General features: G+C 35.2%; 12 protein-coding genes and 2 long non-coding RNA genes across 17 annotated transcripts; 6 read left to right on the top strand and 8 right to left on the bottom strand.

Moving 5' to 3' along the window:
- Positions 1-1747: 1747 nt before the first annotated feature.
- LOC120336167 (uncharacterized) lies at positions 1748-3565 on the bottom strand. Its single transcript, XR_005568756.2, has 2 exons — positions 3111-3565; positions 1748-2801 (listed from the first exon to the last, which is right to left on the bottom strand). It is a non-coding gene; the product is annotated as an uncharacterized LOC120336167 (long non-coding RNA).
- A 6122-nt stretch (positions 3566-9687) lies between these two features.
- Positions 9688-12781, top strand: LOC120336259 (uncharacterized). The gene is made up of 6 exons (XM_039403891.2): positions 9688-9837; positions 10488-10624; positions 11221-11303; positions 11377-11433; positions 11954-12037; positions 12404-12781. Exons 1-6 carry the CDS (start codon positions 9706-9708, stop codon positions 12565-12567), a joined length of 657 nt encoding a protein of 218 aa, XP_039259825.2. The 5' UTR covers positions 9688-9705; the 3' UTR covers positions 12568-12781.
- A 5303-nt stretch (positions 12782-18084) lies between these two features.
- On the top strand, positions 18085-21133 carry LOC120336452 (uncharacterized). The gene is made up of 6 exons (XM_039404136.2): positions 18085-18234; positions 18867-19003; positions 19601-19683; positions 19757-19813; positions 20334-20417; positions 20756-21133. The coding sequence occupies exons 1-6, from the start codon at positions 18103-18105 to the stop codon at positions 20917-20919; spliced, it is 657 nt and encodes a 218-aa protein (XP_039260070.2). The 5' UTR covers positions 18085-18102; the 3' UTR covers positions 20920-21133.
- Positions 21134-26847: 5714 nt separating this feature from the next.
- On the bottom strand, positions 26848-30344 carry LOC120336248 (dynein axonemal light chain 1-like). Its single transcript, XM_078109766.1, has 8 exons — positions 30196-30344; positions 29557-29598; positions 29035-29144; positions 28745-28800; positions 28275-28330; positions 27832-27921; positions 27454-27544; positions 26848-27044 (listed from the first exon to the last, which is right to left on the bottom strand). The coding sequence occupies exons 1-8, from the start codon at positions 30196-30198 to the stop codon at positions 26926-26928; spliced, it is 567 nt and encodes a 188-aa protein (XP_077965892.1). The 5' UTR covers positions 30199-30344; the 3' UTR covers positions 26848-26925.
- Positions 30345-30578: 234 nt separating this feature from the next.
- Positions 30579-35522, top strand: LOC120335972 (tubulin-folding cofactor B-like). The gene is made up of 5 exons (XM_078109765.1): positions 30579-30851; positions 32634-32777; positions 33399-33498; positions 33821-34012; positions 34574-35522. Exons 1-5 carry the CDS (start codon positions 30726-30728, stop codon positions 34771-34773), a joined length of 762 nt encoding a protein of 253 aa, XP_077965891.1. The 5' UTR covers positions 30579-30725; the 3' UTR covers positions 34774-35522.
- Positions 35523-39731: 4209 nt separating this feature from the next.
- On the bottom strand, positions 39732-49695 carry LOC120336331 (VWFA and cache domain-containing protein 1-like). The gene is made up of 13 exons (XM_078110068.1): positions 49284-49695; positions 48606-48814; positions 47413-47988; positions 46814-46941; positions 46326-46527; positions 45530-45641; positions 44793-44956; positions 44449-44556; positions 43627-43743; positions 42863-42998; positions 42271-42474; positions 41561-41943; positions 39732-40471 (listed from the first exon to the last, which is right to left on the bottom strand). The coding sequence occupies exons 1-13, from the start codon at positions 49683-49685 to the stop codon at positions 39811-39813; spliced, it is 3402 nt and encodes a 1133-aa protein (XP_077966194.1). The 5' UTR covers positions 49686-49695; the 3' UTR covers positions 39732-39810.
- Positions 49696-50163: 468 nt separating this feature from the next.
- Positions 50164-59462, bottom strand: LOC120336920 (VWFA and cache domain-containing protein 1-like). Its single transcript, XM_039404712.2, has 13 exons — positions 58987-59462; positions 58282-58517; positions 57509-58129; positions 57303-57439; positions 56708-56909; positions 55453-55564; positions 54978-55141; positions 54566-54670; positions 54031-54159; positions 53838-53955; positions 52668-52856; positions 51454-51842; positions 50164-50913 (listed from the first exon to the last, which is right to left on the bottom strand). Exons 1-13 carry the CDS (start codon positions 59407-59409, stop codon positions 50208-50210), a joined length of 3531 nt encoding a protein of 1176 aa, XP_039260646.2. The 5' UTR covers positions 59410-59462; the 3' UTR covers positions 50164-50207.
- Positions 59463-62775: 3313 nt separating this feature from the next.
- On the bottom strand, positions 62776-93137 carry LOC120335542 (uncharacterized). Its single transcript, XM_039403069.2, has 21 exons — positions 92774-93137; positions 80871-81351; positions 80609-80742; positions 80381-80524; positions 80123-80284; positions 78907-79075; positions 74590-74702; positions 73780-73902; positions 72581-72781; positions 71797-71968; positions 70673-70812; positions 70426-70590; positions 69722-69928; positions 68442-68543; positions 67748-67902; positions 67512-67643; positions 67245-67374; positions 66715-66917; positions 66155-66413; positions 64366-65628; positions 62776-63899 (listed from the first exon to the last, which is right to left on the bottom strand). Exons 1-21 carry the CDS (start codon positions 92889-92891, stop codon positions 63514-63516), a joined length of 4959 nt encoding a protein of 1652 aa, XP_039259003.2. The 5' UTR covers positions 92892-93137; the 3' UTR covers positions 62776-63513.
- A 6815-nt stretch (positions 93138-99952) lies between these two features.
- LOC120335973 (uncharacterized) lies at positions 99953-106142 on the top strand. The gene is made up of 6 exons (XM_078119244.1): positions 99953-100085; positions 100591-100974; positions 102155-102364; positions 102574-103164; positions 103727-104311; positions 105053-106142. Exons 1-6 carry the CDS (start codon positions 100019-100021, stop codon positions 105700-105702), a joined length of 2487 nt encoding a protein of 828 aa, XP_077975370.1. The 5' UTR covers positions 99953-100018; the 3' UTR covers positions 105703-106142.
- A 5-nt stretch (positions 106143-106147) lies between these two features.
- LOC120336185 (uncharacterized) lies at positions 106148-109245 on the top strand. Its single transcript, XM_039403797.2, has 3 exons — positions 106148-106284; positions 106875-107456; positions 108462-109245. The coding sequence occupies exons 1-3, from the start codon at positions 106203-106205 to the stop codon at positions 109064-109066; spliced, it is 1269 nt and encodes a 422-aa protein (XP_039259731.2). The 5' UTR covers positions 106148-106202; the 3' UTR covers positions 109067-109245.
- Positions 109246-109700: 455 nt separating this feature from the next.
- On the bottom strand, positions 109701-118364 carry LOC120335699 (exostosin-2-like). Its single transcript, XM_039403279.2, has 9 exons — positions 117538-118364; positions 117320-117455; positions 116559-116801; positions 115510-115693; positions 114650-114851; positions 114019-114115; positions 113431-113597; positions 112625-112810; positions 109701-112140 (listed from the first exon to the last, which is right to left on the bottom strand). The coding sequence occupies exons 1-9, from the start codon at positions 118326-118328 to the stop codon at positions 112002-112004; spliced, it is 2145 nt and encodes a 714-aa protein (XP_039259213.2). The 5' UTR covers positions 118329-118364; the 3' UTR covers positions 109701-112001.
- Positions 118365-119355: 991 nt separating this feature from the next.
- LOC144419830 (uncharacterized) lies at positions 119356-120489 on the top strand. Its single transcript, XR_013474291.1, has 2 exons — positions 119356-119622; positions 120351-120489. It is a non-coding gene; the product is annotated as an uncharacterized LOC144419830 (long non-coding RNA).
- A 6246-nt stretch (positions 120490-126735) lies between these two features.
- On the bottom strand, positions 126736-130973 carry LOC120336302 (uncharacterized). Its single transcript, XM_078119239.1, has 10 exons — positions 130029-130973; positions 129813-129958; positions 129389-129578; positions 129207-129320; positions 128806-128932; positions 128280-128388; positions 128099-128217; positions 127834-128003; positions 127372-127479; positions 126736-126883 (listed from the first exon to the last, which is right to left on the bottom strand). The coding sequence occupies exons 1-10, from the start codon at positions 130151-130153 to the stop codon at positions 126736-126738; spliced, it is 1356 nt and encodes a 451-aa protein (XP_077975365.1). The 5' UTR covers positions 130154-130973.
- Positions 130974-131626: 653 nt separating this feature from the next.
- LOC120336139 (uncharacterized) lies at positions 131627-135203 on the bottom strand. 4 transcript variants are annotated; one of them, XR_013474305.1, is made up of 6 exons: positions 135076-135199; positions 134152-134232; positions 133682-133825; positions 133097-133234; positions 132301-132543; positions 131658-132088 (listed from the first exon to the last, which is right to left on the bottom strand). XR_013474305.1 is itself a non-coding variant. In XM_039403747.2 (5 exons), exons 1-5 carry the CDS (start codon positions 135116-135118, stop codon positions 132380-132382), a joined length of 570 nt encoding a protein of 189 aa, XP_039259681.2. In that variant the 5' UTR covers positions 135119-135199; the 3' UTR covers positions 132268-132379. The 4 variants fall into 4 exon arrangements, 1 of the variants encoding a protein (XP_039259681.2); XR_013474306.1 differs by having other exon boundaries at positions 131659-132088; positions 134152-134243; positions 135076-135149; XR_013474307.1 differs by lacking the exon at positions 133682-133825 and having other exon boundaries at positions 131627-132088; positions 135076-135203.
- Between the last annotated feature and the right edge of the window lie 8976 nt (positions 135204-144179).

Below are 144179 nucleotides of genomic sequence, written 5' to 3'. Positions count from 1 at the left end.
ACAAAACCTTGCCAAGGTGTCAATTAAGAATCTTTCTGAATATTTGCTGAAATCTGAAAACTATTCAATGTGGAATGGTATTTTACACAGGTCAAATAAGCATTTAAATTATCATGGACCCTCATCTCGATATTTTACATTTTTGATAGAAAATAATACCATAAACATGGGCACTGGTGGAAACGAGACGGAAATGCATGTCCGACAAAGTTGTGTAATTTCTCAGCGGGACTTTTTATCCATTTAGTGATCGAGGTTCAATGCATGTCGTGGTCTAATGAATTTGACTTTGCTGCATCTGCGTCCCTTTTCAGACGTCTCATTGATGTTTATTTGTTTGTAACCAATGACATTGCATGTAAGAAAAATTCACGACAAGTATGTCCTGCTATAACAAGAATATGGGATGTTGAAAAATCCTAAGCCAAGCTATTCCCAGGTCGGAAATTAATATTTTTGCCTTCCGTTTGTTTATTGAAATACTATGTTTCGTTGAATGTTTTATGTTTGCGTTTCGATTGAACATCATAATCATGAAGCACGGATCTAATATGTAATATGCTTCTAACGACTATCAGACTCGAATCAAGAGCGGTTTATCAGCAGACTCGAATCATTATAATTCATCAAACCAATCATTAGAGCCTGAGCAAGGTTCGGATTAATTGAACATTATAATTACCAGCTGGCACATATTTCATTGATTTGATTAAATATTTACACGTTGTTTTTTTGTATTCATCACTATTTGTAAAATAAATAAAAAATACTATAAGGCCCTACATTAAACGGAACGTTAAATGGAAGTCTGGCGATCTGTGTCTCATTGATCAAGCTTTACATGATATATTAAAGATTGTGTATGCAGAAGTTTAATCGTTCAATTGTTGAATTCAAATATTAATATATTTTGTGTTCGTTCGTTTTCATTCTATTATGAATACAAATATATCGTTCCATGGCAGGGTTCGAATTGAGTTTTTACAAGTTGCCCTATGATGACACCTAACGACTAGATTTATATTAAGTTTCAACATATTTTATCCAACGCGCTTATACATAACAAGTATTCTGTTTTGAATCAATGTTGTTGCTCATCACGATGCGTGTAGCTCCAATTTATTTTGAAGTTTGGTTGCAGTTTCAAATATAATATTTAGAAAGACAAATCAATAACACCATATTACAGTTGTCAAAATGTTCGTAATTCCTGTAGTTGCCTTTTCTCCACCTTAATCCGTAATAATAATAATATTCACGATTGGTTTTAATCTAATCGTTGTTAAATATTTTAATACGTTGGGCATATTGGCCATTGCGTCTTGTGCAACGTATCATCATACGCTGATTTCACAATGCATTAACTTCGCCAGACAATGAAAAGTTGAATTTCAGACGGACTACAGTCACGATCTTGTCATGTTTTTCTTGAATATCTTTATTTTTATACAAATGCACTCTAGCGTAGTGAACATGTAGGCTAAATATAGATTTTCAATCCGTGTTCTTGCAAGATATACAGGTGCATGAGATATTATTCCCCTATTAATTCAAGGGTGACGATCAATCTATCTCTCCGAATTGACGCCGTGAAGAAGAATAATCTTTATTTTGTTCAATTAACTCAGATACATATAATGTATTAATGTTAATACATGTATGGATTCAACTGCACTCGAATATCAACTCATTCTCTTATTTTGCAATTTAGGTATGTATTTCACGGTTAGAGGAAATGAAAGGAAAATATGCAACAAGTTTTATTGCCAATATCAAACGCATACAATAATATGATTCTACCATAAGATAATGATAAATGAACCATAAAGTAATCTCTATATCATACTGCTCATGACGTGTTGCGCATCCAGGCCGCGAGAGAAAAATTTTAAATTCATGTTGTGAAGATGAAAAAAATAATTTGCTAATTCAAAACATCAAATAATGTGAATAGTAGAGGAATATCTTAGATGTTAATTATTCGTAATTCAACGTTTGAAATATCGTATGGAATAGGGGCGAACCTTGATGTATTAATGAATGTAGTAATTAACAGACGTAAATATGGGATCAATGTTGAATACATCAAATTAATTGAATTGAACAATTAATTAGGCGGGGATTTCTAGCGCCTCGTTGTTTTGTGAATAATATATCGGAATCAAACAAAGACAAACGAAAATGAACGTTCGAGGAAATGTTCAAGAAAATAAGCGCATCGACAAAACGTCGCCAAGATGTATTTTGGAATATTTTTTGATATTTGGTGAAATACCTAAACTGTTCGATTTAGCATGACAATTCCCAGGACAAATTCCATTTCAGTTCGCATGTACTCTCATCTCGATAGTTTACATTTTTGATAGAGACATTGAGTATAAAGGCCATAAACATGGGCACTGGTGGAAACGAAACAGAAATGCATCCCCGACAACACTTGTTTAATTTCTCAGCATGACTTTATCATCCATTTAGTGATCGAGGTGAAATATGTCAGGTCAAAAAAGCATTCAGTTTTCATCTTGATATTGGACATTTTTTTCAGGTCAAATAAATATTTCAGTTCTCATGGATCGTCATCGCGATAGTTTACACATTTTTCATTGTGTTTAATACGATAAACATGGGTACTGGTGGAAACGAGACGGAAATGCATGTCCGACAAAACTTGTTCAATTTCCCAGCGGGACTTTTCATCCATTTAGTGATCGAGGTTCCATCCATGTCGTGGTTTGATTAATCTGACGTTACTGCATCTGCGTCACCTTGCACCTTGCAGACGTCTCTGTGATTTTATTGGTCTGTAACCAATGATAATGCATGTAAGAAAACACAAGAATACACGACAATTATGTCTTGCATAGCAAGATTATGGAATTTAAAAATATCTTTGGTCAAATTATATCTAGGTCCAAAATAATCCATTTCGTTAAATGTTTTGAAATTAAACATCATACTCATAAATATAGTTTTGTAGCGTACAAATCTAAAATATGTTGAGATTGAATTACGTGGTATGGTATCATCACTTCTGACTCAAATCATTATAATTCATCCAACCAATCATAAGAGCCTGAGCAAGGTTCTAATTAATTGAACATTATAATTACCAGTTTGTACATATTTCATCGATTTGATTGTTTTTAATCATCACTATATACACATAAATACTAAAGGCATTGAAGTAAATCGAACGTTCAAGACTGTCGCTTTGTGAGCTATTAATTAGGAATTCCTTAATATAATATAAAAAAAAGATTGTGTGGCTGAAGTTTTAAATTTTAATAGTTCGAATTTTTCAATTCAATCGCTTCCAATAAATCTTTTGTGTTTGTCAAGAATTATCATCCGATTATCAGATTTCCTATGTTGCTCTACGGTGACATCTACCGACCAATTTTTTGCCGATGTAGTTTTGTTAATTTTTGATCTCACTGTGAGTGATGTAAACTTACGACATACCAAAAAGAACCTTTCAACAAATTGCTATCAAAAAATATAAACGAAAATATGCTGTTTTGAATCAATGTTGTTGCGTATCCAAATGCTGAGTTTCAATTTAAGTCTTTAATCAGGCCTGCCGCATGCGGCCCGCTAGATACTTCTGTGCGGCCCGCGGGTGATTTGGAAACAAATCTTTGTTATTATTTTTTTTGTTACATTGTTATTCATGCAAGCGCGCCGCTACTCTGATCATATTAGAAATCGTGAGATTTATGTTTTGCACCAGTTTCAATAAATATCGAACTTGGTGTAAAATTGGTGTGCCCTTCGCGACCTTCGCGACCGAAATTCGTCGCTCGACCTCTCGCCCCCGAGTTTCGAAAACCCTGATTTAGATATCTCGGTATTCAAACTGAATCACGCTCAAAACAATATCGGTATACAATCTCACACCCATTAGTGCATATTAGCAACCTATTAATAACCCCACTATTTTTTAGTTTATGAAACTGAAGTTTCTTTTTCAAATTTAGAACTTGAAAAACAATTTTTTCATTTATGAATGCTGCAGAAATTCTCGCACAAAAGATATTGCTATTTACTGTAAAACTTCAAAAATTTGGAGCAGATTTTGTAGAAAAATGTAATTTAACAGTCGAAAAAGTACAACAGAGGAAGATCTATCGCTACTAAACGGATTGTTTGTCCAGCCTGCAATGGAAATATCTAGATAGATAGATATGACTGAATACTTATATGTGGGACGATTTTACAAAACTGAACCTGAGTAAAATATTTTCCTGCAGTCAGTTTATACTGCTACACGCAATACCTAATTCTAATAAAAAAAAAAATATTGAGAAAGAAGGGTGGGTTTTCAAGGTAGATGAACCACTAAATACTCAAGAAAATAAGATTCTTCATATTTTTAAGCTTTTCAGTAATGAAAGTGTTTCATCAAATTTAACTGTTTCACAATATTATTTTGATTTGAAGTTCATCTTGTGAAATATGTATGTGGCAAAGTTTGCGGCCCGCCGGGCCTTCAGATTTATCCTTGAGGCCCTCGTGGTAATTTGAGTTGTGCAGGCCTGCTTTAAATGATTAAATAAACTTCTTTGCTGACGATACAATTTATTTAAATATTTGGTTGTAGTTTTCAATATAATATTTAGAAAGACAAATCAATAACATTATATTACCATTGTCAAACTGTTGGTATATTAACGCATATTTTATCATTCCTATTATTAATCCTTAATAATAATAATATTCGCGTTTGGTTTTACTTTCTCTAATTGTTGTTAAATATTTTATTGCCCTGAACATATTGGTCTTTGAGTCTTGTGCAACGTTTTATCGAACGCTGATGTCACAATGGATCGAATTCGCCAGACCATAAAAAGTTGAATTCAATACGAAATACAGTCACGATCTTCTTGTCATGTTATTTATTGTTTTTCCATATTTCAATAAAGTGCACTATAGCACAGTAAATATGTAAATCTATATTTCCAATGCGTGTTATTGTAATAGATACAGAAGCATGAAATATTATTCTCTTAATTCAATAGCGACGATCGATATTTGACTTTCTCTTTTAAGGACGCCGTAAATGATCATAACTTTTATTATGTTCAATCAATTTGAATGTATAAGATTAAAACCATCATAGATTGTATTCAAATATCAACTTATTCGCTTATTTAACAGTGTATGACGTATTCGTATGATGTTAATTTTATATTTCACGGTATGATGAGATGGAAGTGAAACTAAAAATATGCAACAAGTTTTATGACCAATATCGAACGCAAAAATGATATGGTCCCACCATAGAATATTTTCATACTTGAACCATGAAATAAATAATAAATAATGTCATATTGTTCAAGCCGTATTGCGCACCCAGGCCACGAGAGAAAGATAAAACACCACAATTAGCCAATACATAACATCAAAGAATATTTATGTTGAACGAATAGTTTGGTAATTGTTCATGAATCCAAATTCAACGTGGATATATGTCTTATATGTAATATAAAATAGTGGCGGGCATTGGCTGATCGCTAATTACATCTCCAAAGAACCATATGCACGATTATATTTTCATTTATTAATGTTAGTATATATCATTGCACATATGTTTTGGATTTGCAGCTTTTATTTTTTTACGTTAATCCATAAAAATAATAACATTCACGTTTGGTTTTACTTTTCCTAATATATATATATGACAAATGTTTTAATACCTTGACCATCTTGCCGTTTAATACTTTGTATATTTACTTTGGGGGAAAATAATTACTCGATAAGTGCCAGAATACCTTACACATGTTATTTACACCTCCACAAATAACATATTATTCTATAGGGAATATTCAAATACTCAAAACTTTATCAGAAAGAAGCTTTGGAGTATAAGCAAGACATAGCTGCCGCGTATTTTAGTGTCTCCTTACAAGCAATATCATTGGTTACAGACGAATAAACATCACTAAGGCGTCTGCAAGGTGACGCAGATGCAGCAACGTTGAATTCATCAGATCACGACATGAACTTCACCTCGAGTGAAATAATTAAAAAACGTCATGCTGGGAAAATAACTATAACTCCGTCTCATTTCCACCAGTACACGTGTTTATGGTATTATACTCTATACAAAGTGTAATATGAGGTGCTGTGAAAACCAACATGCTCACTTGACCTGAAAAACGCCATGCCAAATCGAAATATTAACGTATTTCACAAAATACTCAGAAAATATTCAAAATTGACACCTTGGCAAGGTTTTGTCGATGTGCTTATTTTATTGTGCATTTTCCTCGAACGTTCATTTTCGTTCGTCTTTGTTCGATTCCGACCTATTATTCACATAACAACAATGCACTAGAAATTTCCGCTTAAATGTTCCATTCAATTAATTTGATGTATTCAACATTGATCCGATATTTAATTGAGTTAATTACTACATTCATTGATACATCCCTCACTACGTAATTGATGCACACGTTAGTTTGTGAGAAAGCGTAATCGCGATGCCTTGTACTTCGAAGACTTTCCATCTCATTCCTCAGTAAGTCTGAATAGTTAGTTGTTGATAACCTCGAAAGTGATTTCTTGTTAATAAAAAAGAATTTTCCCAATTTTAGATAACATTACGTAAAACAAAGCAATCGCCTTACAAAATTATATACACGTTCTTATCACTTCTTACGATATATATATATATATATAATCACATTGATAAAGTATAATCACGTTATCAACTTATCATATCACAAATATATCATTGATTTGATTAGTTTTTATCTAAACTAAATTTCAGTGAAACAGTAAGCTCAGTACACGATTATAAATTATTTTTGAAGTTTAGGACTTCTAATTTAGTTGAAGTTGCTCACGCTATCCATCTCAGATAACACAAATTTACTATCACAAAATTTGTGACTATGAATTTCTATTCAACCATTAATTCAAATTTCGATTCGAAAATATCAGTGTTCATTATTTTGGATTTATTTTTTATTTTTGATAAATGATATTTATTTATTTATTCCTTTATATATTACAAAGATTTTGAAAATTATTCGACATTATACAAATACCTAGTTGTTTATATATATACTATTTTTCGATCCAATGAACGTAAATTATATTATGATTCTATGGAGAGGATTCTATTGCCTTTAGAGCCTGAGATAACCAACTGTAAAACGAGTTTCCCATGTTGCACATGTATGTGTACACAACGGACGATGCTTATTTCGGACAAAATTGCGACTTCCGTACAGATTCTTGCACCCGCTGTTACAGAAAGGAATGGCAAATTCAGCAATATCTATCCGCTTCACAAATTTTCACAATACTGCGCTGGGATAGATTGAAAAATCCACGGGAGTCATGCTAAAAAGACTAGACCTTGACCAGCGTTTCCCAACCTTTTTTGGTCGCGGACTATTTTCTCACCTGGACCTGGGAAAATACTTTACTAGTATACTTTTGTTCAAGTGCTCATAGTTGTTAATTTGCGACTTTGTCGTATAAAAATTAATATATAAATCCTATAAAATGAATGCTGTGTCCTTGTAAACAAACGTATGGTTATTGATTTTCGGAGAATCTCCTTGTAAGCATTTTTGCATCAGGATTTTTGAAGCATGTGTAATAGTTTGTGGAAGTTAGTTTAATAGTTATTGGAAACGAGCTGCAATGCGTTCAGTATGTTCATTTTCATGCAAAACTAATGAATTTATATAGTTCCCAGATGTGCGCTACGAAACTCATTTTCTAGGCGTTTTTCAGTGCCTCGTCTCACGGCCTAAGTGTTCGCGCGGTTGCAATTCGTACCTGCTTTCCTGTAGAACAAATGAAAGTTTAGTCGGGACACGGTAACAGAAAGTTATTTAAATTTCAAGTATTTTACAGGCCTAAACCGAGGCAATTTTGAGTTCTTGTTTAGATCCGTACCTTTGACCTACACTTGGTTAAATGGCGATCATGTCTTTGCAGAGACAGCTAAAAGCTCAAAATTGGTAAAAAGAATGAGCTGTTTGCGAATCTGTTATCTGCATTACATCTGGACGTTGCTGGTTGGATGCCCAAGGTTTCAGCCTAAATTCCTAAACAATGAGCAGAATTTTTGTAGCCTGAACAGAGTTCGGAGATGCTGTTTATGGTATAGTAGACTCACAGCCTTCACACATCAAAGAAACGTGATGCCTCAAGTTTAGTTGGAATCAAGAGTTGGATTCAGCCATTTAACACTTGGTCATGGATGAAACAGAATTCAAAACTAAGAAGTTTTCTAATCTATACTTGAACGCATTATTTTTTCTAATTACAAGCGAAGTCACACTACGGAAGCGCTTGTTTGCTTAGCCCCTCGCGGTGCCATGACAATTGTTCCAGATTTGTATCCATGATCACGTCATGACAATAACTCAAATAACACACTTACTCGGAATTGCGTACTTCGTGATGGGCTATTAACTGACAAAGATTCAATATTGAGTGATTGAGAACATTTATTTAGTTGCATTAACATGATGAAAAATCCAGATTTCGTGATCGGAGCACTTGCGGCGGCGACAAGATGAATAGATTTAGCATTATAAAGTATGACATATTTCAAGCAGCTGATTCTTAATTTTCCATTGGTTGTATATTTACCTTTTGACTTCTAAATCTTGAATATCCTTTTTTGTAAAATATTTCTGCATCTCTAGAATTTTGGATGGTCTGAAATGGCCCAGTTGGCATTTACATAAATGTTGTCAAAATGTATACCGAAGCTGCCTATGTCCTAGTACTTCACCATAGTCCAATCTTTGACTGTAAATAAATTATAGGTATGATAATATAAATTGAAATATTAGAAACCATGCAATGAACAACATATATGCAGACATGCTACATAAATATTTAAAAAGATTGATGACCTTTCACCCTGATGCCAATGCACATATTGAAATTGAAATATATATGTATTTTGTTTTGTTAACTCAGTAGCAGCAAAACAGAACATATTAGTTCTTGGTAAGTGGGTCTTGTTCTTTTAAATTACTCATAGCGAGCAGACAAAGACATATTAACATACATTGGAGAACTTTTTGACCTGCCGATTGCATCTAAAAGTTAACAAATTGAGGTGAGACGATGAGACCGCGCGCCGCATTTGTGTAAATTTATGGCATTTAAACAGACAAATACTATAAAATGAATGAAGTTTTAGGAAACATTAATATAGAATAAGCAATATTACCTCATATTGTCGCCAATGAGAATTATTTTGGATGCTTCTTAACCTAAATGTGATTTATTTTCATTTTTATAGATAGAATATAAATTTCACATGATAAATAAATGTATTATTGGTTAAATTTGACACCGAATTGAAGATGGTGAGGTTACCTTGAAATTGGGGCCTTCATACGAAGTTAGGCACTTTGAAGGTAGTGATTTGCGTGCATGTATTTTAGGTTTATTTGATTTCATATCTTTGAGCATCGCTCCTTGTTCCATCGTGAATTCGAATTGACAAGATTGATCTTATTCAAAAACAGAAAATCTCGTAACGTCTGCACTTTGTTATTGCATACGCATACCATAGACTAAACATGCGATAGAAACGTGTGCAATGCACTGCATGTAAGTAGCACGTGAAGAAAACGTAGGAAAGTAAACTCCCTTTTCCTGATTTGATATTGCTTTATCAGGGCAGATTTTGTCATTTTGTTTAAGGCTGTCGAACGAGTAACAATGATCTTCTCAAGGTGTGTCTTTATTTTGATCGTTTGCTTGTTGTTCAACCCGGCTGTTGGAAAACCAGGATACCGTCGTGAAAACGAAAATTGTGCATTGCCTGTGTCTGAGAAAGTCAATTATAATATGGTGAGCAATCATAAAAATTATTGCATTGAGTTGAAAAAACAAATACTTGACGATAAAAAGGGTTTAAATAACGCCACGTACGTATACGCAGGCTTGTCCATAGGAAACGTCCCATGGGATGGGAGAGCACTCAGAGCACACATTTGTATTTCCCATGGGACACGTAAATCGTATGATTTTCGTCGAAATGATGGTAAAACATTTCGTTATGGATGTCGTGTTCATATAATTGAGCATAGCTCTCTTGTTAGTTATAAAGAGCAAAATATATTCAACATTAAAAATATACTTCGTGAAGGGGCTGATTGACACATTTATAATAGTTATGCATGTTATAGTTTTGCATGTCTTTTCGTACTTGTAGTCCTATTTAGTAGACGCTAAACCTAAATTTAACAACTTTCATTGAGTTTTATTCTAATGGGAATCCCATAGATGGGATGTGATGGGACAGGCATATATAATTGCTATAAGATGGGATGGGATGGGGACAGAAAAATATGTCCCATGGACAAGCCTGCGTATACGTATATATCTATTTAAGGAATGTATATATTCTATACTGAGAAAATTGATTAAGGATTTAACCACGTAGCCTCCAGAGAATTTTCCAGCTTCTTCTGTAAATATTTGTATCACTACATTTGCAGCTTCCTGATTCTTGGTATCAAATTCTAAACACCAATGATCCAGTCGAACGCAATGTGCCATGTTATGTGATCAAATATTTCAAAGAAACTGCCGACGGAATTTTCGCTGAATTCCAGGGTATTTCATCAGTGGAAAAGTAAATGATTTTGATATACATAAATAATTTATTATAAAATAGTTACCTACTAATCGGTTTCAGTATGCACTGCCCTATTCGGGATTATAGAAGTTGAATAAGTTTGTCAACCGTGAATGTGCGGCGTTAACAACTGACAATAGCAAATAGATTATGACGATGGAGATAGGTAAACTTTTGAAATGAGGACTTTAAGATCCAAAATGGAACATACCGACGTAGTTTTTTTTTTCCGGTTAGTAACGTGTTGGTTACGGATTGAGTTATGTTTGCACCCTAATATTGAGTTAAAGTTATTCCTATCGGGACTATAAATCTATCGCTTTTTTCAGTGAAAATATGTCCGATATTTTCTGAGTTTAAGATTTATAAAAGTTTTAACAGCCGACAAACTGGTGTAACAAATAATAGTAGAATGAATTCTGCAGACGCAGAGAATTGCTAAACCGGATATTATATTCGATAAGAAATAATTGGAGTGGCATACGATATAACTTTTGTAAATAAATGTTTCACGACTGAAATAAAGAAGTTACTAATGAAATTTTCAGTTTCTTAGTATGTGCTTACGTTTAACATGTTTTTTTCCTATGCAGGGGTACAATGTCACTTAACGAAATCATACCATTCCGTTGGTATGACAATGGAACTTCAATCACCAGACGCGACCCAAATTTTGGTTTGTAAAAAAAAATTACTTGTTAAATTTGAAGTAATTTGAACTTTTCTAACAAATGATCCTTTTTTTGCAGAATTTTTGTGGTTTATTGGGGGAAAACCTAACGGAGCAGGTGAACATGCTTTGGAAGGTAAATTCTCGTGATTTTTATTATAAACTTTTATTTTCACTATGATTCACATTGCTATAAATTATTCCATATAAAAAATTGATCAAAGCAGATGCACTCAAAAAACAACCACGTAGCAAATATATATAATAAGGCAATCCTAGCAAAAACATGTAACTCAAAATGAATATACCAAAGATAGTTCTTTAACTTTCTCTACTTCTTCAAGTGACATGAATTTATCTTCCACAATACGATGTATACCCTTTAGTTGTCTTTTTCGGATTGACTCGGAAATTTACAGACATTCTTCAGTTCGCCTAATTTGCACTGTTTTTGATGATAAGTAATACTTTAAAAAACAAGATAGCGCGAAAGGTAAAAAAAAACTCAATGAACTCTTAATGAACAAACGTATTATTGAGCTACAATCCTACTACTAGATATCTGTGCATTGAGGAAGTGAATGTGCTGTGAATGCATAGAGGAAGATGGTGACAGAACTGATCAATAAATATACTTTCTTCAATTTGTTTTGCAGAGATTCATTACATTAACGAGCATCCGATGAGTTGCTTCACAGATTATGAGCATTATTACATGTGCTTGCAGTGTGGTGGAGAAGGTCAGTATTGATTTCAACTAAACATTTCAGCTGCAATACAATCAAATATTAGTATCATATTATTAAAAAGATTCGTTGGGCGTTTCCTAGACATTGACACAGAAATAGACATGGATACTCGAACCTCCTGGAAACACTCATCAAATTGTACAAAATAGTAAGGTAAAAATCCCGTTTACCGTTGATGAAATCAAAACTGATAATTTCATGATCGCTTTGATTGAAGAAGGAAGCAGGTTTGCTCTCAAGGTTAATTTGGGAAGGGCAGCAGTTGTTGCCATTTTAAATCGAGCGATTTTATTAATGTCGATTATTCTTCCTTGACAATGTAGCTTCATAAATGCTTCTCCAATTCTCTCTTTTCAGGTCCACAGTATATATGGGTACATAGTCGTAATCCACATCCCACTGCAGAAGACATTCTACGAGTTCACAAGAAGCTTGTTACAATCGGTGGTGGCTGGAGCGCAGTTCCCTTGTACTTATCCGGCTGTCATAAATCCAGCATGCCAGAAACAATTGCTTACTAAAATGCTAATGCCTACTAAATATTATATCTAATATATGTAATTGATGTTATACAATGCTAAACATATCAAAAATGTAACCCAGTAATCGCATAACCTATTCAAAAATGTAAGTTAGGAAATAAGTTTGTTATAACTAATGGCATCGTCTATAACTTTAGGACAGCAGAATAAAATTGCTGGAACATTTACCAATTATAAATATTAATCATAGTCAGCTTTTGCGTTTTCATTTCCAAAAAAGGGTTGTAGGGACTATGTCCGAAGTGTGTTTCATCTACGCGTCTCATCCGGCTAATCGTAGGCTAGACTTTTCCAACAACGTATCCGAGTAGAACACCGGATTCTGCATCAGTGTCTTTTACATGCGAATGAGACCCCCAACGGATGTACTGTACTGGGCTATTCACAAAAAAGATTGACTTAGCCAGTCAAGCGTATCACCCGTATTTGGGGCGTTCGTTTGTCGGTTGACGCGGTATATTGCGTATGATGATGCTATTTTATAAACTTTGCTGATGTCTTCTATTTTGCTTCGTGAAAAAAGCTTTATGGTTATAAACAATCCCTATCATTTGGTGTTATTATATTGACATTTCATTTCACCATTCATTGCTGTTGTAACTTGAAGTTGCTCATGTCCCCGGAAATCCGAATTTGTGGCGATTAAATTTTCTTTCTTTGTTCAAAATAAAAGATAAAATAGATATTTCATTTTACGCGTTGCAACATAGCAATGCAACCGTATTCGATCATACCCTGCGGGCGCGCACCGGTACATAGACCGATGTCCGGTCTTTCCAGAACTTGTCTGCTGATGTTCAAGTCCGGCTGTAGTATGAAACAGAACATTCCTAAAGTGTAAAAACAATGAAAACAAGAGAGCAACGCTCAAATATATGGACACGTGGACTAGAGCGAAACAGGGTTTACCTTTGACGTTACCGGTACCGTACCCTCAAAAAGTTCCGGGTTTCCAGTCGCAAGAATTTTCACAGTCAGTCGTCACGCTTGGCGGATTAAAAACCATGTTCCCATAATTAAAAATTAATTCATAGAAAATTAAGGAATAAATGAAAGTAATAGACTTCTGGCAAAAAAATCAATCTTCAACCACTGAAAATTCCAAAGCAATTGGTCCAGTATTCGAAGAGAAAAGCTATTTTTTAATGGTAATGACGAAAGAAAATAACAATAACAACAAAATTTTGAAACGATCGTTATGGCCACTAAACGTGTCCAAAAATCCATGGGAAGGTATTGCGGTCTGCGGATAATGGTTTTTTAAAGCGATCAACATACAAACGTTCAATGACCGTAGAGGACATTCAGCTTATGCTAATTTCAAGCAGACACGTGCTGGAACTCTAAAATTAAAACTGTAGACCAGTGGTCCGTGGTCGGCAAACTTTATGTATTTGCAGGCCAAATATAGACTTTTTTGGTAGCGCGCGGTCGCAATATTTCCGTCTTCGAATAATCGCCACAATAAACTTCAAATTATGGCGCTTTCGCACCTTCTATTGCTGCGTTAAAAGTCTGCCATATTTAGATGTGTATGTGACATTTTTTTATATATATTCCAACAATATATTGTTTTTATTCACTTATCATCATATATATGTTGCTTTTATGGCAAAAGTTTGAGATGCTGACTGGGCATGGGCATATTTATTCTAAGTGCAATGCATCTTAGATAAAGCTTCTCCCAGCAATATGGGCTTCCGAACGTGCAGATCACACGTTTTGTCCTGTCTCACAGATGAGCTGTGACGCAGTCCCAGCGTCTCGGGGTCCAATTTTCGTCGACACGTTTCGTCGAGTTGAACATTGAATCCCTTATTTGCTATGTTGACCGTGCATATCGAGTAAACTGGTTTTGAAATGCGCAAGAAAGAAAAATATTTTTCTGTTCAAGCATTTTGGAATGTTCGACCCTCGACCTTCAGCTGGAATCTTGCGCTCAACTAAAATAAGAGATAAATTGCATAAAACGCACTTTATTAACGGATCCATTGAACAAAAACAGCACTATAAGAGATACGCGAACAAATTATGCCACTTGAAAAATAAAGGCAAAGAGATATATTTTGCGAAACGCTTTGAAAAATATATAAATGACCCAAAAAAAACTTGGTATACAATTAATTCATTAATAAATTTAAAAACTAGTAATAATGTTGCGCAAAGATTAACTATGCCATCAATGCGAAACAGGACTTGGTAGAAACCTCCTATTTTTATAATATTTTTATACGAAATTAAGCATTGCCAGGATTGCCGTCTTTGAATATGCTATAGTGCCATATTGCGGTCGGTATCTTCCATTAATATAGCTAACATTAATCATCAAACAAAATCATCTCAACGATTGATAATTGGATAGGATATTATGCCATTTTATACGAAAAAATCGTTTTCCTGTTCGCGTGCTTATCCCCTAATTATTTTACCCTTGCTTCAACTTTCTATAAAAGAGTATCTCTTGGTATCTCGCCACTTATTGTTGAATAATAATTTATTTATTATTATCGACATCACGTCACACAGACGTCAAAAACAATCATATTCATATGCATTTTAAAATAAATATAAATTTTGCAGGTCAATTAAGAGATCATTATTAACAATTATATTTTCGAACTAAGTGTACATGCTTAGCGATGCAAATTTAATATTTGCTACAGAGTCCAAAGAAAATTGAGTGGCCCAAATCTCATAAAATTACTAAATGACATTTGGTTTCAACTTGAAGGTTTTTTTGATTCTCTGGTGATATTCAATGCATACCCTAGGTTTAGGAATATGATTGGGAGAACGAATCATTTATTTTTATGAACAACAAGATTTCTATGTATGCTTTTTTAAGTCAAATTCAAATACAAAAAAAGTAAATAGACATAACCTGCTGATTCAAGTTGCAAAAAATGCAGGAAAAGCTAGGAACTAATTCTTAATGTGACTTATTTTTTTAAATAAGTGCTTTCACAATCTAGCGAGTCATAACGCAATTTGAATTAATATCTGATGTTTAATATCACGATTTAAAAAATATAAAATTAGGCATCACTATAACCCAACGAATTTTGGAAAATTATGGAAGCAAATGACGTTGTTGATAGCATAAACGAGTCATATTATAAGGAGGTAAAAATATTGTACAACATATAATGTTCGATGGAAAAAATGGAACGATCACGAAATATCTCTAGTGTCTATGAGAGTACCTTGTACTAAAGATACATACTTGAAACATGGAAATAACCTATGTGCACTGTTATCGTACAGATTTATTACGCAACAAATAAATATTATATTGTTGAAGTCGAGAAAAAGTGTCTCCACAATATCGAGCAATGACTCATAAGTGACAACCAAAATCAAAGAAAAAAGGCCAAAGACAAAAATGCAAATTGAAACAAGCTGCAATGCGTTCAGTATGTTTATTTTCATACAAAACTAATGAATTTATATAGTTCCCAGATGTGCGCTACGAAACTCATTTTCTAGGCGTTTTTCAGGGCCTCGTCTCACGAGTCACGACCTGAGAGTTTGCGCGGTTGCAATTCGTACCTGCTTTCCTGGAGAACAAATGAAAGTTTAGTCGGGACAGGGTAACAGAAAGTTATTTCAAATTTCAAGTATTTTACAGGCCTGAACCGAGGCAATTTTGAGTTCTTGTTTAGATCCGTACCTATGACCTACACTTGGTTAAATGGCGATCATGTCTTTGCAGAGACAGCTAAAAGCTCAAAATTGGTAAAAAGAATGAACTGTTTGCGAATCTGTTATCTGCATTACATCTGAACGTTGCTAGTTGGATGCCCAGGGTTTCAGTCTAAATCCCTAAACAATGAGCAGAATTTTTGTAGCCTTGACAGAGTTTGGAGATTCTGTTTATAGTATAGTAGACTCACAGCCTTCACACTTTAAAAAAACGTGATGCCTCAAGTTTACGAAGAGTTGGATTCAGCCATTTAACACTGATCATAGATGAAACATAATTCAAAACTAAGAAGTTTTCTAATCTATACTTGAACGCATTATTTTTTCTAATTACAAGCGAAGTCACACTACGGAAGCGCTTGTTTGCTTAGCCCCTCGCGGTGCCATGACAATTGTTCCATATTTGTAACCATGATCACGTCATGACAATAACTCAAATAACACACTTACTCGGAATTACTTACTTCGTGATGGGCTATTAACTGACAAAGATTCAATATTGAGTGATTGAGAACATTTATGTAGTTGCATTAACATGATAAAAAATCCAGATTTCTCAACGAAGCATGTGCTCGAGTTGAATAATTACAGCTCTTCTTGTGATCATATTACTGTTGGACTCATGAACAGTTTGTTGGTTAACTGATAATTAATATTTGTGGTTGTTCAACATGAATCTGAGGAGTAATGTCTGACGACTTCTAAGTTGTTTAAAACTGTGCTATTTTTGAGGATGGAAGTGATCGGAGAACTTGCGGCGGCGACAAGATGAATCGATTTAGCATTATAAAATATGACATATATATTTCAAGCAGCTGATTCTTAATTTTCCATTGGTTGTATATTTACTATTCGACTTCTGAATCTTGAATATCCTTTTTTGTAAAATATTTCTGCATCTCTAGAATTTTGGATGGTCTGAAATGGCCCAGTTGGCATTTACATAAATGTTGTCAAAATGTATACCGAAGCTGCCTATGTCCTAGTACTTCACCATAGTCCAATCTTTGACTGTAAATAAATTACAGGTATGATATTATAAATTGAAATATTAGAAACCATGCAATGAACAACATATATGCAGACATGCTAATAAATATTTAAAAAGATTGATGACCTTTCACCCTGATACCAATGCACATATTGAAATTGAAATATATATGTATTTTGTTTTGTTAACTCAGTAACAGCAAAAAAGAACACATTAGTTCTTGGTAAGTGGGTCTTGTTCTTTTAACTTACTCATTGCGAGCAGACAAAGACATATTAACATACATTGGAGAACTTTTTGACCTGCCGATTGCATCTAAAAGTTAACAAATTAAGGTGAGACGATGAGACCGCGCGCCTCATTTGTGTAAATTTCTGGCGTTTAAACAGACAAATACTATAAAATAAATGTATTATTAGTTGAATTTGACACCGAATTGAAGATGGTGAGGTTACCTTGAAATTGGGGCCTTCATACGAAGTTAGGCACTCTGAAGGTAGTGATTTGCGTGCATGTATTTTAGGTTTATTTGATTTCATATCTTTGAGCATCGCTCCTTGTTCTATCGTGACTTGTCTTTGCACGAATGGACAAGATTGATCTTATTCAAAAACAGAAAATCTCGTAACGTCTGCACTTTGTTATTGCATACGCATACCATAGACTAAACATGCGATAGAAACGTGTGCAATGCACTGCATGTAAGTAGCACGTGAGGAAAACGTAGGAAAGTAAACTCCCTTTTCCCGACATCCCCGATTCAATATTGCTTTATCAGGGCAGATTTTCTCATTCCGTTTAAGGCTGTCGAACGAGTAACAATGATCTTCTCAAGGTGTGTCTTTATTTTGATCGTTTGCTTGTTGTTCAACCCGGCTGTTGGAAAACCAGGATACCGTCGTGAAAACGAAAATTGTGCATTGCCTGTGTCTGAGAAAGTCAATTATAATATGGTGAGCAATCATAAAAATTATTGAATTGAGTTGAAAAAACAAATACTTGACGATAAAGGGGGTTTAAATTACGCCACGTACGTATACGCAGGCTTGTCCATGGGAAACGTCCCATGGGATGGGAGAGCACACATTTGTATTTCCCATGGACACGTGGGACACGAAATCGTATGATTTTCGTCGAAATGATGGTAAAACATTTCATTATGGATTTCGTGTCCATATAATTGAGCATAGCTCTCTTGTTAGTTATAAAGAGCAAAATATATTCAGCATTAAAAATATACTTCGTGAAGGGGCTGATGACACATGTATAATAGTTATGCATGTTATAGTTTTGCATGTCTTATCGTACTTGTAGTCATATTTAGTAGACGCTAAACCTAAATTTAACAACTTTTATTGAATTTTATTCTAATGGGAATCTCATGGGATGTGATGGGACAGGCATAATTGCTATGGGATGGGATGGGGACAGAAAAATATGTCCCAGGGACAAGCCTGCGTATACATATATATCTATTTAAGGAATGTATATATTCTATACTGAGAAAATTGAAAGGATTCAACCACGTAGCCTTCAGAGAAATTTCCAGCTTCTTCTATAAATATTTGTATCACTACATTTGCAGCTTCCTGATTCTTGGTATCAAATTCTAAACACCAATGATCCAGTTGAACGCAATGTGCCATGTTATGTGATCAAATATTTCAAAGAAACTGCCGACGGAATTTTTGCTGAATTCCAGGGTATTTCATCAGTGGAAAAGTAAATGATTTTGATATACATAAATAATTTATTATAAAATAGTTACCTACTAATCGGTTTCAGTATTCACTGCCCTATTCGGGATTATAGAAGTTGAATAAGTTTGTCAACCGTGAATTTGCGGCGTTAACAACTGACAATAGCAAATAGATTATGACAATGGAGAGAGGTAAACTTTTGAAATGGGGACTATAAGATCCAAAATGGAACATACCGACGTATTTTTGCTTTTTTTTTCTCGGTTAGTAACATGTTGGTTACGGATTGAGTTATGTTTGCACCCTAATATTGAGTCAAAGATATCCCTATCGGGACTATAAATCTATCGCTTTTTTCAGTGGAAATATGTCCGATATTTTCTGAGTTTAAGATTTATAAAAGTTTCAACAGCCGACAAACTGGTGTAACAAATAATAGTAGAATGAATTCTGCAGACGCAGAGAATTGCTAAACCGGATATTCGATAAGAAATAATGGGAGTGGCATACGATATAACCTTTGTAAATAAATGTTTCACGACTGAAATAAAGAAGGTACAAATGAAATTTTCAGTTTCTTAGTAAGTGCTTACGTTTAACATGTTTTTTTCCTATGCAGAGGTACAATGTCACTTAACGAAATCATACCATTCCGTTGGTATGACAATGGAACTTCAATCACCAGACGCGACCCAAATTTTGGTTTGTAAAAAAAAATTACTTGTTAAATTTAAAGTAATTTGAACTTTTCTAACAAATGATCATTTTTTTGCAGAATTTTTGTGGTTTATTGGGGGAAAACCTAACGGAGCAGGTGAACATGCTTTGGAAGGTAAATTCTCGTGATTTTTATTATAAACTTTTATTTTCACTATGATTCACATTGCTATAAATTATTCCATATAAAAAATTGATCAAAGCAGATGCACTCAAAAAACAACCACGTAGCAAATTTATATAATAAGGCAATCCTAGCAAAAACATGTAACTCAAAATGAATATACCAAAGATAGTTCTTTAACTTTCTCTACTTCTTCAAGTGACATGAATTTATCTTCCACAATACGATGTATACCCTTTAGTTGTCTTTTTCGGATTGACTCGGAAATTTACAGACATTCTTCAGTTCGCCTAATTTGCACTGTTTTTGATGATAAGCATTACTTTAAAAAACAAGATAGCGCGAAAGGTAAAAAAAAACTCAATGAACTCTTAATGAACAAACGTATTATTGAGCTACAATCTTACTACTAGATATCTGTGCATAGAGGAAGTGAATGTGCTGTGAATGCATAGAGGAAGATGGTGACAGAACTGATCAATAAATATACTTTCTTCAATTTGTTTTGCAGAGATTCATTACATTAACGAGCATCCGATGAGTTGCTTCACAGATTATGAGCATTATTACATGTGCTTGCAGTGTGGTGGAGAAGGTCAGTATTGATTTCAACTAAACATTTCAGCTGCAATACAATCAAATATTAGTATCATATTATTAAAAAGATTCGTTGGGCGTTTCCTAGACATTGACACAGAAATAGACATGGATACTCGAACCTCCTGGAAACACTCATCAAATTGTACAAAATAGTAAGGTAAAAATCCCGTTTACCGTTGATGAAATCAAAACTGATAATTTCATGATCGCTTTGATTGAAGAAGGAAGCAGGTTTGCTCTCAAGGTTAATTTGGGAAGGGCAGCAGTTGTTGCCATTTTAAATCGAGCGATTTTATTACCATCATAAATGCTTCTCCAATTCTCTCTTTTCAGGTCCACAGTATATATGGGTACATAGTCGTAATCCACATCCCACTGCAGAAGACATTCTACGAGTTCACAAGAAGCTTGTTACAATCGGTGGTGGCTGGAGCGCAGTTCCCTTGTACTTATCCGGCTGTCATAAATCCAGCATGCCAGAAACAATTGCTTACTAAAATGCTAATGCTTACTAAATATTATATCTAATATATGTAATTGATGTTACACAATGCTAAACATATCAAAAATGTAACCCAGTAATCGCATAACCTATTCAAAAATGTAAGTTAGGAAATAAGTTTGTTATAACTAATGGCATCGTCTATAACTTTAGGACAGCAGAATAAAATTGCTGGAACATTTACCAATTATAAATATTAATCATAGTCAGCTTTTGCGTTTTCATTTCCAAAAAAGGGTTGTAGGGACTATGTCCGAAGTGTGTTTCATCTACGCGTCTCATCCGGCTAATCGTAGGCTAGACTTTTCCAACAACGTATCCGAGCAGAACACCGGATTCTGCATCAGTGTCTTTTACATGCAAATGAGACCCCCAACGGATGTACTGTACTGGGCTATTCACAAAAAAGATTGACTTAGCCAGTCAAGCGTATCACCCGTATCACCTGATGTTCAAGTCCGGCTGTAGTATGAAACAGAACATTCCTAAAGTGTAAAAACAATGAAAACAAGAGAGCAACGCTCAAATATATGGACACGTGGACTAGAGCGAAACAGGGTTTACCTTTGACGTTACCGGTACCGTACCCTCAAAAAGTTCCGGGTTTCCAGTCGCAAGAATTTTCACAGTCAGTCGTCACGCTTGGCGGATTAAAAACCGTGTTCCCATAATTAAAAATTAATACAGCGCAATTTTGGATGAAATATTAGATCTCATAAGATTCATAGAAAATTAAGGAATAAATGAAAGTAATAGCCTTCTGGCAAAAAAAATCAATCTTGAACCACTGAAAATTCCAAAGCAATTGGTCCAGTATTCGAAGAGAAAAGCGATTTTTTAATGGTAATGACGAAAGAAAATAACAATAACAACAAAATTTTGAAACGATCGTTATGGCCACTAAACGTGTCCAAAAATCCATGGGAAGGTATTGCGGTCTGCGGATAATGGTTTTTTAAAGCGATCAACATACAAACGTTCAATGACCGTAGAGGACATTCAGCGTATGCTAATTTCAAGCAGACACGTGCTGGAACTCTAAAATTAAAACTGTAGACCAGTGGTCCGTGGTCGGCAAACTTTATGTATTTGCAGGCCAAATATAGACTTTTTTGGTAGCGCGCGGTCGCAATATTTCCGCCTTCGAATAATCGCCACAATAAAACTTCAAATTATGGCGCTTTCGCACCTTCTATTGCTGCGTTAAAAGTCTGCCATATTTAGATGTGTATGTGACATTTTTTTATATATATTCCAACAATATATTGTTTTTATTCACTTATCATCATATATATGTTGCTTTTATGGCAAAAGTCTGAGATGCTGACTGGGCATGGGCATATTTATTCTAAGTGCAATGCATTTTAGATAAAGCTTCTCCCAGCAATATGAGCTTCCGAACGTGCAGATCACATGTTTTGTACTGTCGCACAGATGAGCTGTGACGCAGTCCCAGCGTCTCGGGGTCGAATTTTCGTCGACACGTTTCGTCGAGTTGAACATTGAATCCCTTATCTGCGATGCTGACCGTGCATATCGAGCAAACTGGTTTTGAAATGCGCAAGAAAAAATTTTTTTTTTCTGTTCAAGCATTTTGGAATGTTCGACCCTCGACCTTCAGCTGGCATCTTGCGCTCAACCAAAATAGGAGATAAATTGCATAAAACGCACTTTAATATCGGATCCATTGAACAAAAACAGCACTATAAGAGATACGCGAACAAATTATGCCACTTGAAAAATAAAGGCAAAGAGATATATTTTGCGAAATGCTTTGAAGAAAATATAAATGACCCCAAAAAAGACTTAGTATACAACTAATTCATTAATAAATTCAAAAACTAGTAATAATGTTGCGCAAAGATTAACTATGCCATCAATGCAAAACAGGACTTGGTAGAAACCTCCTATTTCTATAATATTTTTATACGAAATTAAGCATTGCCAGAATTGCCGTCTTTCAATATACTATAGTGCCATATTGCGGTCGGCATCTTCCATTAATATAGCTAACATTAATCATCAAACAAAATCATCTCAAAATCATAACAAAATCATCTCAACGATTGATGATTGGATAGGATATTACGTCATTTTATACGAAAAAATCGTTCTCCTGTTCGCGTGCTTATCCCCTAATTATTTTACCCTTGCTTCAACTTTCTAGAAAAGAGTATCTCTTGGTATCTCGCCACTTAAAGTTGAATAATAATTTATTTATTATTATCGACATCACGTCACACAGACGTCAAAAACAATCATATTCATATGCATTTTATTATAAATATAAATTTTGCAGGTCAATTATGAGATCATTATTAACAATTATATTTTTGAAGTAAGTGTAAAATTACTAAATGACATTTGGTTTCAACTTGAAGGTTTTTTTTATTCTCCGGTGATATTCAATGTATACCCTGAGTTTAGGAATATGATTGGGAGAACGAATCATTTATTTTTATGAACAACAAGATTTCTATGTATGCTTTTTTAAGTCAAATTCCAATACAAAAAAGTAAATGGACATAACCTGCTGATTCAAGTTACAAAAAAAAGCAGGAAAAGCTAGGAACTAATTCTTAATGTGACTTTTTTTTAAATAAGGGCTTTCACAATCAAGCGAGTCATAACGCAATTTGAATGAATATCTGATGTTAAATATCACGATTTAAAAAATATAAAATTAGTCACCACTATAACCCAATGAATTTTGGAAAATTATGGTGGTAAATGACGTTGTTGTTAGCATAAACGAGTTATATTATAAGGAAGTAAAAATAATGTACAATATATAATGTTCGATAAAAAAATGGAACGATCACGAAATATCTCTGGTGTCTATGAGAGTACCTTGTACTAAAGATACATACTTGAAACATGGAAATAACCTATGTTTACTGTCATCGTACAGATTTATTACGCAAAATATAAATATTATAATGTTGAAGTCGAGCAAAAGTGTCTCCACAATATCGAGCAATGACTCATAAGTGACAACTAAAATCAAAGCAATAAGGCCAAAGACAAGAATGCAAATTACAGCAACGATTACAGTTCGCTTGAGAGTTCTTCTCAATATTCTTAAATTTGCCATAACATGATCCTTTTTATTCTTGAATTTGATTAACGGATACACAAATAGACCTAGCCAGATAAATAAGAATGTAACTGAGGTTGCGAATAGAAATCCTCCCGATTCTATTTGGGATACCTGGAAATCTATCAGAACGCATCCAATAGAAGAAGTTTGATATACTCTTGTCACGAACAAAACCAGAAATATTATGTTACCTAATATCAATATAACTAAAATGAAACGACTCAACGCAGTTACAACTTTGTTGCATACAGGTTTGTATTCTTCTTGTTTATAAAGTTCAAACTGTCGCATCCAAAGAATAAAAAATAGGATCCCAGTACACGATGCAGACAGAGTGTACCTAACAATTCGCAGTGGGTTACAAATTTCAATTTCACCACAAGAAAAATGCAGCTCCACCGCATTCAAACATTGCAGTATGATTACAATAATTTCTGACACAATTATCAAATATCTTGATGTGTCTCCGACTACATCCTTTTTTATGAAGTGATAACGTCTTTTTTCGCGGGCTCTCCTTGCGATTTCCCAATTCTCTTTCATCACTTTCCATTCGTAATTCAATGTTACTGTTAATAAGTAAACATCAAAGGCAAACAGGAAAATAGTCAATATAACTGCTGCCTGCCACTGTCCATGCTCTTTACTACTGTAGTGCGTATAGCATTCAGATTCGTTGGCGAATGTGTTATTCATATCTACTATCATCCACGTATCGAATCCGCCACGTAGAGTGCGAATATCTACCTATAGATCACAAGTCCACTGTATGAGAGTTAAAACGTAATAAAGGATAGTAATCGTATCGTGCATGTTTATAAATTTTCATGTTTATTGTCTAGCCCTATTTGAATGAAGCGTTAACCGTGCGCGCCATTATGCAAACGTATGGAATATCTTCTGTTAATATTCGAATGATCCATTCAAATGTTTTCCGAATAGTCTCCACTTTCATCAACGATTGTGTATCGCATTTCCACTTTTTTTTAATTCAACAAGTATGGGCGAACTTATTGAGTGAATAAGTTACGCTAGTGTTACAAGTTCTTCAGTGTAACTGTTGACTTCGGGTAATTTCCCTTGCACAATTGTATAGAAACGACACAACGATGCGTTTTCACATGTATTATCAGGAGATGAATGGATGATGGCCCGATTGTTGTAGCGAAAGAAATTCCCCTCGGGCCACCATTGTTCAGAACTTCATTTCAAAGATTTTGTGACTGACGATTGGATTTATGCAGATTATGCAAAAACTTTTTGTGGAACAAAACCGTATTGATTGGTTTCTCGTATTGAAATGTATCTTAATGGCAGAATACCTGTTCACACAAAATCATTCATTTCATGCAAAATAATAAAGTATTAAATGAAAACATGTCGGTTCATACAATTTCTAAGCGGATATAACGTGGTATCACGTGGTATTAGAGTTGGGCCATGATTTTATTTCACTTTTTTTTATTTTAGTTCTGTTACGAGTTTGGTGACTAACCAAGTGACTCCTGTATAGTATTTGTACCTAAAATTATGACCTAACCCTAACCTGGTACACATACGACGTTTCGGTGTCCGCCATCTTGGTGCACATACTTCTGGAGTACCAAGAAAATTGCTCGTTGTTGGGACGTTCGATATATTTTGAACCCGTGCACTTCATAGTTGTCTAACGCAGTGGTTCCTAACCTGGCGGACCGGCAAAAAAATTAAAATAAAATCATGCAGAACAGAAAAAACACGCTTGCCGATTTTGGGTTTCCGAATCTAGCGAGATTTGACGGATCGCTTTCGCGATGAATCGAAACAGAAAAAGCGAAAAGTGTGGTTGCTCGGCGTCTAGATGGCGCGGGGCAATTAATACCGCACTTATCAGACAGCAATATGACGGCGGAAGAGAAATTGCGTAATAAACCAACGCAACTTCGCCTGTGGTGAAGCGATTGGGACGGCAGGAAAACAACACAACGAGATTTCTCGCGGACCAGCGGTTGGGAACCACTAGCTACTGCATTCTTAAATGTGTGTGGTTAGTATTATTAAAGGAAATTCAATTCCCTGATACAAATGAAAAAGAAGATACTGCTAATAAATAACCGCCAAGGGTGAAGAGATTTCCAAGCAATCACAAATAACTAACGCGGCGGTGTGGCTCATCGTGCTGAGCGCTTGGAATACGCTTGCCACCGCACCTCTGATTACTCTGCGCGGGTTCGCAGGTTCGATAATCGAATCCCATGCGGGGATAGATATGTGCGAGAGGATTGCTGGACTCCTCGCCGCCGTAAGGCGGTTCACGTAACCGCTGGTCGGTTACGGCTTTCTCCACCATCAAGTTCATGCTTGAGGGAACAAATAACTAACCCCACATCCGGCATGGAATGGTGACAGGGCGAGAGGCCGTGGTTCGCCATAAGGTTAAGCCGTCTTATCGACTCCCCCCCCCCCCCCGCGATAAATACGTAAATCCTAACCTAAACCGTACGGTGTTGTCATGTCAAGTACTTGCGGTAGATCAACAGTGCGTCTATGTGTGTCCAACTAGTTGAAATGGGAGGCGGACAACTCTACTACACCGACAACTTACAAGAGACAACTCTACTACAGAGAGGCCTGATGAGTTGTCCGTCTTTTCGCATTTTTGATTTGGCAGGCATTGAATATTATTAAAGCAATAAGGATATTCAGCAATTCAATATTTTGTTGGACCAAATATGGCGATTCAGGTCCAAATTACTGAACCACAAAGCGGGTTCGGTTCGCCTATGAATGGGAAAACCCTTGATGAACTTGGTTCAATTTGAATCTGGATTCATTTCACGAAAACTCTCGATTGTGCAAAAAATAATGTATTGAAATATACAATTACAAATGAAATATTTACAGATTAAAAAAAACACAAAGCTAGTCCTCATCATCATCATTTCTTACAATTGGCTGATTATCTAATTTTTTCAATTTTGGTAATGCTCCCATGACAAAGTCCATGTAGTCATCACCTTTAGTTTCTTTTAATGGGTTGCCTGGATAAGGAAGACAATTCAAATCAAATATTGAGATTTCAAATTTCTCTACAAGTTTTCAAGTAAAAATTTCATTAATACTGAATTACGATAAATGTCTTTCAATGGAAATAGTGAATTCATAAAAATGAGAAATGTTTAACGCTGAATTGATATTTAAATGATAAAATAATAGTACTTTTAATCATGGCTGATGACTTTAATTAAGAAAATTGTTGAACAAGGAATTTGGCCATGTAGCTTAGTTGACCTGGTAATCTCTATGTACATGTTTTAGCAAGACAATTATTATTATTCATATACTGTATTAAATTTTCCATTTAGTATTAACCAAACTGTCTTGAGTTTAATGTTCTGATACAAATAATTTAACTTTGAAGTCTTGATGCACATTTACATAAAAACTAACCTTCAAACAAAAGTTCCACAAGGCAGGGAAGGTCAGCCAACTTCTTGAATTCGTTTGCATCTTTTACTGAATTGTTACTCATGTACAAGATCTATGAATTGAAAGATTGCTGACTTTAGTTAAGATTCCTAATACTTTAATATTAATCAATTATAATATAACTCAAGAAATGAATGAGTCTTTGTGGAGCAGCCTCTCTTTGTTATAGTAAATACCACATAGCAAGAAAATTAGTTAGAAAACAGAAAACAAATGTCAAATCTCATGAAACACATTAATCAAGTGAAAAGTCAATACTGAAAAAATAATTTTTATTGAAATGTTAACATTTCAACGAAGTATATTTTACACACAACAATATCAATTATCAATATTTACCTGAAGTTTTTTGAGTACATGGATGCCTTTTAATTTTTCAATAAAATTATACGAAATCCATAACTCGGTTAATGTGTCGCCAACGGCTTCCTATAAAAAATATAGAAATGCATTGAAAAACGTTATTTCATAAACTATATTCAAGTTACCATAACTAGTTTAATTACCATGTTAAAAGTCAAAAGATTGTGCTAAAAAAATAACATAATAATACACTGAAAAAACTGGATCTGAAAAACACAGCACAAACCAAAAAAATTTTTTGCTAAAATTCCTAGAAATAAATCTCACAAACTTTTCGCCATTTATTTTCCGACTTTCAGTTGCGAGTCTGCGGCATTCATTTGAGTCAACTTGCAGTGGAAGTATTTAACTTTATTATTAGGTATTTATTCATTTGCATCAAAAGTAACAAGCAAATATTTAAAAATATTTAAAAGTACCAGTCCATTGAGGTTCTTTATGTTGTTTCTTGCTAATGATAAAATTTTCAAGTTTTCTGAAAATAGGGAGACGAATAAATAAATGAGTGGGTAATATTCAAATCTAGATAGCGGTCGGAGACCGCCGACTCATCGATCTGCGGTTTCGATTCCTTCGCTCTGACCCAATAGCTACACCGCGTGTCCCATCACTAATTAAATAATAACTGGGTAATTATACGACATAATTCATCCAAAATCAATAAGCATCTGGTCCGGGATATGATCAATGCACATGCAATTTGGAGCAGATTCAACCTCGCTTTCGTGAGATATTGCGTAACATACGAAAGAAACAAACAAACAGACAAATACCTATCAACATATTTCCCAATCGAGATCAATAAGTAATAATACTAGTTACTACAGTGCCATAATATTCACCATAGTTCTAAGTTTAATTTAGGAATCTGAATTATGAAAAAACTTACTCAAGCCATTCAGGTTTGCAATCTTTTCAATGCAGTTGCTTGATAAAGATAATTGTCTGAAATATATGAAAATTGATGTCAATCAATAAAATAGACAATCATCATATCATATGTAAGAAAAAGTTTGCTTCAAATATGTTATAGAGAAATATTATGTGAATTTACTAAATAAATTTAGAAATTTTGTTTTATTTTCCGACCATTGGAGACCACTATGGAAAATGTGATTAGTCCAAATTTCCGTATTAAATTCCTCTACTTATATGTAACAATTTCTAGATGAAGCTCACTCGCATGAAGATAATGTTGAAAGTGATGCATCCATTTTTTCAATTGGAGGTAGTTGGCCACAAAGTTTGACCATTTTTGATTCTGGGGCTTTCTCTTCGTTTTCTGCCTCCTGGAAAATTTTTTTTTTATGCTGACTTGTTTTCAAATCTCGGATCAATAGATACTTATATGCTGGGGTATCGGCAGAAACAATAAATCTACATGTAGCCTACAAAAGCATCCACAAGCAATTATTCGGTTAGTAATATTTTGAGAGTGCTAACTAAGTAAACTCAATTCTATATAAGAGACATCTGTCAAAAACTTCTCCGATAAGATTCAAATATACATTAATATTTTCAATTGTTCGGGTGCTTGCAAAAAATAATACCGAAAAATATTAAGATAAAGTTGATAATGATGAGCATATTATCGAGACGTGAGCCTTTATTGGATACCTTTTATTAGTTAAAATTAGTAATTTAAACCTTCCAACTCCTCCATCACCATAGTTCGAATAAAAAAAAAATCAAATTTCTCACCCATTTGCTAAGAGCATCTTTTATGCTTGTTCCTTTTGCTGCCTAGAAAAAGATTTGATGTGTAAATTATTTATAGAGAGGAAAAGTAACTACCTAGCAAATGAACAAATTTCAAAATTGCACGTTTTCTTTGCAGTAAACAAGTTACTTCATTACTGAAATAATGTAATTATTTATTCATTATAATAAAAAATTGATTGATTGAATATCGAAACATATTCTGTTACAGCATTACCAGGGTTTAAGTCACTACTATTTCAATATTTACCAATTTATTTTCATGGGAACTGCAGGTAGTTAAGGCAAGATGGTGTTAGAAAATATACTCAAACAAACCAAAAATATACAGTATGTTTTATACATAAAGCCAATAATTTAATATGCAATATGCATATAAAGAAATATATTTACAACAGCTATTATAATGTAATGTTGATGAAAAATCGAATATTCAAAAAAAACATCATATTACATCATTTTATATAAGGTTATAACATTGTAATAAAATACGAATAGTTAAACGAAACATAATATGAATTAATGAAAAATGTATAAGCCATAGTTTACAAAGATTAACTGGATTCAAGAATTTTCCTAAAGATTACCAATTTATATAATTTACTGTAGCTAGTAACTTACCATTTTAACCACTACAAAAACGATTCCGAATACTTAAATTTTGAAAATATCTACCGAGTAACAGCGTTTATGATAGTGAATAAGCAAAAATACAAAATGCTTTCCAACCGAAAATCCACCTTAGCAAACTGGCGTACTACAAATTCAGTGAAGCTTGTCGATCACCATGGCACCCATTTTTCGCATGGATAAAGCTGGTTGTATAATGTGACAGGATGCGTAATATAGGGAGGTTTTTATTTAATATTAAGTTAATAATCTACTTTTATATATTTTTATAGAGCTACTCAAGATACCATTCAATTTAAATGTTGCAATTGGGGATTCAGTGGTATAACCTTTGATCTCAAAGTTCGAATAATTAGTGTAGCGTGACCCAACAGTAATAAACGTGATTTTCTGAGTGTCTCGGGCGTTTCTGTGTCTCTCGATCCTTCTACGACTTTTCGACAACTTCTTGCCTTGAAAAGTTCTTGCAAACTGGAAGATTTTCTATCTTCAACTAGGCTACACAGCATTCGAAGTTTATCATGATGGAGACTATTTCTATACATTCGGCAGAAGTTGTTCAGCTTAGTTTGAGTTCTTCCATCAGCCTGAACACATGTTATAGTGAACGGAAATTCGGTAGAGGTCTTACAATTGATGCCTTGAAGGTATGGGAAATATTATTTTCTAACTAATCATAAATTTTTTTTTGCGTTCATCATTTTCTTTTTTCCGATACAATACTGCAATAAAATATGACCAAAAATAAATAGCAGAAAGCATGCATAAGTAGAAAGGTTGCATTTTTCATATGTCTATTAGGATTTACATATTTATCCCGAGGGAGAGGAAAGCCGATAAGACGGCTTATCCATATGGCGAACCACGGCCTCTCGTCCGGTTACCATTCCAAGTCGGGTATGGGATTAGTTTTACTGTATCGTTTGTTTTCGGAAGCAGGGACTTGGTGGTGGAGGAAGCCCTAACCGACCAGCAGTTACGTGAACCACCCAACGACGGCGAGGAGTCCAGCAATCCTCTCGCACATAACCATCCCTGCATGGGATTCGAACCTGTGAACCCACGCAGAGTAATTAGAGATGCGGTGGCGAGCGCTTAGCCCGTTGAGCCACTCCGCCGCCACAATTCAAATACAATACTTTACAAAACTATACTTTGTTTCTGTTTTACGGTACCGGTACCTATTCTTGACAAAGTGACAGAATATTTATTGGTATAGACTATACAGACTTTTGCCCCAGGGCATTCTATCAATGTTTGAACATGTTCTCGGCTTTTATTTACATATCTTAGGCTACCAAATTCATATCAGTGCGGCACAGTTCTCTGATTCCAAGAATAGCCCCTACATTCTGACATTGACACATCAGTCATAACAATGAGTGCGAACCTCTTTACATGATTTGGCCTCCATATTGATAATCCAACACGGCGCAATAAACTAAAAGGAACGCAATCTAAAAACATTGCCATTAAATTCCTTGGAAAAATTTACTTAGATTTACTAATGGAAACTGTAGCATTTGAGAGTTTTTAACAGAATACTGCAATTTTTGTCTTGTGGCGACCATGATTAATTTTGATTATTATCAAGACAAGCATGACACAATCTGACGTTGTGTCAGATGCCCTCATTTCTGAGACAAATAGAGTGTTTGTTTGTTTTATTGGACCAAATGTCGGGACATCTTGGAATCAGAGAACTGTGCCCATTATACTAAATTCACAATTCAAATACAATACTTTACTTTACAAAACTATACTTTATTCTTTGTTTCTGTTTTACGGTACCGATACCTATTCTTGACAAAGTGACAGAATATTTATTGGTATAGACTATACAGACTTTTGCCCCAGGGCTTCGAATTTTCCAATCACAAATTAACAGTAGGCTATATGGTATATGTCGCTACTGTAGTGAATGAATCTATACTGTATATATATATTTGTGTATTTAGATATTATTATTTTTAAACAAAGCTCAAGATGGCCGATAGTCAAAGTCATAACTCAAATTATCATTTGCGGGTTATACATTGGAATGGTTCAAGGGACAAAATATCTTGGGCGTATTGTCCATGGGCCGTAAAGCTATTCATGGATTTCTATATCTAGATATATGAATACTTTGATATTCTTGACTTTTGAAAAAAAATAAATATTAATTCACAGCATAATTCTGATGCATTTACCTCAAAATTACTTTCTATATGTTATTGTTGTGTAATTTTTTTATGCTTCTGTGATATATAAAGACTGCTCGACCCCTGAAGTTCATTTTTAATTTTCATTGTCTCTAAGGTTTTGTGTTCAACAATTTAATGTCTCACTTATTCTTAGTCAAACATTCTTCACAAGTTCACATAACATAAACCTGCATAATACAATCCATGTGTTTACCATATTGTTTTGTCATATCGTTTGTACAGGATAAACTGGAGCTCATAACAGGTATTCCTGCACTTAACATGGACTTGGAAGTTTATACAGAAGATAATAAACTCGCTTGTAAATTGAGCGACTCATCTGCACTTCTTGGTTCATATCATATTGATGATAATATGAGACTGCATGTAAGTTATTAAAGATATATAAGCCAGGTGGTAGCAAGTTAGCAACTATTTTTTTAATTACCGCATGGAAAGCTTCATTTTGAAGTTTCTTTTGGAGGAAATGTTTAAGCTGGTAACAGACTCTGATGACTTCAAATGGTTAGGGATGGGCAATTCGAATCGAATAGTGAATTATTCGAATCGGTTTAGATGGGAATTTCAAATCGCCGCCGTCTTGCTTTTTTTGTCTGCCCACAGGTCGAGATGAATCCCTCATTTTTTTAATTCATGTCAAATTTTCAAAATGCAATTCTAACATATGACTCTTATCTTCCAAGTGAGTTATTGATGAAACATGTTTCTCACTATTTGTGAACACTCTGCGAACTGTGTGAGTAATAGATTACGTGTATTCACTAATTTATGTATCTAAAGGACCCATTACAATGAAACAGTCAGTAGAATTACATATCTTCCAAGTAATATAGATTCTATTTGGAAAAAATATTTGATTTGATTCTGAAATCATCAGATATTCGAAAATGCCCAGCCCTATTGGATGGCTTCATCCAATATGAAATAAAATAAATAATAATTATATTACAAGTGTTATTATATATAAGTATTTATTTAACATTTCAGGTTATTGACAGAGAAAAGTCTAGAAAAGTTGGGGAATACGAAGATGTATCGAAAGTAGAAAAATATTCGATATCAGACGAAGCCTATAGTAAAAAATCAGGTTTGTACCTTGAGACTTCACTACTGCAAACTATGCTATCGTATCAAACGTTTCCTCTTTGAAAATTTCATCTGAATATTTCAGGGAGTATTTAAAAATTAGTCATATGTCTATCAAAATAAAATTCTATCAATAGTATTGGATTATTGAACCTCCAGAAGTATGTGCACTAAGATTGCGCACAACCTGAACATAGTAGTTGTACCAGGTTAGGGTTCAGGTTGTGCGCTATCTTGGTGCACATACTCCGGGAGCGCGGAATTATTAAATGGGTAAGGTCTTGTTTGTGTGTTTAAGACCTAATTACTCATTATTTTCATAGATTCTGTTAGAGCATTTTTAAAAAAGAAAAAAATGGGAAAATACGATCCTGAAGAACAGGTAAGAATGAAACAAAAAGAGGAAGAAAGGAAACAGATGGAGAAGGAAGCGTTGGAAAATATAAAAGTTGGCAGCAGATGTGAAGTTAAGCTGCCAAATAATATGCCACGAAGGGGCACAGTGAAATTTGTTGGTAAGATTAACCCTAGTTAAATGAAGGTATTATGTGAATTTGATATATTATTCAATGAATATATTTAGTTAGTTTAATTTTCTAGCTTGTATTTTTGCATTTTTTTTTTGAGTGGCAGTAATTAATTATTCTTTATTTTATACCTTATTCAAAAAAAAAACATTTGAGTTGATCACAAACTTTATACACATATATGGACATCACCATGCATATAGGATAGGATTTACATCTTTGATTATTATCGAGACAAGCATGACACAATCTGACGTTGTGTCAGACGCCCTCATTTCTTAAGGAAAGGAGAAAAGACGGCTAAATCATATGACAATCCACAGCCCCTTGTCAGGTTACCAGTCCAAGGTGGGTATGGGATTAATTAGCCAGTTATTTGTTTTCTGAAGCGTGGAATTGATATACCATACCCAATCTGGACTGGTAACTGGATGAGTGATCCACTTACCCCCTTTACCCAAGAGTAAATGTCCAGATTCAATCCGAGTGCTCTTTCTCTACATGTAATGCAACACAGGTTTATTTGTTATCATAACCAAATTTTTCTAGGTATGACAGAGTTTCAACCTAACTTATGGATTGGTGTTGAATATGATGAACCATATGGAAAAAATAATGGAACTGTAGATGGAATAAAATATTTTGAATGTGCTAATAAATATGGCAGTTTTCTGAGACCTTTCAGTGTTAAATGTGGAGATTTTCCTCCGCTTGATGATGGTTTGGACGATGATGATGAAGAAATGTAATTTGATGATTACCTTGGTCCTTAATGTTTGGATAAAAACTGAAATAAAGGGTTTTCTTCTGGCGATATCGGTAATCAGAAAGTTCATATTCTCCTCAAATTTCTGTATTTAAGGGTTAATTGCATTTATTTTTGTACTAATTTTGTTCTTTATTGTAAGTAACACTATGTAATATTTTGTTCAATTAATTTACAATTTTATATGATAGGTTTCATTGCATGTTCGTAAGGTGCTTATTCTAATTTTAAGGCAGAAAATTTTCTATTTCTAATGATACAGTTTAAGTCATTGTAAATTACCACGAGGGAGAGAGAAATTTTTTTTTGTCAAACCAGAAAACACATGATATACGATTATTAATAAAACATCAGATTTGAAAGTTTCTGGTAGATGATTGTGTAGTGACGATACAGCCATTTACAATCATCTGAGTCAGTTATTGTTAAGTCCACACCAGCCTGAATTCATGGCTTAATATCGATTCCATTTCACATTTATAGAAAATAAAAATTTTATCATCTTAATAGTTGTATTGGTCTTTCTGTGATTGAAAGAATTGTTTATATTGGGAATATGTCTGTAATTTATAAATCAAGAAAATAGCACGGGAGTCGGATATACCCCTGCCCTGATGCATTAATATGGTACTAATGTGTTGTTTCTAACCTGAACTGTTGTGTATTTGCTCACTGTTTGCTGTTATTGTATTGCTGCTGTTATGTTGTAATTTTAGATCAGTGTTTACAAAATATTTGTATTTTGTCACATCAGTGAGGTCTAAGTTTGGGGCGGCACACTTGCTAATTGCTATAAAAGTTAGCATATTTCAACAAAATTGATAGAGAAAAGTTCTTGAAACAGCTTGCAATCTGGTGTGCTGATATTCATACTTGACAACAGTTTCCGGTGTCATTATTGAGGGTACACTTGAATGCTCGTTCGTATTGTTTTAATATGAAGTTGTTGTATTATCTTAGTTTCTCCTACGCATTTTTATGTCCAGAAATTTGTGTTTGATTCGAATCAAAAAAAAATATGGCGCGGTGTCGCGATGGCTGTTTTACAAATCGCGTTATGTTGTACGTCTTCGAACGGGGCGAGGATTGAGTGCGATAATCAAGGAATCTGACCATAATCCATATTTTTGTGACCTCAAGGCAAGACGTTGAAAAGTGGGACTGTGCGCCTAAAACGGGATATACTACTACCGTTTGATTCTTTCATGGCAACCGCGACACAGAAGTCTAGAGCAGTGGTTCGCAGCCTAAGCTTACTTTGTCAAAGTCAATGAAATTATCGCCTCATTGCCGTTCCTTGGAAATATTAGAAATGTAAGATTTGTTCTGCGTCTACAATAGAAGTCGGGTGGATTGTTAAACAACTACAAAGGTTAGAATTCGCAGCGGTATTCAGTATTTACAGGTCATTTTGATTGACAGATAACCCATTATGATCAAGCAATTCATGTACAGAAGAATAAAAACACTCTGTGAAGTAACCTTGGCAGGTGATGACTATCTGAAAGGCGGGAAATTTTACTATAGAGGAAAAGTATGCCGACGAAATTGCATTTTTTGCTCCTACTGCTGTGGGGCCTCGCAAAGACTCTGTGACCATGTAATTGTAGGGAACCAATGCTCTACTAAACAGTGATTTTCAACCTTTTTTGTACCGCGGAACACTTTTCATAGTCTAAAATTATGGCGAAGCACCAAATGAGATTTTTTTAAACTATATTATGTAATTTAACTGACATCGATCATTTCGACATGAAAATAACGAAATTGATTATATAACTTGTCCTCTTTAGCTGGAAAAGACGTGGCACGTTCCGATTCAGAGCTACAAGAGCTAAAGTATGGTACACATATATACGGTAAATGTTTTTGCGAGTTTGCTTATGCATACTATAATAAGCTAGAAACAGGGATGGTATTTTAGTGTGATATTTGGGGCTGTTACGATGAGTTTTAAATATTTGATTCTGACTGGACTTGAAGTGACAGGAACACGCAGCTTTTTTCAACGGCCCTTTATTTCCCACGTTTTTCGACTTGCATAGTGGCCAATAAAGTGGTGGGTAAAATCAAATATTTTTTCAACTGAAATAATTCGAATACCGAATAGTCCTATGACAATATTTTTTACACTGTAGCAAGTACATAAGGATAGTTACTGTGTATTTTAATATTTTCACAACTTATTGTTAGTAGTGCATGTTATTTGCCTGAAACAAGGTCGTTGTCCCAATTCATTTCCTTTATGGTGTATTTCTCTCACTCAGTGTAGCTTGTCTTTGCCGTTCTTTGTTAGTTAGAAATTTGGTTTCATATAATATACTTGCTAAGGTTTCAAGTGTAATTCGTTATTTGGATCAATTCGATTGTGCAACTTTACAATATAACAATTGGCATTCAATACATTGTGTGCTTTTTGACCTCTGAAGGAGTCAAGATCGGAGTTACACTCTGTTAACGTGTGTTCAATAACACGGGAGTGTGGACACGCAGATAGGGTCGAATCTTTGTTGCCCTATAACACACAACATGATTCCAGAACGCCGGAGGTCGGTTTGGAAATCAATAGAAAAATTGAAAATCGGCAACAAAGCGATTTTTACTGGTTAATTTTGTCATAATCGATCATTTTGTCCCCTGTACGTTTTTATATTTCCGCTTTTCGTTCCTGTGCGCAATTATTAATTCTTGAGGGTCGGCGGAGATCAAAGTTTCATATTATTGGTATAACTATGCTATCACATCGGCGACAGAGATGTTAATGAAATTAAGGAGTGATTTCAAAGCCCAAATTAATTCTATTCTGATTTTTCTTATTTGCATCGGCTTTAAAATCTGGAATAAGGCCATTTCTAAGTGACCGTTAAGCAAGTTGACGATAGCACACTTTGAACGAAAACGTCTAGGAACGTAGGCTATTGAAAACGTCTTCGTAACTCTTAATTTCCGATAATGAATTTTATATCCCGGTCACGCGTGGAATGATTAATAACATCTTAAGCACACTTTGAACGAAAACGTCTAGGAACGTAGGCTATTGAAAACGTCTTCGTAACTCTTAATTTCCGATAATGAATTTTATATCCCGGTCACGCGTGGAATGATTAATAACATCTTAAGTCCGAGAACGTTATTCTAAATATCCTATTTGAATTGACGTTTCTACATTTACGAAATATTGTCGGCGCACTTTTTGCAAAATCCAAGAGATGATTTACCAGCGCGCGCGAGTTTCGTGCCAATCCAAGCAGAGCGGTACATGTCACGTGGTATCGGATATACGAATGGTAAAATATCATTCGAATATTTTAATTTTCCATTCTCTATTCGATCATGTTCAAAAAGCTCATTTCGCAAGGATAGGTAGTGAAAAATGGTAGCAAGATTGAAAGTGCTTTTTAGCACGAATTGGAAATTTCCTGGAGGCCCCAATCCAGAAAGTTTCTAGAAGTACATCAACCCGCAGCCTTGTGTAATTTGTATAAGTTCATCGGCTCGTTGAATTTCAGTTATGACGTAATATTCCTTCAAAAAAGCAATTTTTCGCGGAACACCTGAAGGTCTCTCGCGGGACACCAGTGTTCCGCGGAACACCGGTTGAAAATCACTGTACTAGTACTAGATCATGGCTGCCTCACCAGCGAGCCACATGCGGCCCGACATATAATGGGTATATAAGCAGACTTTTCATTAAATTTTCTAGTACTTTTATAGACTAAAGTATGTTTCGGAATTTTGGTGCGATTGTTCTGGCCATCCACATCTAAATGTCAGGTTCCCTATTTACGCATGCATCGAGTCTTGTGCCTTGGTGGACATTGCTGCTTATTTTTTTATTCCTTCCGGAATTGCGAGTTCGATTCGACAAACAACGCTATTGCGCCGTCATTGGCGACGAGACGCCGAAGAAAATTATAAAATGAATTTGTAACCTAAATTTACAAACTTATTTTATTCTTTTTTATTAGCTTTCGTGTCGTCCTTATCGGCACAAAAGTAATATATTTTCTGTTGACTCCAGATAGTAAACCACTGTCCAATCTTTCGGCTATATCCCCACTTAGTCACTAGAGACTGTTGACTTCATTGATGTTATGTTATTAAAGTTGCTTTTTGCTCATGTTTATCAGAACTCTGCTGGTATTTGAGTTTGGCAAACGCGTTTGCGACCCGCAATGAATTTCTTCGAGTGAAAGCGCTTGCTGCACTTAAAAAGTTGGGCAGACCTGCTCTGGAGTAATATTTACTGATTGAAGATTTGACCTGGCCGAAATCGGAAGTATTTGGATCATATCTTTAATCTTTACATATATTTTGTTGTAATACGGACTAGGTGTTCAGCATTTGTTAATGTTTGGTGCCTTCGCAATGGGCTTTAAGAGATATACAAGTCATCGCTTATTACCTTTAGTGCGTTCACGGGACAATGTTATACCTGGTATGCGCGGTTAGTATGTGTCCGCATTTATTACATTATTTCTTTTATTTCCACTGCTCCTGCGAATACGTCATCCACATATATTATCACACTACTCACAAGATTAGTCCGATTAAGGAGCATCTCATCGATTTCTTTATTTATGCATTATCAGACTTTTTCATTTTTATTGAAATTTCCAAAAGGAGATTGTCATGCAGTACTTTTTTGTCCCATATTTTGAACATCATTTTGCAACTTTTCTGAATTTTCTTCCTGTGTGTTTGTATTGTGTATGGCAAAGTTCTAAATCACTTATCTTTTTGCGAACGAATTGCTGGACTCCAAGCCCATGCATTTGTTCATAACAGAACGCGATTGGTAATCGACGAAGAAGCCGTGCTCATATGATCAAGCCATTTTGTCGACTTTCCTCTCCCTTGGGAAATATAGAAACCCGACCGTTTCCCGGAAAGCTTAGTGTTTAAATTCAAAATGCGAAACATTCATAAATCAAAATCGTAACGACATTACAATATTTATTAGCATCTTACATAGGTTGTGCGACATAAAATGAAAAAATATTAATAACAAAAATGTAATTTAATTGAACTGGGTTGTGTTATACTGTCCAGTCATTGCACTGTTGTACGATGGTGGCTGGGATCCAGGGGGAATAAACCCCGGCATAGTTTGCGGTATAGGTGTCGTACCTGGGGGAGGTGGTGGAATTGGATGCTGTGGATTGTATCCATAGGCCGGAGGGGCGTTGAACTGATTTTGTTGCTGAACTATAGGAGCAAACCCATACGCCTGTGGGATCTGGGGATTACCGACCACACCAGAGAAGGGACCGTTTGTTTGCGGGAATTGACCCCCAATACCAGGTTGCATCGGACCGTTCACAAAGTCTTGGGCAGGTTGACCTCCAAATTCAGATGCTAAAATAGCAGTTTGAGGGATTCCTCCAGGTACATGTTGTTGTTGAGATCTATTTCCAAGCCACCATTTTTTACCAAGTGCGCATCCGATTGAGAATGCGATAATGAAGAACCCACTGACAGCATTTCCCAGCCACCCTAATTCTAGTTTCATTCGATTTTCATGAAAATCATCCAAGTGTTCAAAACAGGGGTCCGACTCGCGTGGTTCGTCATGCACGGGATGAACGTGGGGATGGTCGGGAATACATGCAGTCACATATTCATTTCTACACTCTGACTCTGATTTATTAAAGCATGGCGTTTGGCAGGCATCTGTAATTCTGCAAACCAAACACAAATTTCATTAAAATCCGGCGCATAATGAAAAATTCAACAAGGAATGCGAAGTAGTCAAGTAGCCTAATAGAACAGATCAGGGTCGTCCAACCCGTGGTCTGCGGAAGCATTTCGAGTGACCCGCGCTGTATTTCTCGGGATTGACTAAAGAAAAATTGAAGTAAAACTATTTTTTGAGTGATGTAGTATACAAATATGTGATACAATCGATTTGTTTCTTTTCCTTAAATGCGCTCCGCCAGCCCTTTCGAACGAGCCATTAGTGCCAATTTGAATCGAAACCAACTGGGAGGAGATATCGATAAATAAAGGTGCCATAGACGATTACACACTTGGTCTTTTGCCTATCTATATGACGTTATCGCAAACCAATCGAAGCCATTTTCAGATTGAGAATTCGTTAAGGAATGTATATCATGTATTGTTCGAGTTGCCAACGTTTTACGTCCGGAAATAAAAGAGGTGTTTGCAGAAATAGTCTGTCAAGATAGGCCATTCCTCGTCATGCTGAAGAGCTGGAGAACTCTACAGCGGAAACTTTAATTTCAAAGGCGGGAAAATTTTCATCGTATTCCTTGCCGCTTGACGAGAGCAATGATATCCAGGTTACTGCTTAGTTGTCGATCTTCTTGCGGGGAGTTATTAATGATTTTAAAAATACTGCAGAACTCGCAGCCATTGTCCATATTAAGGGTACGACTAGGGGCATCGGTCTGTTGGGAGCTGTGATGAAAAAGATCAAGCGTCTTGGCTTGGCTTTGGCGAAACTTTCGAAAATAACTACTGATGGCGCCCAATCAATGATTGGATAACAACAGTTTTATTGGTATAATAATTGTGAAAGTCTGATGTGCGGGTAGTGTTTGTTTTTTCATTAACCTGTAGTCAGTGTAGCAAAACTATAACAAAATGCCATGTTAAGTGTCCCGCGTAATTATTAGTAAAGTACATATGGCCCTTTGGCCAAGAAAGTTGGACGACCCTGGAATAGATAATTGTCAATGTGCTAAATATATGGTGGATAAAAGAGGTGGAAAAATAACGCCATTGACCAGTTCTTTACATATTCGTACCTGCAGGATGATCTGATCTCTTCCTTTGAGCATTGCTCCCAACTTTCCCACCTGCCAGATTCATGACTTGAAAATAGGATAATATGAGTGCCGGCAAGAAGTTCTAATCTGAATAGATCACTGTCGCCACTTGCAGGCAACTTCTGTACATCCACGCTGTGATATTCTCGATAAGCTTTTTGAGATCCCTGATCAAAGCATCGTTGTTTTATAAAAATCTTTTTGTCGATGAGAAACTTGGAAACGGCCGGTTCAAATTCGACCACATGACTCTTGTAGTCATAATTATCTATAATCATGTTGGGATGATAGACAACGTACCCTGACGGATCTAATATCATACACATGTCGTTGCAGCGTTTGTCGATAGCTTGTAGCATTTCCTGATAAGAAAAGTTTTGTCAAGATGAATGCTGTGACTTTTTAATACATTTTTATTGAATCATTTAGGTTTAGTTTCAAGCAAGGTATCGTCCAATAGCCCAGATAATTCTTCTCCCTACTTAATTAAAAGCCAATTATACATGTATCTATTTTAATTTTTTTTGTGTATCGATTCTATGAATTATAACTTGGAATTCTGCAATAAACTATTAGTATACGCATTCTGAACGAATTTTCATGGCAAAAGTTATTTATTCTTTAGCTCAATCGTACTTTTTAACAATTTTTTTCGAAGGGAATTTTGTTATGAAATATTAATAACTCACATAGAATTTCCAGATTGTAATATCATATCCAATGACTGCGTAAACTTTATCGCTATCAGATGAAGTTTTCATGGTGATTGCTTTTGAAAACGATATGATCCACTCTTTAGTGGCCGCATCCAAATACGGCGAAGTAATGGTGAATTTGTCATCCTTGTTTGTCAGAGCTGCCTGATACCAAGGCCTTGCAGTGTGATCAAAATCCTGTGAATAAAAATGCTTAGACACACAAATGAATTCGACAAACAAGAAGAACGAGAAATACAATGTACAATAGGATTTTTTATAACACGAAACTTCAATATATACCTAATTCCTCATGATGCATCCATGAAGAGAAAAGCTTTTATGATCACCTAACGATATTAAATTCTCCAACGGGCGCTCCAGAAGTGTAGGTAACTAATTTTGTTCGCCCACTTCACATCAAGTTGTGTGAAGGGACTGAAACCTATGGGAATGGGGGTATATTCACTTGGCTAACACAGACAGTCCCTGAACTCGTAATATAACTAAAATAAGGGAAATCGGAATAAAATTAGGGCCTGACCCTAACCTGGTACACACACTACGGAAGTACCTAAAATCTCACCTTAGAAAGTTGAACTCCAGGCCATATACGGAGCACTCCATTTTTGGTTCCAATATATTTCCATATTACATGTGGGGCAATCTGAGATTTGAATAGATTTTCGTTCTCATCAGATTCGAACCAGTGCTCCTCTAAACTGAAGATACAGACAATATTTTAGCTAGTCTTTACTTTTTCACGCCCCCCAATCAAAGTTATCAAAGAAAAAATACTGTTAAAGATAGAAGTGTCTTCCTGGAAGACATTTATTTACACAATTTGTTTTTTATATGGGGTCACCGGGCCACTGTTTTATTCCAAATTTTATGATTCCACAAATTGAACCATAAAGTAGATTTTCCGTTAACAGACATGTACCTGTATTATAATTGTAAATAGGTATTTTTCTTAATTTTTTTTTTTCTGAAGTTTTGCATTATAAAAGCGTTACCGTATACCGTATATTTATTGTCATCCACGTTCTACTGTAGTATATTGGTAGGAAAATAAAAAGCTATTATAAAAATAAATAATATATATAGCAATATTCAGTTTTATAGATGTAATCGTAAGCAAAATAAAATATTCTATAGTGAAGTATATTCTAAAAAATAATGATAATTTTCTTATTATATATTCTGTGGAATGTGAAGTTTCCCCATTGATACTTTAATGATCATATCCTAAGTAAATTACAGTGATTAAAACATTTTTACACCCTGTTGGTATTTTACCCATGTTAGTATTTTATTCAATTTGAAAAATAACATGAAAACAATTTTTACCCAAACGTCAAAAAGATATCCTGGATTGCAGAATCAGTGATTATATTTCCACTCTGTGTTTGGATGTCTTTTGCATATTTTTCAATGCGGCTTGGATCTTCGTCCTGGGTCAAATATCTGTTAAAGATAGTGAAGATCTATCAGTGCTAATAAAATATGAATGCAATTATCACAGTTTCAAATAGATTTATCGCAAAGAACTGTATTTTAATTTTCTCGGATCTATATGATTTTTCAGAATTTATGCATTGACCCAATTCTTTTCTCTCGTTAACACCTTTTACAAGAACTGTCGTCAATTTGTAAGTTATTTGGCTAGGTATACTACTATCTTACTAAAACGAAATTAGTTCAGAAGAAAGATTGATGGCCTGCTTGAAACTTTTCTTGCCATAGAATAATCATAAATCACGCACACAAAACAAAAATATTATTTGTTCATTTGCAACTGAAGGTTCAATTGGATGCGTTGTTTCGTTGGTATAACGGCTGGCTTGTGAAGTTTTCAGCTCTATGTTTGGATCGCGCACTTATAACTAACATGTGACAATCGTAATTTGTGAAATTATGATTTTTGTTTAATTCTCAAAAACATTTCTCTACAGCAGTTCATGCCAACGACAGTCGATATCGTGACGTTCCTGTCATAGAGTAGATACATGAGACGAACACGACAAAAAATATTATTTATTCGTTCGCAAATCTAGATGCACTTGTATGCGCTGTTCCATTAGTATACTGCGTGTGCCCGCTGTCAGTAATCAATGATGTACGGCAATATTATGACTTTTCTGCTAAACGTTTTATTCAAAGTATGATCACCTGTCTGGATTGACAAATGCTTTTGGAGCAAGATAAACTGTTGTTGCAAGGAATGATGCTCTTTTTAAATGACTGCAGTCACCTTCGGGATTGTCACTGAAATCTATCCTGAAGATGAATATTGAAATAAATATCCGGTATAATCATTCGAAAAAGCTAACAACAAAGGGTAATACACCTGTCAATTCATAAATTTGAGTTACGCGAAAAAGAAATATTTTCCAAACCAATTCTATGAAACAAACCACAGCTACAAGGCTGAGTAAACACTATATATATATACCCGATACACGATTTGCACTTTCAATTTCTCAGCATACTATTTTACGCAATGTAACGCTAACCTGTGATAATGAAATTGAAATTCTTCCGGAACGGTTACACCTTTTACATGAACCGTCTTCTCGGCGCCATCTTTTACGTTTAGACAAACCGTGAAAAGTTTGAAATCTGTTAATGCGCACGTTACTTTGGAATTATGGAGAGAGTAATCGGCATTTATTTTATCCTGCAAAACCAAATAGAAGAAAACACAATTACATTAAATAATCTATTCAATTAAAGTGTCCAGTTGTACAGCATTGTTGTAAACTGCTTGTCAGAGGAAGTCTGACTTTGGTCGGACGAAACGTTACAGAAATACATTTGTGTTAGTGTGCAGCAAGACTCTTTAATTGTATAGAATAGTCATGTCTATTCCCGCTATACAGGATCCTTGCAGTATATGCATACGGATCCACTAGCATAAAGGCATAGAGGAAAGATAGGGAGTTAGTTAGTCGCGCGCAACCCAATTCAAAGTTACATTAATAATATTGTAATTGTATATTTTAATTTTCTAACAAATCTTTAATTTACATCAAAACTCTTTTGATTGTTTTATATATATTGTTTAGACATTGTTTCTGGACTATATTACCTAAAGAGAGTAATCAAAATGCTTCTCTTAGTTTAAAATGCTCTCAATATATTCCATTGAAAATTCAAAAAGACCAGGAATTCGGATCCAACAATAGTCCTGCCTTAGTTCTTAAGGTCAAACGAGTTTGAGACGGCATAAAATGCAAGAAAGCAATTTAACCTTTAGCGTCCTCCATGTTGTTTTCATTGATACAGTGATAACTCGATCCGAGGAAACACTCTCAGAATCTTGGTTTTCTTGTATTTTAGACAGGAGTGTTTGTAAATCATCGCTACAAAAAATTAAAAAAAGAACATGAATATTCAACAAATACAGCAATGCGACAAATTGATATTTATTTGCTACCGGCACTTCATAGCACTCATGTCATCGTATATATATAACTCGCGTCGTCTATATCGGATTTAAATCTTGCCTATCCTCGTCAATCCATTGAAATCGACAAGTCGGTTGGTACTCGATTAGGTTTTTGAAAACCTCGCGATCAAATTAATCTACTTGGTGTTGTTACCAAAGAATTTATCTGGAAAGCAACGCAAGAATTTTAGCTATTTTCTTCAGATTTAGATTTTCGCTTTCACGTGGTTAATTACAGTTGTCTGAGTCTCTCAACTCTTCAATATTAACGATTCTTTACGTGTAATTTTGGGATATCAAATATTTTATTGAAAAAATAATGATGAATATAATTAATGAATGATAATAAACGAAGCTGAACGATAACTGACCTAAGAGTTGTAAGCATTTGTAATTATACACAACAACTACTAAAATATTCATTTCTAAATTTTCAATCTTATTCCATCAGATCTTAGTGAGTAAACACGGGCATGCTCTCCGATGGTTAAAGGAGAGAGAAATGTATGAATGGTGTTTTGATTTATCTCGTCTTCTGTATCTTAGGCTAATTCTCATTTGTAAGAATACTTTTTTAAATACTTTACGATGTACAAACCTTTTCTCTAGTTCACGAATATTGAGAATTCGGTCCGACCATTCACGTTTTGAAGAATAAGAAATGAACGGATGGTAAATAACGTTAAAATTTTTGTCCATGACAAAAACATATGCATCGTCTTCTTGTACTTCGAAGTTTAAGACTTCACTTATCAGAACTTGCAATAAGATGTCAACGCTAATAACGCCTTTCAACTTATCTGTGAAAACAGAAGCAAGCTCGTTTGTAAACAACAAAGCGTAGGTCAATTAGAACGAAGTTTTTACCAGTGGACTTTCGTCAGTGAGAAATTCAACCAATCATTTCAAAATAGGCAAAAAAATTCTCAAACAACCGAAAATCGAAAAGCAATAGATCCAAGAGTTCAACTCGCGTCCAACAATGCGCTCGACGGTCACCATCCAAACGTACATACTCTTAGTCGGTAATCAAGAGAATCGGTTACAGATGTATATAATTATATATGCATGTAATAATGTATTTACCATCAACAAAGACTGATTGCAAAGCAGTCACCACGATTTCACCATCGGAAAGCTTATTTAATTCTGGCCATTTCCATTGAATCTCATTTTCGCTTGATGAAGGAAAATGTTCAAATGACAAGTGTTTTCTGTAATTTATATAACACGTTTTTTGCTCCATTAAACTATATCAAGTAGTTTTGTTCAATCGGATAAAAGTTTTATTTGACACAGAGTTACGAGGTTTGCTTTCTATTAGTTTCAACAGAAAATTTCAACTACAACTACCTACTTGACTAAAGACTGAAATTCTGACTCCGTGTGATTAATAAATGACTCTGACTACGAAAAATTGAACATTTGATTCTGACTAATTATCACTAATACAGAGAAGAAATAAATGTACAATCCGTAATTCCACTACAGGCTTGTTTGGTATCATTAATCAGATCCTCCATTGTCGTTTAAGTTCATGGTGCACAATATATCTTATATTCCATTTACATTTAGTAATTGTATGTTTATATGTTTTCGTATTTCTACCACACACTGTCGTACTTTTTTAGGGATTTTTTTTATATTATTCCGGTTTATATTTAATACCATATACATAGTCTCACATTAAATGATCTGTCTCTTCCACATAAGAGAAATGCTTTCCGGTGTCAGGTTCATTCAATTCAGCAATTTCCTGTAGAACGTCATTACTTGCTGGATTTTTAACGCCATAAGTTAGAATATTCACCGAATTCTGAAAATTTGATTTTCTATCGGAAACTGTCTGTAGAATATCGTCTTTGGAATCCTCGTGTTGGGAGCCACTGACAAATAATATCATTTTTCTATTCGTGCTTCTTGTGTTTTCAAGATAGTCAAATGCTGCATTCAGAGCTTTGCTAAAATTAGCATTTCCACTTTTACGTTCTGTAGTTTTTAACCAGGCTAAAATCGCTTCTACGTTTTTGTGCGTAGCTGAAACCATTTCTTTGTTTTTGCATTTTATTGCACCGTTTGGTCCATTAGAGAGAGTCACCACATCAGACGAATAAACCACAAAAGCAATGTTGTCTGCAACGTTAACGGCTTTGAAAACATATTCGACCGCATCCATCATTTCTGGTCTGTGCTGCTGCAACAGATCACCATCCATGACGATAACTAAGTCTTTAGCAGTCGAGAAAAATGAAGATGCAAACCTGGATTTGCAATGAACAAATTAAGATATATCAACCACAAAAATATCTTTTGCTTAGATACATTGATTCAATGTCGTCTGAATAGACTTACTCTTCTATAATCTGACCCGTCCCGGCGGTACATACATAGAGGCTTACTTGTGGGTAGGAATTTGGCACTCGGGCGGAAACAGGGGTAGTAATAGCATGTAATTTTTATTATGCAACGTCAAATCCCGCCATTCGTTTTAAACAAGGCATTCCTTATACAAGAAGTCACTAATATATAACAAAATGTATGGCGCTACATATTATTAGGAAGAACCGGAATCTGCCTGCCTACTCAATTTATTACACCCTGGATGATGTGGCGGGAATAGGATTTGAACCCGGAATGTGTAATTTGCGATGCCAACACCGTTAAGTCTGCTAATCCATCGAGCCGGCCAAAATTGATTTCCAGCTAACGAATTAACCACACAAAATGCTTTCTTTCAAAACTTAGCAGATACACTTGAAAATAAAGCTTTTTTCTAATTTTATATACTCCACGTAGATATCTTTTGCAAATTGTAGTGCAAATTACTTTATTATATTTAAATAAGCTAAGATTGTGAAATCAAGTTCACGGTACTCACGATTCAAAATCATCAGATTTCTCACAAAAAATGTCTCCATAATAAGCTGGATATTGTAATATCGCCCCATTAATTCCTCGATATCTTTGGTATCCTATTTCAGGATAAGAACGTCGATTATGTGCAGCCGCAGTCAACAAATTGTCAGTTTCCAGATCGGCAGCCGATTCTTTCTCGTTGTGCATTAGACAGTAGGAAGTGTTGTCAATCTGGACAATTTGTGGCGAATTAAAAATCTGATAAAATCGCGGTAAACAAATGCAAGTCAAAATTTTTATTTGAAAGATCAATCGCGTTTGATTATGCCCAGGTCAGGTTTTTTCATCAAGTTTTGTGGATAACACGAGTGCCACGGCTCCTAAATTAACAATACAGTCAGAAATTAACTTTTCTTTTAATACGGATCTACTGATATTCCAAATTTGCGTATTACCTGCAGATGTTGTGGAAGATGTGTAGGTTTTTCTGAAGAAAATCATGAACTGCATGTATTATAATAATGCACCGTTTTTCAATGCTTAATCTAGAAACTAGGTATTAATAATAAACCTGACTCATATTTTCGATTTGTTCATCTGTCTTAGCGAGTTGTAATTGTAATCGAAGCAATAATGAGATGATGTATGCGTGGTATTCAATGCTTCATCGCAAAGTTATCTTTAGTATAGTAAGCCTTACCTTGTGTTGACCTTCTTCCCAACTGTATGCTACTTTACAACAGTCTCGAAGTTTGATTTCAGATTTGGTTGGAGTTTTGATTTTCAATGATTCCCTTAATTTTGTCATTGATTCAGCTAAATTTGACAATTTATGGGAAATGTTTTTTTCGATTTTACGGAGGAGCGGTTGCGAATCAATAGCTTTCTCTGACGTTTGAACATCGTTCATTTTTTTCTGCATTATCGCAGCCCCCAGAGTGTCATTCACGTAAGACTCGACTGTTTCAGCGAATGACGACTGACTATCCACTCTCCCATAACATAAACCTATTATAAGTAGACTTGCCAGTAGAGCGCTGTACATTTTAACTATCACAGCAGAACGTTTTGAGCCTAAAATAAACGAAAACGACGCTGGCATGGACTTTAGTTCAACTAAAGAAAATACTTCGTTATTCTTTACCAAAATTTGCAGTCTGTTTTTATTATGATGTAATAATCTAACTATCAGACAAGCAAGTTGTTTTGGATATTGGCGATAAAGAGTGCTTAAAATCAAAAATTCATAAACACAGCTTCTTTTTTGTTAATTTTTTAAAAACGTTTGTGTCATACCAGCATGGGATCATTTTATAGTCTGAGATATTTTTCTGTTCTATTTTGAAGGTAGAAAATCACAACGATTTCAAAATTAAGCAAACGATTTCAAATTCCGATACTATTGATAAATGCTGGCATATTGCCAGCCAACTCGTAAAATGTATTTGTAAACGAGTGAAATAGGATTCTTTTACAATAACTTTTGAGTTCGTAAGTTGTAAATATGCCCACTTCAAATATTATATCATAATGGTTGTCAAGACACAGACTATTTCCTAATAATACTCGAACAACACATATTGAAGTAAGTACAATCATTTTATTGCATATTAAACAGTAATATTCACATGTATCGAGGGGCAGGTGGTAGGTCTGATGGATTAATTATAGGAGTTGGTGGAATGTAGATTGGCGGCGGTGGAATACCGCTATCAAACGTCATTGCGTTGTTATAAGATGGAGGTGCAATTGGGGGAGGTTGGTGTTGATTTTGTATAGTGCCTGGAGGAACGCTAAATTGATTCGTCATATTTACTTGAACATAAGGATTTGGAGAGCCTGGTTGTTGGGAGAAAGGCGCAGCGAACTGATTAGGATTTTGAGTCATTGTTGTTGTTGGATGAATGATTGGTTGTTGATTCGGTGTCGTTTGAAAGTGTGGTTGTTGGTGCTGCGTTTGTTGAGGAGATACTGATCTGTTTTTACTCCTGGATACGTACATCACACAGCTGACAAACACCAGCGTTACAGCCGTTGACAGGCCAAATATCAATCCAAAGGAATTGGAATGGGGTTTCTTTTCATTATAGTCAACAGGATAGTCATCCCAAAGTCCGTCATTCGATTCCGTCTCCCATGATGCAAGAGCGTCGTAACACGAAGGCAAATCAGTTAAAGCATCTACAGGCGGCAAAACGCTAACTTTAGGCTTTGAGGCTACGCATGGTGGTGGGTCTAAAGCCCAGTCGTAAGATTCGGAATTGCTACAGTAGTCGAATTTGGCACTTGTATGACATGCTGACTCGCAATACTCGCTGTTGTCGTCGTAGCTATAAACAAAAGGGAAAGTGTTATATTCAAAGGTTGAGTATCTTTCTAAGGTCGCGTAAATTGCGAATAAAAAATTACTTAGATTAAGGATGTTGAATTAACTGGTGGTCTTGATTAAGAAAATTGAAACTGGAAGAATCGTTGCTGTAGTATCAATTGGTAGCGGTTCTAATGTTGAAAAACTATGAAACTTTCAGCATAACATATTCAAAAGGCTATTAATATCCGGTACCCAATGTCGAAGGTAAAATATGATCCCGACCCAATTTCTTAGTTATTCAAATAAATACGGCGCTGCGATATTATTTAATAGTTGTTTACAGAAAAGAGTTGTCACGCAAAAAAAATGGCGCAAGAGATTTAATTAAGATATATACTCAACTGCAATTTTCTAAATTTCTTAAAAATAATTTACGACTAAAATTTACAAATATTTTATGACAAAGCTCATTCTGATTGTATTAGCCCACATATCCGGTCGCTGGTAACTAGATCTCGTCAAAGCTGCTATCTAAATTTAACAAATGAATTACACTCACTGACAATGTTCATCGACTGAAGCATGCTTCGTACAGTAATAATGAGAATCCCAATGATTAATAATAAGAACTGTATTGGTCCCATGTATTCTTCGTGCGAAAAATTCCTTTCCTTCGAAATCAATTTCACTCAATTGATCTAGTTTTTCCAAATTAACGCGGCAAGAATGCTCAGTTCTTATTTTGTTTACGTCAATGCAAGATTCAGTAACAAGCAATCTTTGGTCGAAAACTACACTTGCCAGATTTGGATCAACAGTAGTCAGATCACGTCCAAGTATATCACTCGAACCATGAGACCACGAGTAAGATTTATGATAGATTACATGACAGGATAGATCTATCAAAGTACAATCCTCTCGTCCACATTCGTACCCAAGAAACATGTCCTGTAAATAAATGCCCATTTTAGCATAATATTTATAGTTACTATTTTCACGTATAAAATGTATTCCAGTAATACATGTAATTTTTAAAACAAATGAACATTGATTAAACAAAGTAATAGATTGAAATAAAAACTTGTGAATGTATATGAACAAGAAGTCCGTTACACGGGAGCCTATCGTCAAGTAAAACAACGGCTCTCATTGGAAAATGAATCGACCATTCGACGGTGCGGCGAAATTTTGTAAAATCGGAATAATTTGACCTGAATCGAAGCTGCATAATTCCGGATAAAATATTTAAGAGTGCCAGCAGTATAACGTTACGACATCTCCATCTTGCTTTACCAACAATTATTTTATAAGACGTATTTATATGTCGTTCTCTCCGAACCGGGCGTCCCCCCCCCCAAAAAAATTATACAGAAGTTATAGTAAAAGAGCAGTGGTTCCCAAACGGTGGGGCGCGCCCAACAAGGGGGGCGTAGACAGTTTTTTGAGTGGGCGTGAAGCTAATTGAAAATACAAACATTTTTGTTAGATTCGATCTTGTCCGCCTAATGTTGGATATTTACGTTCCATCCACGTATTTTCAACGTGTTTTTTGAATAAAACAAACTTTCGCCTTACTATCTGTTATTTGTAGCTCATTGATAGCTAGTTATTTTTGAGGTGGAGCGCGGGACTTGAAAAATTCTAAAAAGTATCAGAACCACTGGTATAGAGAGAAGCGGCAATAATAACAAAAACAAAAATTTAGAAAACAATCAGGGCGTCCTCTTCTAAAAATTTCCATACGTGTAGCTTACTTTAAGAAACTCTACCCACCTTGAAATCAGATAGGAATACGTCTGATGCAATTACTCCGTATGGATGTCCTTCGTCAACCATAACAGCCTTTGTCATAGTTATAATCCACATTCCTGTCGATGCGTCGGTGTATGGAGTTGTTATTGCGAGATCATCACGATGCGCCATTGCTGTCTTATACCATGGCCTCAATGTAGGATCGTATTCCTTAAAAATAAAAAAATCATTTCATTAAATGATTATGTACCTAGTATCCTAAAATTGCGTTATTATACTGATGGCGTAAATAATCCAAATAATATTTTACTATAGTATGATCCTTGTTTGTTCATCCGCTCAACAATTTGCGTGGAGGTAGTTAAAAGAAAAAAATATGAATTCAAATATTAATTCGATCAAAGAAAGGCATCTACCTCTGAACTGAAAGTGAATATTAGTTACAGGCGACCATAAAATACACATATAAGTTTATTCTTGCAAAAGATGTATCTGTACGAATTATAGCCAACGGTGCCAGAGAAACAGCACAGTTAAAGTGAATAAATTAGACATTATATCGATAATAGTGGAGAAATATTGCACGAACCGTCATTTTACATTTACAGTGGAGTTTCTTTCTATGATCGACGTAGGACACATTAGACTATAGAACCTTCCCAGTCGGATGTGCCAGAATTTAGCAGAGAGTATGAACATCATCTACGCGGCGTGTTTGTTACGGTGATATATTCAAAAAGTGATTGCGTGTATGACCTAGAATTCAGCGGTGGGCAAGGTTTTTTGAACCAGGGCCAACAATTTTGCCCACCTAGACTGGCGGAACTTGTAAGTGTGACGATGAACAATATTCACAGCGTTACAAAAGCAAAAGTGGAAAACAATATGCCTCGTGTCAAAACTAAATTAAATCGCAACCTCAACAATTCCGTGGACTATTTTTTTTTTTAGCTAAAACATCAGAATTTGGTAGTTTGATTGTGGCCATATTTGAGTACAAAACGGGCCGGATTTGGCCCACGGGCCGTAGTTTGCTCATGTGAGAGCTTGATGCTGCGAAGGTAACAACATCATATGGCGCTCTCAAATCAGATATACAGAAAGTACGTTTGGATGTAAATTAATGCGTTGTATGATAAAGATATCGAGTTTAAAATTAATTACGCTACATATAACATAAGATTAATTCACCTGTGCCAAGCGTACTCCTGGCCATATTCGAAACACACCAGATTCAGTTCCTAAATAACGCCACAAAGCGGGAATAGATGCATTGAAGATATTGTTATTCTTCCATATCTCATCCATTCTGTATATGTGATTAATAATAAGGTGGTATTTTTTTTACAAATGGATTAAATAAAATACAATAGGAAACAAATACCTTGACGTTAGCCTTACATCATTTACTGCAGCTTGCTCTATTTGCAATCCTTCTTCGTCGTAGAAATCATTTTCAATCATGTTTTTATAAGATGTGACGTTGTTTGCAGTCTCTTCAAATTCTAAGTAACTATAATAAACGATATATGTGTTATGTTAGAAAAAGGTGGTTACTTCGCCGGTAGCTACAAGCAGTCTAGTTTCCTACTAGTTCAAGATCGACGAGGTCGCTTATCTGCCCAACAAAATATATATATTACGATAGTTTATGCTATGAGGAAATAGTCACACTAACTTCGAATAGCTGCTGTAAACCGGGTCGTACCGGTATTTGCTATTATTTGGGTGGCTGGGATTCTACTTGATGAGCAGTTTATCTTTCTTGTTTTTCTGTCTGTGACTGGCCAAAGTTACGCCTAGTTGATTATTTTATTTCCAAATGAGGGCAGCAAGTTTTATACTAAAATTACAAGTGATAATTGCTGGAAAACTGGCAAGTAATTTTGATCATGCAAAGGAAGTTGAGCATACTTTACCTTTCCATATGTTTGAATGCTTTCGGCGACAACTTAACTGCAGACCCGTGATATGCGATGCGGCTCAAATGCAGACATTCATTCTCCGGAGGATCGAGGTCAAGTCTAAAACGAAAAAATGTGATTCGTACATTATGGTCATGGACTTAATAGAGTTGTCTCGCGTTGTAACCCAAACTAATACCTCCAGTAAAATCGAATATTGACAGTATTAACGTTACGGTGAACTCTATTTAAATGTTTCACGACAGACGCTTTTTAACAGTATTGAAGTCACAGTGAAATGCCATTTGAACATTTAACGACCGACACATTTTAACAGTATTGAAGTTACGATGACATGCTATTTGAACGTTCAACACCGTAATTGTACTGGTAAATACTGACTTCGAATAGGATAGATCCTCTTTACCTGTGATATTGGAAAGATGGTGAATCTGAAACTTCTTGTTCTTCTAAGGTACTCTGTGTATTTCTAACCGTATCAACTACCACACATGCTGCGAACGGAGAATCCGTAACCAACTGACATGAAAATCTGGCCAACTTTGATTCGGCTGAGACCAAGCCATGCTCCTGGCAAACAGATAAAATATTGAATCTGGAGTAGATTTCAGTAGTGAATAAACAATATGTTGTCGAGCGCATATCAGTGAGTGAAACGGCGCTCCAGAAGTATGTGTACCAATTTGGCGGTAACTACTTTTGTTCGCCTACTTTACATTAAGTTGTGTGAAGAGACTGAAACCCATGTGAAGTGGGTATATTCATTTGTCTAATACAGACAGTCCCGAACTCGTAATAGAACTAAAATAAGCAAAATCGGAATAAAATTATGGCCTAACCTCAACCTGGTACACACACTACGGAAAACTAATTCTGCTTACCGCCTCTTTTACAAACATTGTGCGAATTTCCATCGTTGCCGCCATATCGTGAATACTATCGTGGTTGTACAAATTCATAATCGCAGGCAAAAGACCATCTTTCAACGCAGGACTAAATAGATAAAATATGAAAAGCATCATAACTATCCGTCAAAATAACAATATGATCAGCCTGGTCTGGCAATTGGGGTGGCATACAAATACGTGAATTACTCCCTGAGCATCGACTTCCTTGTTTATTTCTGTAGCATTAACTAATTAGCAATGTCAGACATGACGTAATATTTGTTCAAATTTTGGCAAACGCTCAGATATTTTTCAATACTGTATTGCCGATTTTTGAAGTGGTGGTTAACATCAGCTCGCTTCCGATTTTTTGAGGTATTTATCAGTTTTTGGTTGTGTTTCCAAAATTTGGGGATAAATCAATTTACTCAATGGTCATTTTATCTTCCAGAGCGTTTTTAGCGTAGTTGCAGTAATAAAAATTTAGCCGTAAAGATATATGCATCATATATATATGCCTAACCAAAATCAGCTATGAGTATGTGTAAATGGTAGATTCTTGAATCTTTTGAGTAAAAATGATAGCTTTGAAACGTGCAAGCCAGTTTGTAAGCGACAACTCGCGAAAACAATTCCAGAGTAGGGAAAAGTCTATTATCACCGCTTCGAGAAATGTGATGGCTAGAAGAATAAATAACTTTCATGAAATAACACAAACTATTTCCGGTACTTGTTTGCCATGGGGTAATTGAACTCGTATGTACTTGTCCCACATACCGTAAATGCTCGTTTTAACGCCCGGTCTTGATTAAGGGCCCGTTTGAATAGCCGCCCATGTGAACAGGACATAAAAATAAATAAGCGCCGGTGCTTGAATACCCGCCCGGTGTAAAAGTTTTTTTTTTTTTTTGCGGATTTGTACCTGCGATGCGTAAAAAAAGTCGAAATTTTCATTATTCTCGTTTAAATCATACTTGTGAACTGGAAATGACAATATACGGTATCAATTATTGTAACGATTGGTATCTACCGGTATTTTTGTGTGTAATTTTACTTTAAAATTAACAAGCGCCCCTGCTTGAATAAGGGCCGGTTTGAATAAGGGCCCGGTTAGTGAGTATGTTTAAAAAATAAGCGCCCGGACTATTAAACGAGCAAATACGATATTACGAATCAGCATTTATAATCACCGACACTCTAAAAAGCATGTACCTAACATCTGACACAATCTAATTTTTATGAATCTTACCTCCTTTCCAACATAGTAATATTCACCATTACAGGATCACCGTCGACAGATGACGGTGCCGGTAAGAACGGATGAGCAATAGCTCGAAAGTTTTTATCAACAAGGAATGAGTATCCCATATCACTGTTCACTTTAAAATACGTTATTTCTGTCAATAATTCTCTCATGCTTATATCTGCACCAACAACACCTTTCAGGGTTCCTGTATAATAATATATGTTATGTTAAATATATGTGATATTTGCTACAGATTATTAACAACTATAATCAGATAGTGAAAATACAAGTCTGTAGATTTGAAATAAAAACATTTGAATAAATAAATATTTATAGATAAATGGTTTACCGAAGTTCTATAACTGGACATCGGGTGGACTAAGAGATCGTCTTGCAAAATCTTGTTATTGCGAGAAACAAAAGCGTATTAACCGTTTTCGAATGTTAGACAACAGATAAAATCATGCTCCAGAACTCAATTCTGTATTTTTTCAAATTTGTTTTGCGATTTTTGAAACTCGCTAGTTGTATTTGACAAACTAACGCTTTTCAGCCCAAAATTCCAGTTTCGTTTTAAAGTTTAGAGAATTATACAAACCATCATAAACTACAGCAGCAGATGCCGTTATGACGAGACCAGCTCCACCGATGGCATCGTAATATGGCACGCTCCAGTGTACGTGTGTATTGATTGATTCTGACTTGAAGAAATTGTAGTAAGAACCCATTTTTGTTCTGAAAATAAATGATATTCATTTCCAATATAAACATTTATCAGCGTGGAAAGATTGTCGTTAAAAATACCTCAGATTGTCAGTGTCAGTTATAGCAACGTGTAATCCCTCTCGAGCGGCAGAGGCCCTCGGAACACCGTAATCCGTACCGTCTTGTCGAGACATTTTTTCTAACACTTCACCGGGGGCTTGAGCACCGAATGCATACGTCATAATCACAATCGAGTGATGAAATTTTGCATTTCTGTTGTAAATCGTCCAGAAAATGTCTGTTTTATTATCATTTGGTTCGCCATCCGACATAAAAAGTATGACTTGATTTCTTGATATCTCCGAATAATCTGAAGTATCTTCATACGTGGTCTCAAAGTAATCAAAGGCTGCGTTGAGAGGGCTGATGAAATGTGTCCCGCCCATGGCGTATAGTCCTCCAACCCATTGGCGTAAATACTTGGTGTTGGCTGGAGTTGCAAGAGCCATTTCCTCTTGGTAACAGTGTGGTGGTCCAGGGGGGAGAATTATATTGCTGGAAAACGCAATTACGGCAACTCGGTCATTAGGATTGAGGGTCTCAAGTACTGTAGCTACTGCTGCCTTTGCTCCTTCCATTCGATTTTCCATCAACATTGAGCCAGATGTGTCGATCACGATAACAACATCTTTAGGTTGCGGTGTGGCAGCAACGACATACCTGTTACAATTTCATAAATTTATTTTCTATTGCTATGAGTAATGTACCAAAATTCAAACAGGGTGACTATTGTATATTACGCATCTTATAAGATGCGCAATATACAATAGTCACCCTGTTTGAATTTTGGTATCGGTGGGGAGTACACTTACCATGGACGGAATCTGTTGTCGTAAGATGTACAATCAAACCCGGTACTTGCAGCAGGGTATTGTGTAAACATTCCTTCTTCACTTCCGTAATACTGATATTTGATTCCTGACGTTGAGTAGAGACTTTCCATAGAAGATGCAATCAATGATGACGGTGATCGACGCATAGTTTCATACAAACGTGCTTCTGCGTATCTATCTCCACTTATTCTAGCACATGCTTGAAACAGGTCGACCTGTGAGAAGTTTCGTTAGGATAAGACAGGATTTACATATTTGACCCTGGGGATAAGAAAGCCGATATGGCGGCTTAATCATATGGCGAACTACGACCTCTCGTCCGGTTACCAGTCCATGTCGGGTGTGGGCTTCGTTAGCCAAGTATTTGTTTCATATGCATGACTTAACCATAACCAACCAGCATTTACGTGAACCACTCTACGGCGACGAGGAGTTCAGCAATCATCTCGCACATAATTACCCCCTACACCTACAGGATTCAAACTGCGAGGTGCGGTGACGTAAGGGCAGTGGTGGGATTCAAGGGACTACACGGGTTTGTGCGAACGCGTTATTGAAATGTAGTGATAATTAATCAGCGAATGCGATGTCGTTTTTTGAGTCAATTAAAAACCTATTTTTCTTATGTTTCAAATGACCAGAGTTCCGTTCTTTGGGGATCCACCTATAATATAGCCAAGTTACCTCTCTTCCAAATCTTTGGTCATATTTCGGCGACCAAGAGCCATTCATGATTTCAAGCTGGCAACACTCAGTAACATCATAAATCCATTGGCCATATGAATACGCTTGTGTCGCTGCCGTCCGTAAACGTTCCACTGCAGAAGCTGTGTTTCGAAATTTTTCAGTTAACGATGCCACCATTTCGTGCACAAGATTTTCAGAATCAAGTCTTGTGTATGCGAACTCGGACGAATCAATTATTTCTTGAAATTCCTCTAATCCCGCTGTATTAGTCAGAAAGTTACGCACAGTTTCTTCGAGAAAATCTCCTGGTTGCGCCGTGTTCGCCGGACCTACCGGCTCTGATGTTGCTTTTATATTACAAATATCATTTGATAATATTAACGTTACAGCTAGTACTTGAAAATGCCAAAAACCCCGCATTTTAGCGGTCTACCCTACTTTTGACAAATAGCTTTTAACTAAAAGCCTCAGAAGCAGACTCTATATATTAGCCAAAGTATTAGTGAAAAATTATTTCTACAATTTGCATTATGACGCAATAAGCGTAAAACTAGTTAATAACAAGAAGATTTTCACGATGAAAATGCAGCATTTTGATAAATTCTTCTGAATTTAAATCTTCAATTTTTGACAAATTTTATTAAGGATTAAAACAAGTTACTATTTCATATATAAAACCTTTGGTGCATTGGTATTATATTATGTGCCTATCCGACAACTTTTTTTGCATTAATGTAAGTATTTCTTACCATCAGATTACTAGGAAATTAATTACCACTACTTACTAGGAATTTATTGATCTGATTAATAAAACTTATAGAGTTTTGGGCTCACTCACTGTCATACTCAGAACTGTCTGTCAGTTTTTATATCATATTGTATACAACGATTAATTCGCAAAAAAATCTAAAGCTAAAGTTGACTATCTATCTATCATATGCAAAGTTTAACTTCTATAATTTTATTCAAAGAACAACCCTAAATGCTTAATAAAAAAGTATAAAAAAAATCCAAAAAGATTTTTCCAAGACTAATTCTAGTAAAATGACTGTAATACAAGTCCTGTGGTAAATATGCAAATGTTCAATAGTCAGCAAAAAAAAGAATTATTTTGAAAAAATCGTTTGTTCGTCATACATATTAATTAATTTCAGTGTACAATTGAAGTCACGCACTCATCAGGCAGTTTTGTTTAACAACAGTATGGAAATTATGTTTAAATATCAGAATCAGAAAATATTACACTTTGTTGCTATGGAGATGTTTTTTTAACTCCTAGTCAAATTTCTTGCTTTAACAACAGAAAATAAAAAAATTAAATTTTTCACCCAAACTAAGTGCCGAGAATGTTCTTTAAAATTTCATGTGGTGACTTTCAAAACAAATTTATTCAAGTATGATAAGCAACTCTGAATCTATTTTATAACATTGAGAGGTCATTTAAAAAATCATTCCATTTTATTATGTGCCCTGCTTTCTTTTATTTTCTGTTCTGAGGTGTCAGACTGGTATTTCCATCCTTTGTGTACGAGGAAAACAAAGTATATATTTATATCCGAGGACGCAAAGGAGTAATTTCTGAAAATGAATTGAGGATAGTGAAGGTATTTGTATAAATCAAAAGCTGAAGACATGTCAAATAATCAGTTTTTGAGTCGACGAAAATGTGGCACCGTAGCTAACTCCAACATGACAACGTGATTCTGCACGATTTATTTTTTCAAGGAGAAAAAAGCGATTGAGGAGTAAGATTGAAAAATTACAGGGAATCAGTGGGGTCATTGGCTCATAAATAATAGAGAAATGAACCTACATCATTTTGCATATAGACCACTAACCTCTGTCAAGGACAGTTTAAAAACTTACAAGATCTTCAAGGCTTTTAATAACAAATCATAGTTTTACTCACGTGATGAAACTCGACTGCGCTCCAACCACTGAATCTTTCGTCGTAAGGTGGCGTAAACTAAAATATAGCGTAAACTATATTTTACTTCATAAAAACATTCCATCTTATCATCTTCAGTTAGGAACAACCATACATTGTGGTTAGTAAGAAAGTAACTGTATACGTCTATACCTTCAAAAAAGCGACCAGCAGTACCAGCCTTCATAGCTTTTTTCATATTTCTTGGTATGTCTTTTAATTTGGATTGAAAAGCAGGAATAACGTACAATTTGTCATTCTTTCCAACAAAACTCTAATTTTATGTAGTTTATGTATTTATATTGAATTTTGGAAATTCAAATAAATAATACCTTGTTTCTAAGTGACCGTTTAATTGCTCTGCAAACATTAACAAAGATCAACATCTTTATGAACAATTTAGTTTATTGAATGAAGATGGCATATCGCATTTGGGTCAACAAAATATATTAACCCCTTTTTTATTTCCCGAATATTGTGTATTCATGGAAACTCAGACAAAATAGTTAAAGAACCCGCTCAATATCTGCAGGAGGCTACAGATATATTGGAAATTAACACCATATAAAAAATAGAAATTGAATAATCAGCCTTCGTCATAATATCTTACTTAAATGCCATTTTCATTTATTCAATGTACAGTAAGCTACCCTCTACTAAAAAAAATTCCCGTCAATTTTCTATTTTTTAGTTCTGAAATTTCCATTTTTCATCCTTGCTGTCATGTTTTAGCCAACATTGTACAGACTGCGTTGTAGTGGGCAGTTTCAATTTGATATAGCCTTCGGCACACAATAGTCATGGCATGTGTGATGACATAGAATAGTGGTTCCCAAACTGGGGGTAATTACCCCCAAAAGGGTAATTTGACATTTTTAGGGGTAATCGATATTGACTGTCATAGTAATTTCTTATGTATGTCTATTTTGTTTATCTACGGAAAATCTGGGTGTGCAGTGTTATATTATATGTTCTATTGTTGTAGTATTTCCTTTAAATATTGTATTCATGTGAATAAAATCTTTGGAACGCCTTTATCGTGCTTCAGTCTTTACAAATCGCCTCCATACTTATTCTGCCCAATTCTATACTTCATTCATAGGTCATTCATAGGTAGATTGATAATTGCATTCGTACAATCCTAATTTTTATGAAAGAAGTAATTGAGCTTTTGGTAATTCGACTTAGGGGTAACGTTGTTACAAAGTTTGGGAACACCTGACGTAGAATAACTAGACAGATGATAAAGCGAGTAATCGCTTTTCAAACATTGTGAGGTGTATATTTCCTACTCAATGGTAATATTTAAATAAATTAATGAATCATGTTAAGAACTGTTTGCACCAATTATTGTTATCTGTCGTTTAAACTGACCAGTCGTTTGTATTTGGTGCTAATATATTTGAGCATTGCTCTATTGTCCCATGCTTTTGTAATGCTATACAATCGGTACTCCTGAAGTGCGTGAACCTAGATGGCGGATACTGGAACGTAGTATGTGTACCAGGTTAGGCCATAATTACGGAGTTCCAAGAACTAGCCAAGTGACCCCTGTAGTATTTGTACCTGAAATTATGGCCTAACCCTAACCTGGTACACATACTACGTTCCGGTGTCCGCCATCTTGGTTCACATACTTCGGGAGCGTCATATAATCTTATATTTAAACAAACTAATTCATTCCCGGAAAGTTAATTATTCGATATAAAGTATATGGAAAAATTTAAAACTCAGGCTAAACTGTGCCCTTTGCGTCTTTAAAAATTGTGCATGAATAAACCTGATAGCAACCACTCGCGATATCCGAACTGCTTTTTAAATTCTAGTCACAATCTTTTGCGCTTTTTCAATCGTATAGATTTTTGTTACTTTTTCCACGAAATTTATTGTCAGATACTCAAAAATGAAAAAAGGGAGATTATGACAGGAAAAGTAATGAAAGATAAAAGTTAGAACAAAAACGGAAAATGTAAGACAAATCATGATTTTTAAAGTAGTTTTATATCAATGAAAAGTATAAATAAAATATTGCAAAAACAATCAAAAATGACAAATAAACAAAAAACACGTTTCGATTTTTTAAATTTTCACATAGGCCCTATTCAAATACATGCACATTGAATATATATATCGTACAGGCATAGGTCTCAAAAGGATATTCGTCAGCGGATCAAAAAGTGTGTACAAACGTAAATATAGAGGCAACATACTTCTTAAAAGAGTATTACCAGCCTATCACATACCTAACGCTTCTTATTCGAAAATGAAAAATCATCATTTTACACATATATATTTGATATTTTCTGCTTATACAGCACTGTGTAAACAGTTTTTATCAAATTTTTGTCTTGAATTCAATAAGTTAGTTGTTAATATTATTTCAGACTTGACATTTTTAGTTCATACTATTTTTCCAATATACGCTTACGGATTGAAAATTTATGACGCAAGTGAGGCCTTGCCTGCAAGTACCATTTTTATTACAATCCGTTAAATTGTAGGTAGCAGTGTGTAGGTAGCAATGTACTTTAAACTACCAAAGTCATAGATACATATACTAATATTGACCTTCCCGGGTCAACTTCCTGGTTCATAGTTCAAACTAAAGTCGATGCTTGCCAGGTATTATCATCATTGTTCATTCGATATGTAGTATCGGATGAATTACGATCAGGTATTTTTGCTCGTGAGCGTTTCTCAGTAATTTCATTTTCCGCTAGATGGGAGTCGCTTTTATTTTGATATTTTCCGAGTCCGTCCAAATTGGCAACACCCCATCCTCCAGATTTTCGGGGGCGTGGAATAGAGAGTTTATCTGTTGGTGACGTGGGTCCGGAAGGTGGGGGTGTGGGTAAGTATTCACCCAGTTTTGTGGGAGGCGTTAAATGATGGCGATAACCGGCATTAGGAACTTGTATGCTGGGTGGATATGATTGTCGAGATGTACGTGTTGGTGTGGTGTTGCATTTTGATGAAATATCAACTGAAATATAGATATAGAGAAGTAAATTTCATGCACTATAGTACTGGTATAGGGTTATTTGCTAGTATGCATACCTTATCAAAATAGTGAGGTATTCCAAAATCCATTTCGATTTTTAAAATGCTATGTCAAATTTTGAATCTTGAAATTCAAATTAAATCATGAAATAAGTATTGGCATTCTTGTGTATATATTAAATAAGAACTGCAAATGCCTATAAGGTTACTTGGGTGATGCCTTGTTATGAGGGAGAAACAAAAAGTATGAAAATTTCCGTACAAAAATATATTATCATCTTACTAGCGCTGCTAAACATTGTTCTGTATTCATTATTATAAAGTTGGAGTTACTTAAAACGCATTTTCCATCTGACTCTCCATATTTGAATACCCGAATGCATATGCATTTCATGCTTATTGATAAAGTGAAAATGCTTATCAATGTCAAGCAAAATTATCCAACTTACCAAAAATATGCGGCGTCAGTTTAGCTTCAGAAGCTGGTGGAGTCGGCGGAGGCGTCATTGCATAAATAGCACCGGCACCCGAACTGCTACATGAACTTGAACGATTTCCTTTTTGGGAGACAACTTCGTCCAAACTTTCCAATGATTTTTCTTGCTCGTTTCGTCCTTTCATTTGGGGCGGAGACACGGACGAAGTCGTGTTGCGCGAACTTGGGGCTTCGTCGCTTCCTATTCCAGAATCACGAGGGCTGTTTGACTCCAATTTTCTGGTAGAGGGGTTTGTGGCAATATCAAGTGGTCGTTGGTACTTGGGTGGGGGGATAATATGGGGGTCGCATTTGGACGATGAAACGTTGCTCGACGGAGGAGTGTAAAAACATTCTTTATCGAGTTCAGTGGAGCCCCAAGATGGGCGTTTACTTTTGGCGGTACCGTATTGTGAGTCATACGAGTTCACCCACTGCCTCTCTCCATAAGGAGACGAATTTAAGGTATTTGTACCATATGGTGCGATTCTATTATTTAAATTATCTTTGTATGGTGCTGTATTTTGACCCAAATGATGAGACATCTGGTCATTTGAGAATGTATGACCTCTATAATGTCCAGGCGACGGTCGATGTAAATTTATAGGAACCGGTAACTGACCGGTAGGTTTAAACATGGTTTTAAAAGGGTTTAAATTCGGCACGACAGGTCGATTTTGAACTTGCATTGGAATGTGAGGTCTCCTGTTGTCAGTGTGCATCGAATCTTGTGGAAGAGCTTTGTGTGGTCTTGAACCGCGTTGCTGCAGCATACTTGCTGAATGAGAGCGATCTTGACTATTTCCAACTGCATAATAGTGATCTGTTCTTCGGGTGCTCAATTGCGGGCCCATTTTTGCCATCACGGGGCCAATATTTTGTTCATTTGGAAGGTAATTATCTTTTGTAATAGGTTTGTAATTATCGTTTATGTCCGAATTTGCGGATTTTGGTATGTTCCGTGGTTGTTCTACGTTTTCAACTGATACTGGTTTGAATTTTCGTTTTGATGATGTGAGACCGAAAACTTGGGCGAGTTCTTCGTCGGTTCCAGATGAAGTAGACGAACACCGTCTTGGAATAGGTTTAGGTTGAGTCTCTTTAGTAGGAATCGGATTGTATTTCTTCTTTGGTCTTCTGGCCTTCGAACCGGGTTGAAAATATGACCAAGTACCAGAGTCACCGAAAGCGCTCTCGTCGCACACGAGTGGTAGAGTAGATTCATGATCTTCGTCGTCTAAAATTGAAATTTAACATTTTGTTATCAAAAATATCCCACGCTTGAATTCAAGCCTAGAAATATAAATCCAGAGAATAAGAAGACATTGAATTACTACAATTGCAAAGTTTTATTTAGTCCGCGTGACTACTGGCCTCTGCACGTTCATTGCTCCACAAAGAATTTCAGAATTTACAACAAAGAGTGCTATTTATACGTTCTTTTAATATTTTTTCATACAACAAGTTGCCTGCACTTATGTAACAATTTTCCTATAGTTTATATTCTACAAAAACGGATATTTGGTAAATGACAAAGTTTACTTCAATTTAGGTGGTATTGTACATCCCCTATAGGCCTATACTCTAATTATTGGGTGATATGAAAAAAAAGTTTCTCAGAATCGCATCAAAATACTTGTTCTAAAATTCACAAAATTAACAATTTTAAGACTTTGATTTTAGTTATATAAAATTACGGCCAAAAATGCGATGCCATAATACTTAGAAACTCCAGTTCGCCATAAAGATAATTTGTATCATACCTGAAGAAATTGGATCACGAAAAACAGCCAACTCTACATTGTCTTTCAATGATTTTTTTCCTTCCGATTTCTTACTTTCGTCACTTAAACTGTTTTTAGGACCGGCATTCTTTTCCGAGTGTGACGACGATAAAGCACTTCTTTCCCCGCCATGATTCGCCAAGGTATTCGAAGGTCGATAAGTGAGTTCTTGTTGTTGAATATTGTCATCTGCATACGGTTCAGTGATGCTACTTACTTCCATACCAATCGAGGTTATCTGAAAAATTTTACACGCTACATGTCACACTGGATCGATTTGGCTATTGGGTGGATCAAATAGAATCGGGAGTTATTAGCGAATAAACCTTTTGCGCGAATCAATCGCTTCTGTCGCGAATTTATATACTTACTGTATTCATTTGCCCAAAATAGCGCAAATGTACTGCACTCGAAGTACACAAATACGGATTACGGTATTTCAGCAACCAGAAAATATATTCCGTACGGGTTCTGGCTCAGAGATTTATTATGAGTAAATGTGAAATAATTTCCCCAAGTATAGCAAAACAACTCTATACCCTTAATCCAGATTCATTGTCGCTTTCGCTACTCGTTGAAGTTCTAATCAAAAGTACATCTTCCACCACCTCCACTCCACTTATGACGTCATCATTCTCAGTATTGGAGGAAGAACGTTGTTGATTGGATGGATTTGATCTCGAAGCGTAAGACGGCTTGTCATCGGTCTTATACAAAAGGGTGCGCGCCATTTTTCGCGCTTCTGTAAAACGAATAGAGATGAATGAAAATAAATTACAGCGAACCATTCTGGTGGTAACTAACCACTTGAAGAATTCTTATTCTGCCTTTTAATTTTGAAGCGTCCAAAATTCAAATATATATTTTGCATCAACCTTTTTGGTTTTAATTTGAATGTTTGCAATTATTTTCTATATACAATTCCTTGGTACCAAACCAAAATTTTGTGAGGAGACTCAAAAGTAAAGGAGACTCATCTATGGACAAAGGTTAGGGCGTCAACTGGAAAGGTGTCACGTAAAGTATATGAAACATAAGACCTAATTGTGTGGTATAATATATAACTAACCTTTCATTCGCAGTTGTTTTTTCGATCTTTGCTTATGTCGATAGAACAATAGTATTAGCGCGAGTAAGAAAACAAGTCCGAAACCACATACCATAGGTACAAGAAATCTGGCATCGTCAGTAGCAGCTTCCTAAAAATATAAAAACAATTCTTATTTATGACTCAAAGCCACTAGGAAAAAATGTGTGTCATTTGACTTGAATATAAATCTTTAAATTACAAAAAGCATTATGTACAACCTGTACTTCAAACGCCAGTTAAATTCACCTTTTTGTCTATTTCAACTTTCAAAGGTGGAACAGTGGCTCCATCAGATCGTAAAGTTGCAACAGAATGTGTTACGTAATTACAGCCAGCATTATTACAAGCAGAAGTCCATACTTTGTACCAAGTGCCAACCTGTAACACAAAAGACTTTTAGCAAAGAACTATAATTTATAGAATGACAAATATTCCAAATATCCCGAATGCACTTAAACGCTTTCAAAGCTATGCTGTTCTACCTGAAGATTTGAAATGATCACGTGACCAGGGTTGGAAGAAATTTTTCCTCCGTCGTCAGTGTGAGAAGAAGACAAAACGTTTTCCAATATGGCGCTATCAACAACAGTGATATTCCATTCTGTATCACCATGTCTGGCATATTCTATTGTAAGCTCTGAGTGATAGAAATAAACAAAAATGAATATTTTTAGCAAAGGAAAAAAAGTAAGTTTAAGTTTAAATCAGATTCGTGTTAATAAAAATTAATAACATGTGGCTTAGACAAGTGATTTTCAAACGTTTTCCTGGAAACTCAATGAAGCATTCCACAGGCTTGAAAAAACCCCGTGCACTAGTTTAATTGTCTTATGCGAAAAACATCATTTGAATAATAAAATAAAATTGTATAAACTAGAAATATATATAGAAGCAAACGTAGTACTGGCAGAACAAAATGATCTTCAAAGCGTAGAAAGTTCAATAATTGGTGCAAGTTTAATAATTATACAGTACTACTTGATTATTTTCAAACAATATACACATAAAAATACACTCTCTCATATGAATGTAAACTTGCGGGACTGCTGGCGAAACTCTTCCGCTGGGCCCTGGTTAACTTTAGACTACCTTGTACTGGGCTCTGTTCTGAGAGAAACGCTTAAAAAAACGTTTTATCAAAAAGAAATATATTAATGCTGTTTATCAAATTCTGACCTGTGATTGGACAACCTCCATTTTGCCACGCCCTCAGGTCTAACACCACCGCACTTTGGTTGACATCTACAACGATCTCGTTTACGACCGGTATAACAGGAACTAAAGAGAAAATAAAAATAATTAATGGTAAAACGAAAAATAAAATAAATATTTTTTATCAAATTAAATGAAAAAACAATAAATCAAATTTCGTTTTCGCTATTTTTTCGCCGAAGAAATTTGAAATTTGTGTTTAATATAGGTCAACAATATCAGCGTTCATGCTTGATCGATATATATTTTTCAGATAATGTTGTGTACATCAAGCATGGTCGTAGGATAATCGTTTTTAGTGATAAAGTTCAAGTTCAAGGTGGTCTCATAAATTCTTATTAACCGTGATAATAAAAACAGTGAATTTTACGAAGCGTGTTCCACTTGACACGACACCTTACATAATTATATGATATATCATTTTAATACAGCCTAACCTCTATAGTGGGGTAGTAAATTATTTTATTAGAAATTGTGATTTTTTGAGTAATGGCTGCGGTTCAATTACATAGATTGCAGAGCTTCATAGTGTCCTGTATATAAAATTGCCCACTTTGCAAAAATACACTTATGAATGCGCTAAACTATCTTCAACTATTTACAATTTTACTATATTATATATTACATTATATAATATATATATATATATATATATATATTACTATAGGATATTGTTGCAAATTAATGTAAAAGTACTACTTTGGTATCAGACGAAACTAACACGATTAAAATTTGTGAAAGTGTTATGCACAATTTGGAAGCACTCAAGTTTTACCAGTGAATTTGATCACTACTTTACATAATAAAATTTGTGAAATTAGACGCGAGACTTTTAACCCATCCATGCATAAAAAAATTTTAAATTTCACCAGAAAGACATTGTCTCTAAAACTTTGTGAACTCGATTTCTGTTGCGATATTTAGCAATTTTAAGATTTTTCCATCTTACACGCAAAAATTTCGTTTGGCTGACCACGGCCTCAAATTTGGTACTGCTGACTAGTCCCCTTTTATTTTATGCTCAATGGCACGTTAAACAAAGGCAGTTTGTGCTTCAAACAATTAAAGTGTTGCATCAAACCATACTGTATATTCATTATTTTGTCGTGAGTGAATTCTATCAATCTTGTTTTACAAATTTTTTTATAAAAAAATTTTATTTTGAGTTTTTTATTCCGTAAAATTGACAAAAATTAAAATAGAATGCGATTTTCTCAATATTAATAACTTTCTAACTCTATTACCTGAGCCTATGGTCTTCTCGGTTAAATTAACTTGCTGAAAACTTTCTCCGATTTGGTTCTCGCTTTTTATAAACATTTCGTATTCGGTGCCACATTCCAATTGATCAAGAACAATCTCTTGATTCGGGGATGTCGCTGAAACGGGGTATTTTAATGTCCAAGGTTGGATTTGCGACTCTTTATGGTGTCGTTGACGGAATTCTTGCCCTGAACGAAAGGAATAGGAAATAATTTACAGATTTTGTTATAAGGAAGAAATATAAAGCCAAAATTGGTTACTCCTGTTACCAGTCAAATTATATAAAGCGCAATGCTCAAATATATGAATGGACACCAAGATTGCACATATACACCGGAACCGTAAGTTCTTAGCCGAACACCAAATTTGCTACAGAGGAGGGCAAACGTGAGGAGAGAAAGCGTTCCAAGATGTCATAAAAAGTGGTCCCTTTGATTAAAAAAAAAACAGAAAAAATTTGGTTGAAATATTGGGTCCCGTAGTCCATAGGATTCAGAAAATATGTGAAAAAAAGTAATAGCCTTCTACCAACGTAATCCATCTCTAAGTACTGGGAAATTAAAATTAAAAGGTCCATGCGGAGAAAATAACGATTTCTTACACAAAAATAATAATCCCAAGTCCCAACAATAATTTAGCAAAATATATGTATATGTACATTTCGTGTCCAATAACAAAAACTTACCAAATTCTGGTGGCTCCGGTGACGTTTCTTCATATACTTTAGTAGCGGTTAGAACATACGACAGCAATTCACTACCGCCGTCATCATCCCCTGGCAACACAACCATACGCAAGAAAGACGTTCCTTTGTCAATCAACTCAAATTTACTAGGAATCATAGGCGGAGCTGAAAATTGAGAAAGATCATTAGGTCGCGTTGAAGAGTCGGGTATGGAGAAAAGGAAGGAGACGAAAAACGAACTACTTACATCTTACGAGGATGTCAAGGTGACGTGTTGATGCTCCATATTTGTTCATTACTTTACACGAGTAAGTCCCAGTATCGCCACGAATTGAATTTTGGATTTTTAATTTATGAAGTGTGATAGAATGTCTTGCATCCAGCTTTCTACAAAGAAAACAATAACGGTACGATAAAATAAAAACTGAATAAGAATATTGAATGTATGTTCTATCTGCGTATTATATTTATGTAACATACACGACGGTTACTATTTTTCAATTATGAAGTGACTCGAACATTCGCTCCTAATATTTCTTTAGATACGCAGTCACTAATAAATGAAGCGACATTATGTTTTTGGAAGTACTAGGATCTGTCGGTTTCAGCATAAAGCCCATTTCCATCGCGGTTGAAGATAAAATTGAGCCCAAAATCGTCGCTACAGAAGTGTATGTACCAATATGGAGGTAACTTATTTTTTTCGCCTACTTTACATCAAGTTGTGTAAAAGGACGAATCGCTCCTAATAAAGCTTTAGATACGCTGTCACTAATAAATAGAGGACACTATGTTTTTGAAAGTACTAGGGTCGGTCGGTTTCAGCATAAAGCCCATTTCCATCGCGGTTGAAGATAAAATTGAGCCCAAAATCGTCGCTACAGAAGTGTATGTACCAATATGGAGGTAACTTATTTTTTTCGCCTACTTTACATCAAGTTGTGTAAAAGGACGAATCGCTCCTAATAAAGCTTTAGATACGCTGTCACTAATAAATAGAGGACACTATGTTTTTGAAAGTACTAGGGTCGGTCGGTTTCAGCATAAAGCCCATTTCCATCGCGGTTGAAGATAGAAATTGAGCCCAAAATCGTCGCTCCAGAAGTGTATGTACCAATATGGAGGTAACTTATTTTTTTCGCCTACTTAACATCAAGTTGTGTAAAAGGACGAATACCTATGGGCAGGGGGTATATTCACGTGGGTACCACAGACAGTCCCCGACTCGTAATAGAACTAAAATGAGGAAAACCAAAAAAAATCTTATGCCCTAACCCTAACCTGGTACACACACTTACGGGAACCCCAAAATCTATTACATGTAACTCCATGTGTTCGCCACAAAACATTAACCGAAATATAAAATCGCACCTATAATCAACAGCTCTCGTTTTCACGTATCGATCTGACGCTGGGAGATCTTTGTTTGATTTCAACCACTTCAATTGTACGATATCGTCTCCCCATGACGCACATTCTATAGTAACATCGCTTCCATATACGACGTCCTGTGTTCCCGTGATATCCACAATCCTAGCAGGATCTAAAAAATAAGGGTAAAGATTCATCCTCTTCACAGACTGTGTGTCTCAACTTGTCTGAATACTACCAAATGGAATAAATGGAAGTATAAAGTAGTTTACAAATATATTCGAAGAAAAAATTGAGTACTCCTGTAGTGTGTGTACCAGGTTAGGCTATAATTTTATTCAGATTTTCCTTATTTTAATTCTATTACAAGTTCGAGAATTGTCTGTGTTAGCTAAGTGAATATACGCTCTGCCCATAGGTTTCAGTCCATTTACACAACTTGATGTAAAGTAGGCCGCCATATTGGTATACACACTTCAGAGGCGCCTAAAATTGTACGTACATTGAAACACTTGTTTGAATGCGATCAAAACGATCATTATATTGAAACTGGGACTTCTCATTTTGTTTAGGCCATATACGTATTTGGTGGGAGGCAAGTAAAATTGGCTTTATTGAAGCGTATTATTTTTTTTTGCTGAACTGGAGATTTGTGTTTTGTCGCAACGCTAGTCAAATTTACATAGGGACTACACATGATCAGGTGGTATGGAGATGATTTTCATTAATGACTCACCCAATGACAATTAAATCTGTTACAACTGCCCAATGATTACACACTTACTATGCACTTGTAGCGTCACAAAACGGCTTAATTCATCCACTTGATTGACCGCCCGACATAAGTATTTTCCAGCTTCTGAGTCTGATACATTTCTGATGACCAGAGTACCATTTTTCGTCTGTCCGATTTTGACGGGATTGTCTTTTATAGGTTTGTTATTGTCTTCGATAAATGAAATCTGGAGATAGTCATTCGTTGAATCTGAAAACATTTAATTTTACACATAAAGCCAAGAAGTCCACTAAGTTCACGATTGATATACAAGGGATGGGAAAAGCTGAGCCCGTAAACCATATGAGCCAGGGTTGTGGAAGCTGAGAATGAACTGTTATAAAAGTACTATGTTTTTATTTGTGTTTTCATGCCGAAGAACTAATTATTGAATGCTTCTGAAAAAGTTTTTTCGGGTCATTGTCGATAGATGTTTGTAAATGATACCATGCTGGGGTAAAAGTACGGAAACCTCTGAAATTCAAACCCGTATCGACCCGATGTAGTGCGATACATGTCATGTCAAACATCTAGGAGATAATTGAGCAATAGTTGCCAGAGATGTACATTATTATATATGTATGACTGAAACAGAACAAAAACATTTCGTAACAATAATTTTTTTAAACGAGTTGAAATTTTACATCACGAAGAAGCCCCAATAACAACTCAACATTTTCAAAATCGCGAGAGGCCTACGCGGTCTACCTGAACTTTTAGTTAGAACACACGTCACCAACATATTTTTCAAATGTAAATTGAATCAAGTGGTTGCTTGTACAAAGAAGTATTCTGAGCGAAAGTGTAAATCCGAAAAATCAATTTGACACATTGATCGACGATTTACGGTAAAGAAGTAAATTATTGAAATTCTGGTAAAAGATCAATCACCTATGCAATTATTGTTGTCCATATTCTAATAGTTGAAAAGTTCAAGATTCACAAAGTTACCGGTAAATCTAACTGGAATAGATAAATAACGATATATCGGTATCAGATCGGGGTCCCAATAACTGTTATCTTTGTTTTTGTCGATACGACTTTGAAAAACTTGACGGAAGACTTGACATTATTATGTCAAAATTTTCAAATCATTTCACCTATATAAAGATATATATATTATTTTTATCGAAATATCGGGTTTGGTATCGTTATTATCGGATCGTCATATGAACAATTGATAAAAAGATCCTAAAATAGTCTTTTACCGTCTAGAACTCTCATCCAGGTGACATTTGGCTTCGGAAATCCGGTGGCGTGACACGGAATTGTGACGTCATTTCCTGATATTGCACTTTCTTGAGAAGAAAGACCTCGTATTTTGGGCGGATCTGAGACGCAAACAAATAAAAAAGATGGTAAAAATGAATTGAAATTTAACTGAAAATTGTGAAAACATAAATTTATGTTGGTAATTATCATTACAATGTATAAAGCCTTGCCTGTTATTCGAGAAAATCGCGATAATTACCGTATTTGCAAATAGGAAGTATATAGTTGTAAATCAAGTGCCCTTAACCAGACCCTAATCCTAGCAGCACCAAAAACACCTAATTGATTTACTTATAATCAAGCGTGATTAGACATAATTCGAATATAAATCAATTTAATTTTCAATCTTCACTTTCTTTATTCAAGAATAGCATCTTGCTATTTTGGGGGTATCGAGATTATGACGTCACACTATAATCCTATTATGTAGTGGGGAAGTTAGGACCTACTTTCACGCTAACTTTGAACTCGTGAAACAACAAAGACACAAAAAAATTAACGGATTACGATTATCCGATCATTTTATCTATTAAACACACTCGATCATGCTAGGTTTATTCTGAGTTGTGATGATGATATTAGCAAGAGCAAATAAATGGGTATACTATAGTGAATCAGTAATGTGAAAATTTGAGTTCAAATGTCAAATTCAATTGTTTGCTAAATAGATTTAGAAAGGATATGTAAGAGAAATTATCGCATGTGAAATTTGTACATAAAGAACACATATTATATGAATTACTAACCAAGAACCACCAACGGACTGACAACGCATGTACGGCTGACGTTGTTTGCTGCGCAACACGAATAATTTCCAGCCGAATCCAAAGTGACGCTACTGATGGTGAGAGATAGAGCCCTGAAAATATAAAAAGAGAACGTTTATGCTATCGCGATTTCACATCGGAATTTCTCTGTAACCTAACTTCGCTAAGACTTCGAATTATTAACAATCGACTGCCGGTCGTTAACTACTGGTATAGCTAATTGAAATAGTACTTTAGATTGACATGAAAATTCTCATTTTTTGCAAAGTGACTGATAACTTTCAAATACGTGCAGATTACGTATAGTAAGACAGTAAAATAACAGCATACAATTAATAAAAAGTATAATATACCTAATAATATATGTAATGCCACTAATATAAAAAGGGCATTTCTAATACGAAATTAAAACCAATTTCCATTCAAAACAGCAATTCATGCATCTTTAATTCTATTATAAGTAATGTGATGAGTTTTTGTTATCGGTTCTTCCGCCTTGATAAATAAAAGATGACTCTGAGTACAATCAAAAATTTTTTTAAGACCTTGCAAGTTTGGGTCATGGATGTAGTGCGACAAATGATGCGTGCCTTATATGGCCCACGCTTGACTAATACATTCATCTTTTTAATGTCGCGAAGACTGAATAATAAAATAAAAATTATTTGCCAGATAAAATAATGCTTCAATAATTAAATTCACATTTAATGCTTTCTGACATTTGTGACTTTTTAAAACTGATATCTTCAATAACAACATTACAGAAGTTCTGAAATTTTTTGCAATTTCATTCATTTTATGACGTAATAGATCAAGTTGTGTCATCATAATGTATATGGAAAGATTCATATACTCGCTCCGAACGTGGCTCTGGCAAGCTTTTATGTTATGTGACTATGTGAGTGTGATGTTAGTACCTATAGCCCACTATATTGTGGAATTGCCAGGTTTCTAACATAAGGTATCATACACTGGCTTAGCTGGTATAATATTAAATTGTACAATAATCGTAAAACGGTCTAAAAAAACGTTATCTATCAGACACATTTGACTATATTTTAATTCGACACTCATTTTGGAAAAAAAAATACAAAAATAATCCATTCTGAAAACTTTTTGTCTCCGGGGAAATACGGCGATATATCTAAATTATAAACACCATGGGGATTGACTGCTCGATGAAGAAATTTAAAATCCATTTGGTTTTAATAACATGATCATGTAGGCTCACAAGGGAAATGCTATTTTCGATAAAATCACCGCCTGCCATGCGCCAACTATCAAATTCTCATTTCGAGACAGCGTGGCATATTTACAACGTACCTGGGGAATCAGGCTATCAAATCGACGAACTTTCTATAAATCATCTATTTCAATATATTTGTAAATGCTTGTCGTGGTTATTTGCGTACTTGGTCTGAGGTTTGGGTAATCCCGTAGTGTGTGTACCAGGTTAGGGTTAGGCCATAATTTTATTCCAATTTTCCTTATTTTAGTTCTATTACGAGTTCGAGGACTGTCTGTGTTAGCCAAGTGAATATATCCCCTGTCAATAGGTTTCAGTTCCCTTTACACATCTTGATGTAAAATGGGCGAACAAAATTAGTTACCTCTATATTGGTACACACACTTTCTGAAGCGACCAGGTTTGTTCCCCATCTCAATGAGTGAATTTATATACGATATTTAAACCTAAAATTTCGAGTCCTATCATACGTGATGATTACCTTGTAAAAATGGGGGTACTACCGTAGTATGTGAACCAAGATGGTTCAATAAAATCATGACCTAATCCTAATCTGGTACACATACTACGTTCCGGTGTTCGCCATCTTGGTTCACATACCACGGGAATACCAAAATGGGACCTTATACCGATTGTGTTTTGTGTAGCATACGATAATTTATTTTACGACAAAAAAAAAACGTTCTTCTTGCTATAGTGAAAATCTAGTCGAAAATGGGCGTTGTATGACATATATATTTTAGGCTTTTATTTTCTATGTATTTCTCTAGTGAAGTTTGCCTGTATAGACATCTAAGCTGTTTGTTTGTTTCTTACTAGTTGAGAATGCATTACAATGAATAAGCCTTATACCATTCGCTACATTATTAACTATTAATAATGGAGAATAGAAGTCAAAATTGTGTCACTGGGTCAAAGTCTGATTTTGACCGTATATGATTCATGTGGAGAGGTGGGGATTCCAATGACCAATGAGTAAAATAAAAATTAACAAAAAATAAAAAAATGCAATTAATGACCAAACTACTTATGATGATACAATGTGGTCGATGAGTGATCACGACCTTTAGCGCGAACACCCGCAAAAGAATGCATTAGTAATAATGATTCAACAAAACTCTTTTTTTCCGTATATATATTACAGTATTATTAATAAAACTCGCGCTTGCGCTTTTTTTCTCATTAGTAAATTTAAATTTTGATCCGAATTTTTTGGTAATTTACGACCGACATGCTTCGGGCTCTTATTTAGTGGATAATTAAAGTTCATCGGTTAAGAGGCAGCGTTCTGTTGTCGTGTTTTGCCTCTCTTAATTACTGGGTCGATCCGAAAATATTCGAGATTGTCTTCTTGATACTTATAATTAAAATCCCAAAATCTATTGATCTAACCTAGTGATGAGAAATAGAAGCATTACGTATGCTCGATTTATAGACTTGGTGTCTATTCAATGCAAAAATGTTTCCATGGTAACGAATTTTGGAATTTCCGTGGATTTCTTTTATAATTGAGAAAAAAAAATGAGAACACGATTTCCAATTTATAGCCAACGCCTTCGTATGGTCTCATTTTCTTTGCATAATAATAAATCACTCACTAATAGATGAATTTGTTAAGATGTGTAAATTCGTATACTTTTTCAAACCTCCTTGATAAACAAATAACAAACAAAAATATGCTCTTCCAGAACGTAGTTTTGAGAAAATAATTTTCATTTTGAACAAAGTAAAATGTTTTTCTTTCACCATAATCATGATCTACGTCGTAAAATCAAATCATGCTAAATATCAGAATTTATAGAAAACGTAATTCAATTTCTGGTATTGCCAAAAAAAAAATTTTCCGAATAATCCTAATTTTCAATTTTGCTTAAATTAAATTTCTTTTGACATTTATATAGCAGTCGAGAGAAATGTTTTTGTCGGAAAATGGAGAAAAAAACATTTCGAATTTCTCATTTTAAAACTTCCTAGTTTTGTTTAAGAATAAAACGATCCCAAAGGACTTTGTCATATTCATTAATCTGCCATTTCGATCAGCAAGCGATCAATTCAAGAATGACTAGTTTGGCTAGAGAGAAGAAGAAGAATATTACAAATATCGATATACATGCTTAATAATGTATTAGCGAATTGTAAATAATAACGTTGGAAAAATTACTCAGTTTTCTAGGTTATTATTTGTTATAGCACAAAACCATACCTGATCAGGTATGGGGATTAGAAAATTCACGCAAAATCAAATAATGATCATTTTTTTCTACTTATTTTGTCAATATGTAAAACTCTTTTTAAAGAAATAACCGTAAAATATTGGTGAATAAATACTAGTTTTTAAAAGTATGGATATAGTGTTAATAACTCGAAAATTCAACTGAATTATCTTCAAGATAATCGCTATGCAGGTTTGGCATACGAAAAAGGTAATCACTGTCAACTTTATCTTTGCAACTCGACATGTTAGCATACAAAGAGAAAATAACGATCCCCGGAGACGAATTTCAATGTCTGGGGACTCTGCTTAAATATGCATAATATCTTTTAATCAGAAGTTTTTTGAGCGTCGTTTACATTTTTAATATTCATGTTGGTTTTGAAAGTAATCATATTTCTTGTATGACGTTATAAAAGAAATTACGCTGTCGTGCTAACGCGATTTTACGCAAATAGTAAACATGACGGGGATGTTAGTTGACGAGTAATTGTCTTTTTTCGTAAAATTTCAGAAATGTCAAAATTTTATGGTAGGAATACCATATTTCAGTCAGAAATATAGACTCGTTTTCTGAAATTTCGTGTTTCCCATTTTATTGGATGTTTCTACAATGATACAATAACGGTGACACTATCGCGTTTATATGTAATATTGGCAATTTAGGATAAATATCATAACGCCAGCTTAGAATTGTTGAGAAAACAGTAGCCCATCAGAACCCTCTATATTACTTAGTAAAGGGTGCAGTACACGAAGTCATAATAAAACAAAAAATATTATTTTACATACTTATCAATAGTGAATAAACAAACCAATGGTATATCTTATATCTCACCTTTTACCAGATCGATGCATCTCAATGTATTCAGTAGGTCGAAGTAGAATTCCGTTTTTAAACCAAGCAATATCGAGTGGAAAATCTCCTTCAGAAACGACACAAAATTCAGCGAGCGGTTTTCCAACTTGTACTTGAGGAAGAACAAATGATTTGATCTTGGGTGGCACTGAAATATATAAAATGTCCTTAAGTAGACTGATGGGTACTTTGTACAAGAGTACTCGTATAGTAGTCCTTTCAAAATTACTTTTCATCTGAAATTGCAGAATATGCAGAAAATTAAAAAATTTAAAACAAAGATTTAGAAATTTCATGTTTTTCCATGTTTCAAGTCCTTTTTCGTCTAGAATATTTTATTAAATTTGATCTTCGCACCAAACCTGGCTTCGGACAAGCAGTTAGGTACGAATTGCATGGGTTCGAAAATGTCTATTTTTTCTGAATAGAACGACAGATAGAAGAAACTCATTATTTTTTTAATTAAATTTAAATTTCGTACAAGTAAAATTTTATTATGGATTTTAATTAAATTTCAATATTACGTAATGCAATACGCGATATTTTATTTCATTGTAACTACGATAAAATCAATGAATAATTCAAGTGAAAAATTTTCATCAAAACCACAAACTTTAATCCAGAGAGACGATTGAAGAAAGTAATCACATGACCACTTGGATAATAGTTGGTTTGCATGTCTTATCGAGCATGGACCAGTGATGTACAATTAAACTGAGAATGATTGGAACCTAGAATTGTTAGTCTACTATTCTGACTTGCCATAGCCTACCTACACAAAAGAAATACGAAATAGACTATTACGTTAGAAATAGAGATGGATTTAATGTCAAAATAGCCATTTGAATGGCCTAGTGCTAACATGGTCAAACTAAGACCCGCGGGTGTGATTTTCACTTTTGATTTGGTTACGCTGCAACTAATTGTCTGTTCATAAAATGTAACTTTTTACGTTACACTTACATGACCCGCCAGTTCAGGTGGGCAACATTTTTTGCCCTTGATACAAAAACCTTGCCACCCCTGGCCTAGTGCTAGTCCATGAAGAACTCTTGGGCTGGCATATACACACCTGGTTTGAGTTTTAGTCCAGCTACACTATATTTACACTGCCAGCCAAATGCAGTGCTGTATGCAAAGATTACAAATGTCTCTAATTTTAAATGAAAAGTACATAAATGATAAATACACCTACCCATAACCTTTAATGGTGTCGACATGTTGGATAATTTTCCATTCAGGTCGACTTGGCATGTATAAATGCCTTCGTTGGCTTTTCTTGCTTCACGAATTTCTAAATTTCCGTTCGGATGAACTGTTTGTCGATGGTCGTTAGGCAGCGAAATTGGATCGGACTCTGAAAATGGGTACGTCGAAAATGCGCTCGATTAGAATAGTAGTTGTAGACTAGAGATACATTGAAACATCTTTGAAATGCTGTTATTTAACTTACCGGCATTAGCATTTTCGTTTGAAAACTTTTGATATGACCACTTTACTGGAAAATCTTCTCCTGACCCGAGTACTGTGCATGGTATTGTAACAACTGAATTTATGAGTGCAAAAATTGGTCGGTTTTGTCGAACAGAGAGTGGACCTGTAGAAGAGAGAACTCGGACGATTAATAAGAGAGAAATTTAAAAGAATTCATTGCTTTGAAATATCGAGAAGAACATTGTACCTTTTACTGCAATTTTTCTACTCCAACTAATGGATTCTCTTGTGACGTCACGCGCAACGCAAGAATATACACCTCCGTCTTGTACAGATGCGCCATTCATTGTTAATTCACTCGCTATGGTAACTGCACCGTTTCTGTAAAAATATTAAAGGTGGGTATTTTATGAGGTGGGGAGCATGGGAGGAACTTTCTAAGTCCGACGCTTTAACCAATATACATGCACCAGCGTATTAAATATATTCGAAGAAAAATTATTACTTACTCTGAACCATCAAGATTCGAAAGAACAACAGGCGCAACTCCGTTCATAAATCCCTGAGGTTGTGATGGACTCTCTATTGGTGTGTTTGTTCTTTTATCTATTACAGTGGTGGGTTGGCTTGAGTCATTATGCTCTTCCGCTGAATATTCAATATCAGTTTTTATAATATCTTTGCCAGTGACGTCACTCGACTCGTTGACGTCATCAGCAAGTTTGTTTGAATTTTTAATCATATATCGAGGTGCTTGTAACCCAGCTCCTCGATCGTCATTTTCTTTTGCCCCTATATGGGGGTTGTCTGCTTGCATTTGGACACTTTCGGCCGCTTTTGTTCTCTGGTACTCCAATGGTACACCGTCCAGAAGCCATGTTATTGTCACGTGGTACAGCCCTGTAGCTTTGCAACGAAGCGTAAAATTGGCGCCATTTTCTAAAGTTTTCTTTTCGAATCCGGAGACAATGGAAACGGTGTTGCATGAAGCTGAAATAGAAAGGGTAAACTTTGATTTTCACCATTACATTATTGCTATTTTAATGAAGAAATTAGGGAAAGCGAACATTCGAACCGATTTTGTGCTTGTTAGTATGGATTTTTAAGACCGGTAACAACAACTCTAATTCTGACCTATTACCACAAATGTATCGATCACTTTTGAAATAACGATCCGATTAATAAGGTATGCCGTCACATTCGCCGGTCGATCTTGATGCATTAAAGCCAGGTCTCATTATGGTCTTTTTATTTTTCAGTGACGCAAATAGTAATTCACCCTTCTGGTAAAAGAGTTGTTAAATGCACTGCGATATCAAATGTAGCACAAAACACTCTAAAAAATGAAATAAAACTGAAAACATTAGATAACATTGGGCGGAAAAATCAGTTAGGTCATGTCATTATTATAAATTACTTTTTGAGCAATTAGTGGAAAATTGTAAATTACGATTTCAACCTAAAAACCGCATTACAAGCCTTTCTCACTTGACTAATTTAAAATAAACATATCAGATACTGGCTGTTGATAAATCGAAATAATAGCCTCGGCTAATGAATGGAATGGACCATATTTGACTGGTGATATTTGGCGATAAACAAAAATGATATCATCGATGAACATTATTAAAGTAATTTTCACTTCCAAGCAATTATCTTAGCACTGTCAACTTAAACAAATATTCTAATAGGCAAGGTGTTGACTTTCTTCAATGAAAGTAGTGAAATTAAACTGAAGTGCTACTGCGTGAGGCTATAATTTATGTCTAATTTAATTTTAAATTGTTTTGGAATCATCGCGTGCATATCATTGTCACCTTTTACGCTCATTGGTGATGTTTGACTGGGTTTCACGAATTGATTCAAAAGTTTTCGACTGTTGTGTTTTGGAAATATTAAGCAGGATATGGACATATATACAGACTAATTTAATGTTGATTATATTCAATCTACATAAAGCTTGGAGTATCAATATATTACTATCCCATGCTTGGTATTTGAATGCCGTCTTGAAATTAGACACATATATTAGTTATTTTGTCATCTGCATTTTTCAACCAACATTTTGAAACAGGACAGACAATAATTTAAGTGATTTTTCAAAAACACAATTTGTCGATGCGTTACGTGAGAATAAATGTAATGCTATTCAATCGTGATGTTTATCGGTAAAAGCTGTTTCAAAATAAATGTCATTTTAAATCTAATGTAATACATTTGCTAACGCGCCACCCGTGACATGGTTTTAGTGATTTTATTTCACAACTTAAATCACGAATAACCTGATTTCCCGCGTAGAATTAAGAGGAATGAAATTAGATACGCGCGATGCACGCCTTGCAGACGAGATTCCCGCCTGTTAAGCAACGACATTTCATCCCCCATTTGCCTGTCATTAATGTACCGCTGGACCGCGGCGAGATTTTTTAAAAATTCATGAGATGTCTCAGCATTCAGTCACGTCTGATAGCCAGATCCGAAAAATGCTTCAATTTTTACTAAAAATGCTGTATCATGTACGGGCACAACTTAAGCCCACTGTAGATTCAAACGAAAACGAAAGTAGTTCTCCTAACCATTCATATTGTTCCGTGTTACAAGTTAACATGGACGTCGTCAATTTATCTAATCGACGAAAAGCTTTGAGTACAATGAGTGAATTCCCAATACACATCAAGGGCTCCATAACAAAACGTGAAGCAACATGCCATTTGGTGATCTTGGGAGTAACAACAAAGTACAGCAAACCAATGTATAACAAATGGCTTCAATTAGAACGTGTCTCATTCTGTATCACATCCTATTCATTACGATGAATGAATACAATTTGATCCAATTTCTCCCATAACACATTGCATTGTAAATACATTGAAAACTGCAAAGCTATAACTTCGGACCAGAAATTTCTACACATTTTCTAAGAAAAATACTCAAAGAGAAGATTTATTCCCGACCGAAGTTTCAAAAACTTTTTATGAAACTATATACCTTCTGTGAATGAGCTTTACATCAAACACTCATTATTTTTAAACATATTCCATAAATACAACCATCGCCAGCAATTGGAAATAGAGATACCGATGCACCAAAAGCGCAAAAAATTTTGAAATTTAATAAGAAGTAAAGCTTCAAATTACCGTTTGAATCTTCTCAGCTGAAAAGGCTAAAACCGGTGAGTACTAAACGGATAGATATATCGATCTTTAGTTCGGTAAGGTGATCTGAAATTTGCTATCGGACAACTTAAAAGCGCATTAACTTAATAACATGGAGAGAGTGTAACGGGTATTGTTGCATTAAAACATATACCAAACATGTCGTAAATACGAAATATTACACCTTATTAATCGAGAGTATGAGAAATTGTATATCTTACGATTTCCGTTGATGGATGATGCACTCTTTTCATGACACAAAAAAAAATTATGGAATTTTCTCAAAAACAGAAATAAATTTTTTTATTTTATTTATGCTCAGTCGATTATGGTCTATATTTGGCGGAAAAGCATTAATTACGTCAACTAAGGCGATATTCTTTCCAAAAATGACGATTCTGTGACTAGACATTAAAATTTATATATATAAAATGCATTTCCCGAATTACAATTAACGTTTTATTACTTTACATTAAAATCAATGTTGATGCCTTCACCAAAACATTAATTCCACCTTTTCAACGTTTATTTTTATCCCTATCTGCTTGACGATAGCGATCGACATTACTTTCAATTTCGGAAATTTCATTCAAGTGTGTGTAAAGGTTCTGGGTATTAAATTCACTGAAATGTAGCGTTTTATCGATTTTTTCTGGCAGGTGACATATTTTTGGTTGGATGACAATCATCTAGGGTACATATTTGTCAATGCTGTCACACGTTAGACATGTCAAACATTAACACCCCGAAAAAATATATATTTAAAATATGGTAATGACGGCTATGGCTATGAATAAGTCGAAATTACAAAATTTTCATCCACTTTTCTGATTTGCCCCCTATGAAGGTGGTACCATATAGTCATCTGTATTCTTAAACCAAGTTCACCTGCTGTGGCAAATGCCGTCACAATATACCTGTAAAGAGGACGCCGCTTGAATGGATATTTGGATCATATAACCACCCCTACACCTAACTATATTGAACTTTTTTAGAAGGTAATGATGTAGGAAAGTGATCTGGGACCAGTTATACACTAAGTTTTTCCATCTACTGTATGTTAATTTTTTTCAGGTATAGTTCGTCTATAAAACAATCCTCGTCTCCACCCAAAATCATCACAGGAACAAAGCAACGTAGAAAGTAACTCATAATACACAAGGAATTGTTGGTACAAAATGGCTTCATCTTCCGACATAAACAGCTCAATGTATCAGACTTTGGTTGAGTGGATTAACCTCATTTCATTGCAATAGCTTCACAGTGGGGCAAAATCGGAATGTCATCATTTGTCAACCACATACATATGCGTCCCATGTTTGATTGTGTTTATTTATGATACCATTTTATGATAGGCATACCCCTAAAAATCAAACATGGTTCTTTGTTAATAGAGAAAGTAAAGATTTACCATTTCGCTTTATAATGTAACAATCCCAGGTAACCGTATCACCTTAAACGTAGATAATCTCGTATTGCAATATAATCGGATAATGGCCTCACCATAATCAGCTGTATTATAGTATTTACTCATAACCTCCACATAAACTGTTAGTATGTGCCCTATAAGCGGTTAATCGCACACCTGATGCCCAGAAAAATCATTCAGATCAGCAGGCGCTGGTGTAACAATTTTAAGCAATCAATCTTAGACTTTTGAGTGGACAGTCATTTTTATAACAGGCCAGAAGAGCTATCCAAGACTACATGTAATAATTATAATATAGAATAAATTTTACAGATACTCGCATTTAAAATATTAAAATTTGTTCGCACCACATTGTGACTTGGTAAACATTCGGCGTTGGCGGGGAATATGCAACCGTGGGTTTAAGGCCAAAATCGGACAATTTGACATTGTTGTAAATGGAAATTTATAATCGAAATAGGCTAACAATCGTAAAATTCGTAGCCCTATCGTAGTGGAAAAATGCAATATGGCCGCTGTTGCCATGGACGACTTCGTAAACAAGATAATCACGTAGAGTCGTAGATTGATACAATGATTTCAATAAAGTTAACAGCGATATGAAATAAGACTAAATAATAAAATACAAACCAAATTTTACGACCCGATGCTTTGCGACGTCTGTGAGCAATTTACAATTTATCCGGTAATTTGGACAGGCATATGTCACCAACTACGACCCGAAAGGTTAGGTTTGCATTCACCTAAGTATGGACCAAAGTAAAATCACTTTACTAAAGTATACTTTCGCTTGTGATGCAACCTTGGCCATACAAAAACAGTATCAAAGTGGACATCGACAATAGGTCTTTAAAAGTCAAATGGTAAAAATAGGATTACATTCTAAGGCGCATACGGACAATATAAATCATGCCTGCTGTGAAATGGAACTCTGACGAAGCCACAATTCGCAGACGAACTAACGTGATTAGCGGTGGTCTACGAGACATGACGTCAGTAGAATATACCAAAATAGGGGCTTTGAACCTCTATTTTGGACACGAACGAATAGATTTTACGGTCAATCATAACGTTTATGGTCAAAATATGACAGCGTTTTTGTTTTTATCGACGGGACCCGGTCTTTGGACTGGTTTCATACTATTTTTGCATGTAAGAGATAGTTTTTCATACGCTTCAATTATTTGGGCCATTTGAGCTTTTCCTATATTTCGTCGTGATTGCGATTGGGCCTAGAAGATTCCTGCTCGGAATTGAATAAGCGGGCTTCTTGGGTATGCTTCTTATGGATGTTTCAAACCACGTTATATTTACAATCTTATTTCAAAATCATCATTGATGTATAACAGATAATCACATGTCATATAAGAAGATTAATTCGTAATGGGCGTTTCGCGATTTGTCATTATTGCGCAATTTGTTGTTGGGTAGGTGTGGCCAATACATGGCACACAGATGCTGTTTTTGTCAACGTATCATAACAATCATTTTCGACTAATTAGAAGCCGACATGATTTTATGGCGAAGCTTTCGGTGTACCTTTACCCGTACTAATTATATATCTTGGTCACATTTTATAAGGTTAGCCGCATCTTGAACAACCCAAGGATTAGGCGTTTTATTAACCGATCAAATTCAAAAGTCTTCGGCTAGTCTCACGCGTACGGATTCACCGGCTGTAACTCCGAGACCTCTTGAGTTCAAATTTCCTTTTGGAAATCAAGCATCCATGGTAAGGTCTAATAGGGTGATCGAATGCACGTTTAGCCCGCGACACGAAACACAAAAATAGGCTTCGTAATTGAATACCGGTAAATAACGGGATTGCACTACCTAATACAGTGGGAACCAAGTGAAAACTTGTTAACAGTTGATCATACATGTATCGCGCCTTCAAAGCGAAAATTATATTAAATCAATGATCGGCCCTGACTTGACGAGCATTAAAAACAATTATAGTTGCAAATGGTGGTCACAACAATCAATTGACGAACCCTTCTTTGCAAGAAGTGAAATTTGACTTCGGTTTCTTTGTCTTGTCAAGGGTTTTCACTCGAAGCAATTAAATGTATACAATTACCCGCGCCTCGATTTGCGTATGGACCCCTTAGCTTTAGCCAAAATGACGTTATATTGAACCTACAAATTGAAATGCAGTGTGAAGACGTATTCCGATAGGAGTTAATCTTTTTGATAACATTGCGAAAAATTATATGTTAAGAAGAAATCAGAAATTGACAGAATCAGATTACAATATTGAACATGACCAAAATCTCTCACTCATTACAACAGCTATGAACGTAAATGCATACATTTGTGAAATACGGATTTTATTGTTTTGAAAATTGCTACATTTCCTAGAGTCTGGGGCTCTAATTAACCATGAGAAGATCTCGAAGACCAATGGCCAAATCTACCGTTTCATGATTAACAGTAAAGCAATCACTACGAAGAATTTGAAAAATATAGGTTGAAGATACGAAATTTGTGACAGGCAAATTTGAATCAACACTGAACAACAATCACTTTGGCATTGATGCATTATTGGCTTTATTCAGATGGAATGTTTCATGAATATTTGCTAAACTGATTACGGGATAGTCATAGTCGGTTACGATTACCCACTATCAATAATTATCACAAATGGGTTGAAACCACACGTCTATCATAACGATTTCCTTCATTGTTTCAACTAAAAACATGTGTTAGAATATGACAATCTGCTATTTTTATGAGTCATTTTCCATATGAATGCACACAGAATCAGGGCTTTGGTGATAGCGTGTACGTGTTTCGGCATCATGAACATAGGTATTAGCCGCATAATAGCGGAATGACACGTCCAAAAAGCATTGTGGGAGAAGAAGATAATTTTAGGGAGTGTGAACCCTGGCTCATCACAAATCCTATAATTGCAATGACCGCACTTGTAAAATGTCTAATTGAAGTTCAGCAACAATAAGAATGATCCCTGTTTGATGCTATAATTATACACCCAATGCCAATAATATGTTTGGCGAAACAGAAAATAACAGACAGGACAAACAAACAAACTACAACTGATGGGTTATTTTGTCATCAATTAATTTCATATTCCATTTAAGTAAACAATTGTACATCACATTTTCCAAAGTTTCAATTATCGAAAAGTCTCATTCAGTTTTTGTACCACCATAAATTTTCAGATCATTTTCTTCGATTCTGTTTATCCCATGTCAGGTTACGACAAAAAAATGGACGATACTGCAATAGCCTTGCCATGGAAGAATCAAAGAAAACTGACCATAAATTGGTGGTGGAGTAATAATAGTACTTCACACTTTTTATAGAAAGCAAGAATCGCGTGATAAAGACAGTCATCTTTTACCACAAACATTTTAGTAGAGTCATGTACCCATTGAGGCACATTTTTTTAGGCACATTAGCCATTCATCGCACAAGAATGTACTCTAAGAACATTAATATCTCGAATATATTCGCATGTGTTATTCTAGCCGGATTGATAAAATATTATTTAAATGAATTCGTTCAAGTATATAGCTAGCTTTCGCGAGATGGACGCAGTGACACCAAAATCATATATATTTTCTTGTTATGCAAACGTGAAAATACGGTTGATCGACTGTTTTGTGCTTCATCAGAGACGGAAGCTTGCAACGACGAATGTTTAACATGAGAAAGACAAATTTTAGCGATTCGGCCGACTGGTACTATATCTTTGATAGGTGGTACGATTTCGTATAAATGTTTTCATAATGATATTACTTCTAGTTCAACCCGTGTTAACAGTTTTTTGCAAACACACTATCTTTGAAAGGTATAGGTAGTACGATTTCGACAACATTTTTCGTAATGATATTACTTTCAGTTCATCCGACGTTCCCATTTTTTTCAATCAACTGATTTTGAAGGTTATTTTTTGCAATTCAATGCATACTCTCGATTTTACTTCCAGCGTGGTTGATGAAAACACCAAAAAACGGGGCACAATTGTGATGGGCCTAAACTGACGTTTTGTTTCTGAAACCGCAGTGCATTGGTCCAAACTCTACGGAAATTCTTTTCTTTTTGAATCATTTTGACCTTACGTCATCATAACAACAAATCATCTCGCTTTTCCAAACCGAACCAAAAACATGAATTAAAGTTGTGGGTTAAACAGGCGAACCGTGGCCCCCGATAGAGTCCAATTTCATCTTTTCAAATGTAGGGGCGAAGCGATTGTGAATGACAACCCTGTGTAAAAATAGACCACAATCGACGTAAAAAATATTCGACCGATAGTCAGGAAATGTGGAGATCACGCGAGCTAGATATGTCGATCCAAATCATCACGCCATTTGGTTGGTGTTGTGACAGTAACATTTACGTTCACGCTAGGTTTCCCCTTAAAACATCATGTAGCATTTGCCTATTTTATCACAGCCGTATATGGGACAAGGAAATTTATATTCAGAGCTGTTCCCTTGTAACCATGACCCATACTTTGTCAATGACAAGGTTCGGAAAACAACGACACAGCTTTGTTGTATGTTTGAAGATGCGGAGACTCCTGTTATGTACAAGAGCTCTATGTACGGAAAGTGAGAAGAATCTGAAATTTAATCATTCGGAACGAGAAACACGGTGTCGCTTTTAATGTCGCAAAATGAACAATCAAGTATATTGATGACAATTATCGTGCATCGCGTCACGGTGGTAATTTGGTCAAGGCAACAAGAAATCTAGCTTTTCAAACTAACGTGTAGTTAGATGTACAATTATGAAAAACAATAAAATACAGGACATTCTTAACAAAAGTATACTGTTAAACAATTTCAGATATGTAGTAAACTCGTCATCAACCCCCAAGATGAAAATAAGCCATGTAGACTAAAACTCATCGCGCCTGGAAATCGCTATTGGTTGATAGGTAATGGAAAAATATTCCCATGAATTCTCATTACGATTCTTATAATGGGCAATACTTAGTAAACGCGATTAAACAAGCTTTTAACTAATTCTAGGAAAATAGGGAAAATATTTGTACTTCATTATTTCAGCCATATGGTTGCGTAAAAACTCGAAGACTTGAAATTGAGTCTATGTAATACCATCAAGTAGGAGATTCATTTCCTTCAGCGCGGTTATTACAAGCTCAGTCTCTTCGTCTAACATGAATCATACATGGCCCATTATGTATAGACTGTGGAATATTTTCTTTGATTGAACAATATTGTACTTGTGGTTTGGTCGCCGATACACAATTACGGCTTGTCCTAATAAAATTTTGTTTTTCAAGTAAGTTATTGACCGTAATGTCGGGACATTTGTGACTGATAATCCCATTAGCGACCGCCGTTATTTTACTAATTACAATTCAGAGTCAGTGGCGTCGCCTTTGTCCGCCAAAGCAGAGTTAATAACAGTAATTGTGGGCTGTAGACTTTCCTATAACGTATATTACATTATGTTCGATCATCTATTTTCTATGGATACCCCGCGCGACGGAGAAAAAATTATAATCTTCCATACATGATTGCATACAAATAAATAAAATTTAGAGTTTCAAAATCATACCAAGCGTTCAAACAAAAGTTTGAAAAAAGATTAATACATTAAATCTGAAAATCTAAAAAAATCCGAATAAGCCCGCAATTATGGCATTGTAACAATGACCAGCGCAAATATATTTTTCAACGCAAATGCATTTCATGAAGGCTTTATATACAGTACAGGATTTTTTCATACATTTCCACGCCGCCCACGAAAACAACTTATATTCAGATTTACGTATAAATTGATTCACGTTCGCTCCTCGTGGGCGCCGATTGGTAAACATTCAACAGGCGAATGTTTTTTATGTTACAAAGTATCAAGCAATTGTTATGTTCTCATTATTAGGATATATCCAAGCATAGAATTCAGTATGTTTTCTTTCCCGTCATTAAACGACGTGTATTCACTGAATGAAATAACCATAAAATCAGTAAAATTTACAATAAAAGGAAAAATTTAAAGCAGAGATTTTTACAACAAAATTTTGTTTATCAGTCAAAAGTCAAAACGTTCAAGTCATGGTCTGTAAAAGTAGCTCAATCGGTCTGTAAGAATCCGCTTTGGTCTGCGAAGATGTTAAACATGATTTTTGTACGCACCTAAATGTCATACCAGACACGAGTGCCAACGGATACCAATTTTACAAGTTCTAACGTCGATATTAACAAAATTTGAACACTTCCGAGGTCGCATGCTTCATCGACAGACCACAAGGATCCTGAGAATTGTACTTGTATACGGGAAACGTTATTTACCATGGACGAATAGCATAACACATTTAAAACAAAACCTGAATCGGCAATCTAAATCAAGCGTGAGCAATCTCGTTACAGCGAAATGAAGTCAAAACAAATCACACAAATTAAAGCAATTATCGCTACGCGGACGGCTTTGTTCGTCGTCGGCGCTCGGCTTGTTGTCGATACAGACAAAGACTTGGTTTTAGCCTTTTTAAGCCTGGTTTATATAGCTATGTTAGATTGGCTTAATGTTTCTTTAATTTCGAACCATCACTGCCAATTCATAACAAAGCATTTTCAAATCGAATTACGGGCTTAATGACCTACATTATAGATTCCATACAATCAAATGTACCAATTTTCTTGATGGATTATACACCGCACTCTATTAGGTTTCCGCTGAAAATTATGCTTAGCTGGAAGCCCTAAAAATCTAACCAAAAAAGTGAATAACTTCAATAAGCGCCTAAACGTAAAGGGAAAGGAAACCTAAGGGATGCCTGTGATATGATTATTATCTGTGTTTATGCAAAGTTTTGATGGACGATAGGGACGCCGCAAATAGTTCCAGCAGTAGCGACGTGAATCAAATTCCTCTGTCGAAGCTTAAATACACCACTCAGAAAGTAGTACATTTGCAAGGCTGTTTTGTTTACTCAACAGTACTGATTTAGTGGGAATGTTTGCCCAGCTCAAGTGCGAATTGAATTGGTACAGAAGCCTATCTAAAAGCAATTTATTTAGTATAGTTCTCGTTGCAACATATTGTAACTTTAAGTCTGTTATTCTGTGTATATGTAGTTTGCACAAAATAAGTCAGTGGCCCTACACATTGAAAAAATAGTTGCTGAAACAAGCCATTCTCAGAGTAAATACATTAACATGCGTCTTTCCAGCATTCCCATTTCCCGCCAATGTACAGCTTTGGTTGAACATTAATTTGACAACTCCAATATTACGTATATCCCAGAGACAGGTACATTACATTATTTGTCATCGACCATTCTTTGTTGCCGGGATTGGTTTAATTCTTACGACACGCGACGCACGCACGGACATCAATTTGATATAGTGGAATAACACCGGCCATGGTGCCCATAGGTGCCGTTCGCGTTAATTAAATGAGTAACACCCGAAGCAAAATATTACAGAAATTAGGCTTGTAAATAATAAAAGTCAATATCAGGTCGATATCTATCAAGTCTGTCGGTCGATGTTCATAAATTCGGGTTGTAAAATTATGGGTAAATGACACTTGTTTTGCGTTGTCCTACTTTCGCATTTCATAGCGTGCCACGACAGCTAATAAAATTAGGACATACTGTTCTTGATTATCCATTGTGAATTTCTTCCGTACAAAATATATCAGTTACCCGTGTATAATAAAGTCTAAGCCTTACAAAACAAATTTATATCAAAAAATACATCGCTTCTCTTTAACGGGTATTTTATGAAAACTAGGAAAAGCAATAATAATAATATTAATTATCACGGCCTGATAGAAATGATTAAATATCAAAAATGATGAATATAAAATAATATGAACTTACCATTTTTTGCGACAAAAACGGCAACGATAAATAAGTTCAAAAGTACGAATTTCCATTTTCTTTGTGGCCGATTACGACAAATATACTGGTTTCTCTTTGTAGTCATATTGAAACTCATCAGCTTACAATATCACTTTGAATACCACAATGGTTATAGTTTCCAAAGTTTGTCGTTGATATAAATCCACTTTTAATTCTCACAAAGCTAAGCGAAAATCCACACTCGATTGCATTTCTGATATAAAAATCGATGCGGCAAACGTAAGCTCCGTTAAGTCTCCTCTTCCAGTGAACCTCAGGTATGGTTGGTCAATAAACTAAAAGCTTTATGATTAATCTTTCAACCTACGATAATTTCATTGTTGATCCTGTACAATTTAACAACAAATTGATCAGTAGGTTTACATAGTGAAAAAGTAGGCTATACAATAAGAAAACGATTATGAAAGACGACCCTTAAAATACGCGTTGCACCTGCGGAATCGTACCCTCGAAAGAAAGATTAATCGATGGACGGACACACTGCTGAGTGGACAATAAAAAGAAGCGCCAAGATCTCACAAGATAACGTAAATAACCAAGCATTCAAACCATCGTTTTTCGAAATATCAATTCTGCCTGTCAAAGCAAGCCCTGGTGTAGGTCGTAGTCTGTATTTTCCACTCCTAAAGGATATACTAAATTCATATTACCGTATATTTCCTTTCTCGATGACAATTTTCTTTATAACCCCAAAAACACCAGAGCCAAAAAAACGTCGAATCCAGAACAAAAATTTGAAATTACATCAGAAGCAAATTTCGAACTTAAGACTTTGTTTAGAAAACACACCTTTTCAATTTTTCTTATCCCTAATCTACTTTGAAAATGGTCCATGGATAAATTCTAATTCAGTCAACTTACAAGACCACCTTTGCATAATTTATCAATCTAACGAGAAAATAGATCTGACGACCTTCCGTCGACCGACCACCATAGGTAGGCAAATGCCAACTGATGACAAGTCTCCTTTTGGAAATTGTGACTCTCGCTTCGCCAGCGTGAATCGTTTGTTTCACGGGTGACGTCATGTACCAAGTTGTTTGGCCACGCTCGAGTGCAGGAACGGAAACGGGCTTCCCGAGATAGAAGTTTCTAAGAAAATAATATTTTTCACACTGAACCCAAAGATATGTTTCATTTTAATTCCCCAACTATCGCTCTGTAATGTTAAACGAAACGGAAATAAGGGCGCCTCACAGAAAAACATTTGCGATAGGGGCTTCAGTACTGTTGTTACTTTTGCATTTCGTTCGATTTGACGGATATACCCAACAAAATAAACTAATCGCATTAAAAGCTACAAATTGTCTAATGATAGAATATACTATTTAAGTATTTAATAAGACTAACTACCAATTGCTGCAAATGGAATTTTGGATACCGGTAGCAAGCAAATTTTCTAGACTACTCGTTATTTGTAACAGGTGTCTGATCCCAAAGACATATCTCATCGACTATCCACGGTAAACAAACACTCCTGTATTTCAACAGAGTTCGTAAATCGTGTCCTAACCCCGTGCGCTATCTTAATCATTCCAGGATGTCTTTATAAAGCATATTTGCGCTGAGATAATATAACATCACCACTAATCAGAATGCTTTATTAGCTCATAGACGGGTCTGAGATACCGACTCAGTGGGTTCTCCAAGTTCAAGCCTCCGAACTAAAGACTAATTGTACAAAGTCGGGCTGTCCTCACTAGCAAACGCATCAATATTCTAATTTTTATCTTCTGGCTTAAGCAGAAAGTTGGAGTATAATAAGGATAACAATGTCATACTAATGCTAAAATCAAGCAGTTACTACTTAGTTTCGCTGAAGTCGATTATCTTGAGTAATGTGGTACAAATAATAACAAAAAAGCATGAATGTATCGAACCGAAAACATTTGTCTACTTTCTACGAGAGTGAAGTTTGGCAATTTCGATCCGGATGACTTTTCATCTTTCCCGCATAATCCATAGCACAAACAAACTGTACTTTCCTTCAGCAACTTTACTTCTCACTCCGCCGCAACAAGTTCAATGAATATCCGGGAAGTGGCGGTTTTCGCGCTGTTAGCGAATGTAATTGCTGAAAGTAACTGGCGCCCGCACCAAACAATGGTAATTAAATTGCTCCGCACGCAGTCTACGACGAGGTGCGAACAAACTTATTAAGTCAGATGTTGCCTTCCGATTTTAATGAACAATTGAAATCCTGAATGCTTGCGCTTTTTACTTACACTTTAACGCGTTATGTATCACATAACCTTTGGTCAAATTAAAACACTTGGCAAAACAATACAGAAGTTTTACGCAAGCTTCAACTGCTCAACAGGGGGTCGGAATCATATGCATCCAAATTTCTCTATTTGATTTATAATTCACATATCCGCTATTATTTGCAGTTCAAGCCTAATTATACATGGCTATCATCGAAAAAACGCATCGTATTATTACTGGTATTATATATAATGTTTTGAAGGGTCAAGTACATCTCTTCCATGATAAAATGGTATTTTACTTTAAACATAGGAAAATATATAAAATTCAGCTTCGTGCCAAAATAAAAGAGTGTTTCGACAATATCGTCGAGCTCGAGATGGTGGCTTAACTTTCTGTTTTCTACTGAAATTTTCCTTCCATCTGTAATTCGAATGATAGCACCCGCCTAATAGATCCATCTATTACGTCACTGAAGATACTATCAAGTATAAAGTTGTATGGATGCGAGTGCGCAAAACGCGTAGAAATCAGTTTGCGCATTGTTTACCTCAGCGAGAGAGCTTTGTACGAAGTCGTAAGGTTTAAGAGACGTACCTACGGGCTTGAACTGTAAAATTAAAATGGATAAATCGATAAGTGTCGCTTTAGTGCTGCAGGCACGCGGAGACGAATTAATTACTCCAGAACAAATCGTTAAGCTCAACATCATACTTTTCTGACAACGTAATAAATCACTGTTTGTTTATGCAAAGTGTACTATTTATTCAAAGCAGTCTGGTTTGCGCAACTTCAACTCATGAAATCAGACAAGGCACTTCGTACGGTTAATTTCTTCACAAAGTTACTCAAATGCCAATTACGTCATAAAATTGTATAAAAGTGTTGTTTTACCATTATCAATAATTTATTTTTATTCAAAACCAATTTTCTAAGACCCACCGTCACCTGGCGTCGGCTTTTTATTGTCAAGGAGGCAAAATAAACTTTTACCGCTCATTCATTATAATTTGCGGTATTCTGCTGTACAACTAAGCGAATATGATACCTCTTACAAATTATATATAAAATGGGTTCTTTCTGTTGACGCTAAGGCAACTGCAAATAAAGCGGACATGTAACAATTTTACAGCAAATAGTAGTTATTGTACTCTAACTGAATAAACACGGGTATTTTATCATATAGGTCGATTAAAAAATTAGACTGAGGATGGTATAATTATGCACAAAAAAGCGCTCCAGAAGTATGTCCAGAGGTAACTAATTTTGTTCGCCTACTTTATATCAAGTTGTGTAAAGGGACTGAAACCTATGGGAAGAGGGTATATTCACTTTGCTAACACAGACAGTCCCCGAACTCGTAATAGAACTAAAATAAGGAAAATCGGAATAAAATTATGGCCTAACCCTAACCTGGTAGACATACTACGGGAGTACAGCCATAAAACAAAAACCGTTAGAAAATTATAAAATCAGTTTAAATAAACTATGAATTTTTTAATATATTTTAAACAAATAATCATAGCATCACAAAAATTATTCTGATCCCTAAAATATCTCTCCAAAAATAACAACCAGGTAGACAAATAATTACGTCATCAACCACGGTAATTAATTACAGATGAACGACGTCTCAAGTTTCTCTGATATTTCCTTTCAAGGTATTATAGCGCCCATATGGATTTGACTAGATAAGAGAAACGCCGATTTGTTGCGGTTGAACCAACACTGAAACAAGATATGCTGAATTTCGGAAGTCTTGGCCAAACGTAGGATACTGATTGGAAGGATATCCTAGTACGGCCGATCAAGTGACAAGCTTATAGTAGATACCATACCCACGAAAGTTAGTATGTATAATTACAATAGGATGTTAGAAAAATTGACGATAACTTCAATTCGAATACAGATACCAAACGGAAGGATTGCCGTCTGGCTCGATTTCACCCTTCTTACGCGCTATCGAAATAAAGAAATATGATACTGAGGTCTTCTCTGCGCGACTAAATATATACAAAATGTTTTCATGTCTGGAAAAATTATCTTTTCGTGGATAGCGCCATTGCCAAATAAAACCTAAGCCAGTCGAAAACGTAACGAAATCACGAAGTTCTTACCTCAGTTGGAATGTCGATATCAAAGGTGGACCCCTAGCTTACTTTATTTCCGATATTCTACAATTTCTAAATTACTCAGTTAAACGAAAAATAAATGAATCAATACGCCAGGCTAATTCTTTTATTTGATAAAAAAATACATTTTGGATGAAGAGTTAGTGATTATTCAAGCTTATCACAGCATATTAAGGTGGAGGTCAGATTATTTAAACCGGTTGTACTACTACTCCATAAACCCTTGTGTGAACTTCGCTCGAGATTTTTCCGACGACCATTCTGAGTATTCTGAAGTATGCCCTTGACTTTGTATAAGCCTTGATTAGCATCACTAAACGAATATGCTTGCATACGTAAGCTTGCTGGTTAATTCTGCACAACACAATTTATGAAGTCCTGTTTACTCTGCAACCAATATCTTCAATGTAGCGATATTTGTGAAACCTAACGTCATGATAGAAAACCAGTCAAAATTGCTAGCTCAGCTTTCGCTAAGTACCATAAACGTACAAGGCTCAAATTTTGATTATGAATAAATCGTCTAGTTCGTTTTCTCTCACACTTTGTCCTGTACTTATGTTTTCGAATTGTATTACAAATGGCTGCTAACTGTTACCCCGTTCGCAGTTGTGCTATTATGCTCCGCAACAACAATAAAGTATCGGCATTCATCGTACTTGGAAACTTCTTCTATATAAAATGTTCCATTCATTTACAATATCACCTTTGTCTCGTGTATTGTCTGACTTAGCATCATAACCTAATTATCGTCCGACGACATACGGTACGCCGAACAACGAAAACTGTAGGGGCGACTCAGGTTGAAGGGTTTTGGAAGACATAATAAAAGATTAAAGAGTGCCGGCGACGCTCGAACATCGATCCATCAACGGGAAACTGTTTCTGAATCGAGAATAAAGCCTAGACGTGCAAGCCAAAAGAAACAAATTCATCATTTAAGATTATGGGCACATACATATAAAAGTACTTTGAAACTGCGCTGGTAGAGGATCAAGAGCTTAACTGTTTAGAGATATGTTCAAGTCGCGATTTGGCGAATGTCACTGGCCATGCGAATTTGAGAACGGACATAGATAGGCTAATACTAAAAATAATTTGAAATATAATTGCAATGCTCACTATAAAACAAACCAGGACGAATGTAAATTCCAAACTGTCATGTCTATGCATGTCGAACTATTATTAGTCTGTCCGAGTAAACTGTAAAGTAACTTGACCAGAGCCCCTGGAATGAGGCCCTTTTCGTAAAATCAGTTCCCTTTCCAAAGATAAATTTGATCACGCAAAACACATTGTCTTCCTAAGATATGGAACGATATCCTCCCTATAAAAATACATTCTTCCGAACTAAGACAGAAAAAACGTAGAAATGAAATCTTCCATTTCATCATCAACGAATTTGACGTAAAATATACAGAGTGGACCAGAAATGGGGGTAACAGTATTAATAGTTATTTTGTTTGATAAAAGTTACCTTACTTACGGTTCACTACGTGTACAATTGAACATTTTGTGTCAACGAAATTCAAGTTCACGATTTCGCGCGCATTAAACGGAATACTTCATTTTACCCTGGCACAGTACCGACATCTAACGAGTGCTGAAAAGTTTATCGCAGCATGGCTTTTTAACTAGAATGTAACGAGTGCGACCTGTTCTCTCAACCATCGCGCTAAAATGAGAGTAAAAGCTTGGAAGAAACTATATTTCTAGTCATTTTATTTTTTCTCAAAATGGCGCAAAACTTTTCACAAAAATTCTTTTAGTTTTGAGAAATTATATGAAAAAAGTGTAAATCAAATTTTAAACGCTTTCGCAACTATATGTTGCATCGTCAAGCCACTTTCGGGGGTAAAGAATAAGCAAACACGCGTTGACTAAGATACTGGGCTGTACTGCAGCTAGATATATTACAATACTGATGCAGAATTCGACTGAATCAAGAATGAACCATTATTATTTGTACGCAATGCTTCCGTTAGTCAAATTGTTTGTTTGTGTATGTATAATCAAGCATCGACCCCATTTTCGTGGCGCAATACTGCACCATTCCGATCCAGTCTGGACTTGCCCAATCTCAAGAGGCTTATTTAAGAAGTTGCACCCAAATCTTTGACAAATTAGGGGCATTTACAAGATAAAATAGGTGAGAAAGAAAACTTAATAGCCATGAAAAAGTTTTCAACTGTCTTTAGCTACCAACCTACGTGACAAGATAACCAATTTAAATCATAAGCTAATTTCAAAAATAAATTGACCAAGGTAAATTAGACATGATATTTCCATTCTAAAATTTCAACCTCATCCTTTCATATATATATATATTATAAATACAGGGTGTCCATAAATCTCAAACCAGGTTTGTTGGTTTTCAATCAGTAATTGTTCAAGTATTTTTACTTCATTTAATACATCTGTGAAGGCAAAAACAATATATGGTATAGATAAATGCCTTTTGCAATTTTTAAGACTTTATGGACACTCTATATATACTGCGTTATTTTGAATTCAAAACTTGCAGACAGTTGGCCTTTGGTATGTATTTATTTTTGTTTGCAGTTTGGATTGAATATTAACTTAATTAAAAAAATAATTGCTTGATTTTCGTACAAACAGGTATCTACCAAACAATTACAAGTAGTTTGAAGTAACTGTTATCTATAATCTGTTTTTAGTAAACAATTTAATCTCGGTTTGTTATCTGCACTTTTAATATAGACAGTTAAGTTATCCAAGGTAGTCATAACAGCCTCCGGTGTGACAGAAAATGGCCCGTGAGTGGTTTTATGAAATTTAGAAAAATTGTGTTTTGTAGGTGACTTTGCTAAGATATCGATCACTGCAGCAATTTCTGCAATGAGAAATGAAAATGAAGAAATTTGCAATACTTTTCTGTATATTATGCTGGACCAGACTTTCCATGTCAGAAAGTAAGATTTTTTGTGAAATGTTTTTAAATATTTGTGTCTACAACACAATAATGAACAAACTTTATTATAGCTCAAACAGCCTATTTTAATGGTGCTGAATCTAAAAATGTTGTTTTGAAAAAAAATACAGTAATCGTAATATTTAAATCATATATATATATATTTATTTTATAGCTTTATGTCTTAGAGATTTTATACTTTAATCAGTAATTGTTTAAGTATTTTTACTTCATTTAATACATCTTTGAGGGCCAAAACAATATATGGTATCGATAAATTCCATTTTTAAATCCTTTTAAGACTTCATGGACAGCCTATATATTGCTTAATGGCCAATCCAGCCCTGATTTTAAGCATTCAAAAGCAAAATGATAAGCATGCAAAATATGTGTTTGAAATACATAATTCACCATGTATTGTTTTGCGGTTTTATATAAAAGCTCATGTAATGGCATATTTACCCAAAAAGTTTAACGTATAACACATAATCGTCTTCTATCAACAGAATGTGTGACAAGTTCATTCAATTTCCTTGGACCTGACTCCTACATAAATTATCTTGGTACCTTGCCAAGACTCGTGGAATTTTCTTCTTGTCAATATGTGCAAAGAAATTCCATCGGTCACGTAATTGGAGTATTACGAAGTTATTCAACAGAAAAGAATCCAAAGGCGATGTTACAGTTTGGGAAAATGACCGAAACCGGTGCAGAAATGCATATCCATCTCCTTGGAAACGAGAAAATAATCAAAGAAGCTAGACGTGGAAAGCCTTATTCAGAAATGCTTTGGTGCGTTGTAATAGACACAAGAGAAAAAACTCAAACGGTATTTTTGGATGGAAGACAAATAAGCGTAATTCACTTCAAAAAATTGGATCCGATACCAGGTTTGAAAGTTATTTGAAAACAACTGAAACTTTATTTTATACCTAAGAGTGATTTCCCTATGCATCCCCTAAAGTTTCAAACACTCCATAATTTTCAAAAAAAAAAAATTTCAGGTATGACACCATACTTAATAACGTAAATAAATTGCATTTTTATATTCAGGAAAGTGGCACGTATGCCATTGAAGATGATCAGTCAAATACATAACACATTTTTATAAATTACAAATAGCTTTATCACTAATAGCAAAATATCCACCACCCCCTAAATTTGGAACACCCCTCACTCCTCCCTAAAATAAAAAAAATATGGGGAACATAATTAACCTAACGACATTAGAAATCTAACTTGAATGATGACACTACTCATTACTGTAAACAGATTTGAGGGTAGATCACGGCTGTTAGTTCAAGCAAACTCAAATACCTTGAAAAGTGGCATATTCGTATTTATTGATATGCGATGTTGCTATTAGTTGCTTTAACTGACAAGTGTGGTATGTTTTTCGAGAAGGAATTCGGTGCTACTTTGGTATGCGATCTCAGTGATTTTTTTTCATAGAATTACGATCTGAATTATATGAGATTGCTGTTATGAGATTAAACGCTATAAGAAGTGCCTGGCCCTAGAGATAAGATCGGGCCTAAAAATTCAAGCCCGACCAGATTCAGACCTGTGGGTATTGAACCCGACCCAAACCCGATTAATTAACTGAATTTGCAGTACCAAGCCTGAAGCAAACTAGAAATTTCATATTTTATTTAGTAGTTCTTTGAATTGTCATTGCAAGAGTTTAGTACAGTATGTGTTGTGTTTATGAGGCAACTTCTGTTTTTTTGCAGACCACGGTCTCTCGTGGCCAAAAAACTTCATTTAAAAAATAGTCAGCGATAGAGAAGCCCGACCCGAACGTAATGATTGACATTTCAGGCCCGACCCGGCTCAAATTGCTGGGCGGGTCGGGCTCGGACTTCAGATCTTAGCTCTACCTGGCACCACAATTCGTGTCAATTTGGTATACGACTGATAACACTTGAACTAGTGATATCGCATACCAAAGTAACACCGAAATTTCTTTATTATTTACTGAATATATTTATTGTAAAATATTGCTATGTATATTCACATTTTTCCGTATTTGGTATATTTCCTAAACACATTTTTCCATGACAATTTCAGGTGGTGGTGAACTATTGCTCGGAAAATCCAGAGACAAAACTCTCCCAGGATATCAGGGTTCTATGAGAAATATCATGATGTGGGCGAGAAAACTCACGTCAAATGAAATTCGTGTTATTTACAAATCAGGTTTCTGTCCTGATGATGCTATTATTAAGATGCATCGCGGAAATGTTCAACTTCACGGCTCTTTCGGTGCAGAAAAACTAGGTGGAATTACGTACCTTTCTGTCTTACGAAAAGTTACTCTAATATTTGTAATTCCAGTGTTTTACAGCAAGAATTAGGACTTATGAAGCAAACTACCAGTAAATACCTTAATGAGTACTTTGAAGAGAATCTGAAATCTCTAATTATCATATATTTTTTGTTTAAATTGACTGATATTTTCGTAAGCTAAAATATAGTCTTCATTACAGAATGTACATCCTCTTCTTATTATTTCCCCGGAACAGGCGGGTATCTTCAATATAAGGGTACATTGCCAGACTTAACGAATTTCACCATGTGTCAATATATGGGAACTAATTCAGACGGTCATACCAATGGTGTGTTGCGAGGTTACTCTACCACATCAAACAAAAATGCAATGCTTTTTTATGGCAAGAAAACCTCAAACAGAAACATCATAGATGTACATATGGGAGGAAAAATTCAAAGTTTTCTAATCCCGTTGTCATTGCCACGCAACAAAGAGATATTTGCCTGTCAAAATATCGATATGGTATCAAAAAAAGCCCGGTTATACATGAGTGGAATGGCAATATTTACAAAAAAGTTCGACATTCAGCCACCAGTTCCTGGCGGAGGGATATTATTTATAGGCAACTCGCCTGATATCAATCTACCTGGGTACCGAGGCAAAGTGAGAAATTTCATGATATGGAAAAGAAGACTAGAAGACAGCGAAATAGCAGACATGTTCAAGTCAAATCTTTGTCCCGGAGACGCTATTGTTACTATCCACCCAGAAAGCGTTGAAAAACACGGAGATGTGATCCAGTATGGAAGTAAGAATGAAAACTAAAATTTCTTTTCCAATATTATGAATGTATTTCTAGTATGAACATGATCCTATCATAATATAAACCATTTGGCGAATCTTTGATAAAAGCAGCACAAAATACGCATCGTACTCACGAAATTAGCTTATTGTGATATTCGATTTGACGTTTTTGATGTTAAGGTATGTTAAAATAAAATATTGGACTTGCTTCAATAAAACGCAGTTAACCTGGTTAAACACAGTGTTATTACTTGATATGAAGTCATATTATTGCGCCTAAAATTTAGCATATTAGCTATCACTTCATTGTTTATATTTATATAATTATAATATTATTTGTTCAACGGAATAATTGTAAAAGGGTTCAATAGAGTTACGGCTTTGATTTACGGCTCCTTTATTAACATTTCAGTGGTGCTCACAAATCAAATTAAAATATTCACTCATAAGTGAATTTTACCTCCTTGGAAAAACAAACATATGTAGTTGATTAATACGTAATAGTTTTTGGCCAGAGATACATATCAATAGTTTACTTTTTGAGTAAAACTATTTTATTTTTTCAGAGCGAACAGCAAAAACCTTTTACTTCGACGGAATAAAAAGTCATATTAGTTGTTTGGGAACATTGCCCGAGCTTTCACAACTTACTACATGTCAGTATGTCGAAATGAATTATAAAGAATATTTTCTTGGTGTCACTCAAAGTTACTCTACAGAGGATGATCCAAAGACTTTCTTAACCTATGGTCAACGAACGTATACTGGTGCAGATCTCCATATACATATAGGGGGGCAACACTGGACAACTCCGATCAAGTTCCCAAGTCGTACGGAGGTATTCATTTGCATTGTATTTGATTCTGAATCAAAGACAGTACAGCTTTACTTCAATGGGGGCAGAACACAAACAAAAACGTTTGATAGTTTAAAGAAATTTCCAGCAGGAGGAAAACTTCAATATGGTGCAATTTCGGATGAATCTCTTCCCAATTACAGAGGTAGAATGAAAAATATGATGATTTGGGGAAGGATTTTAAGAGACGAAGAAATCATGGGCATGCACGAATCGAATCTGTATCCCGATGACGCCATTGTTGATATCAAACTTAGCAATGTTCAACCGCACGGAATCATTATGCCGACGAGAAGTATATATCTTTAATATATACATTTATATATGATATTCAATTAAATTGCATATCCTAAATGACGTATTTATGGCCTTTCACTCTTCGATCAAAGACAAATTTTTCAATTAGAATTAGACTTACCATAGTTCCCGGTTTTAGCAAGTTTTTCCGCTGTCCCGCCGTTAGACTTAAATGTCCCGGTTTTGCAATATGACAGTCATGAATAATTTTTCTATTTGATACTATTACAAAATTGTTTTTCTAACGGAGGCAGCGATTTACCACTGATTTGCGTCTCATTTCACAAATTCAAATAGAATAAAAAAACTTTTTATGTCAAAGTTATGATATGAAGTATGAACCATGCGTTAATTTAACATCCAACTGTTCTGTCGTTGAATCATCAAAATGCCGGAAACAAAGTGCAAGTTTTTGTTGAACGATTTCCATTATTTAGACGAGAGCAAAGACCAATAGAGTATATTTTAATAGGAATTACAGCTAATTTTTATGCCCGTAATCTACCCACAATGATATGGAAAACGTTTAAACTATTACTAAGCCTCTTGAATCGAACCAAAGTTGGCTTGTCCGATCCGCGCCGTCCCGGTTTTGCTTCAAAAATATGGTATTGTATCATGGATAATTTTCACATCAAAACATACTACCATCTGTTATAAAGAGTAATATTTATAAAATATTATAGCTGCCATGGATTTTCAAATTGAAATTTTCTTCTTGTTTCGTTAACTACTTCAGCATGTATTGCATCAGACTACGTTTTCAGCAATTCTGACGGAAGAGTTGAATATGTCGAATACATCAAGACGGCACCGGCACTTGAAACGGCAACTTTTTGCATGTGGCTGACAACTGACTCTGAAGGTGCGATCCGTGGAGCTATAGGGTCATACACAGTCGGATATAACGTTGATGTCAACATAGCTGAAGGAAAAATTATCAATGGGATTACTTCTTTCGCGCTTGGAGCAAAAGGCCAATTTCGAACAATACCAGTGTCATTGCGTAAAAATGAGGAATATCAAATTTGTCTTGTTGGTGATTTCGTCTTTTCAAACACCGTAAAAACCTATGTCAATGGTGTTTTTGTGACAAAAATCCAGTTTGACAAAATCGGCAAGATGCCCGGAGGCGGAAAAATTATCATTGGACAAAGACAAGGATGTTTAGGGGGATGCTTTGATGCAGCAAAGGCATATAAAGGCAGGATTCGAAATTTCAATATCTGGACAAGAATGCTATCAGAAGAAGAAATTAGAAATATGGTTGACTCAAACCAGTGCCCTTCAGACCATGTTGTAGATTTGGGAAAGGGTAATGCAATCTTTCGACGACTTAAAAAAGAAATTGTAACACAGCTGCCACAGCAATTTTATAGTATATCATAAAATAATACTGGTCTGCAATACAACACCAAAAAAGGATTGCACTTGTATATCTTATCTCATTTTATCCAGTCCATTTATGTAATCCCGCACTAAATTTAGTAACGTACTATTTCATTTCTATTTGACAATTACGAGTTAAATCAGTTCTTATGATTACAAATGCCCTTTCTGAGGCTCGAGTAATATCAAATGTTCACACCGGACACTAGTATTGCAAAGAAAAGGATTTGGTATATTTTCATCTCCAAATACAATAATTGACTCCATTCTGAAGCCTTTTCAATTATATTACTTTAATAAGATGTTTGAAATTACAACGTTCTCACATGAAAATACCTCACTGCTTTTATTCGATGTTTTGCTCATATTAGTTATAATAGCCCCAGGAAATACATTTTTATATAAAACATGAGAATATATCGCAGCAAAAGCAAGCAATCTAAAAGATAAATATAGTAATAAAACGTGACTGAAAAGTAGTCGAACTAGCAATATTCAAGATGATGGGTGCCAAAACTTGTGAAGCGCTGTTTTTGGTGGCGTTTGTGCTAAGTTTTTACGTGGACTCTTCATTTGCTAAAGGTAAGTGAGCTGTAGATTTATTTTTTTGGTAAAAATTTGTTTGATTGGCATAGATTCATAATAAGTAAGTAAATATATATCAAGTAACTCGCTACACATCAATGTACTAGTTCTCATATATATGAAAGAGACACGTGGCAGCGATGTATACCATTTTCTTGCGAGGAAACGTATTAATAATGTCAATTCATGTAATTTAATGCTTACCACTAAATCGCATCTAGCTATTTATTGTCATAACAAACTATATATACTATTCAAAAATATCTTGCTGTGGACTGTGGTATAGCCAAAACATTTAAAAAACACTTGAGAAAAAGAAATTATGCAGTCGGTATTATATGACGCTAACAGTGTTACAAAATTCCCTCAATTTTGCACCGATTTCAGGCTTTCGTTGGTTGGTTCCTCTTGACTTTACTCGGATATTACCTATTCAGTAAGTCCGACCCTAGAAAAAAATTTGAATAAAAATAGACGAGTAACGTTAGACGCATTGTGTGTTTATCATTATTAACAACCTGGAGCTTCTGGATTTTTAATTTTACAAGGATTACGAATCTTGAAATAGTTATATGATTTTAATTCAGAATGCAACGCTAGTTCATTCAATTTGGATGGAGGCTATCTTAGATACCTTGGAACCCTACCTGAACTGCCAGTCTTCACCTTATGTAGATATTTTGAAGCTGACACCGATGGTTTGGTTCTTGGTGTCATGCAAAGTTATTCCACTGACAAACAGTTAAATGCATTTCTCAACTATGGTGTAAAATCAAAGGATGGATTCGACATTCATTTGAATATCGGCGATCAAAGAAATGTGATACGGAATATGAAATTTCCTGCAAATTCAGGATTGCTGACTTGCCAAATATTTGATACCGTAGAAGGAAAAATTTACAGAAACTTGAATGGAAATTCTGGCCCTCCACTAATAATGAATAACATGAAGGCGCTGCCAAGTGGAGGCGAATTATTAATCGGGAAGTCTCGTAACGATTCAATGGATGGCTACAAAGGCAAAGTCAGTGGTATTATGATCTGGGAACGAAAACTCAGCGATGAAGAAATTGTGGCAATAATGAATAACAATGTTTGTCCCGATGACACTATCGTGGATATCCAGCTTGATAGCGTTCAGCCGTATGGAAAGTTTATTCAGCAAGAAGGTAAGAGTTTGAAGTTAGAATTACTCTCAAAATATTCTGTGTGCTATAAGTGAAGCAATGGGTTTGATAGTTTGATGACTCATGCAAAATCGTTTACCATGTATCAAAAACCACGGGTGAACAGATGAAAATACAGAGTAAAAAAACAACGAGAATATCGGTTGGAAACCGAAGACTTATCGATCGATAGTTAGGGGATCCCCCAAAACAGAAACTGCAGTTTCGATTCATCCGCTCTTGTAACTCGCTAATTATACGACATAATTCGCCCAAAATCAATAGGCTTCTGGTCCGAGATAAGATGAATACACATGCAAAATCTGGAGCAGATTCAATCTCGCTTTCGTGAGATATCGCGTGCATCTAACAGACACACAGACAGACATACAGACAAATACCTATCAATAAACTTACCGATCTTAAGATCGATAAGTAATAATTAATCTTAGCGACAGTCAAACCAAGTAAACTCTACTTGGTTTGATTTGGCGCTAAGATTAGCCTGCACAACATACGGCCCGCTTGATACTTCTGTGCGGCCCGCGGGTGATTTAAAAAACCCGCCACTTCTCGGGTCTAACAATCAAAACGCATTGTTACGAAAGCGCCGCTACTCCGATCATATTCGAAATCGTGAGATTTATGTTTTGCACTAGTTTCAATAAATATCGAACTTCGTGTGAAATTGGTGTGCCGACCGCGACCTCTAAAATTCGTCGCTCGACCCTCGCCCCCAAACAGCTGTGGCGTAGTCGGACACACTTGACAGAATAAAAATAATGTTCCCATGAATAAAAATAAAACAGCCTAAATTTGGGTTATATATCGGATTTCCTGGTCCCCAAGTAATAAAGAAAATAAATTTGTACCGCACTAAAAATTCGTCTTGACAACAACACCGATTTTTCAATACAATTCATATGGCCACCTTAGGTCCAATAAAAATAGCAACATTCAACAATGAAATAAATTTAGCATTGTACTAAGTTATTATGTTTATTCCAGAATGCAAAAGTTCAGACTTCACTTTGGCAAATTCAGATAAGACAGTGCATTATGTTGAATACACTGGCGCGGCACCGTCTTTGAGAAGTGCGACTATATGTGCATGGGTGACAACAGCAAATGATGGTTCAGTTCCAGGAACTGTTGGGACTTACGCTGCTGGAGATGAAATCGACCTCATATCATCAATCGGTGAAATTATAGACGGCGTCCCTTATCTGCAAGTTGGTGTAAAGGGGATATATGATCGTATAAAATTAGCATTGGAAGGGAATACTGAATACAGTTTCTGCCTCGCATACGACAACATGTTTTCAAAGAAAGTTTACGCTTATCTCAACGGAGACTATGTTGCGGAGATTCAATTTGAAGGACTTGGGGAAATACCGGCTGGGGGAAAAATAATCATCGGGCAAAGACAAGGATGTGTTGGTGGATGCTTCGACAAAAACAAAGCATTCAATGGAAGAATTCGAAACTTTAGTATTTGGGCACGACTACTATCAATCGAAGAGATGCAAGATATTGCATTGTCGAATAAATGCCCCATCGATGACGTGGTAGATATGACGCCAAGTAATGTTATTGTTCACAAAGTCAAATAAAGAATCTCAGTAATAAAAAATTGTGCTTTATGCAAGACATGTCCTTATACCGTAGCCCGAAGGTGTCGCTGGGTCTGATTGCGTGATTTACAGGGTCGGATCCTCGTCAAATCTAGATAGGATAGGATTTACATGGCCGGAAGCCGGCTTAATCATATGGCGAACCACGGCCTTTCGTCCGGTTACCAGTTCAAGTCGAGTATGGGATTAGTTAGGCAGGTATTTGTTTTCGAAAGCATGGACTTGATGGTGGAGGAAGCCGTAACCGACCGGCGGTTACGTGAACCACCCTATGGTGGCGAAGAGTCCAGCAGTCCCCCTGCACATAACTATCCCCACATGGGATTCGAACCCACAAAGGGTAATCAGAGGTGGGGACAAGGAACCTGATAAAGGCGGCTAAATCATACGGCGAACCACGGCTTCACCAGTCCACGTACGATATGGAATAATCAAACAAACGTACGTTGCAGATGCATGGACCTGCGCTATCGGATAGACTAGCGTCAACGTGAACAACCTTACTGCGAATAGATCCGAACTTAAAAGCCCTTCCACGACAATTTCGCCAACTGCCGTGACATCAAGAATCCCAAGCTAAACTGAACGAGGTTCCAGAAATATTACCACCTGCTTAACACTTCAACAAATTTTATTGCTTGGCAAAGCTGAACTTAACATTGTACATATAATGCTGATGATATATAAAAAGACAATCAGAATATAATAAATAGAAGGTAACATAAAAAAACTTGGTAATTCAACCCTATGAGGGGACTTTCAACCCAGCACAAAGATATCCATTCCATAAATAATCATTGGTAAAAAAGATTCCTGGAATGGTTTAATCCTTTGTCTTAGCGAGTTTAGGAAAACAGATATTTTAACAGATAAACAATATTTTAACAAAAGGGGAAAATTACATATGAAAAAACACGCTCATATTTGAGTGAAATTAGTAACAAAAAACCTAGGGCAAAGAAAAATATCGAAGTTCGAAATTGCTAGCTAGAGAGAGTGCTACATTACACATTACGACAAATAATACTGAAATTTAAGTAGTATCTCCAAAAAATAGTGAGTCACAAAAATCCGAATGCAGAGAAATATAGTGAAGTTCAAAATTGCTACATAAGGAACATGAGACATAGTTGTACAAACGTTACCCAACTATTATGACAAAACAATGCTGAAATTATTGACCAATAAGAAAAGTTATTTTAAAGAAATAGTCAAATATTTAGCCAGAAGGTGACATAAGAAGATCAAAATCAATTGGAGTAGCAGAGAACACTATTTGAATCAACAAAGAAATGAAAATCATATAAAATTGTACTACAAAGGTACTATAATAATGTATGGAATATAAAAAAGAGACCAAACAAATAATATAACATGAAACTGAATACATGATGCAGTAAGCTACAGATAAAATGAAGAAATTCATACGGAAATCAAACACTACTAGTAAGTAATGAAGTGAACATCCACCTTTACAGTCTGGTTCATGTTCTTTGATGATCCAGCCATGGTCTACTTTAGTAACAGACAATTACTCTGACAAATAAGAATATGTTATTTGGACATTCAAAAATTGGGTTCAACCAAACGTGAAACCATCGATAATGAAGATTTTTTGATAGTACAAATTGATGAATCTACAGGGTGTCCAAAAAGATTCGCCCAATTATAAAGTCTTTATAATCAAATGTTATTTTTTCTTAATTATAAAAAAGATTAATAGTCAGCCTGTATCTAATTGGATGTTATAGATGTTGGATGTTATAGTGGTGGATGTCATAGTCCCCATTTATCATACAACAAAATTTATTCAAATTTGCAATTGGTATTGCTATGAAATCGGGCGAAACTTTTTGGACACCCTGTATTTGTTTTTCTCGTCCGAATTTTGTCATAATCGTAGCAAAATATACATTTGTGTCAAATTTTTGAGGTTGGACATATATTAGGATTTTACTACTAGAGGGAATAATTCAAAAAATTCACAAACAAACAAAATTCAGGGGATATTCAGATACCGCTGTACGGTACAGGCATCACGACTCACTTAATAACTGCTTTTAAAAATATAAACTACAGAAAACAAAAGTAACCAATAAATACAAAGAGATCAAAGAAAGAACATGAAAAAATACAATCAGTTCATCCTCCATGGAAGGCAATAGTCGAATATGCTGGTATTCAATAAAGCAAAATATGATGATGGCATTGAACAAAATAAAACATGATGAAAAAAAAAAGTGCAAACTGAAATTTCTGCACCGTTTCGCTGATATATTAAGTAAACATAGGCAGTGGATAAAATTGAATAAGATCCTGGCCCCTGGGTTCGAATCTACACCAGTCCAATAAAAATAAATCTCTGAGGGGTTGGGATGTGCTTCAATGAGATTAATTATAATTTTCGGTACTTCCATAGTGTGTGTACCAGGTTAGGCTTATTCCGATTTTTTTCTTATTTTAGTTCTATTACACGTTCGGAGACTGTATGTGTTAGCCAAGTGAATATACCCCCCTGCCCATAGCTTTTAGTCACTTTACACAACTTGATGTAAAGTAGGCGAACAAAATTAGTTACCTCCATATTGGTACACACACTTCTGGAGCGCCCAATTTTCTAAGAAAGTTTAGTACAAATTATATTTCAGAACTGTCAAACACATAGTATGTTTAAAATAGCTATGTAAAAGTGAAAATGCAAACTTGAATGAACCTAATATAATGTAACTTAATTTGCGCGAATGAATAATTTACGACATGCACTTTAAAGATCCCGATCTTTGCTAAAAGCAAAGCCATTGGCACAGAAATCGAGAGGAGAAATCAAAATTTTACTCATTAGATCTGGTAAATAACACAAGCATCTTTTGCTTTTACGAATGCTCTATTCAGTTATATAATGGAATGAAGTATGTTACAAGGAACCCATATCTGGAAATGCTTTTAATCGATCAGGAAATTCATCCATGTAAAGGACAGGATCTGCTCTAAAATTAACAGTTTTCAACGGCAATGTTCCATATACTTCCATGAAATGATTCATGCAGGTCGACCTGGAAAATATATTTCAATTAAACAAAGAGAACTTTTTTTTACAAAACTAACCTATGGACAGCGATGAGCGAAATGAATCAAACATTCGAATACATTCCAAATTGTACATATCTGATACAAAGTATGAGAATAATTCAGAATGTTTTTCATTTTCACTTCTATGTCAAAACAACCTTTATCCTGACTTTTCTGCAATAACAAATTCACAAAGACTCTGCAAATTTCTCTTCTATACATGATTCAATTTAAATGTATTCAATATTCCATATTCAAAAATATTATCTCAGATAGTTTTCATAAAATTGAAGTCCTTTATCCATGCAGTCTGTATATTAATTCCAATCCAACTTCAGCTGACAAAAATCTAGACTCTAATATAATAGGACTTTTTGACTCCAATTGACTGTGAAAATTTGCACATATTCAAATATTTGAATAATAGCTTCATCTCTCAGCATGAAATAGATTGAAATAAGAGTTTACCTTTCCACCATGTGAGATTGTTCAAGTGATAAACTTCCTCCAGTTAGACATTCTGAACATTTGAATTTCTTTCTGGGAGTCACTTTGATCGGGGCTTTTCCTGTATAATTGCTGATCAAGAAATTCATAGCAATATCCTCACAATTCATGTGATCATCAACAAAATCTCGAATTCCATCTGGCATCCTAATGATGTATTAAACAAAGATTGAAATCAACATTGTCACAGCCAAAAACACTCAACCATACCAAATGCGTCAGTGGACATAGATAATTTGGATCTCCTGAAGTATTTGCACCAAGATGGCGCACAACCCCAACTCAGGTTGTGTACCAGGTTCCGGTTCCGGTTGCATACTTCAAGAGTACCAATAATTTTATATAATCCGAAGCAAAAATTTTCGAGTACTCAATCAATATTTTATAAAATTCAATTACCGAGCATTTACAGATGTTTATACAATTTTGCGAATAGTATCGTAATTTAAAAAAAAGTTTGTTTAAATATATTGAAATACCAAAAGTTACATTCTCTCCCCAAATGGACAGATTGTATTAGGAAATTTCTAATAGCTTAAAGACGAATTTCACCTTCCTTGTAAAGATTGGCCTTAAACTGTAGTTAAACCACTAAAAGGCTATTAAGTTAACACACAATGAAAAGTTTAAAAATGTTCTCGTATTATAAACAGTTAAAAAATATCAATTTCGCACACAACTCAAATGTCGATCATAATTCTTATTCCGAAACTAGAAATGTTGAATCGAATAATCTGTATTTTTACATAGATATTTCTACAACTTACTTATTCCAGAACAAATGGTTGAAGTATTTATGATAGAATGCAGCACCAGTTAATACAATCGATACATCATTTGTCCATTCCGATTCATACTTGAGATGGCCATTTTCATCCCACAGATGTAGTCTGGGTGGAAAACCTACCAATCTATCAGGAAACTCTCTCCAAACCTGGGTAGTGATTAGTGATAAATTAGAAACTATAAAATTATATAGACTCACTTGATGGAATAATTTCATCGGAAAATAGGAAAATTCACACATTTCCAATATAATTATTTAAAATCAATCAATGATCAAATATATAGATTTCTCACTCAGAAGCTAGTCCTAGAATTTGGATTAAATAGCAAATTAAATTAAAAATGATATCCCATTTTTATTACACCCACTTCCTAGAATCAGATTAGAATAAGAGCAACTTCAATCCATAATTTTATACTGTGAAGTTTGTCACACATTCATTGTCTACTACTCTGACCAAAAAAAATAGCCTTTTTTACAAAAATAAAATTTAAATTCTGTAAAATGTTTTGAAATATGCGAGCTTCTGAGGTAAAATTTTCATACATTTAATCCCAAACCATATTACCTGATATCCATATTCTATCTCATCAGCAGTCAGCATTACAATGTCATCATCAATTGCAAGTATGGCTTCTGTTTCTATGTCAGCAAATGGATAAAATCTACAAATATAGTTGGATAAGGAGATTAAATTACTGTCATATGAGTCATTAGACCTTCACAGCCATTATCTCTAGAAACGACTTCCACTGTATCTATTATGATAAATTCTCTCCTTCGACAACAGGGGTTTATTACAATTTGATTCCGTAGATCGCCAATACTTAGACTGGCTTGTATAAAAACAAGGGAGCAATAACATGAAAAAACATGAAGTCATATGAGTAATGTGATCGAAATTCCAGCGAATTGTTTAAGGAATTGTACAAAGATGTGAAATCTAAATAGAAAAACCTACAAAATTAAGAGTGGGATATTGGTATATCTACCGAACGTTCAGAAAAATTTGTAAAAAATGTAATCTCGAATCTCCATCATCTGTACTGTAAACTTGAAACCAATTGGTCCATTAATTGTGTAGAGAAGTGATTTATTAACAACAACTCCAACAATAACAACATTTTATGAAAACGATCTAACACCCCAATAACACAGTTAGCAACCAAAGTTTAAAAAAAAGTTCTACGACCTCCTACCTGTTACTAAGTTTGTTTGAGGTCGTCCTTATTACTTTAACTGGTCGAGTGATAACAGGCCATTCTTCTTTAGGTGGGGGAGGTTTCTTTTGATTGTTCCAAACCACAATGACCTTCTTTAAACTTGGAACTTTATCAATAGCAGAAACAACTTGATATAAACTGTCTATTCGATCATATGCCAGCACTATTGCTGTAAAACCTGTGAATTAATTTTATGAATATTAGGTGAAATTACTATAACAATCGCCAAAAAATGTAAGAAAGGAACCTATACACAACACATGGAAACTAGGTTCTAATAATTCTTCAAATTTTTTTGTTATGTAGCAAATTAATATCTATAAAGTGTCCATAAAGTCTTATAATTTTTTTTAAATTGCAGAGGGAATTTATATATACAATATACTTTTTGGCCCTCACAGATGTATTAAATGAAGTGGGAATACTTGGAACAATTACTGATTAAAAAACAACAGACCTGCTTTAATAAGATATATTGAGAACTGACTTCATAACAAAATTAAAATTATTAAGGGCCTTCCAGGGTGTAAAAATTGGGTAAGCAATGTGGAGTGGAACCAAAAAGATTCCGATCTTTCTTAAGTAACCTAGCTCCTTATGTAGAAGTCGCTGCTTGCACAGAGCCTTGTTCAAAGTTGAATGTGCATAAAAAGCATTGGATTAATAGCAGCATTAATTGTATTATCTGAATATCACTACTTTTGAAACTCATCCAGCTATTTTAATATCCTTAGATAGTCAATTTTCTAATCAATTTATTATGATCCCCAAGGTATTCACAGAATAACACCCTGATTTAACCCTTTTAATCTTTCACAGACATCTGTGACACTTACCGTCCTCTTTTGGTGAAATCAAAGGTAGAAACAAAGGTGATTTAATGCTTTTTGATCCAACAGGTTCATTCCAATCTTCATATTTTAATGCTTTATGAGTAAATATTCTGTCGTTTATAACCCGAAGTGTCGTCAATGCAATAGCAGACATAGAACTGAAATAGTTGTCCCAGATCCATTTTACCTGAAATTTAAATAAAAATTCTTTCACAAAGGGGTTCTGAGCCTAAATATTATTATAAATAACAGGCCCAAATATGCATTAATTTTTTATTCTTAGTAAGCGCTAATCAAAATTTTTGTAATATTTTTTTGACCATATTTTTTTTTGTTTCTACACACCGAATAAACTGTTGTCAATTCAAACAGTTCTGAAACACAATTCAGCACAAATAGCTGCTTAATTTTAAAAATATACCAATCTAATAGACCAATATAACACATAGACTAGTGGTTAGCAAGTTGATCTAGCTATCTTAGCATCAGACATTCCAAACATTAAGTTGAGCCTAATCCCATCACCCTAAACCCACAAACAGGAAATCGACTAGTAAAACTGTGGCCATTAAGAACTTTTCTTACTCATAATAGTACACAGACGCTCGGTTGTCTGCAAACTATGATAACAACCGACTTCAGGTTGCTAAATGGATATTAGACCAAATAGGAAACTTTTAAATGTTTTACTGACACGAAAGCCAATTTGTAGGAAGTAGGCCTATATTATTCCTTGTACTTCCAGTTTGTAATTTTCTATGCACTTTTAAATAACAACACATATAAACATCACTGAATTTGAAACAAAAATAACTCTAGAGCTAATATACAAAATATCAATTTTAAACTGTTGGATTCAGAAGAAAATCTACTTCCCGCAATTTCCAAACAAGATTACCCATTTCAAACTTGCCTCGTATATAGAAAAAAAATTAATATCCCTACAGAATTAAACTATCTGAAAAATAATCATTGAAACTTCAAAAACCATCATTGAGACAAAACTGATCATAAAATAGTTCATGGATTGTATTATTAGTATAAAAACAAACCCTTTTTTGTTTCAACTTCACTTCAGTTGGTGAAATTTTCCTAAGAATATTGACAACATTGGGTAAATCTTCATAACGAACTGTAACCGAAGCACGAGTCCAGTCTACAACTTCTGAGAATGGTTTGATGTAACCATCGGTTGCGAAAACAGGGATGCATCCTGCCTTCAAAACATCTGAAAGCGTAGATTGACCGAGGCGAGCACTTCTCAGTATGAGACAAAATACACCATCTTGTAGGATCTGAATGTCAATATGAATGTTTTTGTATTCCATTAATTAATAAAGCTGTTGTCACGATTCTAATCTGTAGTTATTGACAATTTCAATTAATAATAAATTCTTGTTTAGGAGTATAGTATAAATATGAATGGGGATCAAACTGAATGGATATTATAGAATATTTTCAAATTTTTAATTACATAATATGCAATGCTCACGGCAAAAATCAGCCCATAGTGTGATATCATCCAATTACATCAACCCTTAAAACACAACCCTCATTTCAAATAAATCAGATGAGGTAGTGTAAATTAACTTCTGCCAAATGCTGTTTCCACAAACCTTATATATAGACTTAACTATCCAATTAGGATGACCCAACTTTAATGAGTCAAACTAAATGGACGAGAACCAGATAGATGGATTGGGCACAATCCTTCTCGATATTTAACAAAAAAAAATGTGAAAACAATAATAAGATCCTTGTTCGAAAATGCATTAAAAATATTGATAGCAAAATTTTTCAACATATAACCGACCTCTGGATATTTTTCATGTTTCATTTGATTACTATTGCATCTTCGTAATTGTAATGAAACATCTTCAGGTACATTTCTGCATTTCTCAAGTAAAAGTACATCATGTTCTTGAGACTCAATCTTTCCCAAGAAGGATCTATGGAATAATATAATTTTTGTCATGTATTTTTATATTCACTTATTGTTATTAGTAAAACTAATCAATTAAAATAATTTACCTAGTCTCAGAGTGTATATTAGTTTGTGATGAAATCAGTAGCCATGAACGAAAAAGATTCAAGGGTTTCTCAGCGAGGTCTATGCTGTTTACGACTGAACTGAACACTGGTATACTGATGTCGTATTCGGGACGATACGTCCAATGAGAAAATCCACCACCAGCGATAATAGCTTTCTCATGTGGTACATCCAATACAGTGTTGAATTCTGGGTAGCTTCCTGGCACCATATTAAAAAGTATGTGATTTGCTCCTTCATTCCAATAAGGTAATGAGGAAAGCACTTGTGCAACATCTTTCACATTCAAATTATTTTGATTGAGTAAATCCACGGGTGGTATAAAGAGACAAGCATTATTAGGATCATCAGTGAAATATTCACTGTCGGCTATCGCAGTATACAGTTCATAAAATTCCTTTGAAATAGAGGGCGTCAGCTCATCACCAGTTTCAGTCACATACTTCGCGAGTGGATACAAATAAACCGATATTTTATTTTGATTTTTTGCTTGACCGTCGCACTTATACACATTGAAGCAACTGTACATACGACAATTCAGATCTCCAGTTTCTGATGGCAAAGCATTGAATTTTGTAACAACTTTTTCTGGTAGATTCGCAGCCATGTCTAGTTTAAGTTTCCTCCGCCTTTCCAATTCTTCACTATGTGGACGCAAAGGGAAACTGATCCATAATAAGATGACTATAAACAGCAAAAGTGTGAAAATGGCAGCAACATAAACTGCTCGGACCCCCCTAACACTCCTAGAATCATTTTTTACCCTATACATGATAGAATTTCTAAAAACATAAGTTTAAGAAAATAAGCAAAAAAACATTAAAATGGTTTTTAGCTTTCAATTTCTCAAAATCTATGTTATGCTTAATTAGTAGGCTATTAATGCTGTAATGTCAGTACAGCAGTATGACCAATTAAAATTCAAAACTATTCTGCAAAACATGCCTAATATTTTAATATTAATTCCTACTGAATTTCAGACTTTTCTGCAGAATTCATTGTTTATGATTAGAAACTAACATTTATCTATTTATGTATTACAAATACTGAAATAGTCTGTATTATGTAAAATTCCCACTTTAAAATATTGAAATTCAAAACTAAATTCTGAAATTGTAGAATAAATCACTTGGATTTCGACATTTTCAGATTTTACAGCCCCTTATGGCCTTATCCCTTGTAGTTTTGTATATTAATTCGACATCCACATCTGTACCTAACGTTTCTCGTAAACAAAATCATTTCAGAACATAACTCTTTATTCCTGCTCCACATACTGACATACAGGCATACGTGGTATATTGTTTTCTTGGTTTGACAAATTGAAATAAACTCTCTATCTCAATCTTCAATGAATCTAAAAAAACTAGAGAGTACTGTTTTAGTAACACTACAATGAAAACAACCCCTTTCAGCTTCCAGGTGGGAGACGTTTAGTTAACAAAGTGCAGAAGTGAGATTTTCTTTATTTTTTTCACGTTTTTTTTTTGTAGAATAATTATATTAAAACTGAACTGTAATGTGTACTGCATATTATGAAAAAAATACTTATAAATTCCTACTATTGATTTAATATTATATATTTCCATATTTTTTCATTTTATAAAAATCCAACAAAAAAACAGAACTGTACTCCCTTACACTTCACAGTGGTGGTACTTCTGTACCGTTCTGTACAATACTTCTTCCTGAGATATGAACGTTTCTCCGACCTTTGACCTCGGAAAATTCTCCCTATGTTTCACTATATAGAGGACTTGCACGGGTCACGTGACCTTGTTACTGGACGGCAATAGAACAAAAACGTCCATTTGGCTCCTGTCAGTTGCAAGTCGGAATATACGTTTCCGTTTTGTTTGGCTGTTGAAAATAGTTATTTCGTATTGTTCCGCTGGCTGTACGTATAGTATAGACAACGAAATGGATCTTCAGCTATATTCCACTGTTTTCAAAAGATCCGGAACGTCGCGCAATGTGGATATCATCTATTGGCAGGACTGCTTGGTGTCAAGTCCAGAAGCCATCTTACTTGTGTTTCACTGTTTGCGGACAGTACTTCGTTGATGGTGAGTCATGATGTGCCGTTATCAATTTTTTTAAATATTCATAAGCTCCCTCATTTCAATGGAAAGCAGATAACAAACTACTGATATTGGGAGGCTTAGGCGTAGGCCTACTTGCAGACTTGACTCGTGTAAGGGCCTACTTGCAGACTTGACTCATGTAAGGTATTAATCAATAATTGCCATAAGGTATTGTTTCCCTAGTTAGCAGGTAATCTATTATTAAGTGTGAAAAAACTAAAGTTTAACGCCAGTGCAAATGCAAAAAATAACCAGAATTCAATTGAATTCTCTATCTGAGAATACGCTCGCCACCACATCTCTGATCCCCCTGGGATTTTCACAGGTTCCAATCCCATGCGGGGATAGTTATGTGCGAGGGGATTGCAGCTCTCCTCCCACTAAGGGTGGTTCACACGACCGCTGGTCGATTACGACATCCCCCACCATCAAGTCCATGCTTCTAAAACAAATAACTGGCTAACTAATCCCGACATAGAATGGTAATCGTACGATGTTGCACCTTGTAATCTGTCCCCAACCACAGATAAATTCTATCCTAAAAACTAACCACATTGGTAGGCATAGTTGCGTTTTAAATTGAAAGAAATCTTCATTAATGGTCAGAAGGTGTTGTCTGATTGTTTTGTTAGTTAGCAGGTAATTTATTACTGATCTGATACACAAACTTGGCACTGTCAAATGATGATTAGTGTTTAATTTATTTTCAGGAAAAAGGGAAGATAACCCATTATCAGCTGCTTACATGTCCCATCGATATTTGAATTTTCGCCATCCCCAGAGAAGAAGAGAATAGTGAAAAAAAGGGAGGATTTTGAAGAAAGGCAAAAGGCAGGACCATTTCAACAAATTCTGATAACTTGTATGCGTTGCAATATTAATTCGCAGTTGTTAGCATAAACATTTAATGTGTCTTTCGACTAGACCTACCACACTTTAAAAAAAAGCCGCCTACACCCCTTTTCACTAGAACCATAATACTGTAAAATATTTGATAGAAATTACCCCCGAGGCATCATCTTTCATTTGAGAGGGCTGTGGAGGCAGATACATTTTTTACTCTAAATTATGGAATGTTACTTCCAGGTTATCTTATCCTTGCTCATAGATATCTTGAGGTTAGTGACTCCAACTGACCCATGCATGCCACACTGAAAATTCTCTTGTGTACCCATAAAATAAGGCTGTTGGAGCCTTCAGACCTTGAAAACAGTCGAATCTGAGCACGATGGATTCATGTGAAACACGTAATATGCATTTAGAGGCAAAAATATCCCATCCTGAGCAGCACCGATCCACAACCTCCTGCCTATGGAATCAAAACATTAGACAAATTGGTGTACTGTGCGCATTCACAAATTTTTGCAAATCAAGTGTGCCTTTTGACTAAAGAAAATTTAGCATTGAAATGGTCAATCTCAATATCAACCTAGTATCTGCAGATAAAACCAATTGTTTTTTAAAAATACATTTTTGATGTGCTTTATTTTTCAGATATAATTTATAATTACTGTAAAGTGTGTGATACATTCCTTTCAGATCACAAAGTCGCAATATTACGCCTCGCTTAAGTTTCATTGGCAACTGTATCTGGTTGTAGTATCGGTGTCCAACGTTAGACTGAAACCTTCACGACCAGACCCACCGAAACAATTTTTTTTTATTGATAGGGTCGTCTTGAAGTTGATTTCGTTAAAGCACAATGGACACTTTATCTCCACCAATCCACAGTAATGACAAATTACTTTGTCATTACGATAAGCATCAATAAATGGATACTGAGGATGTATTATCAAGTCACGCAAGCTGAGGTCTTGTGCCACTGTGGTCTTGTTGCAACTTATACTTTGCCATCCATCTATTCCATGGTCGCACCCATATCTGTAAGATAATGGATACAGATAAGAGTTTTCATAAAATCTAACGATCAAGGAGTGTGAAATTTATGTCCATATCCCACCACAGCCACTGGTCGTAAATGAATTTGATTACGGGTAGCATATCTTTTTTACCAATGACAATAACAAGACATTTTGAATCAGTTGTACAAGCACCATTAGGATAGGATTTATCTGGGTGGAGCCAGTTATTTGTTTTCAGAAGCATGGACTTGGATGGTGGGGAATGGTCGTAACCGATCAGCAGTCATGTGAACCACCCTCGGTGGGAGTGGAGCTGCAATCCTCTAGCACATAACTATCCCCGCATGGGATTGAAACCTGTGAAACTACCAGGGTGATCAGAGATGCGGTGGCGAGCGTATTCCTAGATGGCGAATTCAATTGAATTCTGGGTATTTTTTGCATGACCCCTGGTGTTAAACGTTAGTTATCTATTCAACCTTTCACACTTAGTAAAAGATTACCTGCTAATTAGGGAAACAATACCTTACAGCAATTGATTATTAATTCCTTACTGTCTTACACAAGTCAAGTAGGCCCACGCCTAGGCCTACTAATAACAGTAGTTGATTATTAGATTAATTCCTTACTGTCTTACACAAGTCAAGTCTGCAACTAGACCTAGGTCTACTAATAACAGTAGTTGATTATTAGATTATTGATTATTAATTCTATACTGTCTTACACAAGTCAAGTCTGCAACTGCAAGTAGGCCCACGCCTAGGCCTACTGATAACAGTAGTTTGTCATCTGCTTTCCATTGAAATGAGGGAGCTTGTGAATATTTAAAGAAATTGATAACGGCACACTATCACTCACCATCAACGAAGTGCTGTCCGCAAACAGTGAAACACTTGACACCAAGCAGTTCTGGCAATAGTAATAGATGATATCCACATTGCGCGACGTTCAGGATCTTTTGAAATCAGTGGAATATTACTGAAGATCCATTTCGTTGTCTATACTATACGTACAGCCAACAGAACAACGAAATAACCATTTTCAACAGCCAAACAAAACGCAAACGTATAATCCGACTTGCAACTGACAGGAGCCAAATGGACGTTTTTGTTTTATTGCCGTCCAGTAACAATGTCACGTGACCCGTGCAAGTCCTCTATACAGGACTTGCACGGGTCACGTGACTTTGTTTACTGGACGACAAAAAAACAAAAACGTGCATTTGGCTCCTATCAGCTGCAAGTCGGATTATACGTTTCCGTTTTGTTCGGCTGTTGAAAATGATCATTTCATATTGTTCCGTTAGCTGTACGTATAGTATAGACCAGGGGTGTCAAACTCGTGGGTTTTTAAGGGACGAATTGCATTTTGGGAATTGTGCAAAGGGCCGCAAACAGCTTTGATATATTTTGATAATGTATAATTAATAGCATATTTTTTTTTAAATATGTGTAGTTTGTGGCATATATTGTGATGCAATTAAATAGCCGAATAAAGTTTTGTTATTTTCTGAAATTTCGAATGGCATTTACATATTAATTTCTTGGCATTTCACTAATATTGCAAATTTATTTATTATATACAAAAAAAAAATTTTTACAACTATTCAAAACATTTTTGAACAAAGATTTGATAAAAGAATAATACATAATAAAACTGACTTAATCTAAATATATACCCCTAAAATACTAACGAATAAACTCAATGTTTTTTTTATTACCTATATATGTCCTGACGTTTGGCATCTTTTTTGTGTCACCAGCTTACTAATATCGGGCTGAAATGATTTTACAGTACCAACTCTAATTAACGAGGTCACATGATTATCGGTTATACTGGATCGTTGAGAATGTTTGATTAATTTCAGTAATGCAAAAATATTACCTTCATCATTTCATGTATAGATCAGTTAACAAAAGTAATGACTGATTTTTCGGACCATACATTTCCCGCCACATTGCCTGCCATTGGCACCACGTCGCATATGACTGCTTGAGCTATGATTTATATATATTGAATTTTAGTAACTAGGTAGTTGTATGATTATAATAATATACAAACACATAAAAATATTCTATTCGAAGTTGATCTTCAAATTTGTCATATTGACTGTTGAGCTTATTCTGATATTGTCTACTTATATTGTATTCTTTCATAGTGCTGATAGAAATGTGCCAAATTAAACAATGTTCTTTCGAATTTTAAGAAATACAGAAATATTGCAACCCCCTTTTTTTCGAAAATGCCACTTTTGTCGCGTACTTTGCGTTTCATTTAGTTCATTTGGTGTAAATAATCAATTAGATGAAAAAAAAAACTTACAAAATATTACAAATATTGTTAAGCGTCCGAGGGCCGCATTGGAAGTTCTCAGGGACCGCATGTTTGACACCCCTGGTATAGACAACGAAATGGATCTTCAGTCATATTCCACTGTTTTCAAAAGATCCGGAACGTCGCGCGATGTGGATATCATCTATTGGCAGGACTGCTTGATGTGAGGAAGCTTATGAATATTTAAAGAAATTGATAACGGCACATTATCACTCACCATCAACGAATTGCTGTCCGCAAACAGTGAAACACAAGCGAGATGACATCTGGACTTGACACCAAGCAGTCCTGCCAAACAATAGATGATATCCACATTGCGCGACGTTCCGGATCTTTTGAAAACAATGGAAGATAGCTGAAGATCCATTTCGTTGTCTATATACTATACGTACAGTCAACGGAACAATACGAAATAACCATTTTCAACAGCCAAACAAAACGGAAACGTATAATCCGACTTGCAACTGACAGGGGCCAAATGGACGTTTATGTTTTTTTGCCGTCCAGTAAACAAAGTCACGTGGCCCGTGCAAGTCCTCTATAGACCAGTGGTTCTTTAACTGGGGGGCGGCCAATGTTACGATGTAAACAAGGAAGTCGATGCTCGAGAGAAACATCCATAATGTCGCCCACCGCGAAAGGTGGTAATATTTTTCAAGGTACAGTATTTCTGTTACAGAGGACTTGCACGGGTCACGTGACTTTGTGTACTGGACGGCAAAAAAACGTCCAGCTGGTTCCTGTCAGTTGCAAGTCGGATTATACGGTATACGGTAACTTGCCGACGTTACATCGTTTTGCTAGGATTAGGATAGGATTTACATATTTATCCCGGGGGAGAGGAAAGCCGATAAGACGGCTTATCCATATGGCGAACCACGGCCTCTCGTCCGGTTACCATTCCAAGTCGGGTATGGGATTAGTTTTACTGCATTGTTTGTTTTCGGAAGCATGGACTTGGTGGTGGAGGAAGCCGTAACCGACCAGCGGTTACGTGAACCACCCAACGACGGCGAGGAGTCCAGCAATCCTCTCGCACATAACCATCCCTGCATGGGATTCGAACCTGCGAACCCACGCAGAGTAATTAGAGGTGCGGTGGCGAGCGTATTCCTAACGCTTAGCCCGTTGAGCCACACCGCCGCGCCTAAAACCGTTGCTAACACCCGTTGTGCCTCATTTATTATCAACATGAGTTTACCTGGTGGCAATCCTGCATTATAGCGATGTGATAATCTGAAATGTATAATTATTAGCCCTGTAATATCATTATATTGTATCCGTCGCACTCGCCCTCGGCTGTAGCTGAGAACTGCACGCAGCACAATATCGCGTTGAGAGAATACCGTAACGCCGCACTCAAGCGCAGCGAGAGAGCAATGTAACATAAAAAATAAATAAACGAAGACAAAAGAGCGTGAGCGAACTATATTCCTGTATTCAGGTAACTATGTCTGTATATGTTGCAATTACAATATTATGAAGACCAGTTGGTTCAGATTTTTTTTAAATATATACCGTATGTTAGTTTGTATAGCGGGTCAGTTGTATATACAAAATATCATTTCAGCATTTAGGGGGATTTATGTGAACGGCATCTTAATACTGTAATGTCTTTGGCCAAATTTGAAAAATGAAAATATATTGTGTATTGTTCAGTCCCTTTAATCCAGTAATTTCTGAAAAATCAACACCCCTTTCATTCATGCAGGTTACCGTACTCAACCCCACAATTTCATGGTTGCCAGAGGGTTAAATCATGCAAACATTTACTTATGGACTACCGGTATTACCGGTAACATGTATGGTACTTTTACATTAAAACCAATGCGCACAATCATATGTGGGAGCCGCTAATAAACTGAAATGTGCTGGTCAGAGGGTTGATCCTGCATATACAGATATAATTGTCGCACGAGCCATGACCAAATTCATTGAGTACCTAAGTCTTGCTTGAAATTCCAAATTGATGTAAATATATGCATGATTAAATCTCTGACTACCATAAAATTGTGGGCTTGAATAACCTTGGTCTTCCATTCCACCCACCTCTCTTACTCTACAATTTGCTGATTTCACAAAAAAAAGTATTTACAAAAGGGGTCCATTGAGAAGCGTGTCAAGAATATGTTATCCAAATGTCCTGAATAATTTTGGCAGATGAAAGACTGCCCTTTTAGCTTCGTGGAGTTGTACGGTTAAATGGGATTCTATCCTGACTAATCATATGGTGTTCCAACCATATTTGTAGCTCCTTTTGGGTATTTCTCTCATTTCATGAGATGCAAGTGTTATCATGTTCTGTTAGTTTCAATAAATACATCACAGATATTTTTCTAACATAAGACAGCAATAAGTTTTTAAATTAAGCTTCAACTGATTATGAAATAGAAAGGCATGCCAAACGCTATCAAGTAGTGAAGTCCATATTAATATTTCAACACAAAACACTAGAAATATGAACGTTATTGTCAACCTTGCTCGGGCATATGCACCATGGATTATGCTTCCAGTATCAGCAACTGTTGGCTTTGTTGGATATAAAATGGAATGGTGGTTAAGAAAAGAAGATCAAGCAAAAGATAAAACCAGCATAGCTCAACAAAGAATTGAAAGAAAACTAGAAGAAGCCGTATCCGAAGACTGTACAGTAGTTGAGAGCGTCACGCATAGAGAAGAAAAACAAAAAAATATTTTTGATAAAAATGTTCCAACCCAGGAGCAGCGGAAATTTATATGATATTATTATCAGTTGTTAGCCCGGTGACTGCCTTACAAAATTTAATACAAAACAGATTATTTTTGCGAATTTATATTTGTAGCTGAACTACAGCAAAAGAAAGAATATGTTACAAGACAATAAATGGTTGGTGACCACACTCGTTCAAGTCCACAATAATCAGTTAGTTTTCAGTCGTTCTATAGTAGATTTTAGCATCGCTATCTCATCTAGATATCTGTTTTCCTCTCGATGGGCTGCCATGTCTTTGAGTTCATTCATCGACATCTCAGTGATGTACCCAAGTTGACCATGTATCATCATGTACCTTGAAAAAATGTTTAATTTTTTCACTGAAACAAATTTTCAGACTAGGTGGTTCTGAGCCTTGATTTGATTGGAACTCTGTATAACATGCAGCCATTATCCAGGGTTTCAACAAATGACTTACATAATTATTTTGGATAAATAATTTATTGAACTACATTGAGAATCTTTAAATGAATTTGGGTGTTTTTTCTTCTTCTATTCATGTTATTTTTTCATGTGTGCTGCCAAATAAAAGAAGTATCTAAAATGCCATTGTCTGATCTAGTATTTGTATTAAAAGTTCGTGGACTAACCTTGACATTCATTAAATTGATATTTTTGTATGAAAATGCAATAGGGCCATTGTAAATAATCACTGGGCAAACATCTATTTATTTATTTTTTATATGAAATTCAATTGGATTACACAAGTCACAATGTCTTCAGATTCAAGTATATGATGATATGATATCATAGCTAATTGAAACAGACATTCTCTTATATTACCTGCCATCAAGAGTGCTGTGAATTCCTAAATCCATTCCAATTATATCAATGTGGACAACAAACAAATCTTCATGCATTCCACTTGTTGATGCAAAGGTGAATTTTGTCCTATGAAGAATGGCAATATTATTTCAAAGGATTTTGCAAGAATATGTTTTCTAGGACAGTTATATTCAGCAATCTTTCATTTGGTATATTCTAAAACTTAGATGTTTTAAAAAGCAGTCTGGGTTACCTATTTGACAGTGCCAAAATTGATCATATCAATATTTGAAATTATAAGGTATTACTGATTGTAATATTTCTAAATGAAATATGTTGTTTTTTGTCTGTTGAAAATCAAAATGAAGCATCCAAGCCCCAGTATTGCCACTTAATTAATTATTAATATATAAAATTTGTAACATGTTTCAAGATATCTTAAACTATATTCAGATGTCTTCGTGGACATGATAATCATACCTGTCAAGAAGTATCATTGGCTTGATATTTTGAGTGATTAGTTTGTCGAATCCCAGCCTGAATTCATCTCTATCCTTTTGAGTGAGACGCATCCCCACAATATTTCCAGACTTTGCCACTCCAAATGTAATTCTTCCGCCAACTTGGTGATTAGCCAAAGCACATATTTTCTATGTTTAAAAACACGTGGATTATAAAGTATAGGATCAGTGTGTAGTAGTTTATTTGTATCACTACACTTCTGTTTAAAATAGATAGATCTTACCTCTTCCAGCTCGTTGATGTCAATGCTATTAATACTTCTGCTGTCATCCAGAATGTGAATCCCTTTTCCAATCCGGTTAATAAGTTGACCTTGGCAATAGTCTGCAATCTCATCATGTACTACATTGGAAAATAGTGTAAATTTCTAGAAGTGATACCCTGTACTTACTAGTCATACCTACCTTGTTTTGATGATCCTATTATCTTTGATAAAATATGAATGAAAATCATTTTACATTCATTTGGGATTTTGTCCCTTTCAAGTGTTGATGCAATGTTCTCTATACCATTCTGGGAAAAATAAGTCCATAGTTACTGGTGGTTAAGTAGTGATTCAAGACTTTCCATAAACAATTTTGGTTCCCACAGTCACATGATGACGTAATCTTATCCTCTGTTGTGTAATTTTGATTTTTGGGTTCATTGCTGAATTTTTGAATACAATGACTATAAGGTTTTAGGAACCATTTATTTCACTTGGACATTTTGTAGCAATGGCTTGAAAACAAAGCTTCAAAATGAGAAGATTTTTTATGTCTATATCCTTTTTTTCCTAATAAAATATCATGATACATATGCAGCGATCATTCGATATATTATAACGTGCAAAAAAAAACCTTCACAAGGCATATTTCACTCCTTGCGAAAGTGTGAGCCAAAACTCCATTTGCTTCTACTGGTTTATTGATATTTACTTATCATTTTTACCTGCTCGATAAATTTGATTTTTGTTTCTAGGTTTCCTGTGGCCAGTAATTCCAAGATTTTGCAGCATGATACTAGAGCAGTTTCATGCTCTTTTGACATCAATTTAAACCATTTGTCAGATGTATCCCTGAATATTGTAATTTTCACGGATCATATTAGGTTTAAATTTCGTTTTGAAACTACCATATTTCATTCAATACATGTCATTCATACGCCATCACCGATTCATACTTACTTTAAATACTTTCAATATTCTTTATATTAAACAAAGTACGGTACTCAATTTAGAGAATTTTTGTTTCAACATAATCATGCATAACAAATTTCATAATTCATTTGCTGTTCTCAAGTACATTGTTATCTAGTATCCTACTAACCAAATATTTCAATATATGCCTGACCTGAAAACTTTAAAAAAAATTGGAAATGGTTCGTAACTGTTCAATTTCCCTTTGTAGTCCTTATAATTGGCATAGCACAATTTCAACACAATTTGCAATACTTGATATGAGTTTCTGAAAAAAAAAATAAGTCAGGATATTACTGATCAAATGTGCAGTTTAGCATGCATCCATGCTCTCACCTAAATTTGAAGTCTAGAAGATGTAGTATGGTCTCAATATTGTTTTCTCTCATGATTACATCAGAAAGTACTTTATCATCAGCATCACACATGTAATTCAAGTATCTGATCCCAAGGTCGAGTATGCATCTACTGGGGATTGGCGGACTTACATTGAAAAAGCAGGATACAGCTAATGGAGGATACTTTGCTGAAATTGGAATTGCATAGATCAAGTGTTAGTGTGAGCAAAGGTTCAAGAAAAATTTTTATGATTTGTCTGAAGACCACTGAGTTTGATTTTGTTCCTTTCCCGTGACTTTTGAATAAGAATTCACACTCAGTTTCAAATTTATCTCTGGTATACATTTTTTCTTACATTTATCTTGGTTAAAATATGGGATATTCGAGGTCTCTAGAAATAAGTTATCGATCCGAATCTCACCTAATTTGTCCGGAATTTTAAATAATTCTGTTGGAGCAAGTGCTTGAGTAAATCCATAGTCAATGGCATAAATGTATTGCCTTCCACTGATGTTTACAATTTCCCCTCTTATTAATCCCTTGTGAGGCCAAATGGCCTCTTCACACCTGTAATATGGATACATTAATCTCGGTACAAAGGTAAAACAGCATTATTATGTTTAGCTTAGCCGAATACCATGTCAGCACCAAGTCTCCTGCTTGTGGTGGGGACATCAGCAAGACAAGTTCCCTCTGGGTTATGGCTTTCATCTGGTCGTTGAACGTAGTTGTCTGGTCATTCATTATTTGTATGTGGAGCATGTTGACATTGTCCCAGTGCGTGATTCTAATATTCGCCTGCAATAAATTGTTGGGCTGGTAAATGCCAAACTGTAATTGAAATGAGGTTGCAAGTCGCTAAATTAGATTGTTTTATATTTTGACATAAAAGGAAGATTACACAGCGTACCTGCATATTGTTTTGTAAAATTATCGGACTCTCGTTCCATAGCTTTTCCCGTCGTTCTTGTGTTTCAATCTTCAGCGATGCTGCAATGATAGCATACATGGGGGCTTGGTGGTGAGCAGTAGGGATCCATCCCTTTAGCGTTGACTTTTCCGATGCATCTATTATTACAAGCGAACATTGAAATACCATTCCTGAAATCTTGTGTAAGTTCTCCATGGTTTTGATTGGAAACGAATGTTTGAATCTGCCATTTTCGAAAGTTTGCGAGAATCCCAGTAAATACATCACTTGGAGGGTAATTTTGTCGTGATATTTGTTGTTTTGTTTCTCATTTATAGCGGGAAGAACCGCTAGTAATAATTTTAAGCACGATTCACTCATCTTAATAGATAATTTACTTCTAGTTTCTGTCGCTTCGAAGGCATATTTTTCTAATAGACAACTCAATAATGGACATATTTCTTTCCGTATGACAGCTTTTAAAACAATATTTTCGGCGAAATTGTAATTCACAAGCTTGCATAGTTCACATATGCTAAGCAATGCAACCTCTTCATCGGTAGAATATAACTTCAGTCGATCACAAATCAATTCCACATGCTTTTGGATCAAATCAGTTGAGATGTCCATAGTCACTGAACTGAGCCTACAGATGTACTGGGTGTAACGTTAGCTAAAACTAAAAATTTTAGCAATGACTGTGTTAAAACATTTGGTTCATCGCGTACCGGTAATGTTCAACAGTCCAACTAATAAACTATTATTGTAGAGACCAGCTGGACACACAAACTTACATGGGCTGATAGTCTGCGGTTGGTCATTCCCTATCGTCTGACAAGATGATTTTATCCTATACGGTACCTATCCATATTCATATAAACTATAAAGAAAGACGCGCGGAGTGTACCACGAGATATTCGGACACACATCATCGCTGCTGCAATTCGGCAGTCGGTTCAGTTGTATGTCAATGCCCGATTTATTATCGCTAAAAGCTGCACAAAACAACATGTTCAATTTTTAAAGCAAGATTACTTGTACAGCCATTCAAGCGATGCGATATATTATGTAACGAATCAACAAAACAAAGCCAAGTTTTCGTCGATGGATGACCTAATTTAGCAGACCTAATTTGTGCAGTTGTGTGTTTCTCAGTTTTCGGAAATGGTTCATTGGCCAGGGCTATACCACCCAATCAAACATTTGAAAATCTGATACATCTACAACGCTACGTTTGATGGAATGAATCCTATCCTAAGTCATATGCACCCGGAGAATGGATCATTTTCCCTTCAATTGAGATCACCATTGTACAACTGATTATATGTAGAAGTGTTGAATATATAATTGTTGATTATTATCATAAAATATGCCAATCCAATAAATAACAATTTGACGCGGAACACCTGACTTGAGGGTATTTCACGAAATACTAGTAAACACGTTTATTATATGATTCTGTTATACAACATGCATATTATGTAACAACACAGACATTGCAAAAATACAGAAATTATTCAAGTATGACCTAACGGTATCAAAATTGATATAGAGACATATCTGACTCAATAATTAGTGAGTACTCAACTATTGGCACCTTAGTGGTTTCTTTCAAAAAATAAATTCATTTTTAGTTAATGACAAAGTATAACCAGCTAAATTATATTGCAAGCAACATTTTATTAAAAGTCACCTATAATAGTTTTGTACTATGTTTTCAATACACAGTATATTTCATATATATACTCTAATTATTGTTTCCATATTTGGCCATACAGAAAAAATACGGTGACCGTACATTTGAACCCACGTACATTTGAACCCATGTGTATATCCACGGGTTTAATCTATATGCGGGTGCTAAAACCCGTGGGTTAGGGTTAGTATGGGTTCAACTATCCGAAAAACAAAAAAAATTTCATAGGTGCAATAGCATACAAGTGCAATTGTCATGGGTTCAAATGTACGTGGGTTCAAATGTAATGGAACCAAAAAATACACCGCACAAATAGATAAATGACATTTAAATTCACCCAGCCACTGATAAGCTACTAATGATATCTAACGATATGTACGGGCTACTTATAAACTTTTTTGCCTTTCTTCGGAGTACAGACTGTTCCACATCCATTTGAGCAACATATCTTTTTTTTACGACAGTCATAATTCGATTGGCATTCTTCGATGCAACTTCTTGCTTTTGAACCCTTAACTTTTCGACAGCCTGGGTCAAGAATCGGAACTGAAATGAGACAAATTATACAATAAGATATATGAACAAATAAATATTCTTTATATATATGCAACTACTAAGCACACATGAGTATAAAAACGGGCGCTCCCGAAGTATATGCACCAAGATGGCGCACAACCTGAACCCTAACCTGGTACACATACTATGTGCAGGTTGTGCGCCATCTTGGTGCACATACTTCTGGACGTCTCAAAAATGTATCTCATTGCAAGATTGCTTGCATCTCTTGCGGTGATGCAAGACTCCCAAACTACGACGAGCGGTCAAATCAGGAAATATGCTAATAAAGCTATCCATGTCAAAAAATTATAGGCCGTATCACCCTTGTTTGTTTGTACATTTTAAATCCATGATATTATTTTAAATTAGAACGTGCAATTAGATTGGTAAACTGTTTTTTTTATTTATCCGCATAGAAACGTACATTGTGGTCTGATGAATGATCTGGATAGTTATTATTTGCTTCCCTTGTAAGTATTACAATAGTTTAAGCTCCCAAATTATGTGTCATGGCATGGAGGTAATTTTTAATGTATTTCACCTGTGGCGATAATTCGAGAACATCCTGAATAGCAACAAATAGAGTTTGTTCCAGTATTAGTAGGTGTGTCGGTGCACTCGTTAGTTTCATCGCCTTGACAAGGAGGTCCGATAACTTTGCTTGCAGGGCACAGGGTAACTGGAAATATATTTTCAAAACGATAAATATACATTGTACTTAAACCTACGACTTCAACAGAATTATTATAATTTAAATTATTTAATTAATATTTCTTGCAATGTAGTATTTTTGATTATACTATAAAGTCTGAAACGGTGAGTTGGATTGATACATTACCCACGCTCACAATACCACTCAAGATTTTGGCAATAATATTGTTTCTAATGCCTTACTACTTAATCGCAGTCTCTGTTATTTGATCTCTTGCTTATTTAATTGAATTGGGTGTCAACTGACTCTGATGACCCCCAAAGTTCGTATCGTTGTTCCCCAGTCATGTACCGAAAACATCTGTTTATTTGATATTTTTATATGCATGCATTTATTGTTTTCTTGGTTTGACAAAATTAAATTAACTCTCTCTCTCTCTCTGTTAAAATATGATTTTCACTTGAAAGCACTAACCCGGAATAGGGCCAACACATTCTCGTCCACATGTTTCTACGAGGCAGCAAATCTGTCCGTCCACACAGGCAGTATTGTCCATACACTGATCCCTGTATATAATGCAGATTTTTCCAAAAGAGTCGGCATCGGGACAAGTGAAAACTTTTAAAGAAACATATAGCTGATTAGAAAGTGACGAAGTTTGACCATGAATATATCCGTAATTCAAAGTAATTCGTTCTTGCTTTACATACCGGAAAAATAAATTCTTACAAATCATTACCTTCCAGAATTAAACATATTACTATTCATCAGATATCGGCAGTTACCAGGTTTTCTTGGCTCCTCCCGATTCTTGATTTTAGGTCATTCGAAAATGCGTTACCTATTCTTTCAACTCCAAGTTAAATTTTTCATAATAGGCCAAATGTTTGACTTGAAAAATATATGTCCAAACTTGGTAATAAAAAAATACAAATGATACTCACCCACATCATTAGCCAAGATGAGACCGTTCATGCAAGTTAACAAGACCATCGCAAGTTGTAGAAAATACTTCATAGTTGAATCTAGGGTTATACTGAGTAGTATTAATGAGAAGTAGTATTAAAAAATAGGATTACAAAATTACTAATATTATTCGTTAATAGCGTCAAATTTATGCTGATCGACGCTGAAACTGTCATGATGAATATCGAAAGCTTAGAAAGTCCGATTGAATTAAACCAATAATCAAATCAGAGATATTACCCTAAAGAGACTCCTTGCAACCTTGCCAGAATACCAGATGCTAAAGCTAATTACAAAATCTTTATTCAACTTAACAACATTCACTGCTAAAGGTTACGTTTACGCATATTAAATAAAAGTTTACTTGAAAAATTTGACCTCAAATATTTTAATTGTGGCTATTCTACTAAAGTGAGTGCTATATGTCCAAAAAAATTCAAAATACACAAGTGATTTTCGATATAACAGTTTTTAAGTCAATGTTAGTTAGCCCTGAGGCATGTAACATGCGTTCTCTCAATATGATTTGCAGGACGGTAGCCAATTCTGTGCAAAATTTATCTGAATCTATTTTATCACGTTCATTTTACAGTTGTGAACGCGCATGAACCAAGCTAATTAATTGAGCCCAGAAGTAGCTAATCTCTGGCGTCGGGTTTTCAGACGCATACTGTGTTGTTGAGATAATTTAAAACTAATAAAATATAATTTTATTCTAAAATCCTCGAAACACTACAATCGATAAGTGTGATTATAACAACCCGCGATCAGTGACGTATCCAGGGCCAGCGCTTGTGCCATCGGCGTCGTTTGGATGAGGGCGCAGAGAAAGCGAGCTTTATTAGTAAAATAATTCAATAATATAGTCTCAAGTTGGAATTAATTAAAACTATTAATCCTACCTGAATAATAACGTACACAGGGTGCATTTTCAAACTTTGCCATTGGCGCCAATTTACGTAGATACACCACTGCCCGCGATACACTGAAGTTACAACAATATAAGAAACTTTGATATATAAACACAATGTCAAACCGATTTAAATTTATATATAAGCTTAGATAAAACTACCTAAATTACTGCCTGGAGCCAGTTTACCATAAGTCATCTATTGTGGAAAATTGAATTAGTAAACAATTCCAAAAATTATTTTGTTTTTCAAGCTTAATGGCCACACTATAGTTCACCCACTCGACCAGATAGAAGTGTGAAGTCTGAACTACGAAAATTGGCCACAATCAATCATTTTTCTGTGATATTCGCACGAATTGACTAAATAACCAAAAACCGGTTTACTAAACTTATCGCTCGCTCATCGTACTGACCCGCCCCACGGCAAACCTACAAACAACGCCAGATATTGCAAATAATAGGATTTTCACGGGTATAAAATGTATGGTATTTATCAGCAATTAAGTTGATCATATTAGATTATATCATATTACAAATCATATTAATACCAAGATCTTTGAGTGTTATTGTGAGCGTAATCCTCACTCACTCGTTTTGGGAAGTAATTTATCATTCCAACTCAGAGGTTCTTTACTCTTTATGAGTTTAAATAAATATACTTTGATTATTTTATTAGTTGTGAAATAAACTAAATTAGGCTACTACAATAGTATTGAAGATGGGGGTTCAAGTACAATGTATTTTATCTGTTTGAAAATATATTTCGAAGGTCCTCCAAGCAAAGTTGTCGGACCGCCATGTCGAAACGACGAATTTAACAGGTGCACTGACACATCTACCGATACTGCGTCGCGGAACATAGCATCCGCATTTATATTATGTGTATGTATGTATATTTCAATGTTTATAGATGGGTATGTTGACCCGTATTTTATGCTGTTTTGTCGTCGGGTCTTGACTCCGACTACTCACTACACGTGAGAGAAGAACTATGTCTCTCTTTCTCTCTTCTTCGGCCGCTGGGCTGGAGGTCGGCTGCGTTTTGTAGCGTCCTCTATTTTTGCTGTATTAAGTTCTTATGCTGTTTTATTTGTGGAGTTGCCGTACAATAAACAACCAATCCGAAACTCTGGAGTCTTCTGATTTATCTAACCACAGTAGCGATATTATTCTACCGTGACAACTAAGGATGCCAAGTATGAGTACTTACAAGTATTCGATTCTTATCCGATTCCTAAATTTTCGACTCCCATTCTCGATTCCTCGACATAGCTTAAAAACCCAACCCATTTAAACAATACTAACAAATCGAACAAGTGAGCAATGTTCAAATATATAATTTCTATCATTGATCAGATTTTCATTACATATATACTTCGTTATTTCTATGAAAGAGGTCTTTTGCTATTCCGGTCTGTTGGACTGCGGACTGTTCCATCTCCGAGGTGTAAAATTTACTATTTCAAACTGCAACAAGATTTTACTTTTTGGGATGCCTCTTGCTCCAAGTAAATAGGAGTAATGAACGCAAGAAATATAGGGAAATGGACATGAATAGGTCAAAATGTGGCATGTGCCCTTACTCTCGCAAACGAGCGAGAAAGAGATTGTAAAAAAATATAGTTAACTTTTCGTCGTTGTAGCAACTCCACATATCAGTTTATACACATATGTGAAGAACTTGTCACAAAACTTTATACCTTGTTTGCATTCCAAATTTTAACCCTAGGAATTGATTCCAATGCATCGGAATCGATTCCACGAAGTATCGAATCCGGAGTCGATTTCGCCATCCCTAGTGACAACTGAGACAAACTCTACTTGTTGCTATTCAGGATGTTCTCACATCATCCCAGGTGAATTAAAATGAAAAGTGCCTACCCTTGCCCTGACAGTAATCTGTGCTCAACGCTTTCATTCATGACGTTTCTGTTTACAATGGAAAAATTAGTTTTTAATTGAAATAAGGTATTCGCGATGTCAATAGTTCATACATATAATTAAAATGATGACGTAATCATGGAGTTTTGTGACGCTGTTTGTGAACAACATCATGAAAGGAGGGTGTTGACTGTAGAGTAAATTTCTTGAAACCCCCAGTACTCATCTTCACACCGAAGTGGGCTATATATATTCTCCGAATCTTGAAAAGAGATCAATATTGCAGTTTACGTAAGGAAATTTGAAGTTATTTTTGCTCCACTCCGTGCGCAATTGTTTGTTGTACGTGCCACACAGCCTGCAAAAATCCACTTCTATTTTTTGGTTTATAGAAAATGTCTATTACTATGGAAACGCTCACAATATACAGGACTTTATATTGCTGGATTGAGACCTATTGGGTCGGCACGATAAGATGGCGGCATTGATAACGATTGTCGTATATATATATATACTAACAGTGGGGATTTCGCAATACGAGACTCAAATATGAAGAGGTTGCATTGTTTATTTGATAATATTACCGACTAGCAGTGGTTCCCAAACTTTTTTTTATCATCGCCCCCCTACAGTAGTTTATATAACTTCATCGCCCCCCCTGCCCCAAAAAAAATGTGAAGTCAGAAACGAATATATTACAGATCAAAAAAGAAGACAATTCTTAGTTTATAGTGTATTTTAATGAGATGGGTGAGCTTGGTGTTCTTCAGGGAGTTTTTTATTATATCTAAAATTACCCCGTTTACTGATAAAAAGGCGATTTCGTTGTTTTGATAGCAATAGTAGCACGGCTGAAAACCCCTTTTTCACCATATAATCGGGGTTCTACCTCCTCAAAAACCGCTGTGTACTCTTGTCTTATAGCATTTTACTCCCTGAATTCACCCCATTTCACATTAAAATAATGAAAACAAAGTTAATTTTCCATAACTTATAATAATGGTTTTCGTACATCTAATCTATATTTACGATCTAATTCATTCCTACAGCCTGATGACCTGCACCAAAATATTTGGGTAAAATTCATTCCCGATTCCTCATCCTACCACGATCTCCAGTCCACAGAATTAATCAGCCATTTGTTTTTGAATTTATGGACTCGGATGTGGAAGAAGTCGTGACCGGCTATAGGCTACGGCCCAGTTGTCGGCAAATTTTATGTCGCTCGCGGGACAAAATTTAGGGTTGCTAGTTTTTTGCGTGTCGCTTGTATTTTTTTAAAGTTAAAAACGGAACAGTGCGCAAAAACTGCGACAATTTGGGAATTCAACTCAGTCGTCTTATTAAAAAATTATTACAATGACATTTAAGGTGACACGGTCTTGTTGCTGCATCACGCTTGACAGCTTTACGACGCCAAGATTGGAACATTTTCGAAAAAGGCATCACTAATCCTAGTTCCTTGCTTGTTCTTTGTAATGTTCGTTTTCGGAAATATTTGTTCGCACAAGATAACTTCTTAGAAAAATTAAGCATTGATGAATCTCTCGAATAGAATATGAATTTTATTTCCTTTTCGCATTGCAATATATTCGAATATTCACTGCGCAATTGAACCCCTGCCATCAGCCAGGGATGGCCATTACCGAATAATTCACTATTTCGAATACATTCGAAAATATTTTTTTCGAATGAGAAATTTCGAATAGTTCGAAAATAAATTCAAGCTTATCTTATTTTATGGCGTAATTAGCATAGAATAAACAATTGGATAACCGTTACCTACAAGCTGGCTACCAGAAAATTTATATTCGCCAATTGCCGTGATATTTTATAGTAGTATGCCCTTTTTATTTTCGTAAGTACGAGAGTGCGAATCAACAGATTGTTGAATGGTATGAATTAGAATGATAGTTTGAAACAAATACCCGATTTTACAGGTACCGACTCGCGAAACACTCTTAAACTAAGCACCGAAAATTTTGAAATGGTAAAGTATAGAACAAATTTTCTGCGGTAAAAGGTCGGGGGAAAGGTCCATTCAGTGAATCGTCCCAGGCCAAATTATTTTACTCCGGCCGTATTTTGCCGAGCGATACGCAAACTACCGTACCTTACTGCGAAGACGAGTCCGGCAATCCTTTCGCGTGTGATAATCGCCCACGTGATTCAAGCCTGCTAATGCACACATAGTACAGAATTAAGTGCACGATGCTCCAAGCAAAAACAGGTTTCGTGAAATCGCCCCCCTTTCGCCCCCTTCGACTTTTTGGCCCCCTCTGTATCGTTTTCGCCCACCGGGGGGCGATATCGCCCACTTTGGGAATCACTGGACTAGACAATCAAAGACAATACAAATACGATAGAACGAGAATAGCATATCGCAAAAATATACCCCGTTGATTTGTTTGTGAGTCAAGTCAAGTTTATTTTTTCCAGCCAGAAAAAATCAGTTTCAAACAAAATACGAAGAAAAAAGATATAATCACACTTGCTACACATTTTGACCGCCGCCGGGGGACCCATGTAATTGTTTTCCTATACTGATCAGCGACGCACAGGATTGGCTAATTGTAGACCCGTATATATATGTGTTAAAAAAAATTGAACTAGGCTAATGCAAAACTATTGCTTTTAGACGACAAATTTGCACCCTTCCTAGTTGCCCCGAAGGTGTATCATTCATCAAATTTTTCCAGCTCTCATCAACATTCTTCCGCAAGTTCATAGAAATATTCATCAAACCCCACCAAGTTTTGTCTTTTTCTAACTTACACTTTGCTTTCACGCATAAACTTTAGAAGTTTTACGTAATTTCATCCTCTCCACATTTTGCCTAAACTTCGGTTATCCATTTTCCCTTCCCGTCTTTTTAGAAAGGTATTGTCAAAAACGAGTATACACAACTTTTTGTAGAATCATCTCTGCATGTTTCTTCTTGAGGAAATTACTTTTACCTCGCACAAACTTTAACTCATGTCTTACTGAGATTTCAAAATGATTTTTACTAATTACACAAGCGGTTGATGATGTTTATGTCTCAGGCGCCCAATGTATTCGTTAACCTTGGATTATGAGGATTAATCCAATTTCCAAAATATTTTTTCATTTCTCTGTGCTTTGTTTAAACCAAATTACTAATTACAACCCAAAACAGCATGAAATTCTTCTGTCGGGTTGGGGAAGGGCAACTTCTAAAGTTACTTGTAACTTGTCTAGTTGCCTTAACACAAGTTTTGATTCCCGGCGCATTTGAATTCCAGCGGAAGACATTTGCGATGACGACAATTTTGTGATGGGCTTTCAAAATGATCTATGATGATTTTCTCGAAGCTTCGGGTACTTTTAAGGAGCTGGCAAAAAAAACATTTGTATACATTTTGATGTCAAATGAAAATTTATTTTAACATTAGTTCCTGATTTATTGCCTTTAATATCTGTTAAAGGCGTTTAACAATGTACAATTCCCTGACCTTCACTAAATCTGTTTTGTTATCTTTTATTATGAGTATTAAATGGTATAATTTTGCCGTCATCGCGCGACAGTTATTACCCATTGACTTAACGCAGGGGTCACCAGACTCAATCGCTCTGTCACACCAATGACATTAAACAACATGATGCGCAACTCCGGCATTTTTGTCCGAAGATCGTATTCGATAGCACGCTCCAATGCACATACTTGACGAGACGAAAACGAGCGGATGTGTGCTGCTTTCAAGGCGTAGCACGAATGGTGTTCGTGCCTGCTTTGACAGTTGTTGTCGATTTTAATGATATTTTTGAAAGTTGGGGTAAAAAGAAATCGGTAAAAGGTAAGGTGAATACTATTGTTGTATATCACACCCGGGCATCGCACTGTTAAGTACATGTGGGAAAGCCAGCCTTTGTCAAATACTACGAAGTTATTAATTCAGTACGGTACGTAGTTGCCCATTTGCCGAAATTACATATTTACTTACCCGTTATGGTTTCAAATAGTTCATGCACCTCCAGTTAGATTTTTTTAATCAGTGAGGATATATACTCATTGTTGATTGCTGCTCATTGTAACATACTATTACGCATTCACTTTTATTTGCGTATTGAATCAAAGTGTTAACAAGTTCACCTAACATTTCACTCATACCGGTCTATATTGTATAGTCTGATTTCTCAAGTATTTGGAGCCACGAATGCTTGTAATTTTCTGACTAAACCCTTTTATTAGTTGGTTTATATACCAAATTCAGTAAAATATTTTTTAAATAAAACATGAGATATTGGATTTATTAGCTTTTCCATTCTGAATCATATAGACTGCTTTATTTATTCTTAACGAAAATTAATAAATCTCCTCTCTTTCTTCAGATGTGAAAGTTGTGGACAAACCTGTCTAAGCATTGTGAGACTCTTGCAGCACAAGAGGCAATAGCAGAAATAGTAAGTATATCAATCAAGAAATTAAGCCGACATAAAGCAAAACTTTCAACTATTCGTCTAATCTCAATTTCCTATTATTTATTCACAGGACAACTATAGCAGACGGGGAGATATCAGAAGTCTGGCGACATATCAGTGACAGTGTGATTCCAAGAAATATAATGCAATTGAAAATAGAAATTTGCAATAGAAAAACAACCTATGGAGGCATGCAAAGACATTTGACCCTCCGGTAGAGTTGTGTATGGCCCCCACATCCTGCAGGGCTTGAGGAAAATAACTAAAAATTCCAAAGCGTAAGATTGCTTGAGCGGTCTTATTTGTAAAAAGGCACAAAACACGCCAGACATACTTAAAACAGCTTTGGAAATGAGGATTACGGGTACCTCACTGCACCTGTGTTATATTTGGTTCATCAACTTTTGGTAGTACTATAGAAGAAATTCCGGAAGGGGTATAATCATCATTCATGATAAAATACTATCATATATTTTTTGAACAACTTCAATCTAGACCAGGGATCTCAAACTCGCGGCCCCAGAGAACTTCCAGTGCGGCCCTCGATTAACAATAATTGTAATAGTATTTTGGAAGTTTTTTTTTTTATCTAAATGTAATAGATTTTTCAAACCTTCTAAAGTGAAATTGATTATTCACACAGAAAACAATTTACTGAAAGTAGTTTTGGAATATTGATTTTTTTTTGTCCACATTTTGACCCAATTAAGAATACACATCAAGCTAGCAAAAGAATACTTGAATAAAACACTTGAGTAATTAAATTAAACGCAAAGTACATGAAGAAGGTGGCATTTTCGAAGAAAATGGGAGTTGTAACATTTCTGCTCTTCACAAAATTCTGAAGCACATTGTTTAATTTGTCATATTTTCATCAATACAATCAAAAAACACAATAAGCTCAGCAGTCAATATGACAAATTCGAAGACCAACTTCGAACAGAAAATTTCCATGTGTTTGTATATTAATATAATTATACAACGACTTAGTTACTAAAAATCAATATCAATAATAATTCAAGCAATCCTATGCCACGCAATGTAGTGCGAAATGTCTTGTCGAAAAAATCTGTCATTTGTTTTTTTACTGATCTATACATGAAATGATAAAAGTAACTTTTTTGCATTACTGGAATTAATTAAACATTCGTAAAGATCCAGATAAACCAATGATCATGTGGCCTCGTTAGTTAGAGTTGGTACTATAAAATCATTTCAGACTGGCCTTAGTATGCTGGTGACACAAAAAAGATGCCAAACGCCAGGACAAATGTAATTATTAAAACATTGAGTTTATACTGTAGTATTTTTGTTAATTTTAGGTTCATATATTTAGATTAAGTTATTTTTAGTGTATGTATTATTCTTTCCTTATTCAAAGCTTGTTTAAAAATGATTTTGATGGTTGTACATAGAATTTTACGATTTTTTATAATAAATACTGTACCTTGCAAATGTTGCAATAATAGTGGAATGCAAATATTAATATGTAATTGCATTTGAAATTGAAGAAAATAATAAAACTTAATCCAACTGTTTAGTTGCATCACAATATATGTCACAAACTAAAACTATCTTAAAAATATCTTTTAAGTATACATTATCAAAAACTGTTTGCGGCTCTTTTTACAATTTTCAAAATGCAATGCGGCTCTCGAAAACCCATGAGTTTGACACCACTGATCTATTCTAGACGATTCAAGCATTGCTTTGGGAGATTATATCACTTCAATTAAATTGAAATAATCTCGCTATATTAAATACAAAATCGTTGCTATCATAAAGGTAAACCAATTCAGCCACTCGAAATATATTGGCCTTCACAAAGCAATGGAGGCAAAATTGAGAGTTCATGAGCTATGAACATTTGTCTTTTTCTTTGTCTTGAACTTTCCATACTCCACAGCCCCTATTAATTTTTTTTAATTTTAATTACCATGTGATGGTCATACATATCTTTAACTTGTATTTTCTGTCATGATGTATTATCTCAATGTGCCAAACTATTAATTAGTGTGCATATTTTGCTTCCAGATGACATAAATGTATTGTCATGTTTATTACCTCAGCTTGGAGTATTGACAAGAAAAAGGTGCCAGTAAATTAGGTAAAAAAATTTTCAACTCATTGTTATAATCAGACTTCACAATCAATAGGAATTATAAACAGCCAACAATCAGTGAGAATTATATGCGAAATCCCTCAGAATAAATTTGTCTAAAATCGGAGGAAGGCAAAAAATATAGGTAGTTTCCATCCACACAAGCATTTCAAGGAGACTTGCTCGAGCCAAACTAAATGAGCATCGTCAGGTGATCGGTAAGGCTGCAAGTTGAATTCAGCCCTGCAACCTCCTGCATAGAAGATAATATTAATTAGTGGGCTATGAGCTAAATTCCTAAATTTAAACAAACCTCTATGATGCATTATGTACCAGCAATGTTACCTACGATTAACTGAATATGTAATATGTCTAATAAATTCACCTACAAAAGCAAGTTCGATATGTGCAAACTTTGTGTTATGGAATTGTATCGCAGCACAGTTTTGTATGACACCCTCTTTAAATGAAATTTCAATGATTAAGCGCAAACATTAAAATTACTAACTTTGAACTTTGTCATTATCTGCAAAATGTTCCACACAAATCTTTCCGCTATCGCGTTTGTAATCTTCTCTGATAAAAAAAAACGTCTATGATGTCCAGAATTGCTCTTTACAGCTTGCCTGTTATTCCAGCTTTCCAAGTAAGCAAAACTTCTTAGATATAGA

The sequence above is a fragment of the Styela clava genome, chromosome 2, assembly GCF_964204865.1.
Source record: "Styela clava chromosome 2, kaStyClav1.hap1.2, whole genome shotgun sequence".
Lineage (NCBI taxonomy): Eukaryota > Metazoa > Chordata > Ascidiacea > Stolidobranchia > Styelidae > Styela > Styela clava.
The sequence above is the reverse complement of the archived record's forward strand: the minus strand, read 5'-3'. Positions and strand labels throughout refer to the sequence as shown.

Bases quoted from the DNA above. Each gene is read 5' to 3' on its own strand.
- LOC120336259 (XM_039403891.2), top strand. From the start codon at position 9,706: ATGATCTTCTCAAGGTGTGTCTTTATTTTGATCGTTTGCTTGTTGTTC. The intron at 10,625-11,220 runs GTAAATGATTTT...TTTCCTATGCAG, and splicing joins GGTATTTCATCAGTGGAAAA to GGGTACAATGTCACTTAACG. The intron at 11,304-11,376 runs GTTTGTAAAAAA...CTTTTTTTGCAG, and splicing joins CAGACGCGACCCAAATTTTG to AATTTTTGTGGTTTATTGGG.
- LOC120336452 (XM_039404136.2), top strand. From the start codon at position 18,103: ATGATCTTCTCAAGGTGTGTCTTTATTTTGATCGTTTGCTTGTTGTTC. The intron at 19,684-19,756 runs GTTTGTAAAAAA...ATTTTTTTGCAG, and splicing joins CAGACGCGACCCAAATTTTG to AATTTTTGTGGTTTATTGGG. The intron at 20,418-20,755 runs GTCAGTATTGAT...CTCTCTTTTCAG, and splicing joins CTTGCAGTGTGGTGGAGAAG to GTCCACAGTATATATGGGTA.
- LOC120336248 (XM_078109766.1), bottom strand. The intron at 28,331-28,744 runs GTAAGTTTTTTC...CCCTATTTTCAG, and splicing joins TGCAAACCTGAATGGCTTGA to AAAACTTGAAAATTTTATCA. The intron at 27,045-27,453 runs GTTAGTTTTTAT...TTCCTTATCCAG, and splicing joins TGTGGAACTTTTGTTTGAAG to GCAACCCATTAAAAGAAACT.
- LOC120335972 (XM_078109765.1), top strand. From the start codon at position 30,726: ATGATGGAGACTATTTCTATACATTCGGCAGAAGTTGTTCAGCTTAGT. The intron at 30,852-32,633 runs GTATGGGAAATA...TCGTTTGTACAG, and splicing joins TTACAATTGATGCCTTGAAG to GATAAACTGGAGCTCATAAC. The intron at 33,499-33,820 runs GTTTGTACCTTG...TTATTTTCATAG, and splicing joins AGCCTATAGTAAAAAATCAG to ATTCTGTTAGAGCATTTTTA.
- LOC120336331 (XM_078110068.1), bottom strand. From the start codon at position 49,685: ATGCCAGCGTCGTTTTCGTTTATTTTAGGCTCAAAACGTTCTGCTGTG. The intron at 47,989-48,605 runs GTGAGTACCGTG...TTGCAAATCCAG, and splicing joins AAATCTGATGATTTTGAATC to GTTTGCATCTTCATTTTTCT. The intron at 42,475-42,862 runs GTGAGATTTTAG...TTTTATTCACAG, and splicing joins CTGGAGTTCAACTTTCTAAG to GATTTTGATCACACTGCAAG.
- LOC120336920 (XM_039404712.2), bottom strand. From the start codon at position 59,409: ATGCGGGGTTTTTGGCATTTTCAAGTACTAGCTGTAACGTTAATATTA. The intron at 56,910-57,302 runs GTTTGTATAATT...ATTATTATACAG, and splicing joins TGCTGCTGTAGTTTATGATG to GAACCCTGAAAGGTGTTGTT. The intron at 55,565-56,707 runs GTAAGATTCATA...TTATCTATTTAG, and splicing joins ATTACTATGTTGGAAAGGAG to TCCTGCGTTGAAAGATGGTC.
- LOC120335542 (XM_039403069.2), bottom strand. From the start codon at position 92,891: ATGAGTTTCAATATGACTACAAAGAGAAACCAGTATATTTGTCGTAAT. The intron at 80,743-80,870 runs GTAAGTAATAAT...ATATTTTTACAG, and splicing joins TCGAATCTTGATGGTTCAGA to AAACGGTGCAGTTACCATAG. The intron at 66,918-67,244 runs GTTAGTTATATA...TTCGTTTTACAG, and splicing joins AAAACAACTGCGAATGAAAG to AAGCGCGAAAAATGGCGCGC.
- LOC120335973 (XM_078119244.1), top strand. From the start codon at position 100,019: ATGAAAATGAAGAAATTTGCAATACTTTTCTGTATATTATGCTGGACC. The intron at 102,365-102,573 runs GTGGAATTACGT...TCTTCATTACAG, and splicing joins TTTCGGTGCAGAAAAACTAG to AATGTACATCCTCTTCTTAT. The intron at 104,312-105,052 runs GTATATATCTTT...TAACTACTTCAG, and splicing joins AATCATTATGCCGACGAGAA to CATGTATTGCATCAGACTAC.
- LOC120336185 (XM_039403797.2), top strand. From the start codon at position 106,203: ATGATGGGTGCCAAAACTTGTGAAGCGCTGTTTTTGGTGGCGTTTGTG. The intron at 106,285-106,874 runs GTAAGTGAGCTG...ATTTTAATTCAG, and splicing joins GGACTCTTCATTTGCTAAAG to AATGCAACGCTAGTTCATTC. The intron at 107,457-108,461 runs GTAAGAGTTTGA...TGTTTATTCCAG, and splicing joins AAAGTTTATTCAGCAAGAAG to AATGCAAAAGTTCAGACTTC.
- LOC120335699 (XM_039403279.2), bottom strand. From the start codon at position 118,328: ATGTATAGGGTAAAAAATGATTCTAGGAGTGTTAGGGGGGTCCGAGCA. The intron at 116,802-117,319 runs GTCGGTTATATG...ATTGACATTCAG, and splicing joins AACATGAAAAATATCCAGAG to ATCCTACAAGATGGTGTATT. The intron at 112,141-112,624 runs GTAAACTCTTAT...TATATTTTCCAG, and splicing joins CAATCTCACATGGTGGAAAG to GTCGACCTGCATGAATCATT.
- LOC120336302 (XM_078119239.1), bottom strand. From the start codon at position 130,153: ATGCTCCACATACAAATAATGAATGACCAGACAACTACGTTCAACGAC. The intron at 129,321-129,388 runs GTGAGAGCATGG...TTTTTTTTTCAG, and splicing joins CTTCTAGACTTCAAATTTAG to AAACTCATATCAAGTATTGC. The intron at 128,933-129,206 runs GTCAGGCATATA...TACAATATTCAG, and splicing joins ATTTTTTTTAAAGTTTTCAG to GGATACATCTGACAAATGGT.
- LOC120336139 (XM_039403747.2), bottom strand. From the start codon at position 135,118: ATGGCAAAGTTTGAAAATGCACCCTGTGTACGTTATTATTCAG. The intron at 133,826-134,151 runs GTGAGTATCATT...TTTCTTTAAAAG, and splicing joins CATCTTGGCTAATGATGTGG to TTTTCACTTGTCCCGATGCC. The intron at 132,544-133,096 runs GTGAAATACATT...GTCTCATTTCAG, and splicing joins TTCTCGAATTATCGCCACAG to TTCCGATTCTTGACCCAGGC.